Here is a 125,203-nt window from a genome sequence, read left to right on the forward strand (position 1 = left end):
GACTTCCCTCAGACATGTGGAGCCTCCAACTGTATTCAAACACCCCTGTGACAGTTTTCCTGCTGTGACTGGCTCTAAAACAGAAGCCACATGCAGTAAAAAAACAATAATTCATTGATTTTCTTCTGCTTACTTCCAAATTACCAAGAATATCAAATTTAGCTCAATACTGCCCTCACCCTTGACACCCTCTAAGATCTCACTAAATAGGCTGCACCCCTGGGAGAGGAGCTGAGCTGCAAGTAGGGTAGAACATACCAGGATAGCAATACCAGCTTTCATCACTCAGAGCTCACAAATGTTCAGGCTGCAATGAGTGCTTTCTTTCAAAGTAGCCTTGTTTCTTTCTTATTTCTTCCTCTGAAATGGTGCTCTGGCAATATGACTGAAATGTCTGAGCTTTGTATGAGTTTCTGAGACCTCATCATGTGAAGTTCAGTCACCTCTGGTTGAGGGAGCTTCACATTCTGAAAGTTAAGGGGAACAATATACAATGCAAGCTATGCGATCAATATTCAATTAAAAATGTTTAAAATGCAGGAAATTGTGTGGTCATCAAAACTGTGTAGAGCAAAGCAAGTGCTGCAACCCTCATGTCTGTATCTGCTGATTTTGATTTACTTTTGAACTGACCTCACGACCTTGGCTCTGAGAAAGAGCAAATACCTCATTGTCACACTGAAATAAGCACAAATATTGTTTTCAAAAGCATCTACATAAATTAGCTGTCATGTTTTCTCTGGTTGGTTGACATTTACAGCACAAAAATAGAAGCAGTAACTTGGGAGAGGCCATAGGTGGATGAAGAAAGTAAAAGGACAACTAGTTCACAATTGCCTAAAGCAGGAGCATCCAGTCCAGGAATGAGAGAGCAGAGCAAGACTGTAACACACCGAAGGGAATGCCCCAGCACATGGTATTTGCAGTATTAAAGCACACACAGTAACTCCTAATAATCTTTTTCACCAGACTGCTTGCAGCCTGAAAGTTTTCAGAGGTGCAAGGGTGCCTAGCAGCTGAGACACAGGGCATCTGAGCAGGGAGGCTTGGCTGGGCTCCCCATGCCAAACCGATCCCAGTTCTCAGGAAGCCAGCTCCCTGGCTGGTGGCAGACACCCTGCCACACTGCACAGGCTGCTTCAAGCACTGAGGTGACACCTTCTCACCCCCAAGGGCCCAGGGAGCCCCACCTTGTGTGCCAGGTGACCTTTTAGCCCGAATTTCTGCCCAAAGTGGTGCAGGAGCCGGCCAGGTAGAGCTGTAGTCAGAGCCTGGCACGGTCTGTAACCCCCATGAAGAAGGAAAATGCCCGTCACCAACAGGAGGAAAGGGCGGCTGGTCCCTCTGGAACAAGGAAAGCAGTCATTGTAGCAGTCAGTGAGGAGACCATGCTCTGCTGAGAAGGGAGAGGAAGGAAAGGGAAAAAGAGTTTACTTCACACAAATGCCTATACAAGAGGCAAGAGCAGATAACAAGAGAGCTGATGCTGTTACTTTTTATCTCAACCTACAGGACAGGAAAGGGACGTGCTTGATTTACAGCTCCTTTCACCACTGCCCTGCCTGAAGTGGTAACAGGCAAGAGACCCAGTTGACCCCAAGCTGCTGAAGAAGCTGTCAGCTCCTGCCAGCACCCACACAGGGACCAGCCAGATGTGTTTTGCCCAGGTGACACAGACCCTGTCCAGGCAGCCACTCTGCCCACACTCCCACAAGGGGTTCCTGCAGAAGAGGGAGGGTAAGTTTCACTCCCAAACATCCCAAACATCCCAAACATCCCAGAAGGAATGGGATGTGGCCATGGGCTATCACCACACAGAAGAGGAGATCCTCCAGGATTCTGCTTCAGGAGTAAAACCTGAGCCATCCCTTCCACCGGGCTAGATTGTACATTGCAGCAAAGCCAAAGTAATGTGAAACCTTGACCTCAGAAAAAAGAAGCAGCCCTTCTTAGGAACACACCTACTGTCAGCATGTCCATCACAACCCTGGCTGCTATCCTGTCTGCATAAACAAGGAATGATTTACTTTCCTCATCCTATAGGGAAAGGAACAGGATCTGATGATGCACAGGAAACACCTTGCCCTGCCAGCTCCAGCGATTTTGCAGTTAGAGCATATAACAAAAGTATATAGATTTGTACATTATATGCTTATCACCACTCAGTTCTTTAGGAAAACCACACAGAGTTAAAGATAAGGTGTTATGAAGCACAGCTTTGTATTAAGACACCCTTAAGGAGCACCTTCTAATGGCAGAGAAAATTCTAATGTCAGGGGGACCAGGCAAAGCTGACAAACTGGAGGGTGCCACACTATTGGGTATTTGAGACAGGACAGAGCCCGCCCTTACAAGACTGACCAGAGCAGTGGCAAAGAGCAGCACTAGAAATGAGCTGAAAAACTCTGAGAAAAAAGAAAAGTCTTGCTTTTGGCAAATCAAAATGGCAAAATCAAAATAGTTTTGGCAAATCTGAATATTCATCTCTGCCAAGCATATCCAAGGGGGTGGGGGAAATCTGCCCCTTTTCATCTAGCTAACCAAATGTGGAAGATGTTATTTCGCCCTCCTGAGATAAAATCTGTAGTATTTTTCCCAGAACCACATTGGGGTGACCTATCCTTATGTTGATTAAGGGCAGATAAGCCAATTTACAGAGATCCTTTGCTCTGAGGATCTCTGAGATCTCTGAGATCTCTTTAGATCAATTAAATAACTGTAATAACAAGAAGCACAGTAGCTACTCCAGCCCACTGTCCATGTTCACCTAAAAGAAGAAATCATCTTCTGTCATAACAGTTCAGTGTCCTTGGTTCGTACTATCAACAGCTCCAGAGAGAGGAATAAATGATCAGAGCCCCATCAGGATATCCTGTCATTCAGTGGGGAGGCTTTATTCAGCTTCCCAGTGAAAACTTTCAGCAAATACCCTGCATTTTGGAATCTCTCCTGCCTGGGCAAGCTCTGCATGCCTTATCCTTCACTCATTTACCTTGGGGAAGACAAGAGTCCTGTTAGAAGTATTTGCCTGAGAATGCAGAAGAAACAGCACCTCTAACAATCATTCTACATCAGAACTGAGTTTTCATGCTTGGACAACTCTGAAAGAAACAAGTCCAGCTCACAATGGAAAAGAGTCCAGAGTTTTTATTCTTTTTTGCTTTTTTGGTTGCAATGAAACTATGTTTGACATCACAAGTCCAAGATGAGGTAAGAAGCAGCTTTTTACATAATGGATTTTTATTTGCTTGTATTACTCTGCTTTATAGAGAGAACATTTATCAGATAATGTATCTTACAGCAGAAAAAACAGTCACTGCTTATGAATTATAACCTACGAGCTCTGTAATTCAGACCTCTGAAATAACAGAAATGCATCTGTTTATTCTGCATGAGAACTTGGCTCAAATGATATACCATGAGTACACTGAAAAAATGTCTAAAACTGGCATATGTGGCAAAATACTGTAAATGATGCATTTATCAAAAGAAATTGCTTGGGATTTCTGGTAAGTCAGAAGATGAAAACTGAAGTTTTTTCTATAGTGAAAATTATCTGTTCCTACTAACTAAAAGGAAGAAAATCTAAAAAAAATTTAGACAGGTAAGAGATAAAAATCGAAGGAATTGAACTATTTAGTTCAATTTTTATAACACAAAGTTATAAACATATTTAAAGGGTTTGTAGACCTTAGGGGAAGTGGTACATTTGTCATGTACAGATACTATGAATCTGTGGTACTTCACAACATCTATTTTCACTACCCTTGTAGAGAGGCAAAACAGATCTAGAAGAGAAAACAAAAGGACAGAGAAAAATTAGAAGGGGGAAGACACTCAGGTGTTTTGTTGCTATTGTTGTTGGTTGCTTGCAGTTTTTAAATGGAAACATACATTGAAATGCACAAAAAGTACTGGGAAATATGTTAAAGTCATCCTTCTTCTTAAAAAAAAAAAAAAAAACACTAAAAGAAGAAGCACTAAAAGAAGAGACACTAAAAAGTCAACTTTATTCCATTTTCTCTAAAAGCAAAAAGGGAAAATGAGGAATTTGGACAAAGTGGAAATAAAATGTAACCATTCCAAAACAAATAGTGTTTTACAGCTGGTGGCAGAGAAAGGGCATAAGCTATTTTTATTTTAATTTTTCCTTTTCAAAACACCCAATGAATTTTATTGTTCTGAAATGAAATTTTGTGGGGTGCCTTTTCTGATGGCAACAAAATGTCTTTTCAAGCTGTGTCCACATTATACCCACATCTGGGAAAAAGTCACATTTTTACTTCAAAGACACCTGAAAAGCATCTACCCAACAAAAGGGTTTCACTACCCAAATATTTCAATGTTACTCAGACCAGATTTCACCAGTGCACTAATGAAGACTAAAATTTGGCAACTAAATAGATGTTGAAGTGTGCTTATATGTGGGTGGTGGCAATCACATACAGCGGCTCTGAGGTTATGCCGCTTAATCTCCTTATTGGGGTCTGTGATAAACTTTGTCTGTGACAAATTTTGCTGCTGGAATGTCCAGCTGTCAAGGGGAGAAACTGCTGAGTGAGGGCTTCATCCAGGACCGCCATGAGACATGTAGAGATCCTGCCCAAGGTGCCAGGGTACCCCCCCAGACTGTGAGATTCCACAGCGGCTGCAGCATCCCAGAAGTGCCCAGAAGGTCCAGGACTCTCTGGACTGCACAGGGTTATGTTGCTGGTTTTTAAAAACCATATTCTGAATTAGATCATTTCTCACCATTTATGAATGATGAACTTCTACAAATACCAGGAAGAAAGAAGATGAAGCCAACATTAGATGCAGTTCAGCAAAGACTTACTGCTTTAAAATAGACACATGAAAACAGGTTAAAACAAAAAAAAAAAATGAGGCTGCTCTTCTCAGTGTGCTCTCGTGGGGTCAGATTCAAAACCTCCACCTTTGAACTCAAAGCAAGATGTCATTCTTTGACACCAATTTGAAAATAGCAGCCTTTAGATCAGTACAGTGGTACTGATTTAATTTTGCCTCCTCCACACATTGTTTAATTTTGCCTTTGAGTGGGGAAGGCACTTGTCAGCAGCTTTGGAACTAACACTCCGTAGGATGATGCTGTCTCTATAACCTAGCTTTTAAGTCTGACAAATTCAGTATTTGTTGATAAAGCACTCTTGGGAAAAATATTACACTTAGAAGGGTTTATCCTGCAGTGGTTGGACATATTTTGTGCAGACAAAGCTTCTGCAAAGCACTAATAAATAGTCTATTACCTAGTTTAACTCCAAAAAATGGAGCTCCTGCTGAACAGAAAAGAGCTGTGAGTGAGAACAAAGCTGAGTTAAACTTGCCATTTTTCAGCAATTTCACTCTTGGTAGTGTTTTTCCTTGTTGTTAATTATTCTTCTCCTATTGCAGATGAAGAAGCAATGTGATCAAAAGCTGCTCATTAGAATGAAGACCAAATGTGTACCTTGCTCTTTAAACCTTGACACCCAGTGCCCTGCTGGTTATACCAAAATTACCAACGGGACTGGGACACCAGACTGCAGGTATCTCCTCTGGCAGAGCCTTTCTCATCAATATTGTTCTCCAGTCATTAGAAAACCTTAATACATATAAAAAATTCTCTAGTTTATGCAATTTTCTTCTGGAACATTTACATCAGCTTCACCAGCTTCAGAGCTCAAGCTGCATTCAGGGTATTTGATGCTTGAAGTTAACAGCAAGTGATGTAAGAGGAAAATAAACATTGCTACTGATGATCTAACAGATTTTCTCTTTAATAATATCATAGAATCTCTTCTACATTTATTCTCCACACTTGATATAAATTATATAAGAATATATGATAAACATATATTACTATATTATACTTATGTGTTAATCTTATCATATCGTATTTATATATCATATAAATAATCTACTTTTCACATTTCTAGATCAGTGAGTTGTGGGGGTGAAGGGCTGGAAGAGATATCTCAAAACCATTTGGCATCTTGCCATTCCAATTGGAAAAAAAAGAAGCAGTGTTTTAAAGAAAAATTAACTATTTTAGAGAAAATGTAACTATTTTGAACTTAAATAGCATTTAAAGAATCTTGATATTAAACATTTTTTAAAATACTGTTTCAAATCAAAACTTAGAGAAATGTGCTGTATTTAGGCTGGAGTGGGAAGATAAATACATTGTTCAAAAGAAACAGCTCCAAGCATCTTTTTAGACCTTGAGTTTTAATGTATGTTTTAATGAAGAAGAAGAAAAGGTAGAGCAATGCAACCAAGCTTAAAGTGCTCTTGTCTGACACCAAAAAGAGAAGAAGAACTTGAGAATTTCATTTTTCCCCACAGGAGGCTTCTAAGTACTTTAAAGTGGCTCTAACTTCTTTTCCACAGGTACTACCTGGAAATTAAAACACACACACTTTCTTTTCCGGGCTGTCGGCATCGATGTGTGAAGGAATTTGAACACCCTGAGTGCTGCCAGGGACACTGGGGCCCAGACTGCATGGGTAAGTTGTTTTGGGCTTTGGGAATTTATTTTCTTAGAGAATTTGAACAGAAATAAAGCAGCAACTTTTCTTCTTTTCAGAAACTACTGCTGTGAGAAGTTTGCTTCTCAGAGCTTGTTATAAAAGTAGAAATAAATAGCAGTTTTCAGCTAAAATTTAGGGGATTTGAAGAAAAAACAAGTATTCAAATTTTAATTTAAAAAGTAAAAGTCATAGAAAAATTTAAAGAGCCTCATAAAGCCTCCTAGATCTTGGGATTTTCAAAACAAATCATTACATTCAATGCCTGCAAAATTATTTCATTCAGGAGGATCCCTAAAATGGATTTTAAATATTAAGATTTTCAAACCACAAATTTAAATGTTTCATTTTAGGTCAAAACCACCCTAATCTGCATCTGAATTTTTTCCAAATCTTTTTAATTCTTGACTTTGTGACGCAGGGAGGATCTTTTCTTTCAGCTCAACTTGAGACATTTTCTTGAACTGCCTGTGAATGCTGAAGGCCATTACTGAAGCAAGGGAATCAGGAGTGCCTCCCCTCCTGCTGCCCCTTCCTCAGGAAAAGCTTTTCAGCATCTCCACAAATACATCAAATCTCAGGCTACCAAGATGGGCATCCAGACCCACAGAGGAAGCTTCCCTGCCCAGCCAGAGCATTTCCTCCTTTAGTTAATGGCCTCGAGGTCTGTTGCAATGTCTGTGAAGTCCTTTGTCCACAAAATAGATTTTAAAAAACGTATCATTTTAGCCCAAGCTATTATTTAAATACCAGCAGCCATTTATCCTCTAAAGGAAAGCAGTCCAACTGCAGCTCACAGCAACTTCAAGAGAAAATACAGGCAAAGAGCTGAGTGTGTAGTGTGTGTTCATGTCTTCTGAGTGACTTGTGGGGTGGTTTACCACCCCACCACCAAATCTACCTCATCATCCCAAAATCAGGGTAGCCACACAAGGGACACCAGTATTTCTGGAGAGAGCAGAGTCCCCTGCCCCAGAGTCAGAGCCCAGCCTGCACTACTGTGTGAAGGAGGCTGCAAAGGCAAGGAAGCCTTTTCTTCCTTTGGACAAACTTCCTGACCCCAAAAAGCAAAGAACCAAGGTCTCAGCATTGTTTCTGCTTTCATTTGGAAGGAAAAAAAATTAGTTATCTCTATGTTATCTCAACCTCTGTAATAGAACACAGCACAAGTTGAAATATTTGGAGGAAAGACGGTCCTTCCTGAGGCAGGGCAAAAATCCCTGACTAGAGGTTTACTTCACATTTAGCATCTGATGGCAAGGACAAAATCAGGTCTTAAATTGAACTCTGACTTCCTTAAATGATAGCACATGTTGAAACACACAGAGTGAATGAAAGATCTTTTGTCACATTCCCTCCCCATGAAGCACACCAAGTCATCCAGCTGCACACCAGCTCACACTCTGTAAAAAGTCATAAAGTCAAAAGAGAAAAGGGTCAGAAAAGCTCTAGGGGGGAAGAGCACAGCCTTTCAACACTGCCAGTATCACCCAGCCACAGGTACTACAGCTGGTGGATCTCAGGTGCAGCAGGAGCTGCTCCCTACCCCAGCACAGGTTCCCACTCTGGGCAAATATTTCCACGGCTCCAAAGAAAAGCCTGGGTAACAACTGAAAGGTGTATGGCATGACCAGCTGAGTAAAAAGGACTGTAAGAATAAAGAGGGGGAAATGTTAAAAGAAAAAAATAAAGGCCAAGAGGAAAGATACTAAATTTAATGCTACCAAATTACATGGTTCAAAATACTTCTTTTCAAGTACTACTCACTGTTTCAGCCTCACAGGGAGTCAAGCAAAGGGATTTAAAGAGGCTCTATTTGATAACAGGAAAGTTAGGAATTTAAGTGCTAAATTTAAGTCCATGAAGGGAAAAAAGTGCTGATAGATTTTGGTTCTTTTGGCCTAGATTTAGAGATTTGGCCTTCACACTCTGTCAGCTGTTAAGAGATAAGCAAGAGCATCTCTTTCTTATTGCTTGTCAAAAAACATCCTCAATAAAAGCAAAGGTCTTTCTTCTCCCCGGGGTGGCAGCAGGCGACTGTGCCAGCTCTGCTCCAGTGTCCCAGCACTGCCTCCTGTGGCATGGCTGGCTGCAGGAAGCATTTTATCTGCCTGGCCAAACTTGTTCAACAGTATGGTAATTTACCCAGCTTCTGATAAAGCTGTCCCTTGGTCCTGGTTTCAAAACAAGAGACAAGATGTAGTGAAGACAAGGGCAAGTGCAATGAATGCCAACAGCACAAAAACCAAACCAAACCAAAAAACCCAAATTTAAATTACTGCTTTGTCAATATTTTAAAAGTAACTTTTCCTAGGAATTACACTATGAACTCTGAGTTTTCTCTATCCTTGCACATTCAATATAAGCATCAGTGCAAATAAATTATTTTCCATTCTGTGCAAATATTAAACTGTTTCCATTAGTCCTAAAGATAAGATTTAGCTTTCATATGGTAGCCAGAAAACAAGATTCACTAAAAGCCACTTGAAAGATTAAAGTATATTTATTTACTACTTTCCCTCAATTATAGTTATTTAACATAAATTCTTAAAACATCTTATTATTTCAGGGTGTATGAGATAAACAGCACTAAAATTTTCATCTTAAGATCATTGTTTTTTCAAAAGAAGCTTACACAGATACAATAGACCTCAGACTACCTTAGGGAATAAATTAAGAAATACTAACAGACTGGTTTAAAGCCAAAGCTTTTAGTGGAATTAAGTGCACACATATGCACATCTACTTATTTGCTCATCACTCTATCCAAATCTAATTAATTTTTGCTAAAACTTCCCCATTAATTAAATACTCTAAATCAGGACTAACTTAGGCAGGGGGAGCACAAATCCAGTGCTGCCCATCTCCACCCACACAGAACAAACTCTGAGACTCTTTATAAGCAATAAATCTCACTAGTAATGTACAGCAGAGTACCTGGCAGGCCAATGGGAGTATGATACATTTAGCTACCATCTGCATCAAAATTATGGTACCTAATGGTAATCCTAATTCCAGGAAGGAAGGGCTTATGGAAGAGAGTTAATACATCATTTTTAAGGAAGGGCAGGACAACTGTGAAAAATAAGGGTATCCCTACAGGAGAGAAAACCTGACAGAATGATCTGACTGAAAAACACTGTAATATATATTTTCTGTAGGCAATCTTGCAGTAAAAATTTGTATCTTGAAACCTTTCATACAAAAAAATTGGACTACTTTTATTATAAATATGGCATTTTTTTCTTATCTCATCCTGCTGGCTGGGGTTTTTGTCCAGACCGTGTCATCATATATATATATATATATATATATATATATATATATATATATACACAACACTGCCTGTAGCAATGGTTTTAGCACCAGAGGCACTAGAGAGTATAACACACCTTTGGCACATAAGCTTGATTAGTGACCACAGCCCTTTGAACAGGATTTGGTTGTGAGATATCTAGATATTTCAATTTCCAAGATCATTTGAATCAATCATCACAGTCTTATGAAGGTTAACAGGGAAAAGGAAAATTTCCCACATAAAGCAAATTCAATTTTTAGTGGGGAAAAAAAAAAGGCTCATTAAACACTAACTTAGCAGCAAATAAAATCCTGAGGGCAAATTATCAATCCATCAGAGTTATATCAACACACAGGAGTGGTCAGGCAAGCTCCACTTGTACCAGGGAACCAACAGCTTAGGGTGTGGCAGACAGAGGTGAATCAGCAAGAACAAAACCATATGGTACTTCAGAATAAGAGAATTATTTTTTTGTTCAATCCTTTGACTACTGTCACTAGCCTGAGTTCCCAGACAAGAGAGGGTGATGGTCTCTGCTAAGATTCCAGTGAAGATATTCAGGCAGCTACAAAACAGCAGCTGTACCCCAGAGTCCCTGCTTGGCCCAAAACCCTGCAGCTGCCAAGGGGAGCACAAAGGTCAGAGCAAGGTGGCTGATGGCTTTAACATTGTCACTTCCAGCCTGTCCAGGAGGAGCTGCTTCACCATGCAACGGGAGAGGCCACTGCTCACAGGGCATAACTGGGAATGGAACATGCGCGTGTCAGGTACGTCCCTTCTTTCAAATGAAAAATAGCATACAGCATGTAAGCTGTCCTAGGGAGTGATGAATGTTCTACTGTATAAATACATTAAAGGAAAGTATTCCAGAAACAGCAGTGATGATCAGCTTGGAGTTCATTTTTTTGCTTGGATTGCATTAATCTTCACACTATTATTTCTCCAGACTTAAGCATGTTCAGGTGGAATTATTAAGTTCCTTCATCTTACCTTCCTGAGACAGGTGTTTTGAGTTCCTCTATTTTTTTTAATTGTGACTTTTTGCCCTAAATAGAAAGTACTTATACATGGGGCTATACTCTCCACACATTGTTCCTTTGCTGAGAGTGCAAAGTGTAGTGTTTAACCTCAGGAAAATAGAAACAATTCAAATTAATGTTTTCTACCTCCCACACAACCAGTTCATCTTTACTTTACATCATAAGTCCTCTTCTGGGGACATGTGAAAAAGAGACAGAGGTAGAAATATCCAGAAAATACAATCCAACAATTGTAAGCCTGATTTGGACTTTAGGCTTGATTACTGTACTTTATTTTTACCTTGATATTCAGAACATCTGATTTGAAGAACTAGAAATTCTTTTTAAAAAAGATGTGGGGGCAAGATTGTTCAAAAGACAAAGTTCTTCAGATTGTGGTAGCTACTGATTGAAACTGCCATGTTATTTTCTCTTGGCAGCAAAAGGTGCTGTTTTCAGCCTGCTAAGTATATATCTATCTGTATAGAGATAAATGAGAAACTTCAAGTTTTTATTTCCATTGTGTAATCCACAGAAAGGGTTTGGTGGGACAGCCTGTGAAAAATGTGCTGAAGACAATTTATTCGGTCCTGACTGCACATCAGGTAGAGTTTTAACTTGCTTTATTTGACTGGGGAAAAGAAGGGAGTGAAAGCTGTATTCAGACTGTAAGAAAACAAAGTGAAATGGGTAGAGGGCCTAAAGAGTTCCCAGTAGGAGCTGCTGTCTGCCTTAGAGAACACAGTGGGGAAAGGAAAGAGAGCTCTTCGCTCTATTCTGTGCCAGGGAGAGATACGATTCTGTCAAAAGTGTGGAAAAGATTGTGTTTACTTTAGTTTTTGGGTTTGGGTGATTGATTAATTTGATGATTAGCCATACATCTGTCAGAAGTGGAAGTCTGAAGGATCAATTAAAGCTGTGTACACTTTTTAAAATGTTTATGTATCACGAGTGTATACATGCATATAACATTTTCCAGTTTCGCCTGCTTCTTAATGATCACTACTATTTTACCTTCCTGACCCTTGCTGAAAATTACACTGAAAAAACAGAAAACTCCCTGAAAAATTTTTTATAACAGTAACTCTTAAGTGGTAATAGTTGTTTATCTCAAAGTAAAACTTTTCTTCCCTCAAGATCTACAAAATGTTAATTTTAAGGAGTCACAAATGCTCTCAATTTAAATAATCTGTGTTGGCCTTTTTACATTAATCCTACACCACTGCTGGTTCAAAGACCCTTTTTCCACCAGCTGTCCACTGGATGCCAGTGTTGATACATAGAAATGTAACTGAGGCAGCATTTTCATGGAAATAGGGTACTTGAATGAATTTAATATCATAAATGTAATTATTTTCCAAGAAGTTACTGGAGGATTCAATTATTCATTAATTTAAGCAATATTTTACACTTCAGCTTTCAGATATTTGAACTCCTCCAAGCTCAAATAGAACCTCCTCAAGTTCTAAAATAAATTAAATATAAACAGTGTTCATTTGTGGCTGCTTTTGTGTAATACCTTAGACATTCCTGGTTTTTATATTAAGATTATTAACATAGGTAGGAAATTATTAATTAATTAGTGCAAGTGATTTGCATGAACACAAGCTATGTTTTTAAGAGGAAGTGAATATGCCACATCACTGCAGCTCAAAAACCAAGTCAGCAATACAATTCCGTACTTCTTTTAGACTTTTCCAAGTGTAACTCTAAATGGCCTCTCTAAAAAGCATCATTTCCATAATTCAAGCAGCTATAAATATAAAGCTTTTGCAGTATACTTTAGGCCTCAAAAATTATTCATAGAAGGGTCTTACAGTTGCCTGGACTGTGAATGCATCATCTTGTGTGCTTATTGTCATTGGGTTTATAACAAGAATATAACCAGAAATGAGAGATTATAGGAAGAAAGAAGCCTGAGATCACTCCACAGTAATTAATTATGCTTTTATCTAAATAAATTCTGTTTAGGGAGGGGAAAAATAAAGTCACAAAACTCATCTCTTCTTGAGGTGCTTGAGAGATACAGAAATGAAGCAAAACCAAATAATAGCTTAACTGTTATTGAAGAGGTCTGTGTTGCATATCCAATTTTGACTTCAGATTGTCAAATATAACAAGTTTTATGTCATTAACAGCAAGTCAGTTTGGTGGTTACAGTGTGTGTTCTGCAGATTTTCAGACCCTGGGCTCTCAACAGCCTCCAAAATGTGTGTGTTATTTACTGATGTATGCAGCTGCAAGTATTGATCACCTCAGTAACAGAAGCCTATCAAGTCAGGTCAGAGCTTGGTTAGGCCAAAGCTGCTGGCCAGGACACTCCTCGATACTAATAACCTCTAATGATGTCTTTCCAAACACCATTATTATTCCATAAAGCAAATCCATTTCTCCCTCTAGTCTGTGACTGTGTCCATGGAGTTTGCCACAGTGGAATTGCAGGGGATGGAAAATGCACTTGCCTGTCTGGATACAAAGGGCTCCGCTGTGATCAGCGTAAGTGGCATTTTCCATATGGGATGTATTCAACAGCTGTGATTCAGGTAGAATACACACACTGAACCTCAAAGCCTCACAGAGTGAGGGCAGCTCAACCTGTCCCCCTCTGTCCCTCAGCCATCGCCGAGTGCGAGGCGCTGCGGTGCCCTGCAAACTCCAGGTGTGTGGCCTCGGGTGAGGATGGAAGACAGCTGCAATGCTCGTGTCTGCCCAACTTCCATGGGGACAGGACACGATGTGAACGTGAGTAATTTCTATGTCTGCCCCAGTTCTTTGAATATACCACCATCAGTGTTATAGCTCAGATATGTAATGCCCTTTTGAGCCACATCTCACCATCTCATTTTTCTTGGGCTCATATCCCAAAGCACAAACTAGATTCCTTCAGAATGAAACAAAATCCTAAAAGGTGCTTCAGAAGCCCATCCATCCAATTGCTAACAAGTTACAGTCCATGCAATCAGACTAAAGCTAGTCAACCCCCTTGAAATACATAAGGTGGACACTGTGTCGTCAGTGCTTACAAATCCACTGCTATCATATCCCTCTGCTTGGTACAGTTCAGCCTCATAGCTTGCTTCCATGAAAATCAACAACAGCAACCAAGGGCAATCCATCATGTGGCAGCCCAGTTCCATCAGCAAGCACAAAATATAGAGACAAGTTCGTCTTAGCTTTCCTGTTTTTCATGAAACAAAGCTAATAGCATCTCAGCTAGAGGTAAACTCTACCTTAGAGGTGTCTTTATAGACCCCTCAACTTGCCATTGAATGTCCAAGTTAACTGTATAAGAGTCCAGATTTTCTTTTCCCTAGTCACTTTATGTCTTATGGTAGCAGTTCCTCTTTCTAGACTAATTGCAACAAAGAATATTGTTTAATCCGATGCTGGAAGCACAGTTTAGAAGAGGTTGGCTCAGATCAGTCCCAGCTGAGGGGAAAGAAAGGGAGGAAAAGAGGAGAAAACAGTGAGAAGCACCACTTTGTAGGTGTCCAGGACATGCCATGTTCTAGATACAGTGTGTGCTTAACCATAAGCTAACCTGGGCACAAAGATGTGAGAAGTTACTCTCCAAGCACTGCTTCATTTTGAAAAAGAACAAGCAATGCTATTGCCTCAAAAAAAATGGTTCATGGAAATAACTAGTTAGCTTCTAGGGCCATCCTGAAAGTAGAAGAGTGTGGAAGACTAAAGCACTTGCTGGACAGTTTTCCATACAGCTGAACTGATGACATTATATTGTTTAACCACCAGAAAGAAAACAGTGAAGCCTATTGTATTGAGAAATATTTTCCAACTGATCTAAAATGTGCTTGAAGCTTGCACAGACCTTATACCTCCCACCTGACCTTCTCTAGTTAAAATCCACCAGAGAACAAGGAAATAGTTGTGATATTTTAATGAGCACGTTACGTGCTTTAATCTGTTTATAACTCAACTTGCCAAGTTAAGAGATCATTTCTGCTCAAAAGCAAACAGTTGGTTGCTACGTTAGTATAAACACATTCCTCTCTTCCATCTCCATGCGGCCACAATACTTCAGACTTGGCTGTTATAAAAAGTTTAGTCTGCCCAGGCTTTGTTTGGTGTGGAGGTGCTCTGGTAAATCGTTGTCTTCAATTTTAGATCTGTGGGCAATGATTCATTTACTTCACTTCTTTTTTCACAAGCTATCAACCCGTGCTCCAAAAGGGCCTGCAATCCTAACGCCGACTGCGTTTACCTCGGGCCAAACCAGCACAAATGCGCCTGTCAAGAGGGTTACACAGGGGATGGTCAAATCTGCCTGCCCATAGACCCTTGCCAGGCAGCACATGGAAGCTGCCCTGCACAGACCAGCATCTGCATCTATGACGGTCCAGGAAAGGTCAGTGTAACTGCCCAGGAGGAAATAATGCTTCCTCTCCAAAAAGAAGGTGTGAGGGTATGGAAACAGCTCTCAAGGAAATCAAATGCTGTTCCCAGCTTTACCATAAGCCCTGCTGTTGACCAGGAGGGAGTCCTTTTAGATCCCCTCTGAAAATAAGAATGGCAATAGTGTTGTTTTTTTCTGGGACTGTTTTGGCTCTGATTTGCCTCCCCAGAATGGAGGCATTGAAATAAATCTTCTCCCAGTTAAATTTTGTCTCTCTGACCACAGGAGACTCATAGGACCAGAAGGGTCCATATACTGGTACCACATATACATGTCTAAATTTAGTTTATTTAGGAAAAGCAATCTGAGCCTTTGAAAAGAATCAGTGAACAGCACTTTACAAAGACTGTATATTATTCATGATGTTAGGACTTGTTCCAATTTCTGTGTGTAAAACTCGGACCAGCAAAAAAGCAAAACTTCAAAGGGCCTGGTTTGCTTGGACACACTGAAGATCCAAGAAGGGATTTGATCATTCAGGCTTGTTTTGCAGCTCATAGTCATCCCTCAGTGAAGTGCACATGGCTGAAACACAGGCTGGTGTGTACAAATGTAGTCTCCATATTTGTGTCTGAACTCACCAGGTGATTAAGTAAGACACTTACTTAAGTGTTCAAGCTAGTTCCCAAAATTATGCTGAAATCCGCAGTTTGTGCATGGCTAATTTTCTCTCCCTTCTCACATCCTTCTGATTTAGTCCCACTGTGAATGCAAGGAACATTATACCAACTTTATACCTGGGAAAGGCTGCAGCATGAAGGACAGCTGTGAAACAAACAACACCTGCCACAAAAAAGCCAAATGCTCAACAGTTGCACCGGGACAGACTATGTGAGTCTTTTTGCTTATGAAAAGTTTCACAGCTTCTCCTTCCTTCCCTAGTAAATGGTCTGTTAAAACAAATCCTGTGGATGGACACCTCCTGGAGTTATCTTTAATGGCTTCTTTATCAAGAACAAATCACAAGATTTAATGGTGTTAGGGTCAGACAATTAACATAGTGTTAGATTTCATCAGGCCATTTGCTAATACCTATTGAATTTTATTTTTAAAGCACTCACAAGTCATTTCTACACTAGTAAATAAAAGGGACCAAAGCCTCTTTTCTCTTCCTCAGGGCAAGCAGCATTGTCTGTCTCACAGCTAAAGTCTCTTCCAGAACAGAGTAACTGCCTCTTGGCAGCAGTCCCTGGCACATGCTATCCCTTCAACTGTGCCTGAGCACTTCCAGGGAAAACTGTTACTTGGTGTGGGCCAGAAACACGCCAGGCAGCATGCTGAAAATTAATCAGCATTAATTATGGGATAGCACTGAAGCCCTACCTCTCCTGAGTACCCTAATATGGACACAACCAGGGAATCTGCCCCACAAGCTGTGAAAGCAACACCCTAGCAGATTCCTTAAAACCTCCAGCCAAGCAGATGGGAAACTGCAAAACCTCTGGCAGACTTGGCTTTTTCTGTACAGAAATATGCTACATGGATGTTAGGAAAAAGGCACAAATGGCACTAAACTCTGCAAAGCTCTCTTAAACCCCAGAATTTGGCTTCTGTGTTTCTATAGCCCAGTGATGCCACATACTGGGTTAAAGAGCTGTGACTGAAGTAACAGTTTTTGGGAGTTGAGAGCTTGTACAGGAAAGACAACATGGGCCATTCATTGTAAGTTAGGAACAAATTATCACATAGGTCTGTAGACAGAAAGAACTCACTCAGGAGAATACTCTTATTGCCAGTCCTTGTGCCATCATGCAGCTTTCCCTTACAGGATAATATCAGCATCACTTCTGCAGAAGCTATTGTGCATTTCAAACAAATTTATCTAGAATATCCCCTAGTTCTCTTCTACAGCATAGTGTGCTACTCAGACTGCTTACTATAGACCCACACAACACTTAGTGTAGAGTACTACCATGCTGCACAACATCAGTTGGAATTTTGAAATAAAATTCCAAATCAGGAGCTCTTTTTCCTAATTGGTCTCTGTTTTAGCATTGTAAATTTTTGAAAGCTGAGAAAGCTTTAAAAATTTTAGAATGGGAAAATGAAAAATTTATTACTGGGGATGGAAAAGAAAAATAAAAATTCTCTGCACATCATTCATTTAATGATATTTAATGGGAAAAAAGTACCAAAGAATGGAGTGAGATTGAAATAAAACTTGAGCTAAGGAAAATCCATTTAGGAAAGAGGAACTTTACAAAGAAAGCTGTTGATTTGTAAATGTGGGCACAATAAATAGATTCTGGTAAGTGACAGACTATTATGGTTGCATCTCAGATTTTAAATGCATATTGGAGGGCTTTTCTGGTTGGGTTTTGTTTGTTTATTTTCTAAAACACAAAGCTATAACAGAGGCCACAAAACTGCAGTGCTTCCTTCGTATTTTTGTTTCGGTTTGGTTTTTTTAAGGATACAGTTGTGCTATTAGCTTTCCCCACAGAGACAGTTCTACTTTCTCCAGAACCAAATTATTTGTACAGGATGAAACTCTCATACAGGCAAAGATGGAAAAAACCCAAATATTTGATTTGTGAGCATTACACAGCAACCTCCTCAAAAATCACAATTGCCTCTGTCTTATGTTCCCATGTAGGTCTTTCCTGAGTGGGTGCTGACACTTTCTGTAGTGTTGCTTTTGTACAGTAATCATGTTCAGCCTTGCCCAGAAGCTATGAAGCTCCAACCAGTGCAGATTTCCCTGCATATTAGATCATAACCTCTCTGGTTTCCAAGGAGAGCTGCCTTACCATCAGTTTAAACTCTATTATTTTCTCTCTTAATCCCACCCTTATTTTTCCTCTAGGTCTTCAATGTAGAAATTAGTAGCTTCATAAACCAAAACTCTATTACAGAGGGGTTTGGTAAAATGGAGACAGAAAGCTGAGCTTTCCTCTTCCAGAGAGATAGAGTAAGCTGAAGTGGTGACAGTTCTCATCTTTTTTAGTTCTGCTGGTCTTCCCCATGCCCAGCCACAGCAAGTCAATTCTTCATCAGAAGGAGTGAGGAAACAGGCAGGTTGAAGGGTTTGATCCCATGCAATAGGTGCTAATCTGTAATTGTTCAATGCTTTCCTTTGGCACACAAATCTAAACTATGTTACCTGGATGTCCACTCAGTCATGAGCAATATTGTCCTCAGGAGAGAAGTTTCAAGCTATGCAGGCATTTCTGCAGTTCACTGTGCCCCCAGAAATGATAGCCAAAAAGTTATTATGTTTAACCAGCTGCTTCTTTCTGAGCATTGGATGAAAAAGTGAGGAGAGCTTTATTTTGAAACCTGGATCTGGTTTGTGCCATATTTCAAGGGTAGTTCCTTTTTTCTACTATGCTATTTCTCAGCTCCTTTGAAGCCTCAGTTGTTTTCTTCTCTGTTCAGAAGTGCAAGGGACTTGCCTACATCAATTCAGCAATATTTGCCCCACCAGAAAAAGCAGATCAGCACCCAAGGAGCAGCTGTTCTTCACTCCCAGCTGTAAACCCTTCATCCAGGCTCCACAGTCATACTCCCTCTGCTCAAGAGATCCCCTTAAAAAGAAGTGGATAAACCCTCAGAATAGCATCCTAAAATTTAGGATGCTTTTAGGCTGCCATTTTTACCCAGGATCAGAGTAAAAGCTTGAGAGTCTTGGCCAAAATCTCAACATTCCTCTGAGCCTGCATGCAGCTCCCTAGATTGCAGGGACTTGAGGACTCAAATAATGTTGCTGTCACCAGAGAAACAGCTACAGCAGAGACCATACATGGGGAAAAAAGAGATGGTCTGGCATCAGGCTGCCACTGCTGTGGGGTGTTAGTGGCAGGTGTGTGTTTCTAACAACCAGCACATGCAAATGATAATTACAGAAAGGGCATCTTTTGCTGATGTGATGTTCCTTCTCTAGTGCTGCCATTAGGAAAAAATATCCAGAGAGATGAATCATTGTGGGTAGAGCTTGTATGAATACTGAACATGCTGCAGACTTAATTGGGAAGGGTGCTATTAAATCCAGTGTCTGTCTGTCCACCTCATGGGCACTGTGACCTGAGTCTGCTTTAGACACGCAGAGGCCTGGGTCAGGCACACATCACTGGCACCTCTCTTGGGCTGGAGTCCCCAGGAGACAGACAAGGTGTTACATATGAGTTGCTACTTCCAGAAGAGAGACAGCAGCAACACACACATCTGAAAAAGCATGAGATTTTGTGCTGCAGCAAATAGATCACGTTAAAAGTACAAGTATTACTGCCCAAAATGGTGGCATTACTTAAAGGTCAGTGTAACAAACCACCCCTTTGCTTTGCTGAAAGGAAAAAACTTTTTCTACAAAACCCACGCCGCTATTGCAAGGGCTGATGAGCTGCTGTCACTCCCACAACTACCATTAATCCTGCCAAACCCCATGACATGAGTGAGGTCTTCACAAAGCAGACTCCCTGCTGCAAGAGTCACACTCAACACATTTATCCTCACCCACAGACAGGCAGGTTCAGTGGATTTCTGGGTTCCAGCAACCACATTTTGGGACCAGAGGTTGCACACAGCCTTTATTCAGAGGTCCTGCAAGACAGACACCACTGTCTCCTGACCCAGCTAACAAGAGACCACCACATCAGGCAAGGATCCATCAGGCTGCCCCACACACTGACACACTTCACAGCATGCAGAAGCAAAGAATTAACTGCAATGCACCGGTGCTTCCTGAAAATGCCTTCAGAGAAGCAGCAGGTAACACCCGGTGCCATTTTATTGCGAGCCACAGCTAAAAATCCCAATCCCTTCACAGGTGCACGTGCCAGGGAGGCTCCGTGGGGAACGGGTTTGTGTGCTATGGGAACATCATGGAGCGCCTCCAAGAGCTGAATGCAGAAGTGGGAGGACAGTGGCAGGGCAAGCTGACATCCAGCCTCTGGCTCATGGGTGAGTAACCACACACGAGAGGAGCCAGCTTCTGCCCAGGGGGCTGATCCTGCCCTGACTCCCCCCATACCCCCTGCTACAGCAAAGTGCCACCCACAGAACAACACAGCACACATGCCCTCGCTGCAAAGTCCCTCAGACCATCTAAAGCTGCTCTGCTCCTCACACCATGAATGCAGTGTGCAAGAACTTCCAGGCAGAAGTGCTAAACATGTGTCCACAACCCCTCACACACCATTATCAACAGCGAGTTTCGCCCCACAGTGGAACAAGTAGAGTTACCCCACTTCTCCCTGCCCCCACTGTTTTGGACAAATGAGATTTGGTCTGGCATGACACACAGTAGTCCATCATAAACACTGGCATTCCCAGTTACCTTGTGAACTGAACAAACTAACAGCCTTCATCATCTTCTCTATGGCCAAAAATTTGAGCTATGGACAAACACTGCTAGAACTGAGCTAGATCTTTGACTTAAACTTGTAAATATGGGGGGAAAAAAAACATCTTCTGTTTAATATAATTTGCTAAGTCCCACAAAGCCCAGCAATTAAAATAAAGACCATGAATTCCTGAACAGAACAGAATAAGAATCCCCCACAGCTGGCCAAGGTCAAAACCTGGCAGTGACTTTCATACTCAGCAGTGAAGATCAATATCCATTGGCTCAGCACTGAGAATTCAGTCACAGTTTCTCTATGCATTTCTCCTCAGCATGCTGAGTTAACAACAACCCAGATTTTATGTTCTTTGGTTAAGTTTTGGACATAAATGTACCATATGATCTACTAGCCAGAAGCTACAAAGATGCATTAACACACAGATTATCTTACAATATGTTCACTCCACGCTGATGTCTTTCAAAAGTTAAGAATTTATAGATGTTTTGTGGGACAGCATATTTATTTTGAGGTACATTCTCTGTATAATACACCTGTAACAACTGTAAAGATTTTTGCAGTTCTGATTTTATACCTCTGGAAAAAGAGCTGAATATCAGAAATATTTAATGCCTTCAGCTGCAGAACCAATGCTCTCTCATGCTGCTGTCTTGGATACAGAAACAGCCTCTGGGTAGTAAATGAATTCTAATTAACTTTCAGTGCATCAGTTTTGATTACCAGTCATGTGTTTGCTGATATTTGCAGTACCAGCAGGTTAGCAGCAGCATATTTCCCACCCCATAGAGACGGAATTGATTTAGAGCAGAAGGCTGTCTTCCTGTAAGGACACATCTCCAAAGAAGCTGCTGGGTTTGTGCTCTTGCTCTGGCCTGCATGCCACAGAATCCAGGCTGGCAGAGGCATCCTGAACATTTTGTCTCATTTTGTGTCAAATATGCAGCAGCACCTGGATTCCACATCCCATCTGTCTCTCATCTCTTAATGACTTGGACAATCAAATCTTAAATTAATATTTAATAATCAGATAGTATTATTGCTTATTCTCTCAGCTTTGCACAGTCTCTTTGTCGAATAAGCTTTTCAATAGGCATTTAAACTTTTTTTTATTCCCTCTTCTCATAAGAAAATACCTATGAATGGCAGCTGAGTACTCTGGGACCATTTACTGTGCTTGTACCAACGAACAAGGGACTCAAAGGTACAAATGTAAGTAAACAAGAGAAAAGGTTTCACATCAGGGGGATTTGAGTTCTGCAGAAATCTCATCTGTATTGTGTTTTGATTCAGCAGATACAGATAATTTTCTCCAGTACAATTCTGGTCACACTTAAATCTAGGGGCCACAGATTGCATTTTTCCCACTTGAAAGAAAAACAAAATAATTTGTTAAGTTAAGGTAGAACGCTGTCACACCTCAAGTTTTGGATTGTCTTACATGATTGTGTTCAAAGTCTTTTCGCTCAGTTGAGACAGGGGCCGAACTAAGATCTGAATTGTCAGCAGCCAGGCCTTCAGGTCACCTTTTATATAAGGGGGGATAAAAAAAGGCTTTAGTGATAAAAAACAGAGACTGACATGTAGGTAGCACCTTCCACTGACATCAGGACAATTCTGGAGGTACCGACTGCTCATGCAGGGACATAAGGGTACAATGTGAGCCGAACAGAAACCAAGAGAAGCCTCCACTTTTTTCAGACTCCACTACCTCACTCTAGGGTAAAATATGTAATTTCAGAATGTAACAACTGAAGGGAACAAAAAAGAATTCACCATTTATATTTTATTTTTTTTAGATGAAGCCTGCATTGAAATAAATCTCTGTTCCTCTGCTTTTCTAGATAAAGGATCTTCTTCAAAATAAACAGAAAGCCCAGTACTTCGTTAAACTCCATGTTATTGCAGGTCAACTGAACACCAGTAGCTTGAATAATGCTAATGTAATATATACTTTGACTGGCAAGTCAGGAGAGATGTCAAAGGGAGAAAAGGTAAGTGGCCTTTCAGCCTCCCACAGCAAGAATTGTGCTCTCTGTTCCCTCCACAAGGATTGGGAAAGCTCTTTCTTCAGGGAGACATCAAGGTGAATATAACTGTTGGATAATGAAAAACCACAGCTGTAGCCACAAGTCAAACTTGAAACCTCACTGGCACCAAAGTTCCCACTAAAACCAGAGGGAAAAAAAAAAGTTACTTTTAGACAGGTATCAGCACTGAGTGACTTTGCAGACTAACACAGACTGGTCTAAAATGTTTGCTGAAACGAAGTTCTCTTAAATCTGCAGGTATGACCAACACAGCTGGGGGGGGCAAGGGAGGGCATTAAGAGAGCCCAGGTCAAGTAAGAGGTGTCAGGGAGAGAAAGAAGCCCAGAGTTTGTGCTGGAAACCTGTGAATACTGCTCACATGGAGCAAGCACTGAATGAGCTGCAGATCCCACCTCCCACTGAGCATCAGCAGCCTTGGAACAATGCAGCAAATGGAAAAATAACTAGCAAAGTTCATCATTAGCCCTGATCATCTAATGTCAGTAAACATCAGGGCAGTCTGATTCCACACTTACAAAAACTTGTTTTCTATGGATGATATACTGGATTTTATAATCTGAAATTATTGTTCTTGGTCCATTATGTGTGTCTTGATGGATTGGGCCTACGTGGAGGCTGAAATCAAGTACTTCTCATGTTTTGCATTTGATCAGTGGCACCTGAGCAGAGATATCTGCTTTGTATGTTCAGTGAGTACACACTCCACTTGTAACAGGAAAATATCCTTGCTGTCTGAGCCCTGTTTGTTTCCTGAAGACTTCAGTACAGTGCATAATCAGCAACATTTTGTTGTTTTAAATATACATAGAATATAAGGAAATGAGTTGGAGTGCCATAAGATTATAGGAGCTGACCTGTCCAGTACAACAATATTTTGAATCATTTCCTGACAGATTTTTATTGCTAGCAGTCACCAGACCACTCTCAGGTACACTGAATTCCGCTCAGGGCCTGTCTCTGTTTCTCTTCTGAATTTTGCTGTCCTGATGCAAAAGAATATGGTCCTGATCCAACAGGGTTGTTTTCCATTTCCTTGATAAGCATTGGAAGCAATCTTTAGCCTCCCCAGATTTAAAATGCTCAGGTGTTGGCAACTGGAGGGGGTCTTGGAGTACAATCAACCTCTGTACTCACTCTGCTATCATTTCATAATAAAGAATTCACTATCCATTGCTTGGCATTTTTCAGGATAATCAGTTAAGGATTAGAATCCAAGGAGGAAGGAGGAAAGCAAAAATTTTGCAGGGAGATATTATTGCTTCCAATGGAATTTTGCACATTATTGACAAAGCCATGGACAGCGTGGAGCCAACATTTGAGAGCAGCAAAGAGGTGAGCCATAAGTTATATACATACAATGTCAAACTTTCTCTTAAAATTGTTTCACATTAAGTGAATGTGAAGGAGGATGACTGACAGAAACTAAACAAACTCTACTGAGCCATTGCATATCAGCTCACAGAACAATATTCAAAGTTGAAAGGTAATGACACAGCTTCCACAGAAAACAGGCATTCAGCTTCTGCCAAGCTGGTCCATAGAGGGTTTGGGTGTTCTCACTGTATCTGAGTGGCTCCTTGGAAAATTGGCAGTCATGATTGGTGAATTTCACTGAATTCCAGAATCACATACTAAAAGGAGGAACTGTACAGATACCAGGAAAGACTTGTATTCAAAGTTTCAATTCCTCCCCCCAAAAGGCTAATATTAAAAAAAAATGGTGATTTTAAATGCTTTGGGTTTTTTGATGCCCAGTTTATCATGCTTGCTTAAAAATTCTCTTCCTTATGCTGCATTTTTCAAACATTTTACTCCTCTACCTCTTTTTAGTGGAGATGAAGAGGTAAAAACCCTTTCCCCATACACACACATCTGTGCCACCACCCAGTATTTCAGGACAATGACAAAATCTAACTATAATCCAGCATAGCACCAGGAAAAAAGTGCTTCCATCTCTGTCATTTCCAAGCACCACCATCCCCCTGAATGAAACATATTCAACCTGTAACAGCTAAGACTCATGCAGTAAGTCAAGAAATGTGTCATAAGACTGGTGTTCATTTCATGTTCCAAGTTACAAAAAAAATCTTACTTGTATCCTATTTCAGAAAACCATAATGTCAGTACTTCAAGCTAATGGGAGATACAGCCAATTTACATCTTTGATAGAGGTAAGAACCCAGAAAAGCAATTATATAAAGCTACTTTCAGATGTTCTTTGACATTAATATGCAATTTCACTTTTATTTTTAAACCAAAACAGAAAACTGGCCTGGGAATGGATTTACAGCAGGACAGCCAGCCTTACACTGTCTTTGTTCCAAGTAACAAGGCTCTGAGTAACATAAAAGCTGAGGTTCTGGATTACCTGCTTTCTGCAGAGGTACAGTCTTTCTATAAGGCAAATCTTTCTCAGCTGATAGGTAGAAAGATAGGAGATTGCATACATGCATTGTGCAGTGTTCATCTAAATTAGCTCCTATGATCAAGGCAGAAAGCCATCCCCAGCAATTAAGGATCAAGACATCAAGCTAGAGAGGAAAAGGATCTGGGGTCTCCCATCACATTCAGGGATGATATTCCTGCACACCAGGCCCCCAGACCTCTGCTTTTGCCCAGACTTCAGACTGGACAGCCATGTGGCACAGCCCCAAAACCTCTCCTGAAATGCACCACCCTTGGTAGGAACAGTCAAGGGAAGCAGCTGCCACAAGGGCTCGGCTGGATGGGAGTCCCTGCTGATGGGGTCCCAGGAGGTGGATACCGGTGTTCTGTCCCCTGGACACCTCCTGCTGTCCCAGCACACATGCATGTCATGGAAGGCCCATATCAGAATAAAATGTGGTGTAGGGTGAGGGCATGGAGAATGCCAGGGTGCCTGCCACAAGCTCAGCACCACCACTGACCCAGAAGTTTCTGGTGCACCAGCCTGGGATGCTGTTCTCATCCCCATGTCCACTCAACAAGCCAGACTGGGTTTCTGAGGCTCATTTTGGGCTAAAACAGCCTCTTTTTTGCACTGGCAGGGCTCCTGGAAGCTGCTGGAGCTGGTCCGATATCACATTGTCTCCAACACTGAGGTGAGCACAGCTGCTTTGCCAGCCCAGAGTGTAAGAGCAAGAGCCACTGTCAGGGGTATTTTCAGGACTGCAGGCATGAGCAGCAGGAAAAGGACTTACTGCCATTGAAATCAAGCTATCTCTGAGCCTTTTCTGCTAAAATCAGTCTTCTGTTTTTCAGAAAGAGCTGGCTTTTCCATCCTCTAAGCAAGCCCTCTGTTTTTCCTGGAGGCAAGTTCATTCCCACCTCAGTCTCTGTTGTGGGGAAGGAAGGAAAGAAGTGACTGTATCCTTAATGAAAGCTCTGTTTAGATCATCTGACATGGTCACTCCCAGCACAGAGAGTGGGATCAGAGGGAACAGAGGCAACATGAAGGACCATGTACATGTGTCATGGTACCAGCACCACCACAGGGCTATTTTTAGAGACAAGTATTAACTTTAATTAGACTGATTGTTATAATTGGAAGAAAAATTCATATTCTTTTGAACAATAAGGTTCTCACAATGCAGGAACCAGCAAGCTCAGTCATGATTTAATGACACTAACTTTGTTACACAAGCTGGTTAGTCACTGCAAGGCTGACCACATTGATAATAATTTTCACGCCCCGAAGAAAGTCTTTCTTGTGAAATCTATCTGGATTTGAAAAGAGTAATGATGTTACACTTCTCTCAACCAATTTGTATTCATTTCAGCTAGAGGTTGCCAGCCTTGTCTCAATAGAGCACATCAGGACCATGGCAAAGCAGTTCATTCACTTTAACAAGACCAGCACTGTAAGTCACAGCCCTCACCTGTGAGCAGCTCACTCTGATCAAGGCAACTTTGCATGCAGGGAGAATAAAAAATGGGATAAGGGGAGCATTAGCGGAGGAATTTCTTGCTAGAATGAGGCAGGAATTTTCAACTTTTCATTCCCACCTACTGCCAGCATTAATATTATAAAGGATGCAGAGCCAATGAGTGGTATATAACCCCCATTCTATAGGGGTTTTGTCGTTATGATTATCCACAGTCCAGGAATGATTTCTGTTCATGCTCTGCCTTATTTAAAAACAAAAATAAAATCTATAAAAAATATTATAAATCATTCTGTAACATATTTTAGTAATTTTAAACACTTATCTGTGCACACAAAAATATTATTTTTCTCTCTTTAATATTCTAGTCTCTGATCGTGATGTACCTAGTGAACACATTTTTAAAAGTGTTAATTTATCAATGCTTGTGCAAAACCAAACTGATCTGTTAGGTTAACTTCCTTCTCTTCTGGAGTGGAGATGCACCTATAAAAATTCTTGTAAGGGCAGAGCAGCTGCAGGAGTAAATGCTGAAAGATTGCTTTTTTTCCTCTCTCCTGTGAATTTGGATAGATCCCAGATTATCACTCACTTCCCCTCTCCTCTCTCAGAGAGAACACCACGGCATGCTTAAACCCACTGAAATCAGTGCCTGAAGTCATCAGCAGTCTTCTCATTTTGGGCAGTCTGTAATTCAGACCAGTTCCAGAGGCTGACAGGGCAGATACATGGAAAAACTTCAGATACCTCTGCTGAAGACCAATATTCAAAAAAATACACAATATATGTGTGCTTCTTGCATAAACAAGCATAAAAAAAATTAGATAGCAAATTCAAAAGAAGCATGACTAGAAAGTAATTTTCAACATTTAAACTTAAATCATCAGAATTTGAGGACCTAAAAACACTTTATTATTAATAATAATTTGTTGCTTCATAGGGACAAGTCTTGGTGAGTGGAGAAAAAATGGAAGAAATAGATATTGTTGCAAAAAATGGTCGCATTTATACCCTTGAGGGCGTTCTCATCCCACCCACAATTGTTCCAATCTTACCACATTGGTGTGAGGAGACAAGTCAAGTCACAAAGGTAAGAGAAACATGATGAATCTGTATCTCCAGCTTTTCCCTACAAAGCATTCCAGCTTCCTCTTTACTAACTTTCTCTGATATCATCCATTTGAAACAGGTATTTTTTGGAAATGATAAAATAATAAAAGTGGCCACCAGCCTAGCAGTACTGCAAACAGGGAACTCATATGAACACATCCTATACCATTGTAAAAAATGTTAAGCTGTTGCATTACCCCTTTGAAATACTCTTTGTCTTTCCAGTCCAACTCTTTCCTCCAGTTCCTGAGTCCCATCTGTGCATGCAATGGTGATGGGAATGGTACATGGGAATTTACACGTGTCATGTTCTCAGGGCAAACTACTCCAGATCAATATTTTCATTTCTACTAAATATGCAGGGAAAGGAAACAGAAAATTAAAATATTTACATAACCATTTTATATTTGTATATTAGAAATATGTTATTTTCAGCAGCCACATATTCCCCTAGCCCTGCTTTCCTCCAGAAACAAAACTGTTCCTGTTTAAAAGGGTGGATTTTGACAAACCTTGCTTACTTAGGTTACACAGTCCAGGCCTTTACTTGGTAACATTCAGATGCTGTTTCTGGTAAGAGGGCTGAATGTCAGACCAAACTTTTCACTTGGAGCAAGCACAGCTCCAGTGAGCTGCCTCTGGACCATGTTCAAGCCCATATCTGGGCCAGTAACAGTTCCGGTGCAAAAGGAAAACATTTAATGTCTCAGCTTACAGCAGTCCAAAACCACAGCCTGCAAAGAGGTTCCCAGCAGAGTTGGACAGCATCAAACTGTAATGAAGAAAACACTGGCAGTAAAGATCTATTACCTCTGGCAGTAACTACAAAGTGCTGTACTTGCAATATAGTCATAAGCCAGGCAAAGCTCCAAGCAGAAATCTCTGATGCAAAAAGCAATCCACACCCAGAACATTCCAGTAATTCAAATTCCTTACCGAAAACCTACCTAAAAATTAATTACAACATCAATTGATCCTAAAGCAACAGACAAAAACTAATTTAAAGACAAAACAAACACTGTTGGTCACAAAAATTATTCCCCAAATTTAAGTCAGGCACTTCTGTCAGCCTCGAAATCTTAATGCATTGCTAAAAATATAGTTATATATTCCATGATTTAAGCAAAGCACTGCTAACCAGGAAAACACAATTTTGAGAAATTTTGCAGTTTTTACTCTGCACCAAGCATTTCCATCACTCTCAGAAAACAGGAGTAACACCACTTAATAAATACTACTTGTATTTGAAGAGTTAAAGGACACAAACCTTGCAGGAACCCGTAGATCTACACATGTACAAGAACTTTGCATCCCTAAAGATGAAACCTTTGGGCAAATGCATACTTATCTGTGTAACCATACCCAAATGTTGAAAGCTGCAGCTGAGCCTAGCTGAAGGAAAGCAGGGCTTATTCTTAATGTCACAAAGAGCACAGAAGGGGCAGCAGGTGCTCAGTAGCTGCCTGATGTGTGGACCACGGCCAGATTTGATGATCTCTGACAAGTGGTGCTCAGAGCACTGAAGGAGCAGCTGACACCAACTCCCTGCTCCCCTTTCCCCCAGAGACCATCATCCCCATGGCAGATTTGATGGGAATATATCTCTGTGCTCCAACTACTTCAGTGTGAAGGCAGTGTGTCAATCTGCTACTGAAAACAGATCTGACCTTGCCTGTGCAGACTCTTTTCTCTGTCCTCCACTGGGCCGTGGCAGAAGAGAGAGACCAGGCTCCCACTCTCAGGAAAAGGAGGGAGCAGGTGCATGTGGCTGGGACCATTCCAGGGGGAGAAAGGGACTGAGTAGGTGACACTAAGTGGCACTGAGCAGCAGGAAGAGCAGCACCAACAGAGGAAAACTTTGCCCACAACAATCAGCCAGATTTTTATGTTCTAAAGGGGCAAAAGCACAATTACAGGAATTTTCAGACAAAGGCAAGACTTTATGTCAGCTTCAAACATGACTATGAAGCTTGAAAAAGAGCTTTTATAACATCTAAATGTATTTGCCAAAATATATATATCTGACCCACAGATTTTAAAATAGGAGTGGTGTTGGTACCTCAGCTGTTTGCTGCATGAATACTTTTGTAAGTCTGGTTCTTTATTCCTTTAAGTCTTGGAGACATGAGGGACTGCTAAATCCAAACCAGTACCTGATTCTTTTCCCACAGCTCCAGTGATACATCTGTGGGAGAAATGACATAATTCAGGTTTATGGTCTCCTGTTCAATGGCTACAAAACAGAAGCACATAACACATTGGATGCTGACCCTAGGATTTATGCTAACTTGATTGAAAAACAAGACATTAATAGTCACAAGGACAATAGCTTTGACAAACTCCATATCCACACTCTGAAAGTTTCAACCTCTCCGAAGTAATTGCATGTAGAGCTTGTAGAGAATTCACCTTTAAAACTGCCAATGGAGTTTATATCTCCTCAGTAATGTAATTGCCAGCCTCTGTCACCACCACGTGATGATAAATTAGCTAGTCAGGAAAAGCAACCAAAGGGTGAAGACAAAAATATATCTATGTACCACTGGATCTTAATGGAGTACAGGATCCAGGATTTGGAAGCAAAGAATATTTTTCTCTTTGCCACCTATACACAAGACAAATTTGTGTTCACAGTGCCTGCATTCTAGACTCAACTAATCCATGGTTTTCCAGGAAGAAATAAGATATTCTCACAGAAGTTAAATGTGTAGACTTCACTAGATTCTCAGACAATATTAGTTAACTCATTTATACTGAGTCGAGTAGAGGACAGCAGTGCATTCATATCCTTGTTTTCTTCTGTCAAGGAAGCTTCATTAAAAGAAGGGAGTGAGGGAAGGAAAAATGGGGAAAGAAAGGAGAAAGTGGAAATGAACAACCATTCTTCAAAAACCAGAGCCAGCAGATATACTGCTGGTGCTGCCCTTTGGTTCCAGATTCATGCTGTAACACTTAGAAGTCATAAAACAGAGGTACTTAAAATTTACAGGGTACGCCATTCATAAGTATGCATCTCAGCAGTTGGTATAATGCCTTTTCAAATCCCTGTCCCTATTGTTTCCTTCTAGGGTGTGTGTGCAGGTTGTTTACAACGTGCAATTGCTCCCTGTCCCCAGGATGCACAGCCCATCCTAAGTGACATTTCCCTGCAGACTCCCCAGTTGTACAAAAGACACGGGGGCAAATCCATATTTTGGTTATTCCTCTGCCAATATAGAGGGCAAAAGGACCACATATGGAGACTGCATAAAAATACAAGTAGAGATGGTACTTTTTACTCTTTTTGGCAATGACTGAATCATCTGATAATTTCAGCATTATTTTGTTTGCTGTTGCAAAACTCCCTGTATACTTCATAGAAGCTCTTACTTTTTTTCTCAGGTCCTATTTCAGCAGAGAGATGTGAGGAATGAAAATCACTATGACAATGCTTTGAGAGTTAATGAAACGAATATGTTTAAAATAGACCCCACATCTGTTAAAAGTTTCCTTTTGATTAAGCATCCTCCCTGAAGTAACAGTCTGCAGACACAGGTTCAGGAAGGATTGAAGTTCTCCCATCTGCTTTGTATCTAAGAGATGCAAATTTAGCTGCATATTTCTCTGCATACAAAATTCAAGTCTAGCTATCACGAGAATGTTATTCCCCATTTTATAAAAATTCACTGATAGTAGTCCTGTAAATCAGTAATCAGAATACAATGAAAAGAAATTTCATATCGTGAAAAATAGATGATTTAATAAAATTTTAAAATGCAATACCAGCAAGGTGCTTCTTGTTCTCCAGGTAAATTATGCTGTGATATTAAGACTATCACAGACCTCTACGTAGCTTAGAAATACTAAAGCTTCCCTTTTGTGCATGTTCCAGCCTTTGTCAAAACAGAGGTTCATTACTGAATGCCCATCCTCTTAAAAAAACAGCTTTGCGAGAGCCTGGAGTCATAAAGGACATTGCAATATAACAGCAGAGTTATAGTATTACAGCTCCTGAAGGAAAAGTATGTAAAAGTTTTCCAAAATATTGTCTTATATATGGTGAACTTTCCTTTTGCAGCTGAGAGATGTTTGGGCATGTCCATGTAGTTTCCATGCACTTCAACACCAGGCTGAGAGGAGCTAGTGTAGATCTCAGAGCTAAATCTCAGGGAAAATCCAGATTAGCTGTCATGTTATTGACAACAGCCGACTCACACTGTGCCATGCAGGAGTTTTCACACAAGGCTCCAAGCCCAGGTGAATTCATTTTCCCATCCAGCTTCACCCATGAAGAACAGGACAGCTCATCCTCTCCTGGTCCCAGCCACTCCTGTCCCAGGACTTCCCATGATATTGGATAACAATGAGTGGGAAATATTCATGAGAAACACACATCAACTTGTGTTGGGAAGTCTAGTTCTTGCAGAAGCCATTAGCCCCTGAGAAGTTCTTACACCCTTCTGGCTTCTGCACTTTATGATCACCACTTAGTGACAGGCAGATAAGCCTAAAAACTGTAAGCTTTGTAAGACTTCTGCTAAGTCCTAGTTCTCTGCAATCACACATGCAAATGAGTCTTTTCTAATACACTTTCTCTTGATAAATAAATGGATCAAGAAGCCATTTCACAAATAAAACAACAGATATGACTGAAAAGACCATTCAGACCTGCATGGTGGCTAAATCCCACCCTGATGCAGAGGGGAAGGAAGTATCAAAGCAGTACGTCTGGCTGTCACAACATCTCCCTGGGGTGAGATATCCTGAGATTCCTGATCTCAGAATCCAAGGAGACTGCCCGCAGCCCAATTCCACTGTACTCCCACTGGCAAACATGAGACTGCACACAATTATGAGCAGATACCCACTGGCATGTTTGTAAGTGGGGTCAGGATGGGGATTTCAAACACTGAGTCTGATAAGTACAAGGGCAATAGCTGATGGTCTGTGCATCCCCTTACTGAGCTGTCAACACCCCTCCAGGTTTTTAACGAGGCCAATGTGGGGCTGGTTCTGGTTCAACACAAGGCTTTTCAGAGACAGTTATCCCTATGGGCCTTCCCAGAGGGCCAAAACACAAGAAAGACTTGGTCTTTGTGCACTGACTCTGCCCTAAAGCACTGAAAAACAGATACTTTCTTTATTTTCTTTATTTTCTTTATTTTCTTTATTTTGCAGGAACCAAAGTGTTGCAAAGGCTTCTTTGGCCCTGACTGCAGGCCGTGTCCAGGAGGTTTCTCCAAACCCTGCTCTGGAAATGGGCAGGTAAGCAGAGCATCCAGCAGCACCCTGCACTCCAAGGGTGGGGAAAGACAAGCTGTGTCCCAAAAGTCCCTGGAGCATTTCTGTCCAGCAGGAATTTTGGGCTCCACAAGGGCTGCCCCCTTCATCTGTGTCCAGTGATGGCCATGAATTTCATGGTCAGTTATAGGTAGGAGGGAAAATGAATCTTTCACCACTCAGATGTCCAAATTGCAGATTTCTAGGGTTCCAACACACAGCACACAGGCAAGGCTGAGTGGCCCATTCTCATGCTTTTAATTTGCACAGCTCAGTGTAATGACCCAGCTCACTATTCTCACATAAAAACGGCAAAGGTAGAATATATAGCAGCAAAGGAAAAGCATAAGGAAAGTTTTTCTTTGAAACTTTTTCAGCAAACCTGGGGTTCTTCCTGAGAGTCTGTCAGAGTCACAAAATATGAACAGGCATGTAGTCCCTTTTCTAGGGTAAAGACTTGCTTGAATTCATACATAACAATCATCTCCCTTCCATATCACAGTGTATGGATGGCCTGGATGGAAATGGCACTTGTGTTTGCTCTGAGGCATTTCAAGGCTTGAGCTGCCAGTTCTGCTCAGACCCTGGCAAATATGGACCTCAGTGTGACAAAGGTAAGTGCAGCTCTACAGCCTCAGCCCAAGAGTGTGGGCTGTTTCTTTTGGACCCTAGTGGTGTTCAGGTAGGAGTTAACTGGTTGTCCCTGTGGAGGATGAGCAAGATGTTCCTGGGGTATTTTCATTTCCTATTTCAAAGGGACACATCATAAGGCCAGGGTCTGTGTAAATACTCTAAATGACTTTTTGCAGGGGGCATAGCTTGTTTTATACTAATTTAATGTTCTTTTTTATTTCTGTCTCACTCACACAAGTAATTAAAAAGAAAATCTTTCCTATTCTGTTCCCATCTGCTATTGCCCACAACAGAACAGATTTTGCCTGCAATGACAAGCATAACTAATCTAAGAACAACTAGATCTATAAACAAGTCATATTTAGGCCACTTAACTATCCGTACTGAATAATTTCTGATCTAATTTATGGTTTATAGTTCTGCACTGATAGATTTAATCCTACTGAGCCAAACCATAATACCTTTGAGAGTCTACAGCATATACAACATCAAACATATATACATTCTTCATCTACAAAATCATTTTTAGTCTTCTTTGTTATGAAATAGCCTGCCATTCATGAAGCAGAGCTCACTTGAGGGTTCAGAAGTACATGGACAAAAGCTGAGATACAACTTCCATAAGGAATGGTGGTAGTTGCTAAACTCCCACCAAAATAGTAAGTGTTTGCTTTACTAGTCACCACTGGCACTTCTTTGGAATGCACAAAGCTTTCCTGCTGTGTCCTTTGGGCACATTGCTATGCCTCCAGCAGCACCAATCCACCAGTTCTAGCAAAGTGCTGGTAGGTCTGTGCTGATGCTCTGAATACCCAGCACTGTGCAATCTGTAGGATCTGTGGGCTCAATGCTTAAAGGCTTACCCTGTCACAGCAAAAGTCGTGCAATCAATCACTTTAATAGTCTAGGACATAGCATTTTGTTCCTACTTCTCTGAAGCACTTTGAAATTTATTTATAAGAGAAGTGTAAAAATACAGTGGGTTTTATAGAGTTACCCATAAAACACACCTGAAAAGGCATGGCTATGACTAACAAACAAGTCCCCCATCAAAGTGAGATTAAAAATACAAAAATTTAGATTCTTGAAGAAAATAGGAAGAGCTGATTCATAAGAAATGCTATGCAAGGATAATTGGTTTTTTCCACTATGGAACTGCACATTGTAATTTATCTCTGGTAGAGTGCCTCTGCATTCATGGGAAGTGTGATAACCGAATAGACAGCGATGGGACCTGTCTTCCTGGATCCTGCAGCACTGGGTACACAGGGAAACTCTGTGAGGAGCAGATTGTTCCCTGTGAGCCCTCCCTACAGCTCTGCCACGTGCATGCAGACTGTCAGCTTAGCAATGGCACAGTGAGGTAAGTCAGTAACTTGCATCAAATTAAAATTCACTGTGCTGCAGCTCCTTCCCATTTGCCTGACCAAAACAGTCCCTGGCAGCAGTGCACAGACAGCAGCCACTGCAATCCTGCTATGCAGCAAATAAGCATAAGCATGCATCACATCAGCCTTGAGTTGCAAGATAATAATTACACATTTTCAATACCCTGTACCTTATATATTTTACACTGAAAGATAGTTGCATTCAGATCTGATCCTTGATTAAAAGCCTCCCTTCCTACCAGCATCTACAGAGGCTTTTAGGAAGCTCTTCTTTCTAACCACTCCTTAGTGATTTAGGAGTTTAAGCCTTGCTGAGAAAGAATGAAATTCTCAGCAGTTGGAGGATCGATATCTCACTGTGGTCAGCTCAGGTAAGTTTTGCACACCACAGCACCACAGACTTCAGCACAGGTTCCCCAGTCCTGCCAGGACTGGTCACAAAACTGCTACAGCTTCAGCTGCCCTGCACTTTCCTCAAGCTCACCGTCACATGCAGCAAGTTTTCCTCTTGCCGCAGTGTATCCATAATGAGTCACAACAAAGCACAATGGGGGATGCTGCAGAACCTGAGTGCTTAAGTAATTCCCTCCCATATAGGTTAATCCTGGGGAGAGACCCAGGGAAACAGGGGGGGGTCATTGTCTTGCACACATTTCAGGGAGAGAGCCATCTTCTGTATCACTGAGAGCAAGCATAGCCAGACCATAAATATTTCAGAGCTGTTAGCTCAACTTTACAATGATAACATTAGCTTGGCTAATGTTATTTTAATTAATGTTATTAATTAAATTTAATTAAATTTAATTAATGTTATTAATTTCACTCCCCATCTCATATGCAGAGAATGGATCCCTGATTTGGCTCAATTAATCCAGCCGATATTTTAGAAAAAAAAAAAGCATAGTGTACACACTTGAGCTACTTGCATCACGAATCCAAGGTTACCATTTTTAAGCTGCCTATAAATAGCATGTTACAGTGGAAAACAATCACTGTACTTTACAGCTGTCCTGTCACATGTAATGCCTCCTTCCTCCTCTTGTCTCTGTAGCTGTGTTTGCAAACCTGGCTATGAGGGAGACGGCTTGAGCTGCAGCAAAGTTGATCCTTGTGCTGTTTTAAACCCTGCTGGCTGCAATATCAATGTAAGTATGTCCTTTTCCCTCTGAAAGGTGAGCAAAGAGGAGTGTTTGGCCAGAAACTTCCGCAGAAGAGTCACAGTTTTCATTGGAGTTCCAGGCTGTGTCCCCAGATACCACTACAGAGCTTAGACAAGGCTTATGGCTAAAGCCAGATGCCCCCTAAGAGTCCTGAGTAGCTGCCTCTGCATCTTCCCCTAGGCTGAGTGTGTTCAGTCAGGCCCAGGGGAGCACAGGTGCATTTGCCAGATGGGATGGACAGGAGATGGAAGGGACTGCTCAGCCATCGACAACTGCCTGCTGCCCACCACGGCACGGTGCCACGAGAATGCCACCTGCATATACATTGGGCCAGGTCAGGTAGGTCCTCCCATTCAATGTCACCTTCAGTGCATGTCCTCAACCATTTTCCTCTGCCAGAGCTTGGGTTCCCTACCCTGTCTTCTTCCCCAAAGCCTCCTCTCCCCCACACCCACAATGTTATTTCCACATGGTGCTCTCTACCCAAAACAGTCTCCTGAAATTCCAGTCCCAGTGCTCCCTCCTTTCTATGTGGTGGTGCTCTGGCAGCAAACACATTTTTAGAAAGCACATTAGTAGATGTCAGTATAAAGGTCTGCTGCAGCTATTAGTCAGTGTCATTCCACTGAAGCCAATGCTAAGCTACAGAAACACAGAGAAACTAATTTACCATGTCTAGAATATGCACACTATTTTAATCCTTTTAATGAATTGTCGTGTTTTATTGAAATGACAGAATGACTGTAAGTGTAAGGATGGATTTCAAGGGAATGGAATTGAATGCACACTCATAAACTCGTGCCTGGAACAAAATGGAAAATGCCATCATCTGGTGAGTAATTAATCATTCCCTGAACAAAGTGTTCAGATACATATCACACCTCGCCTCCTGCGCACACCATAGAATTTATTTCCCATTTCAAGCCTGCAATTTCTATTTGAGAAAGCCTTTTCCAACCAGTTCTACAAGCACCAAAAACTGTGTGAACCACATAAGTATGGTACATGAGTTGAGGATAGACTGCAAGAGCTGCTCCCAAATCTGCTGGTACAGGGATTATTTTGAGCCTGGAATAAATAAATGCTGTTTTTCTACCAGCAATTACAACATGGATGCACTATCCTGTTGGGATATTTACCCAAGTCAAACATCTCTACCAGGCATCTATCAGCTTTATCAGTGGCTCTGCTGTGCCCTGCAGTCCCAGCCTCAGGTGGGGCACAGGGACAGAGCTGAGGTGAGGAGCTCTGGGCAGCAGAGGATGGATCATTCAAGTGAAAGAATAGGGTCCAGAATATGTAGAGAGGAAACCAGAAAAGGTGGAGCAAGGGTTTAGATTCCTGCAGACTTAGTGCATGATGGGTAGGGGAGGGAGGTAGTGCCCTGGGCTGATGGAGTGTGTCCTACAGGAAGATGAGAACATCCATGGAAGATGGCAAAAAAATCCTTTGTAAGTTTATGCTTGTATATGAACAGGTCCTAGTAAGAGGCTTAAAAGGCCATCCTTGCTGGAGTGGTCTCCTGAGTATTTGACAAATTCTCTCTTTCTGGTTTAAAGGCAACTTGTCAGTTTGAGTCTTCTCGTGGCTGGGAGTGTGTGTGCCCAAAGGGCTACGAGGGGGACGGTAGGATATGCTATGGAAACGCTGCAGATGTAAGTAATGGGGTCACTCCCTCTGGGCACAGGACCTGCTGCACAGGTCTCACACTGGATCTTACCCAGAGAGAATAGCAAAGCCTTTATACACAGCCAGAAAAATATGAAGCCCATCAGTGATCCCTGCAAAGAGCATTCCAGTGGGAGCTGCTTGCCTGATTGATAAATGATCTGTTGTGTTTAAAACACAGCTTGGAAAGGGGCCTAAGGGAGCAGAGCATATTTCTGGCTCCAAACCAACTGAAAATTTGAAATTGAAAACAAGTTGAAAAATGCCAATCCCAGAGCCCAGACCTGCAGAAGTGCTAAGCACTCACCTCCCAGCTGGGAGCACCAAGCAGTCAATGCTTCTGAAGTTCTGCCCTGCAGCCTCTCTCAGTGGAAATGATCAATTTATCATGTTGAATCCAACTGTGCTGACCCACAGTCAGATAAAATCAAAGCAAGTCAATTGGTGAAATAAATATGCATTTAACAGTGCAGAAAAAAAGAAAGTGCCCTCAGTCTCAGCTCCTGGCAATAATCTTACATGGCTCTCAGCACTATCTGCCGCCCCTGCTTATACTATCATCTATCTCTGTTCTAAGTACTGTGGCAGAATAAGGGCTGGGTGATGTGAAAGCTGCTGTACAAATATCAGCTAAAACAACATATACTTCAATCAATTTTGCATGGAGTTAAGAGAAGAATTAAGTTTAACATCACAGGAAATGAATGCTTAGCCTGGGGTCAGTACAAAATACTTACCAGGTACACACCTAAGCAATCCATGGCCTGATTTTCAAGAATTGGTAACTCACCATTTCCATTACCAGAAAGTGTCAGTATTAAAAAAAAACATTAATGCCATCCCTTTTCACACACACAATGAAAACTTCCTCTTCCATGTCACATCAGCCAGGCCAGACACGGTGGTTTGCACCATAGTCAAGAGCACTTTGGTATAGCTAGTTATAGCTTACAAACTCACTGATCTCTTTTCTTTCTAATCAGGAGTTATCCACTCTGTCAGAAGCAGCTGCTTTTAACCAATGGGTTAATGTAAGTACCCTTCATGGCTGATTTCTTTAGAATGTTCAAGTTTGCAGAAATACATGAGCCTTGTAGAGTTTAGAAATGGGAACCTCACAGCAATATTTCCATCAGAGTGAGGAAGCTGAAGACCTGGAGAGACATCAGGGTGCCTTTCCCACCAGTTGTGGAGGGGCTAATCATGTGATTCTCTATTTCTGCCTGAAGAACTACTTCTAAACCCAAATTCAGCAAGTAAGGAAGCTCCACAAGCAGCAGAGCTAGTGCTCTCTGAGGCAGGGAGCTACTTGACTAGTTTAGCATGAAAACACAAGTTGCAGCCCAGATGACCAGCAGCAGGGTGTGAGCAGCGACTGAACATGACCCCAGGTGTCTTTTTCTGCTTCTCTCATTCAATAAAATGGCAAGTGGGAAGGGAAGATAATGTCTTAGCCCTCATTTCCATGTCCCATGGCAGGAAAATGCAAGTGTATGGCTGGACAATGTGTTGCTGCCACAGCAAGAGAACAGGAAAAGAAATCAGTCTGTGCAGGCCTGGCTGAGGTGCAGGAAAGAGAATCATAGAATGGTTTGAGTAGAAAAGGACCTTTAAAGGCCATCTGGTCCAATCTCCCTGCTATAAGTAGGGACATCTTCAACTAGATCAGGTTGCTCAGGGTCCTGCCCAGCCTGACCCTGAATGACTCCAGGGATGGGTCATCCACCACCTCCCTGAGAGAACTCTTCCTGTGTTTTGTCAGTGAAGATGGAGAGAGAATTTCTCCCTGAAACACTCTTCTAGTGTTTCATCACCCTCATTGTAAAAAAACTTTTCTTATAACTAATGTAAATCCACTCTTTTTCAGTTTAGAACCATTAACTCTTTTTCTTTTGGAAAAGGTCCTGCTAAAAAGTCTGCCTCCATCTTTCTTACAAGCTCCATGAAAGGCCACAAAAGGTCTCCCTGAAGTATTCTTTTCTCCAGGTTGAACAACCTCAGTGAGGAAAGAGATTAACTTCTTTGGCTCCAAATTATGGAACAAACACAAAATCAGGTTTTAAACCCCAAAGCCTTGGACACACTGGTTGTCAAAATCTACTTTCTATTTTCATGTGCTATCATTTATTACTGGAGCAGCAGTAACATCAGTGACATCCACTGTGACTGAAACTTTATGAATAAAGACCAAAACCAGTTGCTCTCACAAAGCATTTAAAACCTAAATGTAAGGAGTGTACAGCAAATACACGGTGAACAAAAAAAGGACAAGTGATGTGTTCATGAATAGGATCAGAAGCAGAAGTTGCAGCAGATTAGTTGCTTTAAGGCTTTTCAAAGTCAGATGGCTTGGGGATCATTAAAGCACTTAATTGCAAGGAACACCTCAGGGAGCTTCTTGAGGGAGCTCAGTGTAGTTAATTCAAGTCAGCTGTCTGCCTGGCTCTGAGCTCAGACTGTGGCACTGGACACTGCACAGAGAAACTAAAGGATTTAAAGAAATGGGCACAATAGGAAACGCTGTTCACCTGCTAATGTGCTCTTTAGATAATGAGGGAACAAATCAGAGGGAAGATTCTGTATAATCTATTGAAACAGAGATGTGGAAATTTCTGCTACACTTCAGAGAAATGCTATCACTTGAAATAAACATCAGTAACTACAAACATGAGCAAAATAGGGAGGCATATCCATCTGTGGGTTTTTAACTTTGTGCTTGAGCAGGAATGTGATGTTTACCACTTCTTAAAACCAAATATTTTTCTTGCTGGTCAGGAAGAATGAGAAGGAGAGGTTTGTTGCTCTTTCTATATTTAAATATTTGGAAGGTGATAGGGATGATGGCTAGAAAGAAGAATTATCTTAACAGAGACAAAATTCCCAGCTATTTAAGGGAGCTGTTTCCCTTTTTGGCTTAAAACCCAATATGGGTAATGAAGGACTATCCAAAACAAGCCAGCTTCCAGGCAGCATACCAGCTGCAAAAAGGTAGAACCTAAGCTCATATTGCTCCCTCAAGTTTTGCAGTATCAAAAATGGCAAGTTGTGGAGCTTGTGAAAAGCTTGGAGAATCCCATCTTCAGCAAGATTACATGTAATTTTTTACTCAAAAAAAAAAATTCCACACAAATAGAAAAATACTCTCCAGTGAGGACTCTTTCCATCCTTAAGGCAGATAAAAACATGGAAGATGAATTAATTCATGCATGCTACAGATCTCACAACCCCTATCTAAAATTAGAGTTGTCAGCAGCAAGCTCCACTGCAGTGCTAGTGAGCACAAATAACCCTTGGACATCTTGAAAAAAATCCCAGCCACGTTAAATAGTCTTCTTCCAAACGGGAACATTGTGTCATGGGAGCTTCTTACATCATGGTTCATAGTCCTTCTAGCTATTAAATAGCATGGAATGCTCTGCAAGAGCAAGTTATTTGAATTTATCAGTAACCACTAGCATTTATCACCCCCATTTATCACCACTATATTTTTTTTAACATTCAAGTGCATAATACAAAACCTATGAGACAGGCTAACTTTTGTGGGGGTCAAGTTATGTGTGTTATAATAAAAAACAATTCTCACCTGAACATTATTTCTGCCCTTTAAATGCTGGCAATCTGTTCTGTAAAAAATAGACACCCGTTTACCATGTTTGTAGAGCCCTAAGTGCTATTGTTCAAGTCATTGCTCAGCATAATAATTTTTTTTCCTTTCCAGGCTGGTCACAAAGCGCGTCACATACTCCACCTTGCTTGAAATGTCACCAGCTACTATTTATAGACCATCCTTAGAATGAATTATTTTACCCTCTTTACTTCCATGCAGGAGGCCAAGATAAACTCAGTGCTGTCCACCACCTCAAACCTAACTGTCCTTGTGCCTTCTCTGAAAGCAATTGAAAACATGGATGAAGATGAGAAAGCCTTTTGGATGTCAAAAAGTAACATTCCAACTCTCCTTAAGTACGTTAAAAGTTTGGGGGTTTGGCTTTTTTAATTAACTGCTTTTTGTGCTAAACAAGCCTTTGGTTTGAAGCCACTAGAGCAAGAGGGGTATTTTGATTTTAAAGGAAGGGCATAGGATTCCCCTTCCAGTTCCAGAGGTATAAATCTCTGTAGCAAGGCCACTGGAAAAAAAGGAGTAATTTCTATTATGTCAGAAATGTTTAAAGGTCAAACTAAGATCAAAACATGGCTGAACAAGGTGTTGTAGAAGCAATTCCTGCTTAAAACCACAGTTTTAGATGCACTAGGCATGTTTATCTGAAATAAGAAAAAGAAAAAAGAGAAAATACAAAACATTCAAATCCAGTTAATTTCCTTTAGGTATCATGTACTGACAGGAGCTTACAGCTTTGCTGATTTCCAGAATTTATCGTCCTCTGACATGCTGCCAACATCGCTGCAGAGCAAATCCCTACGCTTGTCTAAAGAAAATGGGGTGAGATGACCTGCAAACCACTGTGGTATCATACAGCAAACCCTGACCATCACTGCCACTGACATTCTTTCTTGTATTACAAAACCACACAGACATTATGTATTTTTTTAAATACGTGACATAAAATTAAAGGCATAGTTCAATTATATTGGGCCCTCTGGGAGAAACATTAGCTTGTCTCCAACACTTTACATCACTGAAATTTGTCCAAAATGTTATTTATTTGTAATGTCCCCAGTGACCACACTTAGTCTTGTAAGCAAGCAGAAGGGCAGTCCTTGCCTGGAGCAGCCTGTGTGAGCTAAATTAAGACAAAGAGCATCAAGGAAACCAAATAACTTAGTTTAGGGAACTGGGGAAGTAGGAGGAAGCAGTGATAACACATGTCTCCACATATGCAACTTGAGAGTCCTAAACCCCCTGAGGGTATTTTTAATGGTAAATAACAAGTTACAGCCCTTCCCCCTTAGCCTTTTTACTAGGTAAATTCCATGTTCTGAGGGGGATTTCCTGGAAATACACAAGTCACATTTAAGCACTTCATCCCTATTGACAGAGAGGGGAGCTCCCTCACCTCCATGTTCCTGTCTCCACACAGGGAGCAGCAAAGAACCCTAAAGTCTCCTGCCCTGTGCCCGATTCCTTGAGGGCAACCCAGCCTCTGGTGCCAATTGGTGTGAGGGCTGCACTGGTGCAGCCCTGGGCAAGCATTTGGGAAGGTGTGGAAATCCACTGGTGCAGCCCTGGGCAAGTGTTTGGGAAGGTGTGGAAATCCACAGGATGAGCTGCTGGGCATCACCACCCCAACAATTCAAAAGCAAACCCTCTCCTCTCTCTCTTTTCCAGAAGCCAACCCTCGAGGGTGCTCACTTTGTGGCCAGTGACATTGCATCCACAAACGGGGTCATTCATGTTATTGATAAGGTATACAATATATCGATAAGGATTTGCTCCTCTGCACCACAAGCAGTATTAACCTCCTGTGGAAAAATCTGCGCAGAGAACAGCATGTTGTCCTGCATCTGATCCCTGCAGGTGACTGATGTGGGATTTCTGCTCCTTTGCAGGTCCTGACCCCGCTCCGCAATGCTGTCATGCCCAGGCTGCTGGCCCGCCTGGAGCAAATGCCCGACTACTCCATTTTCAGGGGCTACATCATTGTAAGCTTTCACATCTTTTTCACGTGGTTTTCAGCACAGAGGAAGCTCTCTGCTTTGCATTTCAGGCTAGTGTCAGACTATCAGTGGTCATTTTGATTTTATTTTTTTTTATGTGTTTCACAACAGCAATACAGCCTGGCTAACGAAATAGAAGCAGCAAACACATACACAGTCTTTGCCCCAAGTAATGATGCCATAGAAAATTACCTAAAGGATAAGAAATCTGCTTCTCTGGTACGTATTACTCACTAGGCTTGTCCTAACAGCTCAGTGTTTCATCTTTGTTTCAAGTGGATGGGTTACAAGAACACAGATATAGGAAGAGATTTGTTTCCCAGGAACCCAGTAAGTTAGGTTTTGTCTGTAACTCCAGAGAAGGTGAAATGGGATGGATCTACCTATATTTTCCTGACTTGCTGGAAGATCCTAGTTATTTGTTCTGTGTTTTGGCATTCTCTAGATCAAAAACATGTTGACAATTTCCAAGACACCTTGTCAGTAGACTTTTTTTTTTTTTTGCTTGGTATTTTAAGAGAGTTCTTTTATTTAAAGAAGATCAGTGCAGGAGTGACCAGAAAAAACACCTAAATGAGTTTAGGTGAACAAACTCCAGTCCCCTGACATCACTAATATCCCATCATTAATAATTCCAGAAAATATTCTGACTCTTTCTTAAAACTATCCAGATACTGGCCTTGTCATTCCTGCAGGAATGCTGCAGCAGCACTCTCTCTCTGGCATTTGTACCCTGACATATTTACAAGTTCAAACCCCCTTCTCAGCCTTGCTGGTTTCTTCCCAAGATAAGCTATCCCTTTTCTGCATCATCCCAGCAGCTTTCTTCATTTTTTTCTCCAATTTGAAACAGCTTTATAGATTGCACATATCAAGAGCCACACACCTTGCAGAGGAAGCTCCACCCATGATTTGCCCAATGGCTTTAATGCTTTCCTGTCTCTTCCAGAAATATTTACCCTGCCACACTCTGTCCCTATTTGCATGGTCTCCATTTACAGCCAGGAAACTGAGAAGCACAGGGTTCAAATGACTCATCCCAAATAATTTACCAACAACAGCACACCTGTGGCAGAAGTCCCATGCTCACAAGTCATCAAGCTCCATCTGCTTAAATGGCTTTTGAAGACTGTTTTAGCTGTTTCTTGACACAACATCATTATTTTCACATCACTACAGGAAGAATTTATAACAAATTTAGAGAGACACATAGGACATCATTCCCACTAGATCTGGATTACACACGCACACACACAGAGAAATAATTTTCATTTCCACTACTCATCAGTGTTTCCTAGGTCTTTCTTCTATCCTCCAGACCTTGTCTGATGTGGCAATCTAAGAAAAAAAACAACCATAACATTAAGTCTGCTTGAGTCTTAACCTCTTTGTGAAACCCTTGGGAGAACTCTGCTGCAGAGGGAAGTTTGGCACAGGGAGAAGATCCCATTTCTTGGCCTGATGAGGCGAGATGTCTAAAGCCAGAAATCAAGATGGATCAGCATTAGCTTTTCCTGCAATTCATCGAAGTCAGGAGATGAAATAGGGCTGGACACTGATGGAGATCATCTCTACCTTAATTTCCACTTTCTCATCTGCAAATATTTCTTTGCCAAATCTGTGGAACAAGACTAGCCCTAAGAGATGTCAAGGCCACTCTCACTCTGTGGGCACAGCCAGGCAACATCACAAATCTCATGTCCTGGAGTTGCTTCACACTTTCACACACTTTTGAAGGAGCAGAAGAGCAGGAGAAGCACAGACATTCTGAACAAGGGGACAGCAAAGCAGGATTTCCCACAAGCACCTTTTATTGCAAAGACAAAGTTGCAGCAGCACTATCTATTGGCTAGGCAGCACCTAAGTGCTCCAAACGCCCCAGCTTCTCTCACATTGATCAATCTCTCACCAACACATCCTGCTTCTGCTTCCTCCTCCTACTCAGGGAGAGCTCTGGGGGTCTTCTGCTTCAGAACAAGATGCAGAAACATTGGGAAACCCACACAAAAATTTGATATATAGAGAGTATCTTCATCACTTTTCAATGAAATATGAATACTACCAACCAGGCATACAAAACATTTCAATTAAAGGCAATTAAAAACATTTTTTATTGACTGGAGATGCCCTTATCTATATATAGATAAATATAAATATTTAAAAAGATAGATAGATAGATGGATAGATAGATAGATAGATAGATAGATAGATAGATAGATAGACAGACAGACAGAAACAAAAATTACTCTAAATATTCACCACAGCTTTTTCCCCTATAGGTTATTCAGGGATTCCCAAAGGAATAAGGAATAGGTATGGAAAAGATTATAAAAACACTATTGAATATGCAACCCTTCATGTCAAATGAACCCATGAACCCATCAAATGAACCCTAAAAATCATCTGACTTTTTCCTTGAATTCAGCAGCCAACCCTATAGACAGAAACACACTACAGGCTCAAGCAAACCTTGGTCCTCCCGGTTCAATAGCCTTTCACCCACCATCGTCAATAACATTTTCATTGTGGCAAAAATGCAGGCTCTCTACAGGAGGAAATATGAAATAACCTGCCTACTGGAGAAGTTTATCTTTAAATTCAGGCTTAAACCCTTTGGAAAATGCTATCCCTAGGAAGATTTCATTCTTTATTGCATAACTCTGAATGCAATTGTGTGTTGGCAGGATGAAGGGCAAATCCGCTATCATGTTGTGCTGGATGAGAAGCTCCTGAAGAACAACCTGCACAATGGCATGCACAGGGACACCATGCTAGGGTTCTCCTACCAGGTTGGGTTCTTCCTCCACAACAGCCAGGTACTGCTGTCTGCACTTGCTGGGAGAAACAGGTTTCCTGCTTTTTACAATTCAGCTTCAGCTATAAACTGACATGGAGTCAAAAGGAGCTGTGCATCCCTCATTAGCTCCTGTGACTCAACAGCATAAAAATTGTCACTAAAATGCAAGGCCTGTCTCAGACCGGCTTAATTCAAGGTCACCCTTGAAGGTATCTTTGATTGAATTTTATTTCAGTTGCGCTGTTCACGTTTAGAATTGAATTTAAGGTGTCCGTCTCTAGCAACTACAAGCCTGAATTCCAGAGTAGTCATTAATCTGACTTCTAAGGGCTATTAGAAACCTGCCCTCAATTATAAACATTAATTCTATTTTCTGCAGATTCACTCTTCTTTCAATCCTAACAGCTCAAAGCACCCAGCGACAAATATGAATTGCCTTTCAATACCACTCATGGAAAAATCAGGCACAGCAAGATTAAGAGACAGGGCCAGGACAAGGGGAACTTGGTCCTCCTTCTCTGTCCCAGAACTCCCTCTGGGCATAGGCAAAGGAAGGCAGAAAGCTTCTCACCCACAGAATTTCAGTCCTGCTCTTTGCTGCACTGAGATGATGGAAGTCCTCCTTGAAAGAGCAGCTGCCGGGAGGGTTTCCTTGAAGCCCCACATCACCCAGACACAGCAAACCTACCTTTTGGCACACCTTAGACTCCTTCTTCATAGCCTTTATACCTCTTGGTAAAAGCTGCTCTGCCAAATCCTGTTGCTAAGAAATTTCAACAGGCTGCAAATCATCCCATGCCCTCCAGTGCAGTGAAGCAGTTAAATGCAGCAGCTGGAATATGAGCCTGATGCTAACTATCTTTGTTGGTTTTCCTTAAGTGATTCCTGTGCATTTCTCTCTTTCTTCCACCTCCTACTGGTCAGGTTAGCAGAGAGCCATGGAACACCTCTGCTGCTCTCTAACTGATTGCGTGTCTTTTGCAGCTATATATAAACGATGCTCCCATAAGCTATGCAAACGTTGCCACAGACAAAGGAATTATTCATGGACTGGGAAAGGTCCTGGAAATCCAGAAGAACAGATGTGATATCAACAATACCGTGATCATTGTAAGTGGTCTTGTTTGTATAGAGGCTTAAAGCCCCTCAGAGAGACCTACAGCCAAACAAAGCTCAAATGTATAGGATATACACACACATTTTCCACAAAGGAAATTCCCACCAGAGTTTTAGCATCTCTTAAGACAACTTTGGTCCTGAAATTTGCGTTCTGGCAGCCTGGATAAAATATAATCAGAGTAGCTCAAGAATAAGACATTCCTGAGCTCTAATATTCAGATAATATTAGTAGTACATCTTTGTAAACCAGACCACTCGTTTACAAAGTGGGAAGCATCACTTTAGAGCAGAAAATAAAAAGAACCAAATGATCTTTGCTTCTTCCCCATGGGGGAAGGCTGTCCCCACAGAGGTGCTCATAGGGATATTCTTCCTTGCTGACCAGGACAGCTTCCCTCACCATCTTTACCTAATAGGTTATCCTGATAATGTACCTCAAGCACTAGATTTAGAAACATGGCTGGAAATCATTCTTTTTCTATGAAACAACCTGCCTGAAGCTCTATGCAGTCTCTTAACTACCTCCCATTTGTGTTGCTTCAGGAAAAGTGCAGAATTTGTTCCCAACCATCAAGTTGTCCCCCAGGAACAAAAGAAATAGTAAGTACTTTTTTCTGTGGTTTTTCCATATCAAAACTGACTATATATGCATTCAATCCTATTTTTAATATAATTGCCTCAGTTTCAACAAAAGGTGTAGTATTTACCTCTGCCTGCTACATATATTGCTTTTAGTCATGAGACTCAATCCACTTTGACCTCAAAGTTTTATTTCTTTTTAAATCAACCTGGGATCAAAGTAGCAGAAGGGCAGCTTAAAGATAGTTTTATCTTTCAAGGTCAATTTCTCATATTCACTAGAACGACTAAGACTCCTAAAACTGCAAAGTTTACTTCCACCATGCAAAAGTAGGGGAGTTAAATGTTGTTTGGAGTATGCCTGCTCCAGAAGAAATCACAGAACCAGCTTTGAGCCCTTCAAATCAGAGATGTACAGAAGGGAAAACTCAATCCATCCCCATCACTATGCTGTAAATTATAGTCACAAGAAGACTTGGAGATTAGAGAGATTTTGGATGCCCAGGTCTAGCACATGAGAACTGCAGATATTTAGAGTTTCTTGGCACCTAATTTATCTGTGAAAGCCTCTCCACTGGGATTACATAAATATATTTTCCTTTATTATTTATTATTTTTTTAAATTAATTATGCCAGTAATGGTATTCCAAAGCAGATCAAGTCCCATCCACCTCATCAAAGTACTTGACTGGCAGAACCAAATTTAAGTCCTCATGGGTAAAACTCAAATTCATTAAAATTTCCTTTGCAATGAACAGCTGGATGGATTCTTGTCTCAATCTCCTCACAAGTGTATACTGAGATCAAATGCGAACAATCTTTCCCTAATTGTGTTCAGATCTAGAATAATATTTCAACAGCTGCTCTTGCACAATTTCATACCTCAGTTTTCCAGGAAGAATTAGAAAGATCAGAAAATGTGAAAAATGGGGACAAAAAAGTTTGTAAAAGTTCTGAATAGAATCTGTTCAGTTCTGAGCAAAGGCAATTTTAGACATCTTTAAAACTCCACAAGACACTGAGTTAAAATGATCATATGTTCACTAGAAATTATTTAGCTAATTCATTATGATTTCTAAAAGTATTTCCTTAATTTTAATTATGAAGTGTGAGTCAGTGCACAGCATGCATAAAGTTAATGTCCCATTTTTTAACACATATGAAAGTGGCTGATCAATATTATTCAGAAGTGCATCTGTTTCTCCAATATTTGCTCAGGTGGGGGAGAAGAAATACTGTGTCCTCACAGAAAACCACATGAGACTGTACACCATCCAGATCGGGTGCAAGCCCAAGTGTGCTAAAACCATCATCGTGAGTTCACTGCTTCTATTGTGGTAAAAACCAGGAACCCCCTTCCCTGAGCTTCGTCCTCCTCTTAATTCCCGCTGAGCATGTCGAGGCAGCTCCTGGCAGTGCATCTATTGACCCTCACTCTGGACACAGCAGAGGGCTAAAGACTGATGATAGCTGCAGCACAGGGAGGTCCACATGGTGCAGAGGGAGCACAGGTCTGGGAAGGGTAACCCTGTGCTTGTCCCTAGCAGTTCTCCACCTCTCCCTGAGGTGGTGAAGAGCACCTGGGTCCCACCAAGGACTTAGGGTGGCAGCCTGTGTCCTGGTACATTGAGGAGTGTGGTTGCAGACCAGCAGAGCTGATCTGCTGCCAAAAATCAAAGACTTGTTTGGGTTGGAAGGGACCTTAAGCATCATGTAGTTCCAACCACCCTGCCATGGGCAAAAACATCCTCCCCTTGACCAGGTTGCTCAAAGCCCCCTACAACCTCGCCTTGAACTTCCAGGCATGGGGCCCCCCATAACTTCTCTGGGAAATCTGTTCCAGTGCCTCACCACAGTAAAGCATTTCTTCCTCATCCAATATAAACCCACCCTCTTAGTTTGAAGCCATTCCCCCTTTTCCTGTCACTAAAACCCCTTGTAAAAATCTAGGCCTCTCGTTCACCCTGCCTACCACCCCGACCCTCAGCACAGCATTTCTGGGTTTCCAGACCAGGGAGTGCTGCGCGGGTTTCTTTGGCCAGCAGTGCCAGCCGTGCCCAGGAAAAGCCGGGAAGGCCTGCTTCGGGAACGGCGTGTGCCTGGATGGCATCAATGGCACCGGCAGCTGCCAGTGCGAGGAGGGCTTTGCGGGCACGGCCTGCGAGAGCTGCAGCGAGGGAAAATACGGCCCCGGCTGTGACCAAGGTACCGCGCATCCCCCAGCCACAGGGGCTTTGCTAGCCTCATCAGACCTTCAAACCTTCTTCTTTTATCTTCTAGCCATGCTCAGTCTAGATTCTAGAAAGGTACAGCACTTCCAGGGTAATAGGCCAGTCTTAAAAGCATCATTAACCCCTTTTCTTCCCCCCATTTATGGTGTTTTCCCTCTAATCCCTAGGCTGGAGACAGTGTATTCCACGCTGGCACACCACAGATTTAGAAAATAATCCAGCAAGCACAATCCTCTTTAGCACTGCTATTTTTCACTGATTCTTTCCCATTAAAATCCCGTTTCAGACCCTGCATTTAGGAATAGAGGAAAGATAAGCATAGTTTGAATTTAAAGTTATTGCGTAACTGGAAACCAAAAGGCACAAGACAGTGCCTTTCTTCAAACAGCCTAGAGCAGAAGGTGCCACCAGCAGGTGATGTCTGGGCCACCCCTGGTGTCCTTCCAAGGTGTCCCTTGCTGCCCACGCTGCCAGGGACAGTGGCTTCCCCCATCTCTCCCCCAGTGTGCACTTGTGTCCATGGGAAATGCAGCAGCGGGGTGGACGGCGATGGCTCCTGTGACTGTGACATTGGCTGGAGAGGAGTGACGTGTGAGACTGGTGAGTGTCCTGTCTTTTTTGATTTCTGAGGTAAAAAGTGAGCATTTCAGAAAATGGCAGAGCTATCCCAGTGCAGCTTCCCACATGAAGTGAAATATGGGTCACATTCCTGTGCTACGGCAATTAATTACTGTATTATTGGAGAGCCAGCTGAGACACTGCTCACGATACTGAAACACTTACTTAGCTAATCCTCTACCTGTGTCACCCTCTATCTGTCCCAAAAGAATATCCCATTTATTAAAGCTATATGTTTTCCAGAGCAGGATTACCCAGCACATGTTGACCCTCGGATCAAAAGCCTCTCAAATTCTACAAAAAGTTGATTTAGCTATACAGCACCAGATATTAAATTATGTTCTTGTTAATGTGATAAAAAAAATAATTAGCAAATCAATCATTTTGTGCTGGCTTAATACAGCTCTTATATCCAATCAAATTATATTCTATTTAGACATGATTAAAATATATTCAGTAAGTATTGCAAAACTCTAGCTATTATAGTGTGAAATTTTAAAATGTTACAAGCACGTTTATAATAGCATTCAAGATCAGTTTAAAATTTTCCCAGGAAAAAAAATTAGTAATAAGTAGAGTTTTGTAAGAGGGTTGCTATAGTTGCTATGTCTGAGAAAAATTTCAGCTCCTCTAGAAAACCTACCCTTACATAAATCTAATATTATACAAGATTCACCAGAATAAATACAGATAAATGACAACAGATGAAATGTTTTCCTGACAACCTGACACAACTCTTCCTTGTGAGTGAATTTAAGAGGCGTCCACTGATCTATACAGACTCTACTGGTGGAGTCTTTACAGAGACTGAGAGCACAGCTGTCTGGCACAGAACTCAGACTCCAGCTCCACATGGTGGGAACAAAAGACTCTGAGTCTAAAAAGATGTTGACCCAAAAGGTTCTGATCCCTATTTCTTCTTTTTTTTTCCCACTTGCAGAAATCAAAGATGATGCATGTAATGCCTCGTGCCACACCAGTGCTAAGTATGTATGAAATGTACTTATTTAGAGGAGAGGGGAGAAAAAAGCCTTTTGCAAGGCAAAAATCAAGTCCACCTTGCTCATGACTTCTCAACAGCATATCTCACAGAGATAAGGAGAAATGTAAATCTATATATAAATAATAATGTAAATCAAAAGAGAGGGGTAAACCCTCTTTTTCCCAGACGTAGGTCATTCTCTCCCCTGTGTGTTTGTGACCTTCAGTTCATGGTAGCAATATTCTACCAGGCTTTTTTGGCAAAACTACACTCTCCGATTTTCTCATGGGGACCCCACACATTCTGGAATCAAAACTGTGTTTCTGACAGGAGCAGGTTGTTCTTCTCTTGTGTATTTTTCATCCACTGACATACACCTGCAGGTGTGAGGATAGGTGCAGGCATGCAGGAGTAGGGGGCAATGATGAAGTGTGCAGGCTGCATCCCTCCATAAATTGGTTGCACACAAACAGAAACTGTGCACAGCTTTTTTGGGTGAGTAGATATGTAAATTCTGGAGTTCTGCACAAAAGGAAAAAAAAATAGGATACTCAAAGACCAAAACATGGAATTCTAATACCTAAAATAATACATTAATATCACATTTGAAAAGCTTGGTCCAACTAGGTCCATTTTTATGGTTTTAGCTACCTCTTACTGTATGGTTAAAGGCATTGTTATTTCTATGCAACATTACCTTCAGAAACACTGATAAAAACAAGGGCTGTACAAAAGACCTGACCAATTTTTTTTTCCCTCTCTTTTAAATGATGCCTCCCTCCTTTTATTTTATTAGCTGCCTTCTCCTATCAAATGGCACTGCCTATTGCAAGTGTGCAGCTGGGTTTGAGGGGAACGGGACATTCTGCACAGGCAAGTGAACTTTGTTTCTTCCCTTTTGAAAATTAAAAAAAAAAAGAAAAAAGAAACCAAAGAAGAATTCTTGAAGTACTCTCTAGTCACAGTAGAGTTGGTGAGAGATGAGCACTTCCCTATGCACCAGTTAAAAAGCAGGAATTGTTGCCAGTTCCCTCAAAACAAATAGCAGCCCAACAGGTGCGGATTCATAGCAAACAAAGGGCTCCAATTCTCCAAGCTGTGAGGCATTGTGCTGAGGGAGACCAGAGAAAAGGGAACATGCTGTGCACAACCCCAGACCCATTGTTTGCAGAGTAATGAAACCTGGTTTGTGACTTTTACTCCCTTTCCCAACAAAGCCCAGCAGAGAGAGGCCAATTCAGGGTACAATAACACTTCCAGCTATTGGAAGTTGTGTAGTTCTTCCATTTCCTCAGCTTTCTGAACTTGCTCAGATTCCTGGTGTGGTAAAATCCATTTCTTTAGACTAGAGAGATTTAAGAGACCCTCAGAAAGGGAAAATAACACAATGTTAGATGTTCTCCAAAAATCCGGATTATCCAAAACAGACTGCTTACAGCTACAATAATCATAATTAATTATAATTTTTCTTAATTCTTAACTGATTAAAATACTAATGTTTTTCAGAACAGAAATTCATTTTTCTGCTTATTCACAATGGCTGGCAGGGTCCTAATCCCAGATTTTGCCACTTTTACTCTGCCTGCTTTCATTTTCTCTTCTGGCACAAGACAGACAAATCCATTTTAATCTACTGGGGGACAATTCCCCACGTGCAGGAAGAGCTGAGTGACACAGATCACCTGCAGTGACTCTGCACTCACCTTTGCTCCCATATACAAGATTCCTGGGCAAAAGTATTTGCAGAAAAATATTAATTCCCCGGTCTGAAATTGCTGAAACAGAAATTTAGGGTCGTTTGAAGCAAAAATTAAAGTAATTTCAGGCTGATTTGAGTCAGGCTGAAGATCAGACAAGGTTCCCTCCCTGCTCTCATATTGTGAGCATCCAGGTCATCCAGAGTTGGAGAAACAGGATGAGTATCCATCTGAATAAGAACCAGGACTTTCTGTCACAGGAGGGCTAGCTGGTGTTATACCCTAGACCTCCTGCAAGAGAAGCTTTATGATCTGTGTGCAGAAAATATCGTGCTCGGGGAACACTTAAATGGCTATTTAAACTAGAGATGAACACAAACATTCTTGTTTGTGTGTGTTTTGTTGAAATGGGCAGAATTGAAAGACAGAAAGTTACTGAAATTCAGTCCCGGAATTCTAACATTCCAGACTAGAAACATCATTTCAGCTTTCCCCCTTGAAATAATAACAGGTATTAAATAACTGCCACTAGTGAAGTCTGCAGAGTCCTAATTCAGAAAGATTCTGTTCAGAAAATGTTAGTAAATCCCTTTAAAAGATGGAGACAGGTTATCATGAGAAGCAAGAAGCCAGTCCAGCCAGGTTTACTCTCTGCTGTTGTCCCTGTTCAGCTATTGATGCCTGCAAGAGCAGCAATGGGGGCTGTTCCTCCAAGGCAGAGTGCAGGAGAACAACCCCGGGGAACAGAGCCTGTGTCTGCAGCGCCGGGTACACCGGGGATGGGATCGTCTGCATTGGTAAGTACGTGCCCTGTCTCGTGTATCACACAGAGGAAAATCACAGGAGCAAAGTCTCCTGCAGGGGGATGATCCTCCTTCCACTCTGACCCAGAAGCAGCTTGCTGACATTATATCCCCTGATGCCAAAGGCATCTTTTCCTGCCGCGTGGCTGGTACTACTTGGCAAACCATGCACCTGCAGCAGTGTGGTGTGACACCAAATCTTACGAAACAGCATCTACCTCTAGCAAGGATAACCCCATCTCCAGCAGCTTGACACACACACACTCCTCTGACCATCACAAAGACTTTTAGGCAGTGTACCACACCTCCCCAGCTTCTGTTTCAGAAATGCTGTCGGCAGGGCTTTAGCCTCCACCAAGACAGCTGAAGACTTAGACTGAGGTACTAAGTAACTGAGGGAATGAATTTTGTCATAAATCTGCATTCCTTGTATGCTTTACTTAAAATTCATTCTTCTTGGGTTTTCAGAATTACTCTCTCTTTATTACACTGTTTCTGTTTTGTAAAGAAATCAACCCTTGTCTGGTGAACAATGGTGGATGCGATAGAAATGCAGAATGTACACAGACTGGACCTAATCAAGTGAGTACTTTGTTAACGAAGAAAAATAGGCCTAGTCAAGTGTTTATTGTTGGGTGAAGAAAAATTTCCCCATGACAATTTTGTTTTTAAGTAGAAAACTGAATTTCATAACAATTTTGAAATGTGCTTCCCTCAAAAAGGCATTTGAGGGGGAGTGCAGACAAACATGAAAACAAAAATCTATTTCAGTGAAAGAAATCCAAAACTGCAGAGGAAAGCAGTGTTTTGCTATTTCAAGTGGTTGTTTTTCTCCTTTGGGAGGTTTTGATGTGAAAAGCTGCAAGTTTGAAAGTATTATTAGATGATGTTTCTTTTATTGTTATAGAAACTGTCCATGGAAAAAATTCCATTTTAGCCTAGCCCTTCTCCCCTCACAGTTCAAATGTATCCACAAGGAAACAAAACGGCCTAAACCATAGCTCTTGCACAGGGGTTACAACATTCCAGCATCCACTCGCTCCTCTGCTGATCTCTAGATCTCTGGAAGTAGTTAAAATCTGTTTATTTATTCTTCCTTACCTGTGAGAATGCAATTAACATCAGAGTAATAATAACCTCCACTACAAAACCTCAGCACTGCAAAGGCAAATTTATAGGACAGAAATGCATCTGCTTTTTTGGGGGCTTTCACTCATCCATGAGGTATATAAACACTGCTACTAGACTATCTCCCAGTTTTATTTCTGCTGTAGAAATCTCACTGAATTTTCAACATTCTTACATATTAAATTTAAATTCTAATTTGAGAACCATTAAACAGTGAATTGGAGAATATAATTCATTTATTTGCAACTATATTTCATCTTCATGACAACTGCAAATGTGAAATAAAGTAACCAGAACAAAGTGTCAGATGCATTTCCACTGCATGGGATGTTGCCAGTAACACACAATTCCAGATGTGCTTTAAGGGTACTTTTCATCACTTAAAAAAAGCAGGGGAAGGAGAGGGATACAAGGGAAATAACAACCTATGCAAAAAAAAAAAAATTGAGGGAAACAAATTAGGGGTTTAGCCTGTTTTGTCAGCAAGACAAAAATGTGCAGATGTCAGAGGGGTCATTTCAAATCAACAGGACAGCAGAGAGGAGACCAGAGATGGACAGGCAGGGAAAAGACAGATAGAGCCTAATGAAAATTATTACTCCCAGGCTCAGTCTATGGTTACTCATACTGGCCACAAAACTGCTCTGGGAGACATAATGTACTTTTAGCTTAATAAATTGCACATCATATCACAATTAAATTATCTGGGGAAAAAAGTAAACTATGTATTTGCATGCTGAAAAAAAAAAAAATCAGGCATTTTTCAATGCATGCATGTTTTCTGATTTTGCTTTGTAGGCAGTATGTAATTGCCTGAAGGGATATTCTGGAGATGGCAAAACCTGCACATATATCAGTCTGTGTTCACAAGTGAGTATCCATTTAAGGAGACAATTTCAGGTCTCATTATAATCATTACATTTTGGGCGTTGCATGCATTCTAAACTAAGTTAGTTGTGCTAAGAATCAATTTACATTAACTTGGCTAATCTTTGAATATCCTCAGTTCAGTACATGCTTTAGTGCTGTCACTAGGAGAGAAACTAAATATGCAGGAAGGGCTTTTCCTCAACCACAGCCTGGAAATAACAACAAGTGAGGGCCTGGACTCATCACTGAGTCTTAAATAACTCGCTTCAAATCCAATCCAGAGAAAGAGACCCTGGTCTGTAGGGCTAAAACCTAAGTCAGCAAATTATTTGTCACATAGAGTTCCTATAAAAAGACAGCAAAACCATTTCCTTCCACAACACCCAGCCCAGGACATGCCATGGCACTACCCATTCTGTCCCTCACTTGTCACTGCAGGCTGAGAATTAGCCACATTTGTTTAGCACAAGCTGGCTCACACACTGCAAGCCACATTCTGGCAGTCAGTGTGGTTCTCTGCACCAGCTCTACTACTCTGCCTCTTGGCAAGCTGCAGCAGGGACATATCCACTCCCCCATGTACATTAATCCTCCCTGCTCTCAGCACAGTAACAATAATTCTCACCCTCCCAGCCTGGCCTCTCAACTGCCTTTCTCTGACCTTGAAAGGTTGCAGGCATGAAAGAGCAAGGGCGAAAACAGAAGCTGGAAGAAGGGGAGTTTTGAGCCACTGCTCCCTATGATTTTGTATTCTCTTGCTTTTTCCTATGCTATGTTCCAGCAGCTCTGCTTCCACTTGACTAATTAGGCCAGGCTAATTATGTATTAAATTATAAAGATCATCTTGAGGAGCATCACTGTCATACCAGAGGCTAACCTGGCTCCACAATGACCAAATCTCTGTGCAGCAAAGCTTCCCAGGTAGCCAAGGCTGCCAACAGTCTGCCTAAGCCAAGCCAAATCCATAGCAAATCCACCCAAACCCACTTCTTACAGCCAGGCATCTCTCTGACATGTCAGGTCAGGCCTCACTATAGCTCCCAAAGGAGCTTCTGCTCCTTCTCATGGCCCATGGGAAAGGATCCCTGAGATGATCAGCAACAGGAAGGACACCATGAAACAAGTACAAGAAGAGAAAACAAGAAAGCCTCTCAATTTTTCCCATTTTGCTCCCAAGCCCAGGATAGGAACGTATTTGTAAGCCGAGGCGGTAACAGGGGAGCACCTACTTGTGACTGAGCAGAGCTCTGAGCCCCAACATGCTGCTGGGTGAGGAACATCTTGGTTTAGTACAGAGAGATTTCTGGAGGCAGGCAGCTGGCTGAGATGCATCCACTGCTCCAAGCCCAAAGTTGGACTGGGCTGCAGACAGGAAATGTTTTAGAGACAAGGAAAGGCAAGTCCCTGTTACAGCTGACCTAGGCCATCAGACAGTCCTGTGCTAATGCTCCTCCATAAATCCAGGCTCCTGGCACCATCCCAGTGATTTACAGTGTGCAAATAGTTCCCCTTAGACTAAGTCAGAGCTGCATTGGCAGAGAAGCTAAGACTCATCCCTAAGGTGCAGAGTGAGAGTTGCATGCAAATATTTTGCATCCTTACAGCATCATGAACTAAATATATAAGGAGGGAATCAAAACTACATCCTCTGCATAAAAAGAGACTTATTTCTTATAAACCCTAAACACTCTTTAATGTTTGGAAGGAAATACATGCCATCAGATATATTCCAGCAAGATGTGGTTTCAAAAAGATTTTGTGATTAAACCTTTCTAAATTATATAAATAGAGTGGGGGAGTGGGAGGAAGTGGTGAATTGGGATTGTTTTATACACCTGGCAATGAAGGAATTATATATTTTATACTTTGCTCTTACAAGAATAATGGAGGCTGCAGTGAATTTGCTGTCTGTAATGACACTGAGCTGACAGAAAGGACCTGCACCTGCAAACCTAACTACATTGGGGATGGATTTACGTGCCGAGGCAACATCTTCCAGGTAAAGTGCTTCACATGTTTGCTGTTTCCTATTTTTTCTTCACATAATTACCTAATACAATGGTTGAAACACACCACTCTTTTCTTGGACAAAGTTGTATCCCGGAATTTGAAGTCATCCCAATCCAAGAAACCAAGAATAGGAACAGGATGCTGCAAGATAACCTTAACTGCCAAAACAAACAAAAAACCCTGATGGACAATCATTATGACTGCAGTATTAGGGAGGTTTAGGTTTCAAAGAAGCCTGCTGTTTGACAGAGTAAGGTAAGAGCAGAACAGAAGAAATACTGATATGCAGCACTTATTCCAAACCAGGGGTTCCCTTTCTTGTCTGAGTGCTGCATTTGTTTGCACTCCACAAACGTTGCCTCACATTCGCAGCAATGTTACAGATTCTTGTTCTTAATTGCAGGAACTTCTCAGGAACTCCAACACATCTAGGTTTTATTTTCATTTAGAGGTAAGAAAAGGTTGAGTGGCTGGGGTTTGTTGAGGTTTTCATGGGGGGGTTCTCCTCCCTTTTTTTTCTCCAAGATTATAGAGCAGAGAGAAATGGGCAAGAATCTGGTGTGTACCAACTTCCTTCAATGTAATTGGGACTGGATTAGGATTATCAGTCACTAATACTTGAGATGCTCCAATGTAAACTATTAACTGTCACTAAACTGTATTAATGATCTAGAGTATTAATGATAAAGGCCAAGGTCCCAGGGAAAGGTAGGGCCTACAGATTGGGCATAAAACTGAAACTTTCACCAGTTCACAGTCTGAGATGTCAGCACATCTCTCATGAAGCTTGGAGCAAGAACATACCACCCTTTTACTACCCCTTCTGCATCTCCAAATGGCAACAATTTCAGTTGCCTCCCTGAAACATCACAGGGTGCTCTGTGTCTTGCAAGACAGCCAGCATGCAGCCAGCTCTCACTGATTTCTGGAGACTGATGACAGCAATTCTCTGTTTACCAGAAGCCTCAGGGCAGCACAGACCTATATACTGGCATGCTAACCTAAAGACCTATAATCTAGTTTTAGCTTTGTTACCATGATTGACAGCTGGCTCTCAATTTAGCTTATCAGTGGTCATTGCAAAGTGTCTGCAATAGCCCAGGTCCATTTGTACCCCTAAGAGTAATTAATTTAATTCCCTCATCTCCTGTTTTTGCAGAGGGGATAAAGGCATGGCTATAAGACAAAATCTTCTAAAGGGAACTCAATGTGTGGCAGCAGTGGAACTGCAGGCACCACCTTCCCCTCCACAGGGCAGTCCCTGTGTGACTGTGTGACATCCCATGCACTAACTCATTGCTGCTTTTTCCTCTTAAATTTGGCAGGCTTTTTCTATCAGAGATATCTCAGGCCCCGGTCCTTTCACCCTGTTTGTCCCTCACACAGACGTACTGAACAGTGACCCGCAAGTAAGTAAAAGGGTTCAGTAAAAATGAGCTTTCTGCTTCAGAAGTCTTGCTCAGCTGCTTCTCAACCCCTCCATTCCCCACTGCAGGTCAAGGAGTGGATTGCCAAAGGAGTGATGGCTCAAGTGCTCCGGCACCACATGGTGGGTTGTGCCAATCTGCTGTACAAGGACCTGACAGCAATCAGCAACATCACCTCTCTCCATGGTGACCTCATACACATCAGCTACTCCCAGGTAACCAAACATGGACAGACAGGGAACAGAACAGTAAAACACTCTGCTCTCATTCACCTTTTTAAAAACTTCAGTGGTTCCCTTTCCTCCTCTGGTGCACAAAAATAAACTAATTACTTTTAAATAAGATTGTTCAGCTGAAGTGTTCAGCACTTATTTGGTATTCCAAGAGTGGAATTCTACAACCCTTGCTTTGACACAAGCTATTTTATCCTCAGACTCTGGTTTTATGACCATGAGGAAAGTTTGAAAAAGCAAAGGGGAATTTATTAAAGCTGAAAGTACTGTTTGCACAGAACAGAAAGAAAAGGTGGTCTGGGCTCATCAAAGCAGTTCAGCATCAGCCTCACTTTCCCACAAGGTTTCACAGAAAAAAATGGTTTTGTTGCCTTTCCAGAACTCGCTGGTTTTGAACAACAAAGCTGAAATTATACTCAGTGATGCTGTTGGCACAAATGGTGTGATCCATGTCATAAACCAGATTCTGGTCCCTTCACACATGCAGGATTTCCCCCTCAAGAAGGTATGTGCAGCTTATCACCCCTCCCAACTCAGGGGCTTTTCCACAGTCACTGTCAGTTATATAAAATCATATAAGTCAACAAAAAAAAAATACTAAAAAGACCTTATACAAACATTGTGTGACACTGCTGAATAAATTCAATATTGTATTTCAAATTCACTGGAGTTACAGATAAAGAAAGAACAGTACAAGACGATTTTTGCAGAGGGCTTTTACAGCAGCTTTGATTTTATAACAAAAAGTGATTAACAGGGAAAAGCAAGCCCTTATCTGCTTTTTAAATATTGAAAAAATGTATGTCTTAGGTAAATTACTCACTTTTATTTCTTTGTAGGAAAGCCTTGAAATGGTTGCAGCCAAGCATGGGTACATTCTGTTCAGCTCTCTGCTAGAGGTAAGGACACAAATGACAGGAGCCATTGGTCAAAGTTGAAAACAATTTTTTTTGAAGACAAAGGAAACACGAAGCACATGGCATCAGTGTCAGTAGAACCAAAAGGCTCACAGTACAGTACATAGCAACCCTGCTCACCACCAGTCACACTCCCACACAGGTTGGGGGATGTTAAGCAGACCCACAGACACCTTTCCCTTCCCCACTCAGCTCTGTCCTACTGCACATCTGGTTTTTAAAATCAAGGTATTTTCAGGCTGGTGACCAGGCAGCCCATAGGGCACCACACCCCAGTTATACCTGACATTCACCCCACAGGTGGCAGAGCATTAATCTTCTGCCTCAATTTTTGCTGTGTTTTGCTGTGTTGCAGAAAAACAACATGCTTGGGCTGATCAATGATCCCATCCACAAACCCGTCACGCTCTTCTGGCCCACAGACACAGCCATCCGTGGGCTGCCACAGGAGCAGCAGGACTTCCTCTTCAAGAAGTCCAACACCGACAAACTGGTGCAGTACCTCAAATTCCACATTGTCCGTGATGCTGCGGTAAGCCCTCGAGTTTTGGGAGTGTTGCCACAGCTGAAACATGCAAGCCCAGACATGTGCATCTCCTCTTTTCTTTCCCAGGTGTTGGCCTACCAGCTCTCCAGCTCCACCTCACTGAAGACCCTGCAAGGCTCCAACCTCAGCGTGAGCTGTGGGGATAATGGGGAGATCGTAAGTGCTCACTCTGCTGGCACATTTATTCCTCACCCCTGCTGCAGGATCGGCTCCTGCAGACCACACTCTGCCTTTGCACAGCCCTCAGGCCACAGTGGCACCCAAACTTCATTGGTCATCACCTCCACATGCCAAGAGCCACACCAACACATTCAGCAAACTGTATGGTTTGCAGGACTTTTTGGAGCTGTCATTTGCTCTGTTGCAAGATGCTATTTCTTCAAAACAGCTCTCATTTACTTTGAAATACCAGCACACTAACTTCTACAATACAAGTGCAAAACCACTAAGATCAGCCTGGTTTTGAGCCCCATGAATGCAGCATCTGCATGCAAACTCTGGTGTGTAAGCACTTGCAAGCTAAGGTTTCAGGCCTGATAAACCAGAACAGTGTTGCTTTTCTCTTTGCAAATATATCAGATCACACCTGGCAAGCATCTAAGTCTAAATACACATAAGATAAACCTGCAAACACGGGACTGGCATATTCTGTCCTCTTCAGAAAAAAAAGATCTCATAGAATCATAAAATGGTTTGGGTTGGAAGAACCTTGAAGATCGTCTTGTTCCAACCCCCCTGCTATGAACAGTGACGCCTTGCACGAGACCAGGTTGCTCAAAATCCCATTCAACCTGGCTGTGAACACTTACAAGGATGGGGTGTCAACAGCTCTCTGGGCAACTTCTTCCAGTGTCTCACCAACATCACAGTAAGGATTTTCTTCCCAATATCCAATCTAAACCCAGCTTAAAGCCATTACCCATTGTCTTACTATTACATACATTACATTACACATGCCCTTGCTAAAAATGTTCCAACTCTCACATATCCCCACTTTGGCACTAGAAAGTGCTCTAGGGTCTCCCTGAAGCCTTCTCTTCTCCCAGGTGAACAGCCCCAGCTCTCTTAGCCTGTCTTCATAGGAGAAGTGCTCCAAAGCTCTGAGTACCTTCATGGCCCTCCTCTGGACTTGCTCCAAAGTGTCCACATCCTTCCTATGCTGGGAAGCCCAGAGCTGGACACAGTACTCCAGACACACATCTGCCCATAGGAAGAGAGGCCCCAAAACTGGGTTAGAGCCCCTATAGCCATCAGTTTTATTTACAGGATAGTTTGACATACCACCTTTCCCCAAGAGCACTCCTACAGAGAGCAGGAACCCAAGGAGGAGCAGCTCATGACTTGCCACGTTCCCCTCTCCCAGGGCGCCCTTTTCCTGAACGACGGGCAGTGCAAGGTGGTGCAGAGGCAGCTGGAGTTTGAGGGGGGCATCGCCTACGGGATCAACTGCCTGCTGACAGAGCCCAGCCTGGGGGGACGCTGCGACAGCTTCTTCACCATGGAGTTCATGGTTAGCACCCCTTTTGGTCCCTCACCCTGACAACAACACAGCCCAGGGCCAATGTCCTCCTCCACTGGGGTAACTCTCCCTGCAGCTCAGGTACTCCTGTGAGTCAAGCCCAGCTGCTGCACTGGTTAGAGACAAATTAAGTGCAGCACAATGCTTCAGAGATGCACAGCATGCTTCATGTGGATAAATCTTCTATCCACATGAAGCAGCACACAGGACAAGTGGGTCTGCTTAAGACCATAAAAAAAAAAAAAATGCAAGCAAAAATTTGAGCAAGGACAAATCTTTCTGTCATGGTTTTAAATTAGTGGAAGTTCAAACTACTTGTTTGTCCTTAGAGATCACATTTACAAAGTTCCCTATTAAAAAAGAACAGCACTGCTACTCCAGCAGCACAGGGTATGAAGGACACAAGATAGAGAACTGTCTATTCTGTCTCAGTCTCTGACATTTTTTGTTTTTAACACACCTGAACAGGCATTGTTGGTGTGGAGGAAGTTTCCTCTATGAACTTTGTTTCTCCAGAGTTTTCTATAATTTTTTTAAGTGCAATAAGCTTTACCTTTTCTCTGCTTATCTTTTCTGCTCTCATAAACAGACTTTTTGTCCAAGTCAAATGGCCTTTTGTAGCCATTATTTTAATATATCTTTTTTTTTTCCCTTTTCCAGGGGCATTGTGCTAGCTGTTTCAGTAACACAAAATGCCCTCCAGGGACAAAACCAAAGGTAAAACATTCAAATCTCACATGTAAGCAGTCTAATATGCTCTTCTCTGTACTTCAAACCAGCAAACCAGAAGTTTCTAGAATAAATAAAAAGAGAACCTTTGACAGTGCTATCACATTATTAAGTGACAAAGCTGTCCCTGAGCAAACACCCAGGCGCTGGTGGTGGGGGATGCTTGTTGGTCTCACACAGCATCCACTGTAAAAGTGCTTCAGCTGACTCCAGAGCAGCCCCTGCACTCTCAGGAATGGTGCTTAGCATGTCAGGAATCAGAGAGGGTGGGGGTCTCACACCCACACTCTTCACACATCATATTTTGATTCAATGTACATCAGAAATTACAATTGAAAGAGAAAAAAAACCAAACTCCATGCAGCACTCATTTTCCTGTGCTCTCCCTCTCCTCTCTCTGTGCTGACACGTGTGACATGCAGGAAAGGATCCACGCGTGCACCTACGAGTCCTACGGGCTGCGGAGGGATGGTTGCCGTAGGAACTGCTCCATCGTCATCCACATAGCCAAGTGCTGCAAGGGCTACTTCGGGCCAGACTGCCAAGGTAGGATTCCCACCCACATGGCCATCCTGTGCCCTCCCCTTCCCCAGTACAGCTGTGTAAGGTAAAGTTTTGTCCAGCAGGCAAAACTGGGACAATTGGGATAAGGGGCATGAGGAGACCAGCTGCAAGATGAGGGAAACTTGGTTGCAAGAGCTGAAGAACACAAAGTGTTAACTGCTTCTTCAATTCAGCTTTCCTCCTCACATTTAGAGCAAGTTTTAAACTCCATAGCAGTAGCAGGTGAGCGCTACAGAGTGTAAAGGCTGTCCTGCTGAGCAGATCACCAGGCTCAGGTTCACACAGCCACACCAGCACACACCTGAGGACCAGAGCATGATTGCTCAGCCACAGGCAAGTGCACTCATCATGGAGCAAGCTCAGAAGTTGTAGTTCTGAACAGATGGAGATGATCTGGGAGGCTCCATCTCAGCAGTTTGTTAGCAGACACTTCCAAACCATTCTCCTTCACCTGCCAGCCCTGTAGGGCACACAGGGTCACGATCCAGGTCAGGATCTCTGCTGGCAGGTAAGTCCAGCCACACATAGCCCTGCCAGCTTGCTCTGACGCGGTTTCACAGATAGACACGTGCAGACCCCATGCAATTTTGGCCAGCTCAGCCTGAGCTGCCCTTTGTGGTCACTCTGTCAGCACACAGATCCATAGAGAAAAGCAAGAGAGGCTCAATTTGGGCAGTGCCATTCACAGATGGGTCTGAATGAGCAAGCAGCCAGATAACAGCATCTACAAGTCAGGGCTGGAAAGATCCTCAGCACCTTTCTGATAGGAGCTGTGGAATTGTGTCAAGGAATTCAGAACATGGGGCTCACAGTAGTCATAAGTGTCACAGCCACTTTAACACACCCCAAGAAAGGTGCATTTACAGGCATTCCCCGCTCAGTGATTTTTACAGAACACTAGATAACCAACACTGACAATGAATAAACCTGTACCTGAGCTAAAGAGCCACTTTTCTTTTTCAACCTTTCAGCTTGCCCAGGGGGCCCAGAGACCCCATGCAACGGCCACGGCTCCTGTGATGACGGATACACGGGGACAGGGGAGTGCCGCTGCCACGGCGGCTTCAACGGGACCTCGTGTGAGCTGTGTTTGCCAGGCAGATACGGCTTCACCTGCAGGCGTACGTTGGAGTTCCCTTTCCATATCAATGCCTATGCCAAGGCTAAACTATTCTAAGTAAGCCAAGGAATGCTTCCCTCTTAACAACAGTGTTTTTCCTGGGTGCCTCCTCAGGCCAGGGGATGGCACAAGGTCTGAGAAGGGAGGAGGAGAAGAGGGGGTGCAGAGGCTGCATAGCTGCATAGTCTGCACAGCACCTCCTGTTCTTACACAGTACATCAGCAACACAACAGAAGCAGGGCCTCCAGCAACAAGTGGGTTTAGCTACAGCACAGCTTTCTCCTCCATCCCCAAAAAGCTTAAGATGGCATTTTAGCAACATGGTTCCTCAAGGAATGCGGGAGGCCGAGGCCATGCACTACTTCTGCAGAGAAGAAAAAGGACACCAAGATGAGGGCTGTTTGCAAAGAGGGACAGCCAAGCAACTGCTCACAAAATCCACCTCTCTGTGGCTTTAAATGTAAACTAGGTGGGAGCAAGATTAATATCTCCCTTTAAACTTAAATGTTTTCCTGGCATAAGGCCTTCAGATAAGAAGTTCCCACATTAATGCTTCCATCCTAACCCAATGCCCCTGTACTGCTCCTGAGGCACGTAGGATGGAGGGTACGGGCAAGACTCCACTGCAATGTGCAGATCAATACTCTTTTTCAGTTTCAGAGGCACATTGAACTTATGCCAATTATAAAATCATAGGAACACAGGATAACTCAGATTGGAAGGGGTTTCAGAAGGTCTCTAGTCCAATCCCTTCTCAAAACAGGGTCAGTTCTGAGCTCATGTTCCAGGACTTGAAAACCTCCAAGGATGATGATTGCTCAACCACTCTGGAAAGTCTGACCCTCTGCTTGACTGGCCTCATGGTGAAATACCATGAAGTTAGACACATCTAAATTATTTCTGGATAATACTGTATCTAAACTGGCAAGATGATGTCTCTCCAGAGAAAGACTTTCCCACTCTGCAAGTGACCCCTGTGTTTCTTTTCCAGCTTGTGAATGCAAGAACAACGGGCAGTGTGATGAAGGATACTCAGGGACAGGACGATGCTTCTGTGAAACAGGATGGACTGGCCGGCTGTGTGAAACCAAGCTAGGTCTGCCTGCTCTCACCAGACTCTGTCCATATGGGTTGAAACTACTCACAGTTCAAAAGGTTTCCATAGATAAGACAGAAAGGGTTAATAAATGTCAGGATTGAGGAAAAACCCCTTCACCCCACTGTCTCCTCTTTCATGATATGGCAATACGAGTTCCTACCTCCCCTGTGGAGGGGCTTTGGGCCACGGCACTCAAAAAATAAATTTCTTACAAGTTTTCCAGTTAGCCAGACTTGTATGAAGGGCTCTCCTTCTGCATGAAACAAGGGCACTGTGGTACCAGGGCTCTTTGATTCCAGCTGTCCTGCCTTCCCTGCAGCTCTGCCACCAGTGTGCTCCCCGGGCTGCTCAGCCAACGCTGTCTGCACAGAGAACAACACGTGCCAGTGCAAGCCCTTGTACAACGGGGACGGGATCACGTGCACAGGTGAGCTCCCATCCCTGCTCGTGGCCAGAAGGCAGGTTCTTCCCTCTTGCACACACACAGGAACACAGTTACTGCCCACCACGAAATGTTGCCTGCCCAACCTAAAAACTTCCACTGAGCCAGTGGGACAGATTCAGGATATATGGAATTCAGGTTTTTCTAAATCAGAAGGCTGACTTCTCCAGACTTTACCAAGGAGGACCTTGGGCAACAAGTGCACATCAGTCAAGCTTTGAAGACATCAGGGTTTTAAGCTGGGTTTCCCTCAGAGGATTTACAATGGGACACAAAGATGTCAAAGCGGTTTTCCAACAAAAATGTTTCTATGATTATTTTTATGACTGAAGGCAAGGCAACTCCCTGGTGACACTGCTAGAGAAAGACTTGCCCTTTCTCAGCCATGTGTCTTACATCTTTTAAAGTCAACCTGGACAGAAATCTGAGGGTTGGTATCATGAATCAAGAACATCCTGACAAGGCCTTCAGAGCCCTAAGGGACAGACTCACAGAAATTCAGTAATGCCTCAGGAAATGGAAACAGCTTCTTTTTTTTCCCCCAAACACAAGTAGTCTAGTATTTTCAGTGTGAAAGGGCTGGCAATGGTTTATCTTTATGAAGAACATCCTCTTTAAAAGCAGACTTTACTCACTTGTTTGTTTGGTTTTTTTCCCCTGCAGCTGCAGAACTTTGCAAACAAAACAATGGTGGGTGCCACAAGGCGGCTGTATGCACACAGCATGGGGTGAAAGTCTTCTGTAGCTGCCAGAAGGGATACAAGGGAGATGGGTTTACCTGCCTTCCAATAAACCCTTGTGCTGATGGCTTCAACGGAGGGTGCCATGAGCATGCCATCTGCATCGTCATAGGACCTGTAAGTTGAATTATTTCAGTCCTCAGCAGGGAAGTCTGAGGTGTTTCTCCCTGGTGCCAGCATAAGTCTCCTCTGGCTGGATCACACTCTGTATCCCTCTAAATCCCTGTTTTCCAAAACAAGCTTCACTTAGTTTCCAACCTGCTTTCCACTTCAGTTGAAGGCTGAGAAACAGTTTGACATCTTTGCTCTGGGGAATGGGGTGACACAGAAGCTGGGATGTTTTGCATACGTAGTCTTTCTGTCCCAGTCTTAGCTCTCCCTAAATGTCTATCCTTATTTGCAACAGGAATCAGTTGGATCAAAATTAAATACATTTTGGAAGCTATACAAAGGGGCAGCTGGGACAATAGTGTCACTTGTTGATTGCTTGAACTCAACTTAAAAAGTTCTGCGGCCACATGATGCAAATTCCATGATCCACATAGTCAGTGTGGTTGGGGAAAACCTTGTGCAGGTGACTTGATCCAGCATTTGTCTGGTGCTTGCAGGATCGTTTCTCCATTCCATTTTGGTGTCTTGTCTAAGCTGCCTTCCAGGAGTGATCTAGAAAAGCCTTGCTGATAATCCATTCCAGCTGTCAATCATTGCAATCCCTGGATGTCACCTATTCCCACTTGGTTTACAGTTCTCATTTATTACTAGCAGTGGGCTGTTAAATTCCATGCCTGCTTCCATGCCCAGTCATTTAAATATCATTTTGATATGTTTGCCATCCATTTTTTTGTGAATTACATGTCATATAACCCTCCAATGCATGTTATTGACATTGTGGATGAAATTATGCTTTGGTGTTAATTCAGCAAAGCACCCAGGTACATGTGTATTTGTTTGGCTCAGTTGTCAGCAGCAACTTTTCTTTTTGTCCATTCCTGCTTATACCAAGTGAAATTTCCCCAACAGCTCAGAGCGTTGCCCGAAACACCGGTTTCATGTCAGCTAAGTGCTTGTCCTGGCCTTTTTCCTTCTCCCCCTGAGCAGGACAGACGGAAGTGTGAATGCAAGAACAACTTCATTGGGGACGGGCTGAACTGCTCCGTGATGCAGCTGCCCCTGGACCGCTGCCTGCAGGACAACGGGCAGTGCCACCCCGACGCCGACTGTGCCGACCTGCACTTCCAAGGTGAGGAGGGCACACCCTGCACACCGCTGTGCCATGAGGCCACTGACCTCAGGGCAGTGACCAGGAGCCGGGAGCTGCCTCGGGCCTCTACCTCCAGCCCCGCGGAACAATGAGATTACAGCTGGAACGTGAATTTATGCTCCTGTAGGTTCATGAAGCAATGTGTGAGGGCAGTCCAGCTCTCACTGTTACCCCTGAGGAAGCAATCTGCTCTAACTGCATTTCACAAAACCCGCGGGTATTTGTACTGTGCTGCTGACTCTGCTCCATAATGTGGAAAACCCCTTCAGGAAGAGCTGGTCCTTGTCTCCCTTTGCAGACACCACGGTCGGGGTGTTCCACCTGCGGTCCCCCGTGGGGCAGTACAGAATGACTTACGAGCAGGCCAGGGAGGCCTGTGCCAATGAGTCGGCCACCATCGCTACCTACACCCAGCTGCTGTATGCACAGAAGGTGAGGAGGCCTCTCGGAGGGACGAGACCCCCAAATAGGACAGAGACACGATGTAAATGGAGAGGGAGGAGCAAGGGGGCTGCTCTGTGCTGATAAACATCATTTTCTCTCCTTTCCTTCGCCCATGTCCCAGGGAACGTTTGGCTGGGAGCAGATTCAGGCTCTTTATTGGTTTCACACCTATTCACACAGCACTGAAAGCACTTGCCAAGTTCTTGTTTCCAGTGATGCTGGGGTGAGAGGTAGAGTTAGACTTTCAGAGTGTTTTCAAGGGGATTTTGATTATTAACACTTCTTAAAGAAATGTGCACTTCAGAATTATGCTTAATTTATTTCTTTACAGTAAGTCTCCAGGAACCTTTTTCTCAAATGCTGTTAACAGACCCATTTCCATATTGCCTCCCTTGAGCATGTTATAGACAACCCATGGCTGATGTCAGTGTGATGAGCAGCTCAGCTTGGGTTTGCAGAACTTGTTTTAGAAGAGTGGGCCAAGACTGACTGTCCCTTTCTGGCTCCTTCCAGCTACTGAAGGAAGAAAGACACTCACTCTTTAGAGACACTTTTAGCAAAATGCTAGGCTGACTGGTGCTGGCAGGGCAGGTGCTGCCTGAGTGCCCCATGGGGTCTGTTCATTCCATGTGCCGTTCCCCAGCCCCACCACTCCCCTGAGTTTTTCCCTTCTGGCTGTGCTGACCACAGGCAAGGTACCACCTGTGCTCTGCTGGCTGGCTAGATGGTGAAAGAGTGGGCTACCCCACCGGCTTCTCCTCCCCAAACTGCGGCTCCGGATATGTCGGCATTGTGGACTACGGGAGAAGAGTCAATCTGAGCGAAACCTGGGATGTTTTCTGCTACAGGGAGAAAGGTAAGAGGGTCTTTTGTCTCATCCCACTGTGCAAATGAGAGCAGCAGCCCAGATTTTGGTTCCTTCCATCAGTCACAGGCTGCTAGATAATACCACAAGAGACTCTGCCTCTTTTTTAACTTTAAAAAAAAAAAAATCCTAACCTGTTGGGTAGTTTTTCAGGCACAGGGCAGCCTAAAGCTTTCTTGGAAAGGGTGTTTTCCCATACAACTCTCCCTGTTTGTACCTTTCAGAGGTGAACTGCACCTGCAAGCCAGGCTACGTGGGGGACGGCATCTCCTGTAGTGGGAACTTGCTACAAGTGCTGATGTCCTTCCCAACGCTGACAAACTTCCTCTCGGTAGGAACAAAGGCTGGGGCAGGAGTGGAGCAAAGCAGGCCCTGAGTGTTGTATCCAGGCCAGGAAACACAGGCAATAGCAACACACCAGCGAAGCAAGGCTGAGTGGTCTATATCTGCACCTATCTGGTCTAAATCCAAACCAGAGCTTAGTTACTACCTTTTTAATTATTTCCTCCAAAGAAGTTTCAGGGCTCTAAAATTCAGTTGGAATTAAAAGCCTGGTACAGCTTTAGCTTAAAGGAGGAGACTCTCTGCACTACTTTTTAAGCATCGCAAGGAGCGCTGTGCTTTGGAATTTCATTGAATTGCTACTGGGAAAAGACAAAGTGTTAAGAGTTCTTGTCACTACTCAGAAAGGCACTTATATGTATCAGCAGCCTCAAAGACCACGGAGGCCCAATGTCTGCTAATCAGTTTAATATGTACTCATCAAATTAGCAGCTGGAGCTGCGTTTTGAATACAAACTTCCTTTGGAAGTCACTCTGGAGCTGCTTCATGGCTAATAACAGAGAGTTCCTTTGCTGTTGTTTATACAGTGTCATCTTTTCCGCTCTCCAGACGGGAGTGCACAATTGCTCTCTGTAAAGCTGGATCTTGTTTCTGCCTAGGACATCATGGCTTACTCCAACACCTCTAAGAAGGGGAGAGAGTTCCTGCGGTATCTCACAGACCTGTCAGTGCACGCCACCCTCTTTGCTCCAAACGATAGTGGGTTAAAGGAAAATGAGGTCAGGGGTCTTTTCTTTTTTTCCTTCCCTCTCCTAATAACACTTCTTAAACAGCTATTATGGGTTTCTACATCCCATTGAAATTTAAGCTTAGAAAAATAATCTTGGTATGATGTGACTTCTGCTTAACCTCATATAATTTAAACTGTGCTCACAAAAGATATTAATTCATTGTTTCCATTTCCCTTCCATGGTTAGGGGTGCAAGGTTATTGAGTGTTCAAGTCACTACAGAGACTTTTCCATCAGGGATTTTAGTAACCCTGTTATGAAGGAGTCTGCCTGAGATGAAGTCTGTTCTGGCTCATTAGCATGGAGCACAGTTATTTGAAGAAAGCAGCACACAGCTTTGGTATTTCCCAAAAATGCATTAAAGGCATCCATTCCTAACTTCATTTCTATGCTTATCCCCTTCCTTTCCTTCCTTTCCTTCCTTTCCTTCCGCACTTCCTTCCAACACTGTCTCAAACAATTCACAAGGTTTTATGCATCTTCTTTGGAATATCTCTGAGTCTCATCACTTCAGGTCATCCTACAGGTAATGGTAAAATCCATTGTCCTGCTGGTAATAAGGTTCTGCCTGCTGCAGGCAGCCATCAGAGGCCAGGAGGGACAGAATGTCCCACTGTTCCCTGCACATTCCCCAATAACCTCTAACAATGCTGCGCTTGCTGCAGAGGGAGAAAAAATGTCACAGGCACACAGCTTACTATTAAAGCAAAAGGATTAATGAGTTCATTAATACTCCTTGTATTTTGCCCTCATCTGCAGACACTTTCTGGGAGAGACATTGAGTATCATTTATCTAATGCCAAAATAATGTTTTATGAGGACTTGACCAATGGAACCACCCTTCTAACTCGTCTAGGGAAAAAAATCCTCATTACAAACACCAGGGGCCAGGAACATCAAGTTCCCACTGCTGATCAGGTACCTCTGTAATAAAATTTTCCATCTTAATGCTTTTCCTCCTCCTATGCTATACCCTGTAATCAAGGGACACACTGATCTGGAGGGCATTTTGATAAGATTTTGATGAGGTTGGAGTGGGCAGCTATGAGAGACTGAGTTCAGAAGGCTCTTTCCTATCCAGAGACTGTAGGATAGCAGCTGGCAAACTGCAAATTTACAAGCTTGCAAATGGACATCTCTTACCTGCAAAACTTAAAGGGAGCTCTTGAAGTGGCTTTCAGTAGAAAAATGGGGATATGGGCTTCATTTAACTCTTCTCTCAGCTTGGTAGGATTATGGGGGTAGCTGTGTGATAGGTGAAAAGATGAAAGCAGCAGCTAATCATTTAAAAAAGATGTTTGCACTTGTAAAGTTTCTTGTTAACTTTCTGGGAGAGGCAGAAGACACCAACAGAGCCTTGCTCACAGCAAGCAAACTCCAGCCACAAACTCGAGTGGAAGTGCCAAGTGGCATCTTCCACAGTGAAAGTGGCTGCCTGGCACTCAGGAATGACTGCACTTCTAGGCAGAGCTTGGCAACTTCACAAATATCACAAAAGCCTTCAGTTAGAGAGAAAAAAAAGGACACAGCAACATGAAGGCAACAGGCAGGTAATGATGATGGCTATTTCATGCACAGAAGAACCATGACCAGCCAGGGGTTATCCCCTGCTGATGTCCAGGAAGGCAGCAGTGTAACTTTCCATGTTTTTTTTCCATGTTTTTTCTCTTTGGGTGTCAGCAACTGAGGTGGGAAAACCATCTTAATGCAAATCTCAGTACCAAATGGAGAAGGGTCAAAGCTCAGCTCTCATTCCTTCTTTTCCTGGGCAGAGCGAGATCCGATATGTGGACAGAAGTGCTATTGTTGAGTGGGATATAATTGCTTCCAACGGGATAATCCACATAATTTCAGAGCCTTTAAAGGCTCCATCAGAACCTGTAAGTACAACAATTCAGGTTTTGGGGTGGTGAGAGGTAACTGTATTTTATTTTACCCTAAACCAATTGCTGACACTCGTATATTCCCAGTATGCCTGACATATATGCAGCTTTCAGCTTAAAAGGTTACTTTCAAAGAGAATTAGAAGTTGAAAACAAGGTACCAGTGACACCAAAAATTTGTCTGAACAACTTCTTCCCACAGTTATAATTTTTTTTCTTTATATAAAATAATGGAAGTCATGTATGTAATTGAGAATTTCAAATGCTCCAGCTGCTAAGGCACCTCATTTACTCTTGCCTTGGCATTCATTCCTATCCAAAACAACAAGGTGTTTTGAAAATAGGTATCTTTTGCCTGCATGAACTCCTGCAAAACTCCCAATTATCCAGCTGTCTCGTTGGTCCCCAAGGTTTAGTGATGGACTTGGCAGTGCTGGGTGAACAGTTGGACTCTATCATCTATTTCAACATAAACAGTTCTGTGATCATGTCAAAAGGCCACATTTAAGTGTCTCTAGGAAACACCTACCAGGAAACCCAAGCACAAGAACAGCTCAGGACCAGACCATATCTCAAAGGGACACTGCCTGTGCTTGAGTGCTGTAAGCTGACCAGCGCCCACCCATAACTCATCCTCTCCCTTGCTTCCAGGCTCCTCTCCATGCCACTACTGGGACAGGAATATTCTTTGGCATCTGTCTAGTTACTGGAATTGTGGCTCTCATTGGGTATTCTTACCTCAGGTTTAGGAAGAAAAACATAGGCTTCCAGCACTTCAAGGTAGGTGGGAACACGAAGCTGGGGGGGAGCAACTGCACTTCTCAAATTCACAGCTTTCAGTTTCTCCATACATTTAGTTAAGCTAGAAACATTCCTGATCACTTCACACTTGAGCTGTTCAGACTGACAGAGAAAGTGGAGAAGGCTCACAAGCTTTGCTTGGGCATGAGCTTACATTTGCCTCCAGACCTCTCCACCCAAGTGTCTGCTCACACAGACACTTCCAACACTGAGGACTGGCCCAAAGCTGATTTAACTACACCACAGCAGTGCAGAAGTCCTTGTCTCCCCAGAAAGCTCACCCTTAGGGAATCAAAGAATCACAGCCACTGAAAGGATACCTGTTCTCCTCCTCCATTACTATTAATTTTGATGTTCTGGAGGTTGAAATATTTCATAAGAAAAAGGCCAGATCCAACAGACAAACAAATTGAAATGCCTGTAGGATTGAAAAGGGCAGGTGTTTATACTGATGCACTTTCATGCTTGATTTCTCTTTACTAATTTTGCTAGCAACACATAGATGCAAAACACGTCAGCAACAGCTGAGCTAGAGACATGAGGGATGAGGAAAAAAAATGTTACAAAATACACAAGAAATACACAAGAACAAACCAGAAAGTCTACCTAGGTGAACAGAAATCCCTTCCTGCTTTAGTCTCTGCATGTAATGAGAATCATCTTGTAGAAAGAAAAGCCAGTAGCCAAGAGCCAGAGAAAACACTTCTATTTTTAAATAATTTCAATGAGAGCCCTCAGAACTAACTAGGTACTTTTTACCCCAACCATCATTTCAGGGCCACACCTCCTCTCCCATTCTTTGCTGAGGCTTAAAAATAAGAAGGGAGTGGAAAAGAGATACCAGTGTTAAGTCACCTGAGATAAAACAACAACCAAAGTCACAGTCCATGCCCAGAGACAGATTTAGATAATAAAGCCAGTTGAATCACAACACTGCACCAGCTGGTAGGGAAGCTCAAGTGTCCCATTTAATGCGCTATGGGAAGAGGATGAAATTTAAACAAGTTTGTGTGCTTTCATGTAGTCAAAAGATGACACTGACACAACGCCACTGGACAAGTCACAGCCTTCAAATATCACCAACCCCTCATATGAAAGTTCTTCAACACTGACTTCACCAGAACCTACTTACGATCTTTTCTCAGTAAGTGTTCCTCTTGATTTGAGACTACTGATATATAATGGTAAGAGGGAATGACTTTATGATATAAAGAAAAGTGTCTAGTTGGAAAAGAAAAATTAATTCAAGAAGCCAGCATTTGAGTTCCTGGCTCTCCTGCCTTCCCCCCTGCTTGAAATCTTAGGTTGTCTCACGTGTAGTAAAATTGAATCTGTGGTCAACAGCTGCATTTCAAGGACATCTTCAAAGACAGCTGAATTAAACTGGACTTCAAATGCCACTGAATGACAGTGACACGCCTATACAAGCTTTAAAAGCCTTCTAATTTTGTCTTTATCTCTCCTTGCTACAAATGCAGCTGAGAGCCACACTAGCACTCCAAAGAATCTGAAACACAGCAGAGAGGCAGCTGGGAATCCAGGGAAGGAAAGATTGCACCCTCATGTACATGCAAAGTCTAAAACCAAAATGTACCAATTTCCATCCAGTAAAAGAGGGCTTGTTTGGTGCAAAAATGTCAGGCACCAACTCTGCCATCTGTACGGACAAATTTGTCAAAAAGTTACATTTGTTTCTTAATGCAATGTTCAAGTCTGATTTTCTTTTTATTCTATTTTCTAGGATTCAGATGACCAACAACTTGTGATGAGTGGCCCTCATGACTAGAATTAAAAACTGAATTTGGCATTAGTTATCTAATAAACACATTTTTATTTACACTTACCCTGAAAAAAAAGGGTACCTACATTACAGGGAATAAAATCTTGTTACAGATTATAAACCAAAAGAGCACAGCTTTGTTTAAGATGTCTTCTACACAGATACCAACTTCAGAAGTGTTGGCTGAATCTGAGCAGTACCCACTATGAGTGCTAAAAGCAAAATTAAGTCTCAACTAAACTACCCAGAAGCAAACACCCCTCTGGGGAAAGCAGCTGATTTTCACTCACCTGCTATTTAACTTTTTATTTTACTTCATAGACTTTAAAATGGCCACAAGCACACAGGCTGCTAACTTGGCAAATATCCTAAATTTTCTAGTACTCCAGGCCTGTGCTTTCATTTTGGCTCAGTTACAATTAGAACAGGCAAGTGTGAAACAGAACATGTGGTAAACCTCTATTTTTAAACTGAGGGGATATTTTTGCTGGTATACTTTCCTGTTAGATAGTCAGCAGCAGGAAACACAACCATCCTGACTGTCTTTCTCTACCTCCTCTATCTTTCCTTGACCTTGGCTTGGTGCTTGTTTTACATCTCACCTCACTGTACAAAGGGAAGCAGTAACTGAGGCAGCTTTAGGAAGAAATGCAGGTGTTGTGAAAGCCTTCTAAAGAGCCATTTTTTGTGAAAAGTGGGCTATAAAGGTGAACATCCCCTTGCTATGCAATGTCTACATTCAGTTCCTCAGGTCTGAGAGGAGCAGCAGCTGCTCCTTCAGATGCTGTGTATTTTTACCAAGCACAGCACACACAGTTACCATTGTCACCACACACAGTTAGAGATGAATCAAACTGGAGTTTGATTCACTGTCACCTCTTTCCATCAAAATATTAAAGATCATAATGACAACATGAGAACACGAAAGGAACCACAAAATGGTAAGAAAATAAAGGTTTTCTTTCTGGCAGCAGTACCATCCCCTCAATCTATAGGGGCAGGAGGGAAGCCCAGGAAAGTTTTAGTTACCTCTGGGAACTGCCCCAGGAGGCATTCTCTCAGAATTCTCTGGGGCAAATCCAGGGTTGTTGATGCAGCTATCAAGCACAAGGAAGGGAATATAAGTGTAAATACACATTCATCTGGATGAAACAAACAGACAGTCCATTTCCTCATCTCCTTCCCCTGTCCCCCTACACAAGCCTGCTTGTTTTCACAGACTTTAGAACCCAAACACACTTAAACACACACATCTAGGAGAGTTTTCCCCACAAAATTTTGCAATCAATAAAACTCATGCTCTTTCCTTCTCCCCAGTCAATCAAAATATTATGATTCACAGAGACCAGAAGATAAAGTCCAAGCATTTATTTTTGTAACAATCATTAAATATTTTTATCACAAAAAAAAAAAAAAAAAACCAGCTCCACAATTCATTGAACTCTTTTTTTACTGACAGGTTATTCAGCTCTGTGGTTTTGATAGACCAGAACAAAAATTTCTTCTTGCTTTGGTGTTCACATGAACCATACTCCCAAAATTAGAACAGAGACACTGTCCATTAAACATGCCTAAAAATCTCTTTGAAATCAGTAGTATAAGGTTAAAATGAGTAATGCAGAGAGCATCAAGGTGAAATCATTAAAAAAATGCAAGACATTTTTAAAAATTAAAAAGCAGCACTTTAGCACTGAAAAATAAATAATACACTTGAATATTCTCACTTAAATTTATATTATATTATCAGGGTTATTTTAAAGAAACATAACTCTTTGATAATTAACTTTTTTCATGCAACATCGTTTATTTCAACAAGTCATGCAATATAAACAATATTTTACTTCAGCTGGCTGTTGCAACATAGCTTGGCAGAGAAGTCTGATTTCTAATTTAAGAGAAAGGAAGGGTGAGAGAAGAAAATAATCTTGAAACAAAATATGCATTATGTGCATAATATAACCATCCAAGCCAATCAAATTGTTCCTGCTTAACACAGGATGAATGTACAGTGGGCTGAGCATTACAATAAAGAAATGAAGGCAAATCTGGGTTTTCCCATCTTCATACTTCATTATCAAGTTATGCTAAATATTTCTTGCACAGCCCCACCAAGTCAGCTCCTGATACAGTCAAACTAGCTTCCTGCAACACATAATCTTTTTATTCCAGCAAAATGAGCAGGACAATCAGATGAACTTACTCATTTCAAGTATATTCATCTTGTTAAACACAGGGGTGTTTAAATCACACACTTCAGTTAAGTTTGAAATAGGAGCATAGGAAAATCATAAAATCTAAACCACCTCTGAGAACTTCATACTGATTTCAAGCATACAGGAAAACTACTTACAAAACTGTGCAGACTAAATTAGAACACATTCTTTACTTTGCAAACATGCTTTTAAAAACATGAAATATACTGTATATGAAATTCAATCCGGGTACTTGCACATACAGACAGGTTAAAAAAACCCAAACTAACCAAACCAGAAAACTTTTGGTCAACAAAAGTTTGTTTGCCTGACAATCATGACAGAAAACAAGTGATATCCCAAAAAGAATACCAAATGCTATATGTTTTGTTAATCACATGCTTTTAAAAACCAAGCCTTTAATAACTAAAATTTTAAAATTATTAATCATATTATGCCTTCTAAAGTGGCTGGGGTGGGAAGCACCACTTAAAAAACAAACATCTCCTTTGGATTCAGAGAAAGGAAACAATTCTTATTTAAAAACAACTATATAGAAGTTCTATAAAGTGCCACTTTGAGGAAATACATCAACAGATGTTTTCCTTGTGCAAAATAGACATTTTTCAGCTCAAATCTTTGAAACACATACCTACCAGAGTTACCCAGAGTTTGTGTTCATGTATTACCTTCATTATCAGTAATTCAATAAAACTTCTAATCTATACCAAAATTATTTTTCTTTATTCAAATTATGTACCACTCCTAATTTAGCTTTCAGGGCTTGAGCTAAAAACATGTCACCTGAAAACTCTGGGTTTCACTTTCTCAGTTCTTAATTTTTCTTTAAGTCCTCTGCCCATTGTGCGTGTTTACTTTTGACTGTAGAAGTCCATTACTGAAGGCTATATGAAATACATTCTCTCCTAGGGAACAGCAAAGCCACATTGCATACCACTGGAATAAGACACTGTTAAAATCTTTAAAAGCAGCATTTAGGATCAAACTAAAGCCTGATAGAGAGATCTGTCTCCATTTTGAAACGCAAAATGCAAAACCTCTTGAAACTACTATTATTGGAAAGTGGATACTTGAAGTGTTCTGAAACTTAAAAAATAAGGTACCTGAAAGTTAAGAGAAGGAAGCTGAAGCAGCCCAAGCTACCACAAGTTTCAGTTTTAGGCTCAGGTCCACCTGCAGCCAAGCACAGACATGGCAAGAACAGAAACTGCAGACAGCAGAAAGAGCAGTGCAGCAGAGCCAGGACACTCCAGCCCTCGGCCCCTCACAGGTAAGGCTCCATCTGTAGCAGCAGGGAAAGCTACAAAGTGTGACCACCCCTCTCAGTCTCATCCTAAGCTTGTTACTAACTTGTATCACTGAATTACTGATGCTGGATTTAAGCTTTTCTGTGCCAAGATCCATTACAGTCTCCAGCTGGACTGCTGAAAAGGGCCAGAAGAAAGAGTCCTGGTATTTCTTTGTAAGCCACAAGGCTGCAAATCAAAGTTTTCAATGAACAAGCAAAAATAACCACCCAGAACACCAGCAGTCCTCCCCCTCAGATGTGCCCTCCCTCCTGGCCCACTACTAGTTTGTTTCAGTTTCACCTCTTCAGTTTGTAAGAGGAATTTTCACATGTCTGAGCAGGAAGCAAGAAAAACAGGTACAAAGCTTATGAGAATAAGTATGAAATACAGATAAACTAAGGTAACAGATTTAAGTGACTTAAATGAAGTACACATACATTCAAGAAAACCAACAGATATTTGTCCACTTTAGAGAGGAGCCACCAGGAGTTTATTTGATCTGAACTGTCTCTTGTAGGAAGGGTATTCTGAATGTACCAGTGCACAGCTGGTCTGACCAGCCAGGAAGTTCATGCTGCAAAGGAGTCCTTCTTGGATAAAATGTGTAATTAGGTTCGTAGTTCAAGAGACAGCTCAGTGATGCCATGTAGATATCCGCAAATCTGGAGAGACGTCTCAGGAAGTAAGTTGGATTCTCATCAGTTCTGAATATGCTTCCGAACTGTGCATTGAAGAAATTCCTGTTCATCTCCCTGTCCCCCAAAAAGAGAAAGCAAAGACAATGAAGTAAACAGACCTGCACACATCTCTTCACCACCTGGCATCCATAACCTGAAGCAAGCAGACCCTAAAACCTGTTCTATGCATTGTTCTCTTGCCATTGTTCTTCAAAACAACAAAATGTGCCACAGAAGCTTTTTACCTCTTGCACATATACAAACCAGGTTAGAAACTGTGTGTATTAGAAATAGCTGTGAAGAGCTTCACACATCTCCTACTAGAGATAAGTTGCTTATGACATCAGAAATACAACATCCCAAGCCTTCTTCTCTAGGGGTTGTGAAAGAAGATTTTTGACTTTATCTAAATACTAATGACATTCAATGTTCCAAAGATAAAAGACTTAAGAAAAGGCAAAGATTTGGCTTAATGCACACAAAAAGCTTAAGCGTATCTTGGAATTAAGTTCTGGGCATTAGTCACTGCCAAGTATCATTCCCATTTCATTTATTCATACATTTCTGGGGAAAGCTGTTGGTGGTACAGCTGCTGGCCTTGAAAATCGTGCACTTCACAGCCCCTGCCTTTAGGGACTTCTCCTTCATTATAATAGATTATTAGGACTTCTAGCCCTATTACCTATCTTGGTGATAAATCCACTGCTAAATCCAATCTAGTGCAGAGCTCAGTTTCTATATATTCTAATATGCATTACACACAATCTGCAGAAATCATGTAAAAATCCTGGAAACATGATCTTAATCTTGACAAAGAAAATTTTTGTTCGTGCAGAAGCTGTGTGATCAATGGTGACAGCTGAACACAGAGGGACAGAAGAATCAAAATGAGAGGGAAAGGGATTTAATACAATGTTACCTTTCCATAAAGAAAAGTTACATCTGTTCTAAAGACAGGGAACAGGGAAAAGGGTCCATATATACAAAGTGTCTGAGGGGAGAAGAGCTGCACAAGAAACAGGTAGAATATTGGTATAAAAATATCTTATAATGTCTGTAACTACCAGGGAATATAAACCAGGAAAGAAATTGCAAATAAACTTGTGGAACACATTGCATAGAGCCCTTGGCTACCAAAGCATACTGCAAATTCTTCATCCCTGTGTTTTACCTCATTTCCTTTCTTTCCTTCTTCCATTCTTCTAAAATCATTTGGGAATCAGGATCACGGTGAACCTGAAATGTAAAATATGGATAACCTGTAACTAAGGATAACTTTGTAAAGTTTTCTATCAATAAACACTTATCAGCTAACAAGGCATGAGCAAGAATTCAGAGATCTGTACACAGAAATTATCCATGTGCATTTGAAACAACCAGAAGCAGGAACTGATCCTGGCTGACCAATGGAGAAAGGGGACAAGATGGTGAGAAAACTCCTATTAACTAACCACACAAATAACTGTGTTTATCTACAGTCCAACACTTCAGCGAGACTGAAAGCACTTGCAAACATCAATGTCCAGCATTTAGAAATTTGGCTGGATCCCTTTGGCTCTCCAGAGCCGATTACATACACACAGAGCACAAACCTGCATGTGTTCCAATAATCCTGTCAAGGTTTGCAGCCAGGTCATGGTTTGAATGTACTTCTCTGTGTTCATGATTTTAATCTCCGATCGTAACTCTGGAATAATCGCACCAGTGCGCCAGCCATGCTTCAGGGTCAAGTCCTATTTACCAGGAATTACAAAATAAAGATATTAATCTTAAAAAGAACTAATTAAAAGAAAAGAATCTGACTATTGTTTATCCCAAAGCAGCACTAATTTAATTGGTTTTTATGTACAAATAGAAGCATGAAACAGTGGGACTTAATTGTGCCAATGGACAATATAATTTAATTTCAGATTAAGCATCAAATCCGACATTTTTGAGGAGAAAGAGATGAAGAACACACAAGCATTTCCAAATAAACACTAATTCATTAGGTTTCAAACAAACAGCAGGAAATGCCTCTGTAGATGAGAGCTCTGCTGCTGCCAGCAGTACCTGGAGGAACCGTGTGCTGGGTTTGTTCTGTTTACCCACACACCCAGCTGACAGAAGGCTACAACCAGGAGCCCCAGCTATTCAAGCTCCTCCTGACAGGTACAACACAAGACAGCTGCCACCTGTGCTGTCCTCTCCATTGTGCCACAGCAGAACAGAACAACCTCCTCCTGGAGGATGCCAAGTAGTGGTCACTAACCCAAAAGTAACACTTAACAGAGCATTTGTTCATAAGGTAGCAAAAAAAAAAAAAACAACCAAGCCTGGAAAGTGGGGATAAAAATCAAAGCAAGATCTTGGGAAGAACATTTACACTTAAGGACAGGAAGATTGCCTCTTGCATTCAAAACAGAAGTTCATTCAGCTGTCATCCAAGTCAGACATATCCTGTACATTTGGATATCTGTGTTTACCCTCTATTACATCTGACACAATCAGTACCTGGACCAGGAATACAACCTCACACATTCCTGACCACAGTTAGTAAACAACTTAAATGCTACAAGTCAGGTGGAAAATATGGTTGGCATTTTACAGCACCAAGGTTCTTCATTGGGAAAAAAAACCAAAAAACAATATAACTTAACTAACAAATTTTTCTGTATTTTAAAATCTCAAATGAAAGTGTGTTACATTGACTAACTGGGGAGGAAGAGAGAAAAACTAACAGAAAGCCTCATCTTTTCTCTGATTTTGGGAAAGCAAACTACTTACTGCCAAGTCACTGTATATGTGGTCACCAAAGTAGAGAACCTTAGAGCCCCTCCAGCCAGTGAGCTTCAGAAATTCGTACAAGTTACCCTGCAGAAAAAAATGACATGGACATCGTAGCAGCATGTGACTTGCACCTTCACAGGCATGAAAAAAGGAACTTAGTATGCCACTAAAAATATTTCATATCACAAATCTCATCCTCAGTTTATACACTATGAAACCCAAATTTTAGAGGTGATTTCAGTGATAGAAGCACTTCAAGACACAAGGACATACAATACCAACAATGAATTTGTACAACTTCAGACATTAAAATAACTCTCTTAAAGAATGCATCTGCATTTTAAAAGCCTTTATATCCAAAGAAGCTTGAGATACTAGGAAATAGGTATGAAAACTCAACAGAAAGAGTCCATTGAAAGCATACCTGTTTGTAAATCTGGCCTTTCTGCAGTTTGTGAATCTTGTCCCAGAGCAAGACTCCCCTTTCATTCACCTTCCGAAATGGTCTAGAATAGATACACAATTGTTATATTGCTGTAGAAATCCTGACACTTCTTAGGAAATTAAAGCCTTAACATAAAAAATATTCATCTCTCAAAAGGAAAAAAAAAATATCTCTAGCATCTGAATTTTGTAAGAGAAAAAGCAAAACCCCAAAGCTTCCACTGTAACCAGCAAAAAACAATGTAACCCTCCAGTATAGCTATTGACATTTACAGATATAGTTTGAGAACAACTGCTGAGAAGTAAGGCAGGGACCCCAGGCAGAGGGGAAGAAACAGCATTAATTGTCTGCCACTAAGGAGGACAGAACACAAAAAGCCAGATGTGTAAGAATCTTGCCCAATCCTTCAGTTTGCACACCTGGATAACTGAAGATGAGAGAGAACAGGATTGGGGCCAAGAGATATAGCAATGTTATTTTTAAAATTAAATGCAAAAAGTAAAGGGAAAATAATCCCACCTCCCTCTATCTCTCTTTCAAATCATAAGCACACATACAGGAACAGGTCTTTTTCAAGGGTAAAAGTAGGGCATACACATTAGAAATGTGTTTACTTAATCACAACTAGTCCAATTATTCCAGATTGTCAGCCAGACAGATGCCTTTTAAATATGTGTGATGAAAAAAAAAACCAACAAAAAACCCAGAAGCAATGGAAGACATTTCCAGATAAGGGTCTGATTTGAAAGTCATCAAGATTTCTCAGGTTTATTAGGAAAGAAGCACACTTCACTAACATGCAAGTAAGACTTTAAAATTGGCTTCTGTGGCCCTCAGTTGCTCCAGTAGACCTGTGATGGCTCCTAGAACTTTCTTAGGCAAGAAAGTGTAAATATTTAGACTTCAGCATTGGGTGTTGCTGCATTTTATAATGACCTTACCCAGGATTTCAAATATGATTTCATTTTACATTGCAGCCAAACGAAAATATTTCCTAACACACTCTAAAGCCTTATATGGAAGAGCTGCTTGAATCATTCTTTACTGACTGAACACCCACCTTCGCTTATCATTGAAAAAGTTTGGTTTCTCAGCCTGGACAATGACCACATCAAAGAGATCCCTCCAGTCCTTGCCAACGATGAACTTCATGCCTTTGTCCCTAAAAAGGACAGAGGGATATAAACAATCAAGTGTGGCAAAGTGCAGTTGCCTGTGCAATAAAATTAGTTATACTAGAGATCCTCATCTTCCCCATCCCTTAAGAATGCTTAGTCAAACAGCAAACAAGTGCTCACTTACACAAAGCTGCTGGGACTGTTTGTGATGAGAAACATCTTCTTTCCATGATCAGCCAGCTTTGCTAACACTGCACGAGTTTGTTCAGCATAGCAGATGTACTTCTCTGCGAGAATTGGGGAAAACAGGATTGATTGAGAAAACTCTTGTGAAAAACTTTGTATGCATTCAACCAAGAGTTCAGAACACAAGGTTATACTTAAACACACCTTTGACAAGTGGGAATAACTCTTTCAAACTTTAAAAATTTACAATTTGTAATCTTTAAATATGGAAGCCGGAAAAATCATCGGAAAGAAAAGCTTTGATAGGTTACACCATTAGTACTTACCAATATCTGCTTCAATTGCTCTGTACATTATTCCTTTGATATGAACATCCCTGATTGAATCCTGTAATTAAAAAAAATGAGCAATAAAGAACTTAATTTTTTCAAGTGTAACATCCATGCCCACTACAGCAATAGAATTTTTTTTTAAAACAACTCCTTTCTAAACACTTCCTATTTTATAGAAATGCCGTTTAATGTTCAATATAATTATATGTATGTGTGTGTATATATATATATATTTGATGTCATCAGTAGACAAAGACTAAGCTTGTCTTCTGAGAAATTAACTTCAAAATTTTGGGAAGTACAAAACTATACATCAGAGAGGCTGTTTTACATAACTGTGAAAGGTTGCTCAGGAGGGTGAAGTGGGGTGAAAGCCCTCTGCAGAAGCAGAGTCATCACAGATTTCCAGTGACATTTGGAGCAGAACACATTCCTTTCCCCTTACAAAAAAAAAAAGTTGTACATCTGACAGATTTTAGATTACAATCACTCACAAATGCCCTGATTATTTACATAAGAAATTTATGAACAGATGAAAGAAGCTAAATGTTTTAACAAAGTACTTATAAGGCGCTCTGGAGGCATTTAACAGCTCTCGTGAGCCACCTCTGTACCAGACAGCTTTGTTTAGAACAGTGGTAGTGCCATTTTGGTACTAACACAGGGTGTGTCCTCAAAATCCTCAGAAAATACCACTCTAGGGTTTCCAAAATGCTTGTAATGCTGAATAGTTAAAAAAATTCTCTACACACATCAGAGAAACCACAAGAATTGGCCTTCTCTATGTTACATAACCATGACAAAATTATCTCCTCTGCAGGACACATGATAAGGAATCAAGAGGGTCAAATTACTCTAGCAACTTAATAAAAACTCTAGTACTAGAGCTTTTTTGGAGGAAGAAGAGAGGTAAACAGCAAAAATTGCTCAAAAGTATGAGATAGCAAATGACTGTACACTAGCCAAAATGAAAGCTCTAAACTGGAATTCCCTGTAGCCTCTTAACATTCCCTATAGCCTGGTAAATCCCCAATAGTGAGAAAAAGGATATGTTGAACAGCAACCACAAGAACTTTTATCATCTTAAAAGATCTTCTTCACTTTCCCCCTATTCACTCCTCAAACCTACAAAAAGAGAAAAAGCCCTAGAATGTCAGCTTTCAAACAAATTTCAGTTGATTCTTTTCCAAGCTCTACCTTAATTTTACTTCTGTTTTTACAGTTGCATACCCATAATTACTCCATACAAAACCTAAGGTGAGGTATTTCATTGAGGCTGGCACAATAGGCAAAAGCTTCCTGAAGTGCTCACAGAGAAGACACACAAATATACAAGTTTCTCTAAATCTTCAGAGCTTGACATCTACCTTGACATCTTTGTACAGATGAACAGGTTCATAGTCTATGTTGTTTTTCAGAAAATATTCATTCACACAAGAAAGGAGTGTCATTTCTGGCAAGGAAAATATATCCATGAATTGCTTCATTGTATTTCCTTGTGAGCTCTACAGTGATGGAAGAAAAGGAAAGAAAAAACAAAGTCAGGCATTTCTCAGATTAGAACACTTTAATTTGTTTAGTATAAACACTTCGGCCTAGTTGCAGATATTCAGATTTTGCTATCCCTGTTCACATTGCTACAGATTTTTTTTTTTATCCTGAGATCTTCAATAAAGTTATCTCCAACAAAAGTGTTGTGATAAATTCTTCAAATAAACCCAAATCATTACTCTTAGGAGTGGTATTTTAATTCATAAAAACAAGACAGCGCTCAGCTAAAAGTCAAGGCCTTCAGTAGAAGACTGCACTTCTGCAAACAAGAGGTGCTGATGGATGAGGGATGGAGGTTTTTTTAGTTTGGTGGCTTTTTTAGTAAGTGGAATACTAATTAGAATTGCAAAGTAATTTACCTCCTTGAAATGAGATAATAAAAAGATGTAAGGATCCACAACACCTAGCACAGTAACAGAGGAAGAGATTTCTAGCCTGCAAAAGCTGTAATAACAGTTATGTTTTACTGGAGAATCTCATTATATAACAGTAAATACACCCCAAATAACTCTCAATAAGAAGGGAGGTAAAGCAAGAAGCTCAGGATCAGAGCAACACAAAGCAGAGGCTGCAAGGGACCACTGGAGGTCATCTTGTCCAAGCCCCCTGCTCAAGCAGGGCCACCTAGAGCCAGCTGCCCAGGAGCCTGCCCAGATGGCTTCTGAGTATCCCAACAACGGAGACTCCCTGGGCAACCAGCCCAGCTCCCTGGGCAACCAGCCTGTGCCAGTGCTAGGTCAGCCTCACAGCAAAGAAAGCATTTCCTGATGTTCAGAGGAAACCTCCTCTGTTTCAAGTTTGTGTCCCTTGCCTCTTGTCCTGCCACTGTCCTCTACAAGATCCAGGAAAGTATAGGCTTAAACAGATCAAGGCATCCCCCTGGGAATGCCAGAGTGATATTCACAACTGCTGCAGAGACTAGTTTCAGGAACTTTAAATTCAGCTCCTTAAAATAAGAACAAGTGCAAGATCAATAAAATGTTCCACATCACAAAGAAGGGCTTTTCATGACAACATGAAATTAACATCTGTACATAAAAAGGGGTGAAATAAACTTGGCTGTTAAGCATAAAGTCAGCTTCATCTCATCCTTCATTTAGGAAAGGGGAACCAACACACCAGAGGGAAAAATCTACTTTCTTGGCAAAGTTTAGGATTTAACATAGAAATTTCATCTTTTACATTTCATCTTTTGTCAAATCCTCTTACTTTCACTCTGCCAGTTTGCATGCAGGACTTGCCTCCATACATTTACTTGCTGCTACACCAGCTAAGCCATCAGACCACCAGGAAAAAGTAAAGTACATAAACCAGATACGGTTAATTTCCCAGCCTTTATCAGATTCTGTGTGCAAGACTGAGCAAGTCACTTGATCTTCTGTGTTCCACCACTCTGTCTGTATGACTTGGTAAGGAAATAGTCAGAGAATAAACTACAGCGAGCAAGAGAGAGAAAAGTAATTTGTCATTTAAAGGGCAAACTTCACACTAAACTAAAGTCAATCATATATTGAGAAAATATAACTGCTAGTTATAATGAGTACAAAATTTAAACATTGGCATACCCTCATGCCAAAAAAACTTCACCCAATTTTAAAGACCCATTTGTGGGTTTACCTTTCCATAGAAGTCACTCATTTGTTCTAAAGGGACATGGGAACCATCATACATTGCAATGACTTCTTCATCTGGGACAACACTGAGGCCTCTGGAAAAAAAACACTAGCTTTAGTTGAAAAGTCAGATTAAAATTTTCAAGTAATCACAAAACCCTAACAGATTAACATTTAGATCTGGATCTTATTAAAACCCTAATAATGTCACAGGAACATCTTTGTTTGTAAGTTAAAACAGCATCTTTCCTTACCAAACAAATAATATTTTAACAGGCTCATGCACACAGAACACATTCCAATTTAAAGTCCTTTTTTACTTATGAGAAAAAGAGCTTATCAGTCTCCATTAAAGCTATGCCTCAAGGGTTTTTTTAAGAAGTGGTTAGAACTTCCAGTTTCTTAACACAAATTCCTCACACTGCCTTTTATACAGCACTGATGATATGATAGTGTTTAAATCAGATTATTCTACAGCATGACCTTGAAGATCTAAGGGAGTGAAAAATACACACAACATTTAACCAAATAAGAATTTCTTTTAAACTGCATGAACAGTTCAGTTTCCCAAAATTTAAAACTACTTGAAGGATGGTTGATAATTAAAACATTCAAATATAACAACAAATGGGGAAGAAGGAGATAACGTCTCCCCAGAGTTTATCAACTATTAGGAAAGTAAAGGCTTTAGTTTGGTTTTGAATGTTTACAGCATCAAGCACCTTGAACTAGAAGACTGCAGGCATGCAAACATCCTCACCAGAGGCCACAGAAGTCTTGAGATTTTACTCAGGATTAAAAAAACACTAATGCAAACCAGATCAGCTGGTCTCCTTTTCCCAAACCTACTCATGGTGTTTTGCAGCCTTGTAAAACAGACCATTATTTCAGTGCCTCCCTTTCTTGGTCTGACCAAGAAGTGTTGCCAGGCACTAAAATAAAAATAAATTAATTCACACGCCTAGTGCTTTCAGTGCTTAGAGTCCACACCAGTTGCAGTGGAAAGGCATGATACATGAACTTCCTCAGGGCTTCTGTGGTGGCAGAGTCCCACATTAACCAGCTTCTTTACTGCACTTCGGTCCCCACACCAACTGGGACACAACTCCGAGCTGCTGCTGGCAGAACTCCAGCATTCAAGTTGGTCTTGTGCACCAACAGGACAGAGAATACCTGGGTTTTGTAACATACAGAGTTCAGCAACAGCCCCTCCACGGCAGAAAGCACAAAGAAATGCAACCAAAATATAAACAGAAACCAGGTAACACCATTAGAATTGAGGAGGTACCTTCTGGTCTGCAGGCAGCCATGCCAAGTGCTACTTGAATACTGCTAGAGAGAACACCTGTGCATCAGGAGCTACTCGAGCACAGATCAAGAGGAAAATGTGAAAACCACACTGGAGAGATGACTGCCTAGGCAAAGCTGTAGAGTGCTTTTACCACAAGCCTCACAGTCTTGACACAGTTCACACTGCAGCTGTGACCACACATCATCATGACATTAGCCCTCACAGCCTTCAGCCTCTCTTTTCCTCCCCTCATCCCTGTACAGGTGTTTGGGGAAACAGCATGAAGGTCTGATGCAAACCATCATTTCCAGGTCACATCCCTTCTGGACCCAAATTTGGGGGTTTTGTCCTCATGATGGGTGGGGGAAGACAACTAAGAATACAACAGAATAAACCTGGGTAAAAGTCTTTTTGTCCAGTGACTTTAAGAAAGGTGACCTGACTTCTTGTCTAATTTAAAATCTGGTACTGAGTGTGATGCAAATCTGATTTGGTTGATGTGTCCAAACTTAAAAGCTCTGTGCAAACACAGCAGGACCTCTCAAGTGTCTCCACAACCACACCAAAGTCATGCTATCAGGCACTCTGTGACAATTATTTACATAGAAAGCAAGAGCAGAGAAGTCATCAGGGTATTTTTAGATGTCTTTCAGCACAATTTAACAGCCGGAAACAAAGTGAGTCAGCACTATGTGACCAACCAGCTTGCCAATTCTGCCAGGGCTGAACTGGGGAATCAGCTGTGCTGGATCAGGCAGTAGATGTGTACACACAGAAGTGCAAAGAAAACCCTTCCAGCAAGGCTGTAATGCTCATTCGTGTCTGCACTCATCAGGGCACAGCTCCTGGTAAGAATCCAAGCTGCACACTAATAAATGCAGTTAAAAGACACAAAAAATAAAAGCATACATTGCTATTATGAAGAACAAATAACTTTACCCACCTGTAAACTGTTCCCAGCTGAATATAATGAAAAGCATCGATCTTCATTAATAATGCCTTGCAAGTAAAGAAAAAAAACAAAATAATAGTTTTTATCACTTCAACTATGACATGAAATTACAAAAGTCAAAGCAATTTTATCTACAACCTTTCTGCCTCAAGAACACCTGAGCACTCTCCCTGCAACTTCCTTTACAGCTTACAAAATACTTTTATCACTGACTTTCACCTGGTTTTATCCTGTTGCACCCTAAGTTGTCTTTTCCCACCCATCATGAGGACAAAATGCCTAAAACATGTTCTACTTAAGAGCCATTTTAAAAAATATTGTTTTTCTTATTGATGATGTTAATAATAATAACATTAATATTAATAATAATAAAATAATAATAGTCATAATAGTAATAATAAATAATAGTAATAATAACAATAGCAATAATAAAGAATAAATCTTGCTATTAAAGAGAAAAACATGAAACTAAATCCTTATACATCAATGCAGAGTGAAAAGTTGAAAGGTTTAAAAGCTCTGTTTTCTTTGGATAAGTTCACAGCGCTACATAACTCATCACGAAGTTATTTATACATACCCGGTGCACATCATAATGAAGTCCTCTGATGGCAAAATTGGGATCATAATCATATTTTCTTATTTCTGCAGGATACTAAGAAAAGAGAGCAGTGATTTGACCTTTAAAACCATAATCAAAACAATAAAAATTGTTTCTGCAGAATTTCAAAAGTCTAAGTTTTCTATGCTTCTCCTTTGCTCTAATCATTTAGGAGAATTTTTCACAGGCTGGTGAGATTTGCAGGAACATATATCCACAAGACAAGTCAAACTTTATTCCAAAATTGAAATTGTTTTAAATTTAAGGCCATCCTGGTCCCTGAAGCTGAACATCCAGGTAGTCTGTAGTGATTACCTTTGAACATTAGCCTCTTAATCAAAAAAAGTTAATTTAACATATTCTTCATACATTAAAAAAAAAAAAATTATTTAGATATGAACTAAATGTCTGTCATGTACTCTTCCCTCAGGTTCCTTATATATAGTGTAAGTAGCCCACACCATTACATAGTGAGAGTTGTAGTCTAACATTTTTCAGTACAAGCCCATTTTCAGTCAGCTGTAATTTTGTTGTGCTTTAAACACAGGTTGCCATGAAAAGAAATGTTAGGAGCATGTCTTGGGATTTGTTTACTTGTTTTTAAAGGGTGAAATGCTTCAGTAGTTTCAACAAGGCCTGAGAAAACGATAATTTCCTTGATTATGCCTCTGAAAGGCAATCCTTCATTTTCTTCCCACAGGTTACAGCAGCCTTAGAACCTGACATTGTTTTTCACCTTCTCTACCACAGTCTCTATACATATATGGCAAATTAACAAGCCTTCAGGGGGAAAAGTGCATTATGCAGCTTCAGCAGAGCCTCTAGCTACTTTACAAGAAATAAACAGTCATTTCACCCCTAAGTTCTTATCTTGCTGAAGAGGACTTGCTCTGCAACTGCTGTAGATTGCACTTGTACTGAGTACAGGCATCTACAGTTAAAGAAAACAGTCCTATCATCCCTACACTAGCACTTCCAGAAAACGTGGGGCAGGCTACTGATCTGAATGAAGAACAGCATCAAAAGCCTACAGATGGGCTGGAAGAGGTGTAGGCTTGGTCAGGGAACACAAAGCAGGGAAATAATCAGGGAATGATACAGAATGTGATCATCTAAAAGCTACCATGCACTGCACGTGCCCCAAAGCAACCACATCAAGCATGTACAATGAAATTTACTTCTGACTTTATCAAATTTCCGCATACTTGACTTGCCATTGCAATTTATTCTACTAGAAAGTTGCCTTTTCGGATACATGCCAGTACAGATGAGAAAAAAAGATTGAGCTTACCCTGGCACACAAATCAAAGCTTCCTTGCAAACCAAAGAAAGTAGTACTGTTTGCTTACCCCACTTTTGGTAGGGAGAAATATAATTGGACTAAAACAGAAGTCCTGATAAAAAGGCACAAGACCTGTGCTTACACAGAACACCTGCTGCCACCTCCATGATTAGCATTAAATTGATGCTTATTCTCTTGGACAATTCCTTGCTTCCTACAGTGCATTTTGCAATTTTTGATGTATTGCCTCCCACTGTCACAAGCAAAACTGGCTATCTTTCTTCTGGGTTGGCTGTGATAGTCATAACAGACACCTTCTAGAAGGTTTTTTTTCTATTGATAAAGGCAAAAAAAAAAAAAAATATTAACAGTATAAGCAGCTACAGACACAGTATCAATAAAAACTATTGTGCCTCAGTAAATTCCAAAAGGAGACAATGTATTTCAGTCAGGTGTCTCAAAAAGTAATTACAGCTTTGTTTAGTAGAACTCAGGAGATGTTAACAAGACAAACTGGAAAACTATTGCTACCCAAATCCAGTCAAACAGTAAAGGCAGAACACCATTATAATTTTTATCTACAAGAATTAATCTTCACTCCTAGAGTAACATGGGTTTTCCCAAGAACCATGTAGCTTTAATAAAGTATATTTACACATCCCACAGAAATTGCTATCAAGACATGCCAAAATTGTAGGGGGATAAAGCTGTATGCTTGTAGCACCCATGAAATTTTGCTTGCTCTTCCAAGGATATTTATAGGTGTTTATATATAGCTCCTAACCTTTAGATTGAAATACGAAAGTAGAATAACACCACGCATTCGGATTTAGGTTGTATAAAAATACACAAGCAGCTTTATTAACATATTCCATGGACTTTTTGTGTTTTACTTTCCTGCAAGTCCTACAGTTTAGTTAAGTTTGCTTCTTTTAGTCCACAGATTTTTTTTTTCAGTCTTTCTCCCAGCAATGCCTTCAGTTTCCCAAGTCACCCATCTCCCCCCCTCCACTTGCTGACACACGGGAGCTTATCCCATCCCCAAAGTAGACAATAAGCAGCTCCAAACTGCCTGGATGTCAAGTGGTCACCAAGAACACTGCTTGGAGAGGCAACAGGGCACTGCTCTGAGCTGAACACTTCCTTGTATCCAAGGTCTGATCACTGCACACAATGCCCCCTCAGCCAAGGCAGCCAAAATGCCAGGTACACACAGAGTACCTCACAAGCACTCAGTGCAATCAAACTTCCTGCTAGGAAGTCCAGCTAAAAATATTTCATAGGGAAATTAATTGCTGCACTCACAGTAAGGGATGAAACGCAGTAATGGTAACTTTTAAGCTTTTCATTTATTAATGCGACTCCAATAAATGACAATCAGGAACAAACAACAAACTACGTGCCCACACTAAAAGATAAGACAAATATAACTGTATTCCCTAACAGACTGTTCCCTGCTCAAAACTGCAGCTGAGAATAAAACAGGGCTTCTGTTGTGCATATGTAGCTACTGTACAAAATGTGCTATAAGGGAGCCAAGCTAAGACTGAGGCATGACAAGATGATTTATGCCTCTCAGTCAAAAACTATTTACTATACCTTTTATTCATAAATGTATTGTTATTTTATTAATTTTACTTACCCGATGCTCATTAATAAGAAGATCTCTAGCAGCATTGAATATGAGCGTGTGCAGATGTGTAGAATAAAAGACCAAGGTGTAGTCATAATCAAACCCATAAATTTCAATGTCTGACAGGCTCATTTCATTGTTCGAAAAAATAGCATCTGGATTCAGCATGTTACTCATAATTGAAGGAACCAACTCTGTGAACAGGGGAGAAGGAAAAAAAGTTACACCAGTCTTGTAGTTTTATTTAAATAAATATATACAAACCTATTAGCAACTTCTAAATATAGATAATGGAAACTATCAAACTAATTCACAATAACCAGCTCATCTTTAATAATACAATGGTATTGAACATGCTGTCCCTAACTTGTCTTGGTGACCCATAGTTTTTATTCCAAGTACACTTTTCTCTGCAGTCCAAGTTCAAAGAGAAGATGCATTTTGGTATTTTTCTTATCAGAGAACACCAGACATAATTTTTTGCTAACTCCATTAATGTATTTATTAATGTTTTTGAAAATTAATTTGGAGTTGAAGAATATTATTATTAGTCTAGGAGCTTTGTCTTTTCTTTCCATTACCTGATGCAGCTCCTGCCCCTGAAGCAGAGCTGACATTGTTTTAATTTGATTTTGCTTTAATTTTTGCTTCACCATTTCAAGGTTATCACATTAATCAATTTCAACTCACACAAATAAACTATATGTGACTGTGTACATAACAACTATTATATAAACACTGTTATGCTTATTAACCTTCTAGAGAATCGGAAAACCAAAAATATTCTGCTCATTTTCTACACACACAGAGTGTAAACCGCTCTCATTTTTAAGGGTATGTTTCTGTTGATATTTGATGGAAAAGTATATTGACTCAGAAATTACAACTGATATAATAAGTAGTAACTTTAGGACCCACACCAATGTCAGTACTAAACATTGAGAGTGCTTATATTTCTTGTTTACAAAACTTGAAAGAGCAACATTAGGAGGTTAAATGCTACTCTCCTGGCAGCATAAAACATGAGCATGTTTTCTTTCCCTCCTTTCTCATATACTGTCTTTTATACTCCAGACTTCCCCACCAGTGGAAAAAAATGGGGAACATTCATCTTAAATCTGTGCTTGGAAAGGTGAGTTTAAAGGGAACATGCTTTGTTTGGTTATTTTCTATATAGGTCTAAAAGGAATTGATCGAGCTTCTCTCAACACCTTCATCTCTGAGGACACGTCCTACGTGCTCCACCACTGAAAATATCTCAACAAGGCAGACAGGTGTGGGGACTTCAGATGCAGACACCTGAGTCTTTTCATTTTTAAGAGAAGGAATAAAGCAAATCCACTGCGTTTAATTCCAAACTTCAAATAAAGCCCAGCAATCAAACCAAATGCAATCTGACATGCTACAATTAAGGCAAATATTCCTACTCTATAGAAAAGGCCACAAAGCATTTTATTAACTTGAAGTCATAAGCATGATTTTTAATCAACTTCCAAAATCATGTTACAACAACTGTTTCTGTATTATAAAGTATTTTTTCAAATGTCAATTGTGCAGCTTGGTGAGTCAACACTTGTTTTAAAAATATTTATGTAGCTATATATAGAAAAAAAGATACTTCAGCTGAAAACTAGCTTGACTGGTGGCTGTCTGAAACAGACAGTATAAACAGTTGGCAGCTATTAGACATTCTGGCCAGCACACAGCATCACAAGTGCCATAAACCTTGGGTCAAAAAACTGGAGAGCCTTGTAGCCTTGTCATCTCAACATCGTAACTAACTGAAATATCATCTACTTCGAGACACTGGGTGACTTAGGTTGTAATATAATAGCCTGAAATATTCTAGAAGCAGTTGCTTCATCTTTCACCAACTCACACCCACTGACCAACTTATTTTCTCACAACATTACCCTACCTCAGCTCTAAAGTATTAGTTGGGTGTGGTTTAGAACAAGAGAAAGTTAATTCCAAAAACAGGAAAAGAAAAAATAGATTCAAAATGAAAGGCACTTCCCTTCTTCCTATCCCTTATCTCATCCTTCAAAGCCCACAGACCTCTCTTGAGATCACTACCATGGCTTTTAATTTCACTTCTGAAATGCTGACACTATTTTACATCCACAAATGCCTTGTTTGCACCCAGTGCTGTGAAGTCCAATTCACATCCAAGACTCTGAAGCCCAGAAAAACACAATGATTTCTTTTTTTAAGAGCAAAGCAAGTAATCTAAAGCATTATCCATTGCCACTACAGGACATGCTCTTCCCCTTGGTACTGTAGAACACATTCTGCCTCTTCTTCTTTCCGTCTCTCAGAAAAGACCACATTTTCAAGCAAGTATTATCTTGGTAATTCTCTTCCAGTCGGAGCAAGGGCAGAAGCAAGCAAACGTTTCTCCCCTAGCTTTTTGACTGGCTGATCAGAAGAACAAGGCTTCCCAGGGTCATGTATTGTACCGCGAGCATTTTATGATGCCTCACAGAGTGTCACGATGGAACCATAGGTGAAACAAAAAGAGCCGTCCAAAACTTCACAGCATTTTAACTTTTTGGAAGAGCAGCCTATTTCAGAATACTTGTGTTGTGTAGATATATGCAATAGATATACGAGATAATATATAACGAGATTACCAACTTCTCGGATTTTCTTTCTACATTTGCTTTTCCACACGCAACACACCTCCAAAACCTGCCACTTCGCCCGGCCCAAGCTGCGCCGGCAGCCAAAGGCAGCCGCGGCCCCGGACGGGCGATGGTCCGAAGGGAAGATGAAGGAGGATGGAGGATGAAGCCCGTGTCCCCGCTGTCCGGCCCCCAGGACCCGCCGGGTCCGGCCCTGGCCACAGCACGGGAGCGCAGAGCGCACGGACGCCGGAGCGGCTGCGGGACGGACCCGCGCCTCGCCCCCTGGGCCCTTCCCTCTGCCCGCACAGGCTCCGCTCCCAGCCGCCACCCCGGACCCGTTCCCTCCAGGAGCGGCGGCGCTCCGGCCCGCTGAGGGGGAGCGGCTCACCCTTGGTGACCCTCTTGGCCTCCTTGTAGCGCGACCACAGGTAGCTCTTCATGTCGGGCGACGGCTGCTGCTGCGGGGCCACGGTGCAGAGGGGAGCGGCGCCCGCGGCGGGCAGGACGCGGCCCCGCCGCCCGCCCGCCCTGCCCGCCGCCAGCAGCGCCCGCGCCGCCGCTGCCGCTGCCATGCTCCGCGCACAGCCGAGCCCAGCACAGCCGCCGCCGCCGCCGCCGGCTGAAGTCACTTCCTCGGGCCCCGCCCCGGGACGGGAGGCGGGCCCGGCCCCGCAGGTAGCGGCGGGAGGCTGGGCTTGGCCGCCCCGACGTCCCCTCGCCTCGGGGCCCGGCGCTGGGCGGGCTCGGCTGCGCCGAGAATTCAACAGAAATCAACAGAAATCAACAGAATTCAACAGAATGACTAGGTTGGAAGAGACCTCCAAGATCAGCGAGTCCAACTCATGGCCTAACACCACAACTAAACCATGGCACCCAGTGCCACATCCAGTCTTTTTTAACACATCCAGGGATGGTGACTCCACCACCTCCCCGGGTGGACCATTCCAGTACTTTATTATTCTTTCCTTGAAAAACTTTTTCCTAATATCCAACCTATATTTCCCGTGCTGCAGCTTGAGACTGTGTCCCCTCGTTCTATCAGTTGCTGCCCGGTGAAAGAGACCAACCCACACTTGCCTATAGCCACCTCTCAGGAAGTTGTAGAGTGTGATAAGGTCACCTCTGAGTCTCCTCTCCACGATAAACAACCCCAGCTCCCTCAGCCATTCCTCACAGGGTTTGTGTTCCAAGCCCCTCACCAGACTCGTTGCCTCCTCTGGATGCGCTCAAGCTTCTCAACGTCCTTCCTGAACTGTGGGCCCAGAACTGGACACAGAACTCAGGTGCAGCCTCACCAGTGCCGAGTTCAGGGGGAGAATGACCTCCCTGCTCCTGCTGGCCGCACTATTCCTGATCCAGGCCAGAATGCCGTTGTTCTTGGCCGCCAGGGCACACTGCGGGCTCACGTTCAGGCAGCTGTCATCAGTACTCCTTGGTCCCTTTCCACCTGGGCATTGTCCAGCCACATCGTCCCTTGTCTGCATGACTCACAGAGAAGAGGTGCGTCAAGAAGAGGTGCCTGAGGAGCAGAGCCACATCTCCCATCTCCCCAGGAGGGAAAGCAGAGTCCCCCCCATCCACCATCACCACCAGCAGCATTTTATCGGTGCTGCTGCGCAAGGCCAAGAGGAGCTGCCTGGGGAACATACCCTGACCTCATGGCTCTGCTGCTTTTCAGGTCTCTGCTGTGCTCGGACCTGCCTGGGATTCTCTCACCACAAACACCTCATCAACAGCAAATAGTTACTTCTCCAGGCCGCTTGCACTTCCAAAGTACTATATACACCTGCTTTCATCTGTAACAAAATAAGCTCAAAACACAGGCTGCATGTAAAACACACAGATGTTCTACTGCTGTTTTGAGGCCCTCATGTCCTTGTGAAGCACTAGCCACTGATAGCTGTAGATCCTGGCAGACTAAGAATTTGAGCCGTATCTATGAATATTTGGAGAAAAAAAAATTAGATGATGCATGGATGAAGAAGAATGAGACCAAACCACTTCCACAGTAAACTGGTTACAACTCCACATGCAGAATTCCTGATGTATTCAGAAACTTTTTGCAACAAAAGGAACATATTCTTTTTCTGGTACAGTAAACATGGAATACAACTTGTTCTTATTTCAAGGAGATCTACATAACCCATTGTTGTTTATGTCTGGAAGTTACTCAGCCATTCATCCCCACCCATCTAAAAAAAAAGCAATCCTATACAAAACTGAGGGATTTCAGACAAAATACTACTCTGACCACTCTCTCTTTTTTCTTTTCTTTTTTTTTTTTTTAACAAAGAATGGCACTCACCTTATTTTTACAGGCAAAACCACAACAAACTGAAAGAAAAATAATCAACTTTGGATTTCAAAGTGTCTATCAGTGGGTAGCTATGTGTTCTGTACTTCCAACCAAGGCTGAGTTCTTGATTGACAGTACAATTATTACAATTGAGATTGACAAAAGTCTGATACGCTAAGGACTTCCCAGTCTTGGTTATTGGTGGAGACCAGACACAGCTTTCATCAAAATTCCTACATTGTCCTTTATGTTAATTGCATTGTCATTTCAGTATGTGATTCTGGTGTGTATCACTACAAATACCATCACGATAAATTCTGGGAGCAAGATCATCAATATTTAGAAAACAGAGGTGAGAGGAAGAACATCCTAGAGAATTACTAGTCTGGTACTTGCCTTCTTTGATGTTCCTAGTCTGAGAATACTTTTACAGAACCCTGCAGCAGACAAAATGAAAACTCCCACTTAACTTTCAGCATCAGATTTTCTATGTACAACTACAAAAAATAAAAAATTAAGTCATTTATGAAATTACAAGACTTGGTTAAAGTCATTTTGAATTTATGGCATAGTTCTAGAGTATCATGAGTTTTCCTTTCAGCCCAACTCTTCATCACCTTCAACACAAACATATAATAATTGGACAGCTTTTTTAATCCAGCCTATGGGTTAATTAACCCCACATGAAATTCAGTTGAGATTAATAGAAAAAGTCTCATTGTTCTTCTCCTGAACACAACCTATCCTGGTCTACAAGTCCCAAGACTATAAATATTGTAAACAATAACCACTTTGGTAGGTGAGGCATTTTCAAAGAAGAATTACAACTCCTCCGAATAATACAAGAAGGAGCAGTAATGAAGAAGACGTGTTGAATGTGTTGGCACACGTGTTGTTTGTTCTGCCGTAGGCAGTAACAGAATACTGCAGAGACAGGATTTATGTTCCCTCACTGTGACACCAGCATTAAGGTTAGAAAAATCTAATAAAAATCCAGAAAAAGACAGTGCTCTATAGCAGTATCACTCATCCCTTGAAACCTCAAGGCTTTAAGTTTTCACATTAATTTATTTTTTATAATGAATGTCAATATTTCTATTTCTTCTACAAGCATGTGCAAGACAGAATCTTGAATGTGTAAACTATTATTGCTGATAGAAATCCCATCTTTGCTGCAGACAGTTTAGGTTCCCAGATAACCAGGACAAACCTTTAAAAAGATCATTCTCCCTACATATCAGACAACAAGATTTTTTTAATGCCTTATGTATGCAATACAAATAAAAAGAGAAGGTGTTTTCTCTGTGTAATTTGGTTAGCTAAAGCAACTCCCATGGGGTGTTTGGCCAGCGAGTTATTCTCACAAATCAAACTAATCCCTAAGCATTAGCAGTGAGACTAGAGACAGAACTAAAACATGAGGTAAGAGTGTTTAAAAATAAGTTGTTAAACATCTCAACTTCAGACAACTCTGTTCTTCCCTGTGTCTGCTGGTTTCCAAGTAATGACTCAAATAGTGGAAAATATGTGATAATGTAAACTGGTATGAAGGAGCACACATGGAAATTAATTGATCTTTATTTGGGGTCCACATTCCTTCTTCCAATACTTAAATCAGCTTTTATTTAAGCAGAAGAGAACATGCAGAAGTAGATGATGTCAACTTCAAGAATTTTTTCTAAAATGGCACTTACCATGAAATATGATCCTGCAAGTTAATGTTACTTTAAATACTTCCTAATCAGATCAGTCTAAGTGATCCTAAAGATGACTGTGATTAAACAATATTAATTAATTAATTAAACAATGCACAAAAGAACCCAGATTTTCCCTTATCTTATTGTCAGAGTTGACCACACCTATGATACTTACTTGGTGCAAACTGAAAGGCATTTAGGTATATCTGACAATTAAAAGAATCAGAGAAGAATCTCAGAGGGCTATCTTACAGAACAAGAGAGAGCATGGGCCTAAAACCAAAATGGCATGAGTTTTGTTATGTACATACCACATAGGCTGATTTATATCTGGCATTCCACTATTATTCATGGCCTGTAGAATTTACTAGGACTTGGGTGAGGATAACAGACATGATTTCTTTCAAGCTAAAGAGAATATTTATGAAGTGTTTCATTTTTGACTGAATTTTGTGACCAGGAATATTTCAGAGAGAGGCTACACAGTATCCTCATTCACAAGCACCAGCTCCTTTAGCACTGCTGAAGGCTCAGGACACAGATGCCATGTGATCTCAGCATGTGCATACACAAAACACCCCTGAGAACCTGTCAAGTGTTTTGTGTATATCACAGATGATGGGTCAGACACCACATCTAATTTCTCCGGTTTGAAAGTTTTTTTGACACAGGGAAAGCACACAAATTTCTCTGCAGCCTAATCAGCCCTGACAGCTCCTTCCCACATCTGAGAGCACTCAACACCTCAGAAACCACTTGGCCAATAAAGACACTCCTGCACTTAAGTCACTGAGGGATGTATTTCTAATCAGCTTGTACAGCCTTCAACTAAAGCCTCTGACTGGACTAAGAGATACTGCAATTCATTAAAGCACCATTAAATGAAATTAAAATCCAACACTAGGAAAGCTGACAATGCCTTATGCAGCTTCTGTGATTCAGTGTTCCAAACAGAACAGCTTCATAAGCAATGAAACCATTTGACAGATTTTGTCAGACAGTTGTTTATCACAGAGGTGACCTTGGACTGACAGAGAATGGACAAAGGCAGCACAGAAACAACCTCCTGAGAAAGAATAAGGAAAGAAAGAACAGTCTCTTACCACCTTAAAAGATTCCGAGGAATGTTATTTTCCTCATCTTTATTATATTTCATACTTATGTAAACTTTCCTAGATGTGATTCCAAAAATTATTTGCTTTTTTACAGAACCATCAGATGCTACTGACCCAAGTCTTCTTGGAAATCATACCCTTTTATAGTCCCTTTAGCCAGAGTACTGCTCCCACTAGCAAATGTTTCCATATGGAAATTTTTGGCCGGTGTTTTATCCTGATATGCTTTACATTTTGGTACTGATACTTAAAAATAAGTGGAATTGTGTTCATGTGCACCTATTTGGCAAAAGCATCTAACTCTTTGGAGAAAAAAAACCTTTTCTGCCTGAGCTACTAATTTGCTTCCTTTGTTTCTATTTCAATAATAATAAGACACCATTTCAAATTAATTTGCCACATCCGATGTGGAAAAGAGAATATAAGCACATACTAGCCAAGCATATCAATAAATGGTTAAAATGAGAGGAGAAAAATAAAGCAACTGAAATCAGAAACATTAGTGTCTGCATTCTTCCTCACAAACTTCAATATAAAGCACATCTGAATACTTTCAGTGTTACACTTCCATAATGCATCTGGGTAGAGAAGATTCTGACTATTTAATTCTGCCTGGTGAGCATTTGTCAGCTGTCCCTCCTCCCAGAAGAAAATGTGTAATCCAAACAAGTTATGAGATTTCCTGTTAACTGAAGTGTCACAGTTTTACTACCCAAGCACCTTGGAGTGTGCATTCTCGTACATTATTCCATCCACTACATCAGGCATCCTAAAAACTTGCCAAAACTCTCAGTATGTTTTAATACAATTTGAAATAGCACACAGTTTGTACAGACTTTTTTAAAAAAAGAAAAAACAGATCACAGCAAACAGACAGATCCAGTAATAACACAAAATCTGAGTTGAAAGGTACTCAAAAAGGATCGAGTACAGTTCACAAGTGAAGGGCCCACCCAGGTGAAGGGCCCACCCAGGGATCAATATTGAGCAATCTTAAATAGGGATGCAAGTTTTGTAACTGCTTTTTCCCAACTTCCTAGCTTTGCAGCCTAAGAGTATGTTGAGAAGATTAAATGGCAATGAAAAAAAGAAAAAAAAAAAGCAAAAGCACACCACCTTTCTTTTCACATGAGATACGTTTTACACTATAGATCCACTTAGAAGTAAACTCAACAGAGGAGTTTGAAGCCTGTCATTATTGGTTAATACCATCCAGTATAGCACAGGCTACCTTTTATGTGACAGCTGAGCACTTAGGTAGCATCTGGTCCAAAGGAGAGTCTGAGTCTGCAAAGTAAAAAATAAGCAGCCCTGAATTGTTTTACACCAAGTCTCAAAAAGCAGGCACAGCCAAATGTTCACTTAAATTCACAGTGGACAAGAAATGCTAAGAAACACACTACAGAGACCATCACACTGTCCAGAAGATGGGGAACATCTTAAACACCTGTGACTGTCCTCAATCACTCCCAAAAGCTCTTAGACAAACTTGTTCAACCCTCATAAAAAATATTCTGGACTAAATCAAGTCCACCAAGCACAGTTAACTATGTGTAATTCAAATTTTGTGTTGTAAGCACATCAAGCAGCAGGACAAAGAAATGTAGCTATACCCCTGGCTTGGCCAAGGCAGTCCCAAAATGTAGGTATCACATTCATAAGACAGGAGAAAATTTCATCACACTCTACACCAGAACAGAGCATTTTCTATCCCGAGGTTCAGTATGTGCCCAACAATTCATCCCCAACATGACAGAATAGAAAAAAATTATAGAATTCAACATTTACACCAGGTCACAGCTTAAGATTTCAAATGTATCAAAACCCATTATTTTCTTTACAGACAAATTTAGGTGACATGATCATGTAATGTGTCACTTATTACTCAACACTTTATATACAGCCCTGATTTTCCTTGAGATGACTTGAAAGCTCTGCCAGCTGTACTTGACCTCTAAATAAAGGATTCATCTTGCTATGCAAAATATAGCTTGCATAGAAGCAAAAAGGGGAATATCCTTCACCCAAAAAAACCCTGAAAATAAATAAAGTAATTAAAAACTACAAATATGGCAAGAAGTTAATTACTAGAAAATTACTAAAAATCCATTACATTACATTGCACGTGGCTGTAACTTAAGTTTAACATAGTTACACCATGTCTGGAGCCTGCAAAGGTTTATGGATACGCTTGACTTAGGAGTCTCCTTGAAGTTTTAGCTCCTCACTGCACAAAGTCATTCCCTGAGGTAAGTTTTCATAGGCAGAAGCTCCAAGAAGACAGGACTCACAAACTGTGCCTTACCAGGGCATAATGCTAAAACAGTAATGTGTAAGTTGTGAATGACATTCCAAGAGAAAAGTCAGTAAAAGGATGGCTCCTTCCCCGTAACTTTGTCCATAATGTTACTAGGCAACATGAATTTGCAAGCACTTCACTGCTGCAATTACAGTGATCTCTCTGATAAAATTGGTACAGCTTCAGTCTGCAGTCTTGAGTAATTTCTGAACCCTGTAATTAGTTTTATCAGAAGAAAGGCTCAGACTATTTCATTGCACATAGAGTAAATAGACAGTTAATTTACAGTGGTTTCCATGTTCTCTACATTTTGATATAAAATTAAATACATGTTTGCTTTTGTCCTCTATTTTTGATATTTTAAGCAGCAGATGCCCATTCACAAAGTCTCATTATTCTAAAGAACTGAGAACTATAAAGCAAATCATCCTGTTTATTATGGAAACATCTTACTGATAAGAATTGTACATAAAAGAAATATAAGATTATAGCCATCCAGTGTGGCACTGTCCTACCTGGCAAGTTCATGGTGTCTATCTTGCATGAATTAAACGCTACAAACATTTTTAAATGAGCCTCGCAGAAAATATCATCACTCTAAATCAATGATAATTCACCCCACAGGAAGAACCTTACTTTCTAATCTACCCTTAGGTTCTAGTATATACAAATCAAGAAGTTCTTATGGAAATCCAGTTTTGGCAAATAACTGAAGGTATCTTCATTCTTCTCTAGCTCAAACTTATAAAACCTGGAAGATAAACAAAACTTTTCATGTACTTGAAAGTTCAGAAAAACTCAGTATCAACAGGATAACACAGAACAGCATATTAAATTATGACAGATCTCTCATTGCAGGGTAACATACATGGATAAGGGGCTGTATTGTCAAGTAAGACTTGATCATGCATATCTGAAATCAACAGAAGTTTTGCCTCTGTTTTCTTGGGACTGAACCAAGAGATAGTCACTATAGGTAATGTTTCCAGAACTGTTAAATGCCAAGCAAGTCTCACTTAATAACAACAATAATAAGGAATTGTTTGGTACAGACTGAGTTTGGAGTCTTGGTTAAGATTTGACTCTCATGTCCTATTGAGCACTTATATCTTTTAAAAAGCTGGATACCTAGTGATAAATCTAAATTCAGATAATGGAGGTCTTTGAAATTCTATTTCAAGAAGTTCAGCTAAATCTATTAAAACTAGTAACACATCATTCTTAAAATACAACTTACTCAGAAAATCTAAAACCATAGATGCATTTGCTCTTAAAAATCTACAGTGAATCCTTTGAAAGACTTCATTAGTTTCCTAAGACTGAAATTTTCACCACATCATCCACTGCATTCTGCTGCTTCTCTAAAAGAATGTACATTTAGCATAGCTATTAATAAAAAACTCACAGCAAGAAACATTTAATTCCCTAAAATTGTCTAGGTCTTGTAGCTGGAAAATTAGTGAATCACTTGTTACAAAACTATTACAGCAAATTTCAGCCTGTCTCTTCTGCTTGTTTCTGTCTTTTATGAGAATGTGGAAGATTCCCTCCCCCTTCTTTCTCTGTAGATTTAATGAGGCAGGTTTGACTGCATTTCATCTTTCACAGCATCTTGTCAGATACAAAGTCTCTTTCTCTATCATAAATTTTATTATTGTCTGCTTTTGTTGCATAATCATTCCCACAGGCATTTTCATAAACTGTTGGATACAAACAGGATGAATTCTCAAGAAAATCCTCAAAACTACTTCTTTATATTCAACACTCCTAATCCATATTATAATTCAGAGTACACAACATGATGATAAAACACCAAATACAAGAGGGTAGCAAGGCAGCTATGGATTAAACACTTGTATACGAAGAGATAGAACAAGAGTCAAATCAATCGACTCTTACAATGACCAAGAAATCCCAGGCTAAAAGCACATGAGAAAAGTAGCTGGACAAGTAATCCTGAGTATTCTAAAACAGATATCGTCATTCATCTCTGTTAAAGCTGTTCCACTTCACATGAAATAATTAAATAATTTGGTCCAGGAACAGAAAGGACAGGCTAATGACACAGAGAAGACCTGAAAAGGAGTTTTGTAATCAGTGTACCCCAGAACCAGGAAACCAAGTTCAGTGGAGAAGAGAAACACACCCTAGAGAAAAAAAATAGTTTTGTCCTAATCAATAAATATTTCATTTATTTTCCAATATATTAACCATATTATCAAAGCTGCTCATGCTGCCTGGTGCTTCTACAATGAAGAGGGGTCACTGGAGTTTCCTGAACTCATCCCATAGTAGCAGTAAGAAGAGAGAGATTTCATACTTGTCTGCATAGCTGGAACACCTCAGCCAGGGTATCTCACAATCCCCTAACTTAAAAAAGGAAATATTTCAGAAACAAAACCCCAGACCCACAAAAAGACTGTAACTACTCTGAGGAGCCTACAACCTTTCTTCCATACCAAACTTTTGCAATCCTCATCATCCACCCTCCCTCCTCTGAGACTTCAGCTGCCAGTGTTCTGGCCATCCTCTGATGTAGCACAGCTGTGTACTGGAGCAGGTCCTGTGAGAACAGCTGTGAGAGAGCTTTTCTGTGCTTCCACCCACACACCTCCCACTCTTTGGCTCCTGAGTTGCAGGTAAGCTCAGGATTGGGCCTTAGTTTGCTTCTAGGCTGTGATCTAGGTATACCTGGCTTGGTCAAGGTGGTGTCCTGGCTAGACTCATCTGCACCTGGTCAATATAGACTAGTCTAGTAAAGAAAAAAATGGCGGTGCTATCCTTAAAATTCATTTCAGGATCCCAAACTAAGGTTCTTTCTTCTTTTTAAGTAAATCTGGACATACAACAAGCACTCAGGTTTTTAATTGATATAAAAATGGATTTCACAAAATTAGTTACAAATTTATTTTTTTCTCCTAATCAACATTGTTTTAGTATTTATTTTCCAGGTACATTACATTTGACCTAACATATAAGAAACAAAACCCAGACATAACTAAAGTACACCTCCAGCTATTCACAGAGATCCTGGCACTCCTTGCTGTGCAGTTAATAGGTCAAAAGTTCCCAGGCTACTGCAGTTTACTCATGATTTCTCTGAATGGAGGAATAAAGACTGGTTTTTCCTGACATAAATGGGTGCTGTTGAAAGGTTGTCTATTAACTTTCTCTAGCAGTACTGCAAAGAGCCTTTCTGGGACACAAGAAGAGAGAAATCATGAAAAATCATTTTCAAGAAGATGGCAATTTGTGTAACCACCAGAAATATAATCTCCCTATTAAAAAGAGAAATATTTTAAATACATGTCTACATACATATGTGCAAAGAACAGCTGAAATATTTGAGAAATCCCTCTTTCCAGTTGTAATGTCTCTATAAGGAGATAAACATATAAAGGCAGTGCCAAAAGGAGAATAAGATGATGAAATATTTCCTAAAAGGAGGAGGAACAACAAATACAAGGCAGCCGTGTGCACGTAAGGAGCTGGCAGGGCTGAGCTCTTGACAGGCCACCAGGGCGAGCTCTCGCCCAGCAAATCCAGCCCCAGCCCTGCAGCTCCTCCACTGTGGCTCTTCCCTCCTCCCGTGCTGTCAGGCAGGGGAGGACGAAAAAGAAAACACGTTTTCTAAAGCTCAATGTCTTCTCTTCAAAACCTTTTATACCTTCATGCCTCTGTTCTTGGGCAAAACTGCCAGTGGGCAGAAATGGTATTAGCCATAGATACATGTTGCTGCAGGTGCAGATTTCTAGTGATACTGAAACTTACAGAGGTTTCAGTATTTGAAGACTGGAGGAGAGTTTTATAATGATCAAAACATGGTTATTTTATCTGTAAAAAGATCCTTCTAGATATAAATCTTCACCTTAACTAAATTTTCCCTTAGTGGTAGGCTCCTTAAAATCCATTCTCTTCTGTGAATTCCTCTATGATAAAGATATAGAGCATTAAACTTCAAGGAACACCTTGCAAATTTCAAAAATATTTGATGAGGGGGACACGCCACAGATTACAGACTTTTCAACAGTGACAGCTGCAGTGCAATCAACAGTCTCCAGAGAAATGGGATAAAGACAACCAAAAGCCAAATTATATCTGAAGAACAAACACTTTACTCCAAACTTTAAACAGCTTTTTAATCCTGCTTGTATGTATGTAGTTACTGTCAAAATTTTCTAATATTTGGATAATCAGCTTGAAAAGCTAGCTACTGGCAGCAATTTTTTTGTTTCATAGTCACACTCAGTCCCAGACATTGCAGAACATCTTATGTAAGAGGCAATGTTTTCAGTTTGTGCTGTACACACAGTATTTAGTCCCTGATGCAGACACTGCAGACAGAAGGAATATAAACTCTCCATGTATGGTTTTCAAAGATACCACAATGCATTATCATGTGAGAAAGGCAGGGCTCAATTTGGTGGTACAAACTTCAGACTACATTAATTATTCTCACATAAAATCACTTACATGTCTTTTTCAAATACAGTATGGCCATAAATGGCTGGCTAGCAGTAACACAAATTAAAGAATTTTAATTATCCATGAAGAAAAATGTAACTTGTACTAGTTGCAGATTTCAATTTAACTGTGTACTAAGGTGATATTCTGACATTGCAAACTAATTGTTTAGTTTTATGGCTTCCTTATGTTTGCACCTATGTACAATATCTTTGTCCTATGTAATTTACATCCCAGGTTCAGCTCACTGCCACAAAAACCAGAATACCACCTTCTCTTAGCCACAAACTCCTGCTCTTTACCATGCTCTTGTCTGGTTCAGCCTGCACCTGGTATAAGCCGATTCACCTACCAAGCATTTTGCAGGACTAGAGAGTTAAATCTGCTCAGGAGTCTGACAGAGCCAAAGCAGGATAGTGAAAGGAGGACTGGCTCCCTGTTACAGATGGAGCCCAGGAAGATTAGCTGGCTAATTTAGCTGGTTAAGTCCAATACCCACAGTCAGGTCTTAAGAACTCCTCTCAGTTTATCTGCACAGCTATTTCTGTCAAGGTTACACTTCTTGCTAGTTCCAACAAATCGAGCTGGAATGGCATGGCCTGCTTCAGAGAGGTGATTTACACACGGACACAGGCATGACCTGATAAAGTTGTGTTCAACAGACTGGAGAGGGGCTTGCTTTGTTTGCATGGAAGGAGACGCTGCCTGATTTCCATTTCTCTTATCACCACATGACCCTGAATTTCTATTCAACAGAAAAGCACAGTGCTAAAATAGACTATTTCAATCGTTATGCACACAATTATCAAAACATATCTACTTGCTTTATAGATCTCTGTAATACAAGTTAAATCTAAGTTGCTGAAGAACTATCACCACTTAACAGTTACATCTTCCCTTTGGTATTAATTCCTGAAAGGTGATACTCAGACTTCTTTTGAATGGCAGCAGTAGTCAGTGCAGCAAAGAGCTTAAAAGCTCCCTTAAGTTTTTAAGCTGAAATTAAGCTGAAATTTTCTCCAATTTACAGCCTCCTTGTAAAGAAAATAAACTTACTTTCTGAGAGCATAAGTACTCAGCTGCCTCATTCTTGCCTATCAGTTTCATCCTGGGGAATCCAAATTGGCATTCATGAAAGCAAACAGTATAATCTACATCAAACAATCAATGCTGGTAAACTCATTACACTTCTTACTAGTCTAGCCTTTAAATTCAACAGACAAACACAAATTTATCAGGTTTTGTATTTCCTTCAAAAGCAACATTCTACACTGTATAATCATAGGGGCAAAGTAACCAATAAAATTTGAATTCCACTAAACTTAATTTAAAATCTCTGTTGGTTTAGTACAGTCAATAACAGAATTGGTTTGCATTCTTGCTATTCCAGTTACCAACGTTCAAAACGATTGTCACAACACATTACATTTTCCTGCTGCCAGTAAAATGACTGCTAAAACAAAAATACCAGAAAAATCTTCTAAAGCAAGAATTCTACAAGACAATTCTACTTTGTTTATCTCTGTGTCCTTCAAATGCACATTCACAGTCATAAAGAAACATATCTCACTCTGGGAATCATAGAGGCACAATTAGGAAATCAAATCCTGAACTGCTTGTAGGTGAGTCTTAGAAAAAGATAAACTTTCTGTGCTTAGACTCCTGAATAATGAAATTGTATTTTCAAATAAGTAGGACTACTCTTCAGAAAATAATTCTTCATCTTCACACAAGTTTTAACAAAAACCTGACAGATTTTTTTTACTTACAACCCTGACATTGACCTCTCATATTTATTTTTAACAGTCATTCCCACATATGTGTTGGAAGAGTAACTGTCCTTTTTACTTCTCATATAATTTGTGATTCATGAGGAAAACCTATTAAAACTGCAAATCATACAGAAAAGTTTCATGAGTCTTTTAAAGAGGTCACAACTGAACATTGCCTTCTTGTGCTGGCTTTGACTGGGATAGAATTTTCTTCACAGTAGCTGGCACAGGGCTGTGTTTTGGATTTGCACTGAAAACAGTGTTGATAACTCAGGGATGTTTTGGTTATTGCTGAACGGTGCTTGCAGAGTCAAGGCCTTTTCTGCCCCTCACACCCCCCCACCATCAAGGAGCTTGGAGGTACACAAGAATTTGGGAGGGGACAGGCAGGACAGCTGAGCCCAACTGACCCAAGGAACATTCCATGCCACAGGGCACTGTGCTCAGCACATAGAGCTGGGGGAAGAAGGGGGAAGGGGGGGATGTTGGGAGTGATGGTGTTTGTCTTCCCAAGTCACTGCTATGTGTGCTGGGGCCCTGCTGTCCTGGGGATGGCTGGACACCCACCTGCCTATGGGAAATGGTGAATTAATTCCCTGCCTTGCTTTGTTTGCATGCATGGCTTTTGATTTACCTGTTAAACTGTCTTTATCTTAACTCACGAGTTTTGCCACTTTTACTCTGATTCTCTCCTGCAGCCCAAGGGCAGGAGTGAGAAAGTGGCTGCACAGGACTTTGTTACCAGGTGGGGTTAAAGCGTGACACTTCATTAAGAAGAACCCAAAGATAATCATTCTTTACTGCAATACAAAGGCTCCTTTTCAGTTCCATAAATATTAATTACCAAGAGGACAGAAAGGTACAACACTGAATTTCTGAATTTTTAATTTAAAATAAAAAGCTATCTGGCCCACTGTATAACTAAAGACGATAAACTTATTTTTGCCAAGACTTTCAGCTACCAATAGACTAAGCTCTGTGTTTGTGAAATTGTAAACACAGTGAGGGCTTTTGTTTTTTGCATTACACATCACCACTCAATCTCTTTCAAATATATTCCTCTCCAAGTACAAAGTCCATTAAATCATTGCTTGCAAGTTTGTCCTTTGGTATTTGGTGGGGTTTTTCCCCCAGTCTAGTGTTAAACGTGTAAGATGAAACAGGTGACTGGCACATGAAAGTCTGGGCAGACTTTTTCAGGATGGTGATGGGGGTTATAAACTATTTCAAGTAACTTATTAGCACAACCTGTTAACAGCGGTGCACTGCAGAAGTCGCACAGGCTGCATTACATGTCCAAAGCTGCAAGCCCTGCCAGGGACGCTGGAAATGCACGGGAAAGGTCTCATCCCTGGGGCAGCAGGGTTCCCTTTTAGCGTGCCACAGATGGCAGCCGCCCTCGCACCGCCCCTGCCCGCCAGGGTGGCACCGGGACGGCAGGTCCCGCGTCCCCCCGCACCTGAGGCAGCTGCTGGAGCCGCCACTCGGCGGGTGGATAAACAAAGGCCCCCAGGGTAGGCTGAGGAGCGCTAACGAGCTCCCGGGAGAACGGTCGCCCTGATGAGCGCTGGAAACCTGAAGAAGAGGGAGACCTGCCAACCACCCGGCTTGATTTTTCCTCCACCAGCACCGAGAGTTCCCAGAGAGGCTCGGCAGAAGCCAGCCGTTTTCTCTCATAGCGGTGTGAGGCACTAGGAGCGCAGAGAGGAGCGGAGAGCCAAGGCCAGGGGCACAAGGACAACAGCGGGACCGTGAGGCCCCGAGCCACCGGCGGGCAGGACCCAGCCATGGTATCCCTGCGTCGCGGCAGCAGGGGGCGACACGGGGCACCGACGGCGCAAACTACAGCTCCCGGCATGCACCGCGCAGAAACGGCGTGTGCGGCCGACCGCGTTCCGGTCCCCGCTCAGTGGGGCGCACAGCGGGACCCGCCAGCGCCCCCCTGCCCCTGCCGGCGGCTACGGCGGCCCAGGCCTGGCGCTACTCCCGCCGCTCGGCCCAGCTGGTTATGGCCTTAATCGTGACTTTTCCCTCCCCTCGGTACCCGGGGGTACCGCCGCGACCGGAAGTGCCAATTGCCATAGCACCCCGTCTACCCCGGTGAGCATTCCGGGTGTCCCCGGAAGCGGTCGGAGAGGTGTTGCGTGCAGAGATGGTCCCCGTTGCTCTCGCGGCCGCGCCCCACGCGGTCCCCCCGTTAAACACCGCGGGTCATTCATCGCAGGGCCGCCCGGGGCCGCGCTGGCCACGCCCCATCGCGCACGCCATTGGCCGAGCGCGGCTCCGCCCGCCAATCGGCGCCGGCCACGCTCCGACCGCAGGAAACCGCACATGGAAAGTCACGATTGGCGGCGACGGCTGCAGACCCCGCCTTCCCAAGCTCTCCATTGGCTGCATGTTTGGCGTGGTGCGCTGCTATTGGGCAGAGTGGCGCGGCCCTCCCCCACCCTGGGGTTGATAAGGCGGAGGGGGAGGGTCGCGGCCGCTCCAGCGGGATCGGCGGCGGCGCGGGACGGGCTGGGGAGCGCGGGGCGGCGGCGCCGGGGGCTCTTCTCTTGTCACTGCGGCCGCCATGAAGTCGGTCTGGGCGCTCGCTCTGGCGTGTGTGCTGCTCCTGGCCGGTGAGCGCCTGCGGGTTTCTAGAAGGTTCTGGCGGAGGGGTGTCGGGGTCCCGGCTAACGGGTCCTCCCCATCCGCCTTCCCAAGCCGTGTGCCGGAGTGAAGGGAATGAAGGCTGCCGAGGCGAAGTGGGGTCTCGGTCGGGACCCCTCAGTCTGCCCCGTGAGGAGGAGAAGCGGTGCTCGGGCCCCCGCCTGCCCTGCCCGGGCCTGCCCTCTCCGGGGATGGGGCGGCGGGGGGAGGGGGCCGCGCGGCTCATGCGCCGTCACGGGCGGGGGCGGAGGGTGGGAGGGGGCCTCCCCTTGCCCGTCTCCCGTGTCTGCGGCTGGGCTGGGCTGAGCTCCCCTGGCGGGGGGGGCGGGGGACTCGAGGTGCAGAGCTGAGCCTGAAGATATGGGGAGGGAGGGGTAAGCGGAGAAGTTGGGGCAGTGCGTAGTGTGGGGATCGGGCTCAGGGCGCTGGTTTCCTTGTTTTCCCAGTGTCGGTCAGAGCCGATGAGGTGGATGTAGATGGGACCGTGGAAGATGACTTGGGCAAAAGCAGAGAAGGGTCTCGAACGGATGATGAAGTTGTTCAGAGGTTGGTACCTCGGGCGCCCTGGTGTTGGAAGGGTCAATTTGAGCACTAGTTATGCCTCAGAAATAAGTTGAGAGCTCTCTTCAAAAGAGGGATCCACTCAGCTGGGGGAAATAAAACGTTCCTGTAAAAGACTTGTTTCTTTCTAAATAAAAAGGGGCTTGAGAACTTGGATTCAGGAAAGTTCAGCTTTTGTTTTTATCAAATATTGATAGCTGTTAATTGGGGTTTACTCATGCATGTCGTAAATGGTGTCAGTTTAGTGCCTGTGGATGGAATTGCTCTATGCCCATAAAATGTCCCCTGTCCTGCAAGGTGCTCCACATGCTGAGGATTGTAGTAGCTTTTAGATTACCTGTATTATTCCCTGGATTTTTATGAAAAAAATGCCTACTTGCAAAAAGCCTCAAAAAGCATGAATTTTCACTTAAGTTTTAGGATTATGGTTATATAGCTAAGGATGGCCACTCTTGCACTTGACTCATTTGATCATGTAATTTTGTGCTGCATCAGTGATTAAGTGTTACTGCTGCTACTTTCTGATTAAATTAGTTATTCTGTTTGTGGACAAGACTTCTTGATAGATTTTTCATTGTCCTAACAGAGAGGAAGAAGCTATCCAACTAGATGGCCTAAATGCATCCCAGATCAAAGAAATCAGAGAGAAATCTGAGAAGTTTGCGTTTCAAGCAGAAGTGAACAGAATGATGAAGCTCATTATCAATTCTTTATATAAAAATAAAGAGGTTAGTGCCTTCATCTGCAGATTGTGTTAGAATTTTGGGAGGTGTGTGTCTTTCTCTCTCCTGGTATTCCTGACTACTGGTGTCTATTTCAGATTTTCCTGCGGGAACTTATTTCAAATGCTTCAGATGCTTTAGATAAGATACGGTTGATATCATTAACTGATGAAAATGCTCTTGCTGGCAATGAGGAACTTACAGTCAAAATCAAGGTAAGAAAAATTAGATACGAACATCTCTTTCAAAGAAGTGGTGGAGGAATGTAAAATCACACTGCATCATTAAATTTCTGTTTTTGGCTTAATACTGATGCAAATATAAACTAGGACCACGTGAGAACCCTTGCAATGAACTTTATCAAAGACTTCTCTTTTCATAGTAAAAAATATGCTCCTGTTTTTATAAAGAGCAACTGAAGTATTGGGCTACTTTTAAGAAAGGTCTTCCTCATTTCTGTAGTTACTGCATAACTGTAGTTACTTCAGTTTATAGTAGTCAGGCGTGTTTGAATTTGAATAGCTACTGTGTACCAATTTTCTTTGGCATGTATTAAGATTCACAGTGGAGTCAAACTGCATTTTTTTCTTTATATTTTTTCAGTGTGATAAAGAGAAGAACATGCTTCACGTTACAGACACGGGTATTGGCATGACAAAGGAGGAGTTAGTTAAAAACCTGGGTACCATTGCAAAGTCTGGTACAAGTGAATTCTTAAACAAGATGACTGAAATGCAGGATGATAGTCAGTCAACATCTGAGTTAATTGGCCAGTTTGGTGTTGGCTTTTATTCTGCTTTCTTAGTAGCAGACAGAGTTATTGTCACATCAAAACACAACAATGATACTCAGCATATTTGGGAGTCAGATTCAAATGAATTCTCTGTGATCGATGACCCAAGAGGGAACACCTTGGGACGTGGCACAACCATAACGTAAGATTTTTGTTTAATCTTAAAATAAAAAATGTTCTGTGGATATACTTTGCTTATTGGAATATGAGTGACTTTAGCTTTATTACTTCTTGTAATGCAGCTGTTGTTTGTTTTAATAGAAATATGCAAAACACAAACTGCATCCAAAAAGAAATGTAGCTCACTTCATGTTCGGTTAGGTGAGCTAACGAAACTATGAATGTCTTGACAACTCTCAGCAAGTAGTTCCAGACAGTTCAGCTGCCTTCAGGCTCATTCAGTCATTCAACACAATTCTGGCCTAGCAAAATCTATAAAGGGGCTGTAGAGCTTTGCTTGGAAACTAGCTGCTGTTTATGTATCAGCGAGGCTGGTCTGATGCAAACTTCAAACTGGAGGTAGTTTGCTAGTTCTATTTTAATTGCTTTCATGAGTAGGTAAATTTATTTGGTCTGGGTCTAGAGGATGCTTTTCTGGAGGAGGCACTCAGTGTAAAAAAGTTGATCTTGGTGCTCTAGGTGGAAGTAAAGCCCTTGAGGGTGCATCAAGATCCTGATAAGTATTGATATGGTTTGATGTTTTCATTTAAACTTTCCAATATTGTGTTCTGCCTCAACCAGTGAAACAATTGCTGATTGAGTAAGGATTGTATTTTTTAAGAGATGCTTGGAGCTGAACTAATAAAAAAGCTCACTTGCATAAACCTGAATTGCTATGGCTGCAGCCAAAATCACAGGTTGTTCTGAGTTGGGACCCACAAGGATCATCAAATCCAACTCTTAAGTGAATGATCCAATATGTGGATCAACCCCCTACTCTTGGTTATTAGCACCATGCTCTGGCTCAGTTGGTCAATCTCAGTGGCATAAGAAATGTATGTTCTGCTATAAAACTGTCAAAATACTTGTCCAGCACTTTACTGGGGTTTTTGCTTTGTTTTTTTCTTTAGCCTTGTCTTGAAGGAGGAAGCATCAGATTACCTTGAGTTGGACACTGTTAAAAATCTAGTGAAGAAATACTCCCAGTTCATAAACTTCCCCATATATGTGTGGAGCAGCAAGGTAAGTGTGTTTAAGTGAGCATTGTCCAGTATAAGCTTTGGTTAGACACAGCTGTGTCTGGCCAGATCTTTCATGAGCACTAAGGGCCTGCCTTCTTGTTCAATTTCTAAAATTCTTATGTTCCTGACTCTTTTGGCTGCTATTTTACTAGTTATTTTTTTCTCCAGATGCTGGTCTGTTGCTAAAATCACAAACTTTAAAGGAACTTGTTTTTATTCTGAGTCAAAGAACTTTACCAAAGGAGAAACACTGCTAATTACTAATAAGGATCTTGCTTCCACTGGCTTTGGTAGATGGAAGCCTTGTTAAGTTATCAAGCATAGCCGTGGCTAGATACCCTTCTGTAAAAAAACAGGGCAGTGTCTTAGATTTTAGGCCTGTTGTGATGTTTTCTTGGTGTAGCACCAACTTAAAATCCAAGTCTCTGATTAGCATTATGTGTAAAGCATTAAAAAATTTGAGTGTGGTCATCTCCCAGTGTATTGAAGGAAAGTATGTATTAATGGAAAAGCAACTGAAAAATACTACTCATAGAGAAGTTTGCAACAAATAGCAGAAGTCAGGCTAGTGCTGTGAAAGATGAAGCTGTTTGAGAGAATACTGGAACATACCTGGTAGTAAGTCAGGGTGTTAAAATCCCCACCTTTGGTTGTCTCTTTAGACAGAGACTGTTGAAGAACCCATTGAAGAGGAGGAAGCAAAGGAGAAAGAAGAAGAAACAGATGATGAAGCAGCAGTTGAAGAAGAGGAGGAAGAAAAGAAACCAAAAACTAAGAAGGTAAGCTTTTGTTAGCCTTGGGATCCCGTGATTCATGTCAGATGCCAGCAATTTTCCTAGGGAGTCTTGCAGAGGTGCATTTCAGTAGTGTGTGCTTTCAAGAAGTAAATCCTTTTAAAGTGAGATGGTGGGGGAGATTTTAAGTGAAACAGGCTAGGTAGAAGTCAGGCAGATGATTGGCAGTAGCCTTGTGAAGCTGTGGTCACAGCTAATTATAAGCACTTGCATGAACTGCTTGAAATGGTAGTGGAATTCTGTAATTTGACACTGTTGACAAGTTTAAATTTAATATACTCTGCAGAGAAGAATTTTCCAGAGTGGCATTAAAACAGAAACACTGGTGCTTAGTAAATGTGTTAAATGTACATGGAATACACTACATTGCAGACTAAAGTTTTGTTCCCATGTGTTGCACTAATGTGTATATTTAAAATGAGAATGTCCATATTGTTGCATAATGTCCAGATCTTTTGCACAGAACGAAAGAGCATGTTTGGGATTTTTAAATGCTATTTTATGTTTTAGTTTCAGGAGTGCCTTTAATTTGCCTAAGCTGAAGTTAAAAATGAGTCTTTTTTATACTATTGTGTTTATTTTTCTAGGTTGAAAAGACTGTGTGGGACTGGGAGCTCATGAATGACATAAAACCAATCTGGCAGAGACCATCTAAAGAAGTTGAAGAAGATGAATACAAAGCTTTTTACAAAACCTTTTCCAAAGTAAGTTCAGGTCCTCAAGATGATTCTGAAGCAAGGAGTTTGCTTGTCTGGCTATGTAAATAAAACTGAGTGCTTATAGGATGGGCTCTTTCTGAAGAATTCATTAATTGCTGTCAGTAGATGGAACTGCAGAGAGCCTGGAAGGTATAACCTCTCAGTCAGGAATTTATCTTCCAGAGAGAAGGTACTGCCAACCAAGTGTTGATTGGTCTAGATTTGGAAAGTATTATGTTGCAGCTCATGTGGAGCTTACTGATGTGTTTAAATTTTGACGGGCAAATTTGTGTTTAGCCTGAGGGTTGTAGTATTTGTTTCATGTGGTGGAAGAAGGAAGGAGACAGAGTTTCCTAGAAGTGTTGTCTTTGTATCGCTACAGTGTAATGTGTTACTCCAGAGTGTCTGAACTGTGGTATGATGATACTCTGTTGGTTATTGGTAACTTTTTAGTGACTGGCTTGTTAAAATCCAGCAAAACCTGGGAGGTCTCCAGGAAGGTTCTTTTCACATGAGTTACTCTGCTCTTGTAACTTAAACTTTTGTCTCCATTGTAGACTCTAGCATGGCTATATGGATTAGTTGTAAAATAATTGCACTTATTTGCCAAACTTGTGTTATTATTGGAAATGTATAAACTCACTGGTCATTTCCCCATGTCAATTGAAAGCATTCTCTCTTCACAGGAACATGATGACCCAATGGCATACATCCACTTCACTGCTGAAGGGGAAGTAACTTTCAAATCCATCTTGTTTGTTCCCAATTCTGCTCCACGTGGACTGTTTGATGAATATGGATCCAAAAAAAGTGATTTCATTAAGGTATGACAGAAAGGTGTGTGCATATGGTTTTGTGGCAAAGGAAAAAAACCCTGAAGTAACTTGGGTGCTCTCTGCTCTTGTATTTCAGCTGTATGTTCGAAGAGTGTTCATCACTGATGACTTCCATGACATGATGCCCAAGTATCTTAACTTCGTTAAGGGTGTTGTAAGTATTATAAATCTTACTTGCATTTGATTTCTTTTTTATCTTCAAATACTGCCCAATATACTTAAAACTTACTTTCTCATTTAGGTGGATTCTGATGATCTTCCTTTGAATGTATCCCGTGAAACACTTCAGCAGCATAAATTGTTAAAGGTAAGCTAATTGGTTTAAAATTCCTTCATTGTAAGCACACAATGGCAGCAAAGTTTAGAAGAATTAATAGCTTGATGAATTTTGTTACATGACTCTGAAATTAATGTAAAGGAAACTCAGTTCCTGCTGTTTCCAGATTACCTGTCTACTTCAGATCAGGGATACAAAGTGGAATCTGTTCCTTAAAGTGAGGTTGCATTGGGGGTTATTCCAAATACTTATTGTTGGAACTCAGTATTGCTGCTTTTTTTAGGTGATCAGAAAGAAACTTGTTCGCAAAACTCTTGATATGATCAAGAAAATTGCAGAGGAAAAATACAATGACACATTCTGGAAAGAGTTTGGTACTAATGTGAAGCTTGGTGTTATTGAGGATCACTCCAATCGTACCCGACTCGCTAAACTTCTGCGCTTCCAGTCTTCTCATCATGAAAGCAACCTCACAAGCCTTGATCAGTATGTGGAAAGAATGAAGGAGAAGCAAGACAAAATCTACTTCATGGCTGGTGCCAGCAGAAAGGAGGTATGTAAGAGTGAAAAGAAAGGAAGGGGTACAGTATATTATAGTTTTTAGTTTTAGTACCATCAATGTTGAGAATTGTTTATTAACTGTAAATGTGGAGGCTCCATGCTTATGTTACTACTGCAGTTCAGTTTTTTTGGTACCAATATTTGCCAGATAGTTGTACAGGTTTTGGTAGCTGCTGCTAGCAATGCAATTAACCTGACACCTTAAATGTTTTCATTCTAGGCTGAGTCCTCACCATTTGTTGAGCGTCTGCTGAAAAAGGGCTATGAAGTGATCTATCTGACTGAACCTGTAGATGAATACTGTATTCAGGCTCTGCCAGAGTTTGATGGCAAGAGGTTTCAGAACGTAGCAAAAGAAGGAGTTAAGTTTGAAGAAAGTGAAAAGTCTAAAGAGAGTCGGGAAGCCTTGGAAAAGGAATTTGAACCGCTCTTAAACTGGATGAAAGACAAAGCTCTCAAAGACAAGGTAAAATATTGTGTTATATGTAGTGATTATTTTTACTCATTGTACTTGCTGCAACATACTTTGCAGATTGTCTGAGCACAGACTTGACAGTAGCATCTCTCTTCATGGGTAAACCTGTATGGATATTGTCTTTATTCAGGAAGATAATTAGTTACATTGTCATCCCTGACATTCCTCAGAAATTCTTGAATTTACAGGGAAATGCAGAGTTATTTACTTAATTCACTGTGTAAGTAAGCTATTAGTTCTGTGAACTAACATTAAGGTGTTCTGGGGTTTGTTTTTTTTCCTACAGATTGAAAAAGCTGTGATATCTCAACGTTTAACCCAATCTCCATGTGCTCTTGTGGCTAGTCAGTATGGATGGTCTGGTAACATGGAAAGAATCATGAAGGCTCAAGCTTACCAGACTGGGAAGGATATATCTACAAAGTAAGTTTCCAGTTCTATAACAGCAGTCATGAAATGCAGTTGATGGCTTCCCTTGCTTGGTGTACCCATAACAAGCTTCCACCCAATTCAGATGATCCTGGGTGTTTTTAAGGTCATTTATAACCAAGTTAGTCTCCATTATAGCCCTAGATTATTTCCAAGCCCAATATGTAAAACTGCCTGATGAGCAAGACTCATCAGTGGCATTTGGTATCCTGCCATTCGTTGACAAGAGAAGATGAATTTAGTAACTTAAATGCTTTTTGTAGTTGCACCAGTATTAAAGGGCTGGGGGGATTACACTTGTTACTGTGACTGTAACTAGTGTATGTAGATTTAAAGATCTAATTGAGTTCTGTACTTTGAAATGCTGTAATTTCTCTTCCCAGTTACTATGCCAGCCAAAAGAAGACATTTGAAATTAACCCCAGGCATCCACTGATCAAGGACATGCTGAGGCGAGTCAAGGTAAATAAATAACAGTAGTGAAACACTGACTGACTTGGCTGCATACAACCTGCTTTAACAGGTCTGTTTTGATTTTCTTGTGTTTTTCCATGTTAGGAAAATGAAGATGACAAAACTGTTTCAGATCTTGCAGTGGTATTGTTTGAAACTGCAACTCTGAGATCAGGATATATGTTGCCAGACACTAAGGAATATGGAGACAGAATAGAAAGGATGCTTCGTTTGAGTTTAAACATTGACCTGGATGCAAAGGTTAGTTTGTCTTCCACTTGGGCTGATAATTGACTTACTGTTGCTTCATCTTAAAAACTGCAGCTACTATTCACTTGCATAAAATGAAGTGTATCCAGCTTCCTGCACTTAAGTGGGCTACCAAAAGTCCAGCCATGAGTCTGTACTTAAAACTTATATTCTTCATTCCTTGCTCTTTTTTGTAGTTGCTTGAGATTCTATTTCATTATGCTTCTCAGGTATATTCCAGTCCTTAATTAAGTGCTGGCTCTAGGAGTAAACTGAGTACACAGGCCTTTGGCCCCTGTCTCTCTAATGGAGAAATTCCTAATTGGGTACAAGTAGTGCAGGTTCTCATAATCCTTTTCAAGAACTTCTGCTGGCTGTTTTGCTGCAGTGGATCAGTGCTACACAGATCTTACTTTTTCCTTCAGGTAGCTTGTGGCAAATGTTAGGAAATGATACTGAAAACTTCCACAGCCTGTATTTAGGTAGTGCACAATTAGTTAAACAGCCTAAGCAAGTAAAGCAAATGGCTTGTGACCTTTGTGTACAGGTGGATGAGGAACCTGAAGAGCCTGAAGATGCAGCTGAGGAGGCAGAGCAGGATGAAGAGGAAGTGGATGCTGATGCTGAGGACAGTGAAACACAGAAGGTAGGGTCTCAAGTTTGATGCTTTCTAGACAATATTTATGTGCAACTTGGTCTCCAGGTGCTTCCTGGGAATAAAGTTGTTCACTTTGCCTTTCATGACACTAGATTTTAGTGTTAGATGATCCAGGCTTTTCTTGGAGGGGGGAGGGAAAAAACTGCAGTACAAATTTATTATTAAACTCTATTGTGAAAAGATGACACTAAGGTATGTTCAAAGCTGGAGTGAAATTAAGCCTTAGAGATTGTAACAGTGCCCTGTGGCAAGAAAATGGCAGCAAATCCTCTAGTGAAGATAATTACCCGTGGTATTTCCATAGCTTGTGGGCAAAAACATGAACAAATCAGCAAGAGTGCAATTTTAAATGCTTACAATACAGGCTTGGAACAGCACTCCAGACTACAACATTGCTCCTGAACAGTTCACCTGTCATGTGAAGTCAGCTCATATCTGCAGTATTAATTATGTCTTGATGGATATGCTGAACTCTTCTAATACCATAGCTTTTTGATAATACTAACTTGGGAAGTTGTTTTGAGGTACCAACTGGGCCTGCTTTCTTGGGTTGCTTTTGGAAGAGACCTGCAAGATGATATCCAGTGATTAGTGCAAATATTATAGTAATGTAATTTCCTACTGTTAAATGTCAGATAAGAATAGATTTGAGAAACAGTATTTATTGTACTGAACCTACTTAATTTTGATGCCACTACTGTTAGGTTTGCAGAGCAGTATAACCTGCAATGACAGTAATATAAATTTCTGTTCTTCTGGGAGTTCTTGTAACTTTTTCCACTTTCAAAAAGTAATACTCTGATTCTCTTTCTGTCTTCACAGGAATCCACAGATGTGAAAGATGAACTGTAAACTGCACTCAACTACTGTCCTGCATTGGGGGGTTAAGAGGGAATGTGAATTAGATTGTTTTGGTTTTTTCCACTGTAAAATGTTGAGGGATGGGGTTTTAAGGGTAAAGGAGGTTTTTTTTTTAAGTTCACTTTTCTAAAAACATTCCTCATGAATGTAAATTTGTATTATTTAACTGACTTGGTGTAAAATCTTGTCATGTACAAAATAAAATGTTCCCAAACACCACCAACTCTAAATTTATACATAGCAAGCTCATCTTGTGGGCTGGCAGAAAGAAATGGTCCTGGGTCTTTGGATCCTTTGTGCAAACAGGCTCTTTGTTGGCAGTCCTTGGGCCTTCCCATGCTGGCACAGCCATCCATCCTGTTGTAGCATCTGCCTGTGGCTGGGATTTATGTTTACAGACCTGTTGTGCTGCTTAGCCAAGTACACCTGGTAGCTGACAGCTGTACTGAACTTGCTAATTGAAATAAGTGTTTGAGTGAGTGAGGTATCTCCTGCAAGCCTGAGAAAGAGGAGATAGGGTCCTTAAAAATGGCATTGGAAGCAAAGCTCTGAGAGCTTGTGCTGGACTCCGTGACTTGACTCCATAGAATAGACAGCAGGAACTTCATGGATGAGGGGGAAAAAAAACATTTCCTTTCACTAAATATGTGGACAGCTACCACCAGAACTGTCTTACTGCCTGGGAGCTGGTACCATTATCCGTGCCACTTAGAAACCCTGCCTTTGTCTTGTGTAGCTACAGCAGTTCTGTTTTCTACAGGTTGGAAGTTCTTTTCACATATTCTTAATGCCATTATTCCTAAATGTTTTCATTCTTTTTCTTAGTCTTTTATGGCAAAGCACTGTAGATACTTCATATGACTGAAGCTAAACCTGGTTAGTTGTAGACAGGTTGAGCTTCCATTCATTCTGTTGGCTTTATGCAGTGGTTGGATGAAGCACTGTGTTTTCACACTAGTGCCTCTACTTGAAAACACCTTCACAGAGTTGGTAAAAAGTGTTTACAGTGAGGGTTTGGCAGATTTTTTTTTTTTTGCCTTCATCTGTGGAAGGACACAGTAACAGTGCTTCTGCACAGTGATACTATTTAAGAACCAATCTTTTCTGTTTTGTTAAACAGAACTTCTGGAAATTACAAGTTTCTGTGCTCTGAAGCCAAATAAGCTTTCTTATTAGGTCAGGGCACTGAACACTGACCTGAAGATCTTGCTTTCCTTTCACTAGGCTTCTATATTATGGCCCAAAATATGCCATGTATTAGTGTGGTTGTTGTGTTAGGGTTTAGAGAGTTGAATTTTGACCTGTCAAGGAAAGGAAGCTTAGTGTGGGAGGTTCTCAAGGGAGTTTGAGGGGCTGTGGTTTCTGCTCATTGCAGTGGTATCCCAGAGAAGAGTCTCTTGTTACTGGCCCAGGCTGAGTGGTCTCATGCCAGTCTCAGCAGCCGGCACTGTCAGCTTTAGAAGCAGCCTTTGGCAATAAGTTACTGACCAGGGCAGGGACACCTTCCCCCTAGTGTAGCAGTGAAACTGTGCTCCGTAGCAATCAACCTCCTAAAGTATCAGTTGTTTTCAGTGATACATTTCTGAGTGTATCATTACTACCCACACCTCCATTTGACCTCTGGGAAGCAAAGATCCCTCCCACCTCCTCTATGGTGGGGAAGGATTTTGCCTAACAAACTAAAGGGGAATATTGGAAGTGTAGGGTGGCCTCCTCCAATATTCTTAACCCATAAATTACTTGTAGATTTAAGCAAACTTTGTTCTGTTGTATAGCTGAAGTTCTCATTGCTTTAATTGGTTTGAGGGTGACAAAACTGATTAAATTTCAGAAATAATAAAGAGTAGACTTGAGAGTTATGCTTTGTGCTTCTTTATATACTTCAGCTGAGAGTATCATGTGCAACATAGCTTTGGTCCAGCTGCTTTCTCTGCATCATGCAGTGACAAGTGTTTGCTATTAATAAGCACAAAATGCACTTGTAAGTTTACCTGTTCTTTTGTCAGCTCTGAAGCAAAATGGTGTCGATAATGGAAGTGTCTCCCAGTCAGAACTGTTTCTTTCAGTGCTGCAGTTACACTGATTCTGGGGCTGTCACCTCTGCTGTTAAAAGTTGGTGCACTGGCAGCTTTGCTATTCCTAAATGGGCACTAATGAGGACATTTCCCTCAGCACTACAAAAGGCTGAGCTCCCTGTTGCTCAGTTTCCAGTAGCAGCAGGATACACTTAGAAATGCAAGCCTAATTTGTAGAAACTTCCCTCTGCAGCCTTTAGATCTGAAAAACCTCTAGAAAATAGAAATGTATCTTTCATGTCAGAAATCAACAACATAAGAGGTGATAATCTGACAAAGTGTGAGTAACAGTGCATGGGGCTGGTGAATGCTGGCTTGTTAAAGGATCATCAAAGAACTGTTCCTGCCTCAGAACAGAAACAAAATACTGAACTGTCCTGTTGAAGTGGAAGGTTGGAATTGGACTGGTTGCCAATCTCAGCTTTGTTTAGGTGCAGCAAAGTCTTTTCACCAGAAGTGGATCTATTAAGATGATTTCATTGATAGATTTTGTTTGGACTTAACATTTCTCTTTCACCAGAGCCTCTCTCTCAATTCCTGTTGTCATTGATAAAGGTGCCTGAGAGAGAGGATGTGATCCAGTTACATAAAAAGTTCACACAAGAGCAGGAGAGGAGCTCATCCCACCAACAGCTGTAAAACTTGGTGAGAGCAGACACATACACATGCATAAGAACTACAAACCTTTCTTCCTAGGAAAACCAGTCCAGTTTATGCAGCCATAAGTAAAATAATAGCTTCATAGTCGGAGCTGATGTAAATGTAGCACTTTCATTTCTGGATCCCTCTGCCCTTACAAGATTTCCAGATACTTCAGTAGTAGGAGTTTGGGAGCTTTTTGTTTCCTTACTGGGTAGTGTGTCAGACTCTTTTTTATGAATTAAACTTAAATGATGACTGAGGATGAAGCCTGTGCTTTGTCCTGGCATCTTTCTGAAGGGAAACTAATCCCAACCTTCCCAAGCTCTATATTGTACCATTTAGAACTGGATTATTGAGCCATCTTCACAGGATGGTGACTACATTTGCAAGCTCCTGGTGTGTTGTGGTGATTCTATTTCCAGACTGAAAGGTAAACCTGCACTTGTTGTTTCAGTTTTGCATATTTACAGCTATCAAAAGCAGCCA

At 41.5% G+C, this 125,203-nt stretch overlaps 3 protein-coding genes across 6 annotated transcripts; 2 read left to right on the forward strand and 1 right to left on the reverse strand.

Moving 5' to 3' along the window:
- Positions 1–2,950: 2,950 nt before the first annotated feature.
- On the forward strand, positions 2,951–75,699 carry STAB2 (stabilin 2). 4 transcript variants are annotated; one of them, XM_014256836.2, is made up of 67 exons: positions 2,951–3,210; positions 5,410–5,543; positions 6,388–6,503; positions 10,504–10,589; positions 11,377–11,446; positions 13,242–13,337; positions 13,458–13,583; positions 15,011–15,207; positions 15,953–16,086; positions 20,021–20,154; positions 21,682–21,764; positions 22,397–22,546; positions 23,792–23,935; positions 24,712–24,774; positions 24,867–24,986; positions 25,630–25,683; positions 26,362–26,442; positions 27,407–27,556; positions 32,734–32,820; positions 33,338–33,449; positions 34,651–34,831; positions 35,908–36,001; positions 36,197–36,355; positions 36,753–36,848; positions 37,576–37,671; positions 38,668–38,715; positions 41,511–41,647; positions 42,011–42,125; positions 42,972–43,049; positions 43,193–43,285; positions 43,412–43,519; positions 45,985–46,116; positions 47,082–47,207; positions 47,760–47,816; positions 49,014–49,109; positions 49,805–50,000; positions 50,531–50,626; positions 51,585–51,630; positions 52,423–52,499; positions 53,995–54,120; positions 54,635–54,708; positions 56,053–56,124; positions 58,004–58,123; positions 58,538–58,585; positions 59,460–59,543; positions 59,630–59,776; positions 60,174–60,299; positions 60,634–60,693; positions 61,067–61,243; positions 61,325–61,414; positions 62,622–62,768; positions 63,438–63,494; positions 63,929–64,052; positions 65,042–65,191; positions 66,182–66,286; positions 66,609–66,716; positions 67,395–67,588; positions 68,570–68,711; positions 69,031–69,164; positions 69,867–70,032; positions 70,266–70,372; positions 70,984–71,103; positions 71,874–72,032; positions 72,887–72,994; positions 73,649–73,777; positions 74,823–74,942; positions 75,540–75,699. In XM_014256836.2, the coding sequence occupies exons 1-67, from the start codon at positions 3,127–3,129 to the stop codon at positions 75,582–75,584; spliced, it is 7,491 nt and encodes a 2,496-aa protein (XP_014112311.2). In that variant the 5' UTR covers positions 2,951–3,126; the 3' UTR covers positions 75,585–75,699. The 4 variants fall into 4 exon arrangements, 3 of the variants coding, with proteins under 3 accessions (XP_014112311.2, XP_087911464.1, XP_087911465.1); XR_015772506.1 differs by lacking the exons at positions 74,823–74,942; positions 75,540–75,699 and having other exon boundaries at positions 71,971–72,032; positions 73,649–73,776; XM_088055338.1 differs by lacking the exons at positions 73,649–73,777; positions 74,823–74,942; positions 75,540–75,699 and having other exon boundaries at positions 71,971–72,032; positions 72,887–73,048.
- Positions 75,700–76,931: 1,232 nt separating this feature from the next.
- NT5DC3 (5'-nucleotidase domain containing 3) lies at positions 76,932–96,729 on the reverse strand. The gene is made up of 14 exons (XM_005527876.3): positions 96,546–96,729; positions 93,540–93,724; positions 90,595–90,669; positions 90,006–90,061; positions 87,776–87,866; positions 85,975–86,112; positions 84,602–84,662; positions 84,274–84,376; positions 84,032–84,133; positions 82,951–83,032; positions 82,524–82,610; positions 81,350–81,490; positions 80,929–80,993; positions 76,932–79,832 (listed from the first exon to the last, which is right to left on the reverse strand). Exons 1-14 carry the CDS (start codon positions 96,727–96,729, stop codon positions 79,571–79,573), a joined length of 1,632 nt encoding a protein of 543 aa, XP_005527933.2. The 3' UTR covers positions 76,932–79,570.
- A 15,561-nt stretch (positions 96,730–112,290) lies between these two features.
- On the forward strand, positions 112,291–122,219 carry HSP90B1 (heat shock protein 90 beta family member 1). The gene is made up of 18 exons (XM_005527875.2): positions 112,291–112,421; positions 112,899–112,998; positions 113,600–113,741; positions 113,834–113,950; positions 114,339–114,670; positions 115,599–115,710; positions 116,372–116,488; positions 117,091–117,207; positions 117,888–118,025; positions 118,114–118,191; positions 118,279–118,344; positions 118,598–118,867; positions 119,096–119,341; positions 119,637–119,773; positions 120,163–120,241; positions 120,338–120,493; positions 121,029–121,127; positions 121,962–122,219. Exons 1-18 carry the CDS (start codon positions 112,373–112,375, stop codon positions 121,989–121,991), a joined length of 2,385 nt encoding a protein of 794 aa, XP_005527932.1. The 5' UTR covers positions 112,291–112,372; the 3' UTR covers positions 121,992–122,219.
- The last annotated feature ends 2,984 nt before the right edge of the window (positions 122,220–125,203 follow it).

Source organism: Pseudopodoces humilis, chromosome 5 (genome assembly GCF_049639895.1).
Source record: "Pseudopodoces humilis isolate 2021_Gansu_Grassland_sample_001 chromosome 5, ASM4963989v1, whole genome shotgun sequence".
Classification (NCBI taxonomy): Eukaryota; Metazoa; Chordata; class Aves; order Passeriformes; family Paridae; genus Pseudopodoces; species Pseudopodoces humilis.

Coding starts and splice junctions, on each gene's coding strand:
- STAB2 (XM_014256836.2), top strand. CDS start 3,127: ATGGAAAAGAGTCCAGAGTTTTTATTCTTTTTTGCTTTTTTGGTTGCA. Junction 10,590..11,376: donor ATGGAACATGCGCGTGTCAG/GTACGTCCCTTC, acceptor TGTAATCCACAG/AAAGGGTTTGGTGGGACAGC. Junction 43,520..45,984: donor ATAAGAAATCTGCTTCTCTG/GTACGTATTACT, acceptor GTGTGTTGGCAG/GATGAAGGGCAAATCCGCTA.
- NT5DC3 (XM_005527876.3), bottom strand. CDS start 96,729: ATGGCAGCGGCAGCGGCGGCGCGGGCGCTGCTGGCGGCGGGCAGGGCG. Junction 86,113..87,775: donor TGAGTGACTTCTATGGAAAG/GTAAACCCACAA, acceptor CCATCACTGTAG/AGCTCACAAGGAAATACAAT. Junction 84,134..84,273: donor AACAGTCCCAGCAGCTTTGT/GTAAGTGAGCAC, acceptor TGTCCTTTTTAG/GGACAAAGGCATGAAGTTCA.
- HSP90B1 (XM_005527875.2), top strand. CDS start 112,373: ATGAAGTCGGTCTGGGCGCTCGCTCTGGCGTGTGTGCTGCTCCTGGCC. Junction 113,742..113,833: donor CTTTATATAAAAATAAAGAG/GTTAGTGCCTTC, acceptor TGTCTATTTCAG/ATTTTCCTGCGGGAACTTAT. Junction 116,489..117,090: donor AGAAACCAAAAACTAAGAAG/GTAAGCTTTTGT, acceptor TTATTTTTCTAG/GTTGAAAAGACTGTGTGGGA.